The sequence below is a fragment of the Thermoascus crustaceus genome (assembly GCF_041956765.1).
Source record: "Thermoascus crustaceus strain CBS 181.67 unplaced genomic scaffold VTN00scaffold_8, whole genome shotgun sequence".
NCBI lineage: Eukaryota > Fungi > Ascomycota > Eurotiomycetes > Eurotiales > Thermoascaceae > Thermoascus > Thermoascus crustaceus.
In genome coordinates, this window is record NW_027192534.1 from 890,447 (window position 1) to 1,015,598 (window position 125,152).

At 50.0% G+C, this 125,152-nt stretch overlaps 39 protein-coding genes and 1 non-coding gene across 40 annotated transcripts; 21 read left to right on the forward strand and 19 right to left on the reverse strand.

Moving 5' to 3' along the window:
• Positions 1–545: 545 nt before the first annotated feature.
• VTN00DRAFT_9893 (uncharacterized protein) lies at positions 546–882 on the reverse strand (the record flags this gene model as incomplete). The annotated part of the gene is made up of 2 exons (XM_069436898.1): positions 546–785; positions 850–882. The coding sequence occupies 2 exons, from the start codon at positions 880–882 to the stop codon at positions 546–548; spliced, it is 273 nt and encodes a 90-aa protein (XP_069284492.1).
• Positions 883–1,793: 911 nt separating this feature from the next.
• Positions 1,794–2,515, reverse strand: VTN00DRAFT_9894 (uncharacterized protein; the record flags this gene model as incomplete). The annotated part of the gene is made up of 4 exons (XM_069436899.1): positions 1,794–1,963; positions 2,036–2,125; positions 2,201–2,316; positions 2,496–2,515. 4 exons carry the CDS (start codon positions 2,513–2,515, stop codon positions 1,794–1,796), a joined length of 396 nt encoding a protein of 131 aa, XP_069284493.1.
• Positions 2,516–3,134: 619 nt separating this feature from the next.
• Positions 3,135–3,244, forward strand: VTN00DRAFT_t183. The gene has a single exon. It is a non-coding gene; the product is annotated as a tRNA-Lys (tRNA).
• A 539-nt stretch (positions 3,245–3,783) lies between these two features.
• Positions 3,784–6,423, reverse strand: VTN00DRAFT_9895 (uncharacterized protein; the record flags this gene model as incomplete). The annotated part of the gene is made up of 1 exon (XM_069436900.1): positions 3,784–6,423. The coding sequence occupies one exon, from the start codon at positions 6,421–6,423 to the stop codon at positions 3,784–3,786; it is 2,640 nt and encodes an 879-aa protein (XP_069284494.1).
• Positions 6,424–7,808: 1,385 nt separating this feature from the next.
• On the forward strand, positions 7,809–8,930 carry VTN00DRAFT_9896 (uncharacterized protein; the record flags this gene model as incomplete). The annotated part of the gene is made up of 5 exons (XM_069436901.1): positions 7,809–8,113; positions 8,182–8,491; positions 8,553–8,608; positions 8,676–8,784; positions 8,898–8,930. 5 exons carry the CDS (start codon positions 7,809–7,811, stop codon positions 8,928–8,930), a joined length of 813 nt encoding a protein of 270 aa, XP_069284495.1.
• Positions 8,931–11,273: 2,343 nt separating this feature from the next.
• On the forward strand, positions 11,274–12,152 carry VTN00DRAFT_9897 (uncharacterized protein; the record flags this gene model as incomplete). The annotated part of the gene is made up of 4 exons (XM_069436902.1): positions 11,274–11,285; positions 11,379–11,493; positions 11,567–11,842; positions 11,920–12,152. 4 exons carry the CDS (start codon positions 11,274–11,276, stop codon positions 12,150–12,152), a joined length of 636 nt encoding a protein of 211 aa, XP_069284496.1.
• Positions 12,153–13,505: 1,353 nt separating this feature from the next.
• VTN00DRAFT_9898 (uncharacterized protein) lies at positions 13,506–14,763 on the reverse strand (the record flags this gene model as incomplete). Its single annotated transcript, XM_069436903.1, has 3 exons — positions 13,506–14,136; positions 14,263–14,429; positions 14,545–14,763. 3 exons carry the CDS (start codon positions 14,761–14,763, stop codon positions 13,506–13,508), a joined length of 1,017 nt encoding a protein of 338 aa, XP_069284497.1.
• Positions 14,764–15,090: 327 nt separating this feature from the next.
• Positions 15,091–15,847, forward strand: VTN00DRAFT_9899 (uncharacterized protein; the record flags this gene model as incomplete). The annotated part of the gene is made up of 4 exons (XM_069436904.1): positions 15,091–15,093; positions 15,163–15,262; positions 15,453–15,583; positions 15,656–15,847. 4 exons carry the CDS (start codon positions 15,091–15,093, stop codon positions 15,845–15,847), a joined length of 426 nt encoding a protein of 141 aa, XP_069284498.1.
• Positions 15,848–17,522: 1,675 nt separating this feature from the next.
• VTN00DRAFT_9900 (uncharacterized protein) lies at positions 17,523–19,525 on the reverse strand (the record flags this gene model as incomplete). Its single annotated transcript, XM_069436907.1, has 5 exons — positions 17,523–17,871; positions 17,948–18,021; positions 18,103–18,233; positions 18,650–19,042; positions 19,126–19,525. 5 exons carry the CDS (start codon positions 19,523–19,525, stop codon positions 17,523–17,525), a joined length of 1,347 nt encoding a protein of 448 aa, XP_069284499.1.
• Positions 19,526–20,703: 1,178 nt separating this feature from the next.
• On the reverse strand, positions 20,704–27,362 carry VTN00DRAFT_9901 (uncharacterized protein; the record flags this gene model as incomplete). Its single annotated transcript, XM_069436908.1, has 2 exons — positions 20,704–20,883; positions 20,958–27,362. The coding sequence occupies 2 exons, from the start codon at positions 27,360–27,362 to the stop codon at positions 20,704–20,706; spliced, it is 6,585 nt and encodes a 2,194-aa protein (XP_069284500.1).
• Positions 27,363–28,465: 1,103 nt separating this feature from the next.
• Positions 28,466–29,457, reverse strand: VTN00DRAFT_9902 (uncharacterized protein; the record flags this gene model as incomplete). The annotated part of the gene is made up of 2 exons (XM_069436909.1): positions 28,466–28,772; positions 28,871–29,457. The coding sequence occupies 2 exons, from the start codon at positions 29,455–29,457 to the stop codon at positions 28,466–28,468; spliced, it is 894 nt and encodes a 297-aa protein (XP_069284501.1).
• A 1,694-nt stretch (positions 29,458–31,151) lies between these two features.
• On the forward strand, positions 31,152–32,648 carry VTN00DRAFT_9903 (uncharacterized protein; the record flags this gene model as incomplete). The annotated part of the gene is made up of 1 exon (XM_069436910.1): positions 31,152–32,648. The coding sequence occupies one exon, from the start codon at positions 31,152–31,154 to the stop codon at positions 32,646–32,648; it is 1,497 nt and encodes a 498-aa protein (XP_069284502.1).
• A 1,586-nt stretch (positions 32,649–34,234) lies between these two features.
• VTN00DRAFT_9904 (uncharacterized protein) lies at positions 34,235–35,817 on the reverse strand (the record flags this gene model as incomplete). Its single annotated transcript, XM_069436911.1, has 9 exons — positions 34,235–34,373; positions 34,433–34,459; positions 34,529–34,607; positions 34,670–34,791; positions 34,852–34,963; positions 35,030–35,178; positions 35,242–35,315; positions 35,400–35,599; positions 35,667–35,817. 9 exons carry the CDS (start codon positions 35,815–35,817, stop codon positions 34,235–34,237), a joined length of 1,053 nt encoding a protein of 350 aa, XP_069284503.1.
• Positions 35,818–36,754: 937 nt separating this feature from the next.
• VTN00DRAFT_9905 (uncharacterized protein) lies at positions 36,755–38,475 on the forward strand (the record flags this gene model as incomplete). Its single annotated transcript, XM_069436912.1, has 3 exons — positions 36,755–37,044; positions 37,146–37,858; positions 38,459–38,475. 3 exons carry the CDS (start codon positions 36,755–36,757, stop codon positions 38,473–38,475), a joined length of 1,020 nt encoding a protein of 339 aa, XP_069284504.1.
• Positions 38,476–48,448: 9,973 nt separating this feature from the next.
• VTN00DRAFT_9906 (uncharacterized protein) lies at positions 48,449–49,647 on the forward strand (the record flags this gene model as incomplete). Its single annotated transcript, XM_069436913.1, has 4 exons — positions 48,449–48,618; positions 48,693–49,262; positions 49,314–49,508; positions 49,563–49,647. The coding sequence occupies 4 exons, from the start codon at positions 48,449–48,451 to the stop codon at positions 49,645–49,647; spliced, it is 1,020 nt and encodes a 339-aa protein (XP_069284505.1).
• Positions 49,648–58,015: 8,368 nt separating this feature from the next.
• VTN00DRAFT_9907 (uncharacterized protein) lies at positions 58,016–59,444 on the reverse strand (the record flags this gene model as incomplete). The annotated part of the gene is made up of 2 exons (XM_069436914.1): positions 58,016–59,239; positions 59,307–59,444. 2 exons carry the CDS (start codon positions 59,442–59,444, stop codon positions 58,016–58,018), a joined length of 1,362 nt encoding a protein of 453 aa, XP_069284506.1.
• A 5,013-nt stretch (positions 59,445–64,457) lies between these two features.
• On the reverse strand, positions 64,458–65,879 carry VTN00DRAFT_9908 (uncharacterized protein; the record flags this gene model as incomplete). Its single annotated transcript, XM_069436915.1, has 3 exons — positions 64,458–64,913; positions 65,348–65,653; positions 65,700–65,879. The coding sequence occupies 3 exons, from the start codon at positions 65,877–65,879 to the stop codon at positions 64,458–64,460; spliced, it is 942 nt and encodes a 313-aa protein (XP_069284507.1).
• Positions 65,880–66,242: 363 nt separating this feature from the next.
• On the reverse strand, positions 66,243–66,984 carry VTN00DRAFT_9909 (uncharacterized protein; the record flags this gene model as incomplete). Its single annotated transcript, XM_069436916.1, has 4 exons — positions 66,243–66,657; positions 66,710–66,819; positions 66,866–66,898; positions 66,964–66,984. 4 exons carry the CDS (start codon positions 66,982–66,984, stop codon positions 66,243–66,245), a joined length of 579 nt encoding a protein of 192 aa, XP_069284508.1.
• A 2,066-nt stretch (positions 66,985–69,050) lies between these two features.
• Positions 69,051–69,629, forward strand: VTN00DRAFT_9910 (uncharacterized protein; the record flags this gene model as incomplete). Its single annotated transcript, XM_069436918.1, has 1 exon — positions 69,051–69,629. The coding sequence occupies one exon, from the start codon at positions 69,051–69,053 to the stop codon at positions 69,627–69,629; it is 579 nt and encodes a 192-aa protein (XP_069284509.1).
• Positions 69,630–69,867: 238 nt separating this feature from the next.
• Positions 69,868–71,003, reverse strand: VTN00DRAFT_9911 (uncharacterized protein; the record flags this gene model as incomplete). Its single annotated transcript, XM_069436919.1, has 2 exons — positions 69,868–70,575; positions 70,641–71,003. 2 exons carry the CDS (start codon positions 71,001–71,003, stop codon positions 69,868–69,870), a joined length of 1,071 nt encoding a protein of 356 aa, XP_069284510.1.
• Positions 71,004–71,733: 730 nt separating this feature from the next.
• On the forward strand, positions 71,734–72,553 carry VTN00DRAFT_9912 (uncharacterized protein; the record flags this gene model as incomplete). The annotated part of the gene is made up of 2 exons (XM_069436920.1): positions 71,734–72,256; positions 72,366–72,553. The coding sequence occupies 2 exons, from the start codon at positions 71,734–71,736 to the stop codon at positions 72,551–72,553; spliced, it is 711 nt and encodes a 236-aa protein (XP_069284511.1).
• Positions 72,554–74,059: 1,506 nt separating this feature from the next.
• VTN00DRAFT_9913 (uncharacterized protein) lies at positions 74,060–74,989 on the reverse strand (the record flags this gene model as incomplete). Its single annotated transcript, XM_069436921.1, has 1 exon — positions 74,060–74,989. The coding sequence occupies one exon, from the start codon at positions 74,987–74,989 to the stop codon at positions 74,060–74,062; it is 930 nt and encodes a 309-aa protein (XP_069284512.1).
• Positions 74,990–75,547: 558 nt separating this feature from the next.
• Positions 75,548–75,871, forward strand: VTN00DRAFT_9914 (uncharacterized protein; the record flags this gene model as incomplete). The annotated part of the gene is made up of 2 exons (XM_069436922.1): positions 75,548–75,605; positions 75,666–75,871. The coding sequence occupies 2 exons, from the start codon at positions 75,548–75,550 to the stop codon at positions 75,869–75,871; spliced, it is 264 nt and encodes an 87-aa protein (XP_069284513.1).
• Positions 75,872–75,904: 33 nt separating this feature from the next.
• Positions 75,905–77,161, reverse strand: VTN00DRAFT_9915 (uncharacterized protein; the record flags this gene model as incomplete). The annotated part of the gene is made up of 2 exons (XM_069436923.1): positions 75,905–76,632; positions 76,690–77,161. The coding sequence occupies 2 exons, from the start codon at positions 77,159–77,161 to the stop codon at positions 75,905–75,907; spliced, it is 1,200 nt and encodes a 399-aa protein (XP_069284514.1).
• Positions 77,162–77,491: 330 nt separating this feature from the next.
• On the forward strand, positions 77,492–78,098 carry VTN00DRAFT_9916 (uncharacterized protein; the record flags this gene model as incomplete). Its single annotated transcript, XM_069436924.1, has 2 exons — positions 77,492–77,826; positions 77,993–78,098. The coding sequence occupies 2 exons, from the start codon at positions 77,492–77,494 to the stop codon at positions 78,096–78,098; spliced, it is 441 nt and encodes a 146-aa protein (XP_069284515.1).
• Positions 78,099–78,292: 194 nt separating this feature from the next.
• VTN00DRAFT_9917 (uncharacterized protein) lies at positions 78,293–79,323 on the reverse strand (the record flags this gene model as incomplete). The annotated part of the gene is made up of 2 exons (XM_069436925.1): positions 78,293–79,217; positions 79,283–79,323. 2 exons carry the CDS (start codon positions 79,321–79,323, stop codon positions 78,293–78,295), a joined length of 966 nt encoding a protein of 321 aa, XP_069284516.1.
• A 437-nt stretch (positions 79,324–79,760) lies between these two features.
• On the forward strand, positions 79,761–80,477 carry VTN00DRAFT_9918 (uncharacterized protein; the record flags this gene model as incomplete). The annotated part of the gene is made up of 1 exon (XM_069436926.1): positions 79,761–80,477. One exon carries the CDS (start codon positions 79,761–79,763, stop codon positions 80,475–80,477), a length of 717 nt encoding a protein of 238 aa, XP_069284517.1.
• A 402-nt stretch (positions 80,478–80,879) lies between these two features.
• VTN00DRAFT_9919 (uncharacterized protein) lies at positions 80,880–81,904 on the reverse strand (the record flags this gene model as incomplete). The annotated part of the gene is made up of 3 exons (XM_069436927.1): positions 80,880–81,170; positions 81,309–81,535; positions 81,664–81,904. The coding sequence occupies 3 exons, from the start codon at positions 81,902–81,904 to the stop codon at positions 80,880–80,882; spliced, it is 759 nt and encodes a 252-aa protein (XP_069284518.1).
• A 2,014-nt stretch (positions 81,905–83,918) lies between these two features.
• VTN00DRAFT_9920 (uncharacterized protein) lies at positions 83,919–86,212 on the forward strand (the record flags this gene model as incomplete). Its single annotated transcript, XM_069436929.1, has 4 exons — positions 83,919–84,821; positions 84,868–85,574; positions 85,625–85,789; positions 85,846–86,212. 4 exons carry the CDS (start codon positions 83,919–83,921, stop codon positions 86,210–86,212), a joined length of 2,142 nt encoding a protein of 713 aa, XP_069284519.1.
• A 2,931-nt stretch (positions 86,213–89,143) lies between these two features.
• VTN00DRAFT_9921 (uncharacterized protein) lies at positions 89,144–90,789 on the forward strand (the record flags this gene model as incomplete). The annotated part of the gene is made up of 2 exons (XM_069436930.1): positions 89,144–89,436; positions 89,520–90,789. 2 exons carry the CDS (start codon positions 89,144–89,146, stop codon positions 90,787–90,789), a joined length of 1,563 nt encoding a protein of 520 aa, XP_069284520.1.
• A 105-nt stretch (positions 90,790–90,894) lies between these two features.
• On the reverse strand, positions 90,895–93,261 carry VTN00DRAFT_9922 (uncharacterized protein; the record flags this gene model as incomplete). The annotated part of the gene is made up of 1 exon (XM_069436931.1): positions 90,895–93,261. The coding sequence occupies one exon, from the start codon at positions 93,259–93,261 to the stop codon at positions 90,895–90,897; it is 2,367 nt and encodes a 788-aa protein (XP_069284521.1).
• A 364-nt stretch (positions 93,262–93,625) lies between these two features.
• Positions 93,626–94,786, reverse strand: VTN00DRAFT_9923 (uncharacterized protein; the record flags this gene model as incomplete). Its single annotated transcript, XM_069436932.1, has 2 exons — positions 93,626–94,689; positions 94,750–94,786. 2 exons carry the CDS (start codon positions 94,784–94,786, stop codon positions 93,626–93,628), a joined length of 1,101 nt encoding a protein of 366 aa, XP_069284522.1.
• A 561-nt stretch (positions 94,787–95,347) lies between these two features.
• Positions 95,348–98,205, forward strand: VTN00DRAFT_9924 (uncharacterized protein; the record flags this gene model as incomplete). The annotated part of the gene is made up of 7 exons (XM_069436933.1): positions 95,348–95,903; positions 95,975–96,193; positions 96,243–96,498; positions 96,558–97,236; positions 97,289–97,600; positions 97,664–97,920; positions 98,040–98,205. 7 exons carry the CDS (start codon positions 95,348–95,350, stop codon positions 98,203–98,205), a joined length of 2,445 nt encoding a protein of 814 aa, XP_069284523.1.
• Positions 98,206–100,022: 1,817 nt separating this feature from the next.
• VTN00DRAFT_9925 (uncharacterized protein) lies at positions 100,023–101,690 on the forward strand (the record flags this gene model as incomplete). The annotated part of the gene is made up of 5 exons (XM_069436934.1): positions 100,023–100,034; positions 100,095–100,309; positions 100,376–100,556; positions 100,611–100,931; positions 100,983–101,690. The coding sequence occupies 5 exons, from the start codon at positions 100,023–100,025 to the stop codon at positions 101,688–101,690; spliced, it is 1,437 nt and encodes a 478-aa protein (XP_069284524.1).
• Positions 101,691–102,590: 900 nt separating this feature from the next.
• On the forward strand, positions 102,591–104,945 carry VTN00DRAFT_9926 (uncharacterized protein; the record flags this gene model as incomplete). The annotated part of the gene is made up of 4 exons (XM_069436935.1): positions 102,591–102,600; positions 102,672–102,706; positions 102,771–102,897; positions 102,964–104,945. 4 exons carry the CDS (start codon positions 102,591–102,593, stop codon positions 104,943–104,945), a joined length of 2,154 nt encoding a protein of 717 aa, XP_069284525.1.
• An 801-nt stretch (positions 104,946–105,746) lies between these two features.
• Positions 105,747–106,818, forward strand: VTN00DRAFT_9927 (uncharacterized protein; the record flags this gene model as incomplete). Its single annotated transcript, XM_069436936.1, has 4 exons — positions 105,747–105,825; positions 105,924–105,964; positions 106,060–106,320; positions 106,423–106,818. The coding sequence occupies 4 exons, from the start codon at positions 105,747–105,749 to the stop codon at positions 106,816–106,818; spliced, it is 777 nt and encodes a 258-aa protein (XP_069284526.1).
• Positions 106,819–109,660: 2,842 nt separating this feature from the next.
• VTN00DRAFT_9928 (uncharacterized protein) lies at positions 109,661–110,583 on the forward strand (the record flags this gene model as incomplete). Its single annotated transcript, XM_069436937.1, has 2 exons — positions 109,661–110,219; positions 110,294–110,583. The coding sequence occupies 2 exons, from the start codon at positions 109,661–109,663 to the stop codon at positions 110,581–110,583; spliced, it is 849 nt and encodes a 282-aa protein (XP_069284527.1).
• A 2,734-nt stretch (positions 110,584–113,317) lies between these two features.
• VTN00DRAFT_9929 (uncharacterized protein) lies at positions 113,318–114,535 on the forward strand (the record flags this gene model as incomplete). The annotated part of the gene is made up of 1 exon (XM_069436938.1): positions 113,318–114,535. The coding sequence occupies one exon, from the start codon at positions 113,318–113,320 to the stop codon at positions 114,533–114,535; it is 1,218 nt and encodes a 405-aa protein (XP_069284528.1).
• A 2,395-nt stretch (positions 114,536–116,930) lies between these two features.
• VTN00DRAFT_9930 (uncharacterized protein) lies at positions 116,931–117,375 on the reverse strand (the record flags this gene model as incomplete). The annotated part of the gene is made up of 2 exons (XM_069436940.1): positions 116,931–117,007; positions 117,072–117,375. 2 exons carry the CDS (start codon positions 117,373–117,375, stop codon positions 116,931–116,933), a joined length of 381 nt encoding a protein of 126 aa, XP_069284529.1.
• A 549-nt stretch (positions 117,376–117,924) lies between these two features.
• Positions 117,925–118,905, forward strand: VTN00DRAFT_9931 (uncharacterized protein; the record flags this gene model as incomplete). Its single annotated transcript, XM_069436941.1, has 1 exon — positions 117,925–118,905. One exon carries the CDS (start codon positions 117,925–117,927, stop codon positions 118,903–118,905), a length of 981 nt encoding a protein of 326 aa, XP_069284530.1.
• Positions 118,906–125,152: the final 6,247 nt, after the last annotated feature.

The window sequence follows — 125,152 nt, forward strand, 5'->3', positions numbered from 1 at the left end:
CGATGGCGAGAAAAGGAGAAAGGAGGATGAGGAAGGGGGTGGGAGATGGATGGAGAGAGCGGAAGGATGGAGGAGATGGAATGAGATGAGATGAGATGAAGCGGGTGGAGAGAGGGAGAGAGAGAGAGAGCGGTGGGCGGAAGGCCTGGAGGGCGGACCGTCTGGAAGAGACGCCAGAACGAGGAAGCAGATGGAGAAGGGGCCAGACCTGGCGCCGTTGCGTGGTGGCTTTTTCGCCTTATCGCCCAGGTACCTAATTCGGGATCCAGTTATCGATCTGCCAGGGGATCTACGGAGCACGCAGCGAAGCTCCAGCGTTCTCTGTCTACGCTCTCCCTGCTACCAGAGCGGCATCAGCTCTCTGCTACGGAACCTCTCTCGACCCTCCCCGAGACGCTGACGCCCTTTTCCCCCTGCCAGACGCCCCGACAGACGCTGCGTGCTGCGTGTCCGCCCTCGCCGGCGGTTCTCAAAGTTCTCCCCAGATCTGCGGCGTCTCTCTGCGCCGGGCGACTCCACCTGTTGCCTCTTCGGGTCTAGCGCCATCAAGTCCCCCGTTCGCGTCTTCCCCGATGCGGCGCTAGCGCTGGTTCTATTGGAAAATCACCACTCGCCGCATCCTGATTGGTCCGCCGCGCGGTCGCCGGCAAGTCAGCAAGATTCTGCACATCCCTATTGGCTACCGCTGCTGACCGGGCCCCGACATTCTGGTTGGTCGGTCCCAACGCTTTCCTGCTCGTCACATCACCTCCGTGATGACGGAGATGATCGCTTCCGGTGCTCTCCTACATCCCGTAACCAGTTAACTCCTCTGATGTGCTCGAGTAGATCAGAAGGTGGTCAACGGACTAGTCGGATCGTCTCCGACAGCCGCTGTCTCATTGTTGCCGGTAGCTCCGCTTGTTGCAGGGATCAGCCGTCCTGAGACCGGTGTGACGTGCTTGCCCGTCGCCAGATTGATAATCGTGATATGATATGATCTCTCCTGCTTCCGAAGTCCGAACCCGGCCGGGGCGCGCGCGAGGTGGCTCAGTAGTTCGACTTACACGTGGTTCTGATCCCGCTAGTCGGTCCTTCCATACATACTTTGGGTCCAGGCACATGCCAAGTGCATCAAGCCTGGAACCTGCCCAAAGTCCGCCGCCATTGCCGTGGCTAGCATTACACATCATTATCATGGTCCCCAATGGACATGTCTACAGAATCCCGCTGGATGATTTGTCTACCAACTATTTTCAACATCTGCGGTGTCTTGATACTAAACCCAAATTGAGTGTACCAGACAGGGCCGAAACTAGGCCGACTAGGATTCCGTAGCAAAATAATAGACTTCTCTATCTTCCGCCACAGAAGACGGGTTGAACTAAATAGCAAGCCACTCCGACGTGGAGCTTACGTCTGACCGGGGGGGCATGCCTCATATCACATCATACAGCAATCAGGACCGCTTGAAATCACACAATATCCACATATGATACAAAAGACACTCGAGAAAAGAAGGATTCGGACATGTCGTGCTGCACTGTCTGCACGCGGCTGCTGACGGCGCAGCCTAGTCTTGGCCATATGTCCTCATCTCCGGAGAAATGACAACACCCCCTCCTCGTTCTCCGTTTGCGGCCAGCTTCACGCCGCGATTCACCAACAGCCAACGTCTACCAACATAAAATGTTGGAACCCAAAAAGACAGCCACCGGTCCAAGCTCCGGGAAGCTCAGAGAGCGGTCGCTGTCATACCGCAACAGCCAAGGGAGCCGTACATGACTTTTGCGGACGCAAAGCGCGGGTCAAATTTAGACCTGCTCCGCGCCCCAGTTGTTGTCCTCGCGCATGTTCGAGGGCGGCTCTATCGAGGGGATGTACTCGAGGACGATGTATCCAACACCGATGAAGCCGACGATCGAGCCGGCGATGTAGCGCAGGACACCATCGTGCAGCAGGAGCGAGCCAACGAAGATGTAAACTGTTTACAGACGAAGACACGAATTAACGGGCAACGAACAGAGAAGAAGGTGTCGGATTGTGATGGACTTACAGGCACCTCGTCCCAGGAAGGAGAAGAGGAAAGACGCGTACCGGTACACGTAATCAGGGACCTGCGGAAGGAACTCCAGGCCGGCGACAACTGGGGAGGAGAAAAAGCGGTCAGTGTACCATCCAGCTACTTTATAGATAGAGGGTCTGGAGGAGAGCAACTTACTCAGACCGAAGACAATAACGTAGGCACCCACAATAATGGAGCTCACGGAAGGCGGGAAGAACTGGCTGATACCGCCCAGGACCATGATCACACCGACGGCGATGTTGACCAGGCGGCTAAACACGGTTCAAGGTTAGCCATCCTTCGAAAACGAGACTCTTGCTATCCACCAATTGGACGCGATAAGAAGAGCGGCATCATCGCGATCATTGTGTGAAGAGCTAGTAGTCGCCGCGACAAATCGCGCGGCTGATTGATACAGGGAAGGAAGCAAGCCCAGGCAGAAACGACATACAAAATGTTAGAGAAGTCCATTTTGTCGGATGGTTTATCTATTGGCCTCCTTCTCTTCTTCTTCCTTCCTTCCTTTCAATAGTTCCGGCTCCAACGACGAGCTATGTTAGTCGTTGGAAAAAGAGAGACCGAGCCTTTCCCCCTTTTTGCGAGAGAGCTTGCGGAGGATCGGAGATCGTTCAAAGACCAAGACAATCGGCGGCGGCGAAATCTGTCCTAGACGTTATAGGACCCGGTTGTTTATCTTGACTTCGTGACGAATATTCGTTGCCGGAGCAGCTTCGTTTGGGGCGGCGGGTAGTTCGTGAAACGTGGACGGAAGCTGTTCGAAAGTGCTGCGTGCGGGAAAAATGTCGTAGCCTGGTCGGTCGTCGGAGCGATGCGCAATGACCCAGGGAGTTCGTTGATCGTTACCGGTAAGTACCCACGTGATAATGGGTGGGCGCAGGTCGATTGATTCTATCGGAAGTTCTTCTGATGGGTGAGAGCGTTGCGCAAAAGGTGTGAGGAAAGCTGAGAACAGCGGTTGTCGAGATTGCGACGAGCTGTGTCCATTGGAAGCTTACAGCTGGACTAATCGGGAATCGCGTCTGGAGCAGGTACTTGGAGGCAGAAAGTTTTTGCCTCCACAACAAGATCAGCCGGGCTAGCTCAATCGGTAGAGCGTGAGACTCTTAAAGCCCGATCACTGGAACACAGTGATCAGATCTTGGAATCTCAAGGTTGCGGGTTCGACCCCCGCGTTCGGCTCTCTCTTTTTCTCCCGCTTTTTATTTACATCTTCCTCACCTATCAAGATGTCTTTTGTGTTCAATTCTTCTTTTTATTTCGAATGGCACTACCGAAAGGAAATAGTAATTCTGCATTTTCATCGGTGCTACTCTTTTTTTTTCTTGGCCCTCAACTTGGGTATGCGATCTGAACACCAGTCGCTGCATTATACGGAACTGTAGGTGTATTTACCAGCCTGGAGAAAGAATATATATTCAACGGGACTCTACTGGAAGTAAAATTCAGAAACCAACCCACATTATAAGATCTCACTCTACCATCACATTGTAAGATAAACTCCTGGGTATCATAGATCTCCGACAAATCGCAGAAGAACATAAGGGTATCACTGGAAAGAAAAGAGATCCGTATCGTACAATCACCCATCAAGTCCCATATGAAACCATTATGTACGCTCTCGTGGAATATATTAAAATAATTATCCTCTCCTCAAAATAATCCCGAAAAGAAAAGATCCAAAGGGGTATCATGACGCCTCACGGAGAATAGTCAGGATATCACCCCGGATATTGACCCGTGAAACTCAATCCATCAATAAGGAGGTCAGTCACCACCTTCCTGAAGGGACGCTTGTACTTCTCCTGTGACTGGGACTGCTCCAGTTCTCCCTGTCGTATTCGTCGTGGCCGTGGCGAGACAGGCACCGTGATCCCTGCAGGAGGAGACAAAGGGTAATCACTTGAACGGTTCTTGATGTGGAAACCACTGGAGATCCTGCGAGTAATTCGCTGCCAGAACTTAAGCCCAGGCTGCCTTCTCTTTGAATCAGGCTCAAAGCACGTGAAGACAGGCCCCGGGAAGGAGAAGTATTGCACTGCCTGTGGCTGCGGAGAGGAAAGGGATGAAACTTGGGGAGCAGAAGAGCCCGTGATAGAAGATAAAGCCGACGGCGCACCCTTCTTAGCAGCAGTTCCCTTCGATGACTCGCGAGAAGATCCCATGCGGCCAAGTCGATTCGTTTTTGACGTTTCTCCACTGCTGTCTTTGCTGGACCTCTGCGGCTTGACCTTCGGGGCTGCAGCTGCGAGATCCCCTTCACTTGCAACCTCGTACCTACAGATGGTCCCTTGAGAAACATCGAGCGAGGTTTCGTCGTCCGTCTTAGCAAAACTATCATCCTGCTGCACTGTTGGCCACTCACCACTGTCATTCGTACAAATGTCGACCTCGTCTCCAATGATATCGTCGAAGCAGCGACCGCGCTTGCGCGGAATCTGGATCGCGGGTGCCTCACCAGGCGTAATGTCCCTCGAGTCGTTGGTGTCTTCCTCGTCGCTGACCCCATAATCGTTGTCCACACTCTGTGGGACGACAAATGGTATCGAAACAAGCTTTGAGTACTCTGACCGGAGATCGGAAAAGGTCCAGGTGTGCTTCAGGAGAGCTTGAGACAGACTGTCGGACGTGGTGCAGTGCTCATCGAGGGACTTCGGTCGCGCTAGTTCTGTAGGGCTCGAGATGTTATGGTAGCCCGCAAGGGAGTCATAGTACTCAGGACCTTCGTCCACACCTGCATCCATGGCAGTGCCCTCATCCTGGACCTCAGCATCCAGCAGGCAAAGATCCCACTCATCAGTACCCGTTTCATTATGCGTCTCGTGGTAAGTGGTATCTTGCTCCCCATTCACATCGCCCTCATAAACTCCGTAATTCTCGTGACAGGGCAAATAGAAGCGGTCCGATAAGGCACTATATCCCTCGGAGGTAGACTGGCCCAGGCTTTCGAAGTTGTCCAACGCACCCTTGATTCCATCCATGAGCTCCCTGGTCTTCTCATCCTCCAAAACGGCAATGCCAGAGCCTTGACTTGGCGTGTCCGACGTCAAAGTATCCATCGAACAGCCCGAAGACGTGGAAAGATTGCCGCTGGAACTCGACTGACTTGATCCAGACGGCGATATGCACGAATGCTCCGATGCCTCGCCATATTGGGTATCCACGCTCATCGAGAACCGTAGCGGCGAGGGAGTCAAGGCATGGTACTGCTTGGCTGCGACCCTCCTTAGTCTGTCTTCATCCCAGTAAGACTTCTTGGGAAACCGCTCCTTGCGTCTCTGGATAGCCAGCCGCCTTGCTGGGACTGTTGGATAGGCGATGAATCCATTGGCAACCGCCCAATGCGGTGATGTATATATGGCCATCGACCCCTGGTCCAACTCAGTCCCTTCTTCCTGTTCCCTTCGGTCGCACTTCCACCACCCATGTCGAGTGTAGAACTTGAAGACTTGCCCGGTCACAGCGTTGACGAGATCCTGACCGGTCCGTTGGAGATCACGCTTGTCTCCCATGTACACCACAGGGTCAATATACGCGGCCGCCCTTCGAAGAATTACCTCCAGTCTCATATCGTCCCTCGGAGCCAATAGTTTGGGCCTGGACAGGATGAAGAACAGCGAGACTGCGGCCGGCGTCGGGTTGTAGTCGTACACCTCGTAGCCCATCCAGTTGAAATGGTGGATGTCCCGCCCTTGGATCTCCGCTTCAAGTGTCCTGCGGTGTTGCTGCCAGAACTCATACGCCGTCGTTTCCCACTGAGCCAGAACCGCTTGCCTCTCGGCTTCCTTCCTCTTCTCCTCATCCTGGCTGGATTGCTGTGGCTGGCACGCTGCATTCGAGGAGTCCACGACGAAAGGCCCGGAAGGCCCGGACGCTCCATTGTTCTCCTGTCCGTTAGCCGGGGCAGTGTCGGTATCACTTGATGCCTCATCCTCCACTTCATCTGCCCAGGAGAACAGATCTGGCTTCAGAAGCTCAGACAATTTGGCATCTAGAGCTTTGTTCTCCGTGGCAGGGTTCTCCTGCACAATATATACATGCAAGGAATCATCCCACTTTGTATGGAATGACTGAACAGGACTACTCGGCTCTGGTGTTGGGACGATGAACGTCAGCCGCAAGAGCTCCTCCTCGTCGAATTCGTCCATTACTGCAACTTCAACCGCATACGCCGGTTCTTGGTGCTCCGTGGACCTCAAATGGGCATATATACGGGCATAAAGCCCATCCTCCTTAACCTTTGCAGAGCTGTCGACATAGCAGTGATGAGCTAGCAGGAGGTTCTGGAAGGTATGGGCCTCCTGTTCTTTGGCGGTAGAAAGGAACAAGGGCTCCCAAGACATAAAGATGCTCTGAGACATCTTTCCTGATAAAAACAAAAGAGGAACAAAGCCGAAGAGGAAAGTATAGGAAAGGATAGGAGAGATAATTTCTTTATGTGGACAAAGAAATTGTATGGTAGAATGGCTTTGTCGTGTTGCTACGTGAGCGTCGTCTAGGGCTATAGCCTGAGGCAGTTGAGAAGGGTAGAACAAAGATTGATGACTGTCGTTGACTATCGTGAGTGACTGTGAAGTCGGTGGACGAAAGAAAGACAAAGAGTTCAGGCAACATGAAAAGACTTATATATAGAAAACAATTCTGGTGGATGGAGTTTTCCGTCAATATAGTTGCAATGCAAGAGCATCACTATGTGGTTGGAGTTTCCCACATGGCAGAAGTTAACGACGATTCACAGTCCGGGGGGGGGGGGGGGGGGGAATAAAGTCATATATAGGTGATAGTCTCCGATAGGCATCTTCCGCTGAAAACGAAACAGACAGTTTCATACTCCTGTGGCTTCGATCCGGTTGGCAAGGGCCGCCCAGGTTGTTATTTTGTGAGCTTTCAGGAAGCTCTTTCCCGAGACAGCGTAAATATACCTGTTGACGAGGATACCGAATAATCAAGCCATCTTGGCCCAAGTATATACCTTTCGAGAGTTCTTTGTGACGCAAATTCACGTCACAATATCACTCCTGCAGATCCATTCACTTGCTGCTCCATCAGGATATTCAATAAATAATAGGACAATGACAGCAGATTTGAAGAAGAGTCATTAAAACTTCACAGCACTCAAAGTGGGGCATAAGAAATCAATATGTAAAGCTTTTAAATCAAACAACGTAGATCAAAGGAGAAAAAAACAGCTAGTAGTCATATAGCTGTATAATAGAAAGAGACGTTGTCCTTTGACAAATCAGTCTTATAAGGAGAGTATATACTAAAAATAACAATCGAGTAAGTATTCAGACTCATTTTTCCACAGGGTCCACTATGCAGCAAACTCCATTGAAAAGCATCTTTGACAGTATATGTCAATTGATTAGTATATACCTCGTAGATGGATGTTATGTCGGAAGGATGTCCGATCAATCATGTTCCGTCGATACCGCCGGCCCGGCGGCCGGCGGTTCTCCTTACTGACGCCATTTGCGACCCCACCGAAGCATATCCGGCAATCGGCCCTCCATTTCCCCGCACGCAAGTCTCCGGTTCTCTCTATTGACACCTTGCCTGCAAGTTACCCTTTTTCACCATATATGAAGCCCAGAGGTTGTCAATTACGGACCCTCTCATGAACTTTATTCGATCCTGCAGCAGATCAATCCAGCACCTCAGACGGCTTAGCACGCCAGTTACGCACCCATTCATCCACCGAAGTACACTCTCTCCACAGGTACAACAAGCCTTTATCAGACGCACAATGGCGACCGCGATGGCAAAGCGCCTTGAAGGCAAGACCATTGTCGTGACGGGTGCCTCGTCCGGCATTGGCAGAAGCACGGCCAAGGAATTCGCCCGCACCTCCCCCAAGGACCTCAAGATCATTCTCACCGCGAGACGGATTGACACCCTGAAGCAGATTGCTCAGGAGATCAAGGAAGAGGTTGGTGATGGCGTCAAGGTGCTGCCGGTCAAGCTGGACGTTAGCAACCCGGAGGAGGTCAAGAACTTTGTGCCCTCGTTGCCTGCTGAGTTCCGGGACATCGATGTCCTTGTCAACAACGCGTAGGATTCACCACCAGTGTCCCCTCCCGATAAGAGTGCCGTATCAGCCATGCTCACCATTAGATCAGTGGTCTCGTTAAGGGTGTTGCGAAGGCTCCTGAGATCGACCCTCAGGACATGGACATCATGTTCTCCACCAACGTCACCGGCCTTATCAACATGACCCAGGCGATCCTCCCCATCTTCAAGAAGAGAGAGGATGGTGGTCGCGGAGACATTATCAACATTGGAAGCATTGCAGGACGCGAGGCTTACCCTGGTGGTAGCATCTACTGTGCCACCAAGGCCGCTGTCCGTAGCTTCACCGATGCTCTGAGAAAGGAGCTTATCGCGACGAGGATCAGGGTTATCGAGATCGATCCTGGTCAGGTCGAGACTGTATGCAGACACGCTATCACTCGTCCCATGTCACTTGGCTGACCACTCGCCTCACTTCCAGGAATTCTCAATTGTGAGATACTACGGCGACAAGGCCAAGGCGGATGCTGTCTATGCGTACGTCAGCCCCTTTATGTTGTCTGTAGCAAATTGTCGAGGATTTTTATCTGACATTCCACCACAGAGGCTGCGAACCTTTGACCCCCGATGACATTGCTGAAGTTATCGTCTTTGCCGCCGGCCGGAGAGAGAATGTCGTCATCGCTGATACCTTGATCTTCCCCAGCCACCAGGTGAGTGACATGTTCATATGATGTCCAGGACAGCTTCTCGAAGAGAAGACTATTTGTTCCAGCGTCATTTCCCGTACAAGTTGGAAGCAGCTCTTGCTGACCCTGGTCCGCAGGCCTCGCCTGGTGCTTTGCACCGCAAGCTGTAAACTTCGATAGCTCCGATTTATCTCCGTCCAGACGATAAATTACGCAGTACATGTATATAGGATTGGAGTAACGACGAGAATGATGTAGAAGCCGTCGCAATACCCAATGCAGTAAATTTCCACGTGGATTCATTCATTATTCAAGTGTTTTGGGCCATTGATGTCGGACATAAATGTGCATAGAGTAAACAGTTCGCCAGGCAGATCGATTGGGTATTAAATTTATAATTGGGGTGGAACTTGACGCAAAGGCGCCGTTAAATTCAAATTTTGAGCTTGGCGAGGATCTCGCTAATGATAGGTACTCCTCGTTAAACTGTCGGCCGATTCACATATCTTGCATATCATAAACGCCTATACATATACGAGCGACCACCTTGGATTATTATTATAATTGACTGTTCCACGGATATTCTTAAACGCCGTATCTAGTCCTTAGGCGACGACCGGAAAAGGGGCACGCTCTGGAAAGTTTGACACAAGGCGCTTTCAGCGGCTCTCGCAACTACTAGCCCGAACGGTTTGTCCATGGTAGACTTGGCTCGAGCGCCCGTTGGAGCCTCGAACCAAACGGGATGCCCAGATCCCAACCACTCATGTCATAAAGCAGCGTTCAATACCCAGGTAGACTCCACACAGCGATGAAACGTGGAACGGGGTTGGGCGCTATCGGGGAACACTTTTCGCTCCAAAAGAGGGGTTTATGGAGTCAAAATACGATGTTCGTGGGCGTGGCCCTTCTTTTCCGACGATACTAATGTGATTGTCTGGGCCGGCACAGGTTGCGGAACATTATTCGGGCGTCAAAAAATCAAATTGACAGTTGATCCCATGGAGGCAAGCTAGCGTGTTGAGCGGTTGGGGCCCGGGCAGCTCACTGCTGTGGAGTGCATGATGCAACCCGATGCAAGGTCGTCAGCCACGATAGTTTATTATCCGGGGCCCCCTTTGGAACTTAGCAGCATGTCTTCTTTTTAGTCTGATGCAACGTCTCAGTGCACTCCGGACGGCATGCACCGCTGCACGTCTGTTTTGATGTGGTTTGTTATTCCTATCAACCGGTATGGAGAAGGCCGTCAGTATTTGTTGGTGGTTAGGGTAGGGAAATGGAGGCCGGTTAGTGGACGAAAGCCGTGTTGTGGTGGTGGCTTGAGCCGTGTGCGGCCCCAACCTCACAAGGGATAAGTCTAGGAGGTAGAGCAGCAGCTGCTTGTCAACATCCAACAGCCTCTTCCCTGGAGCTCATAAGACGGGTGATGTTGTTGACATGCGGAGTTTCATATCGTGAAGGTCAGCAAATGTCATCATCGATGAGCTGAGGCTGAAGCTGGAGCACCGTCCAAGCGAGAAGAGACCATCATCCGCCCCGTACGATCACACCGCAAGTAAATAGGCCCAAAGTGATCGTCTCCGGATCTGTACCTAGGTAACCTAGCGACGCTGTGATAATCTGTTGTGATGACCACCTGTCCATCGTCGGTCTCTATCGCGGGAGGATAGGCGATCCTGCCAGCCCCATGAGGCGTCTCTTCATGTGGCCATTGTTCGTGACGGCTGGAGGAGAGGCTTGATGAGCGATAACCATCACCAGAGAGGATGTGCGAAAGAAACGATTCGAGAGGAGACCACAAAGGAGAAGGCGGAACACCAGCTGGTTGGCTGCGGGAGGGCGAGACTCTTACTGCTTAGGAGGTTAGTGTGTGGGATTAGCGATTTAGCACCAGCGGCTGGTGGAGACAGGCGATGGAGGGTTGCGAGGGCGAAGCTGGATGGCTGGCAGTGTGCAGCATGCAAAGAGACTTGAGTCTCCCCTTTTCCAGCCATCGCATCCGAGGCCTTCCTAGGGAGTCTAGAGAAACGATAGAGTCCTGGCACGGCTACACGCCTCTACACGCCTTGAGACATCTCGTCGCTGCGCGTGTCAGCTTCTTCTAATTCCACACACTCCCCCCGTCCAATTCTTCCCAGCTTCATCGCGATTTACCTCTCCCCCATCCCCACCCTTCGGCTGCTCCCTTATCCCCCTTCTTTCCTCCCTACTATCCTGCGAACAGCCCAGATAGTCCACGTCGACCCCCGCTTGCTGGCTGGAAAAGGCATCAGAGCCCCTCGTCCCCAATTCGGTGCTGCTGCGACCCCTGACGCCGTCTAATCCTTTAAGCTTGGTCTAGCCTCTGGACTGGCCGTTGCGGTGGACTGCCTTTTGGCGCCTTGTCTTCCGCGAAGCCCCCGACAAGCTGGGTCCCGACTCTGATCTTCTCGCGAAGAAAACTGCTATTGCTGCTCCTTCCAAGCGCCGTCACTCCTGCTGGGATAAGCTGATCACAGCCTTTCACTGAAAGAATGGCGTCTAAGGTAAGCTGATGGATCCCGACAGGCTGTTCTCCTTTGCTGCCGGGGGACGGGAACCGCGCGGATCGCTGACTGTTTGCTTTTCCAACCTTCCAGTACCTGAGAGAGTACAAGCTCGTTGTCGTCGGTGGAGGAGGTGTAGGAAAGTCATGCTTGACGATTCAATTAATTCAGAGTCACTTCGTCGATGAATATGACCCAACAATCGAAGGTTGGTCACCGTTAAGCAAACCACGATGGGAGCGTCCCGACCATGATGGCTCATTAGATCTCTTCTTCTCCAGACTCGTACCGCAAGCAGTGTGTTATTGACGATGAGGTCGCCCTGTTGGACGTCCTGGATACCGCCGGCCAGGAGGAATACTCAGCCATGCGAGAACAGTACATGAGAACGGGAGAGGGGTTCCTTCTGGTGTACTCTATAACTTCGCGTCAGTCGTTCGAGGAAATCATGACCTTCCAACAACAGATCTTGCGAGTCAAGGACAAGGATTATTTCCCCATCATTGTCGTCGGCAACAAGTGTGATCTGGAGAAGGAGAGAGTGGTCACGCAAGAAGGTATGTCTTTAAGCTCTCCGTCGGCTTTTGAAACTTGGCTGGAGTGCCTTGCTAATCACATTACCGCTTCTCAACAGAGGGTGAGGCTCTCGCGAAGCAATTCGGCTGCAAATTCCTGGAAACCTCGGCGAAGTCGCGTATTAATGTTGAAAACGCGTTCTACGAACTTGTGCGTGAGATCCGCCGCTACAACAAAGAGATGTCATCCTCGTCCGGTGGCGGTGCGGGCGCGCGCGCCCCTGAGGGCAAGATGGATGTTAATGACCCAGGCGAGAGCGCTGGCTGCTGTGGAAAGTGCATTGTTATGTAATTGCGTGGGCGTTGGGTTCAGGATACAAAGAGCGCAAGCCGAGAAACAAAAAGAACCAGGAACAGAAATACGCCACTACCTGGATGCTTAAAGCTAATGGCTGGTCGATATGTTTGGCTGACATTTTTGAGACATACGAGGTTCTGTTGGATGATGTCTGCGACTCCTAATGCTGTCATCGTCCCCCCCATGAATGTTGTATTCCCCTTGCGTTCCTCCGGTTGCTCTCAAAAGATTTCTTGCTTGAATTATTCCCCCTCCCTTTCTGAAGAACTGGGATGACGAGCTTTCATACGCAACTTACCTGCATGTTGTGCCGGGTACTCGTTGAACTTACTGTGTGGCTTGCTATTCCGTTCTCCCTACATATTTCTTTTATTTCTCAGATCCGTTAGTACCGTCAGATCAACCGGTTCTTGCTATTCCCCCTCTGATATCCCCTTCAATCTACTTTTTATTACGCTCCAGCTTCATATTTACCTCAACCTCACCACCTTTTTTATTACACTGTTTTCCAATGACATCTATATGCATATGGGTAGTATTAGTATTTTAGGGAATCTATTTGAGACATATTAGGCAGCATGTGTACGAGAAGGGGCCTGAGAGCCAAACAGGCAAAGAGTGCTGTGTGTTTCTTGCTTCCTATGTCCGTTTTTTTCATTTATTCTTTTTGGTTTCTCCTTGCAATCCGTATGTGTCTCTGTGTCGTCTTAAACCACCATTCACCAGATGGGCGCGCTCTAGAAGTTAGTTATCAATCCCAATATCTTGGTATCTAATCGTCTTGGAAACCTGAGCTTTTCAGTCAATGTTGCCGTTTTCTTATTGGTGCCCATGTTTCAGAATACTGACATTAGTTTGAATATTGACGTCCAAAGCATCTCTGGAGACTTGATCATCCTGCAGAGCACCGTATGCTTGCATGACACTTGTCCATCGTTGTGGATATTGGGATCCTGATTCCAGATCGTGCGTTTCCAATGGGCTCATATCAATCGACAACAGGTTCACTTCTGGTAGCTACCATCACAAGGGCTATTGAACCATTTAAGCAGCGGCTCAAATGGTTTTGAATGGGATATAGAATACTCAAAACCATGATGATTTGCCGCAGAGTCAGTCAGCCCTCAAAGTTGGCTTGGAAAAAAAGACGTCTTGCTTAAGACAACCTTTCCATTCTCTCCACATAGAGAATAATATATAAAAGGCTGGTGTCTTCACAGCCAAAGATTGCCTTGATTTCGCTAACAGGTAAGATAATCGTGTCTATCTATTCATATCTCTCCATGGGGTTCCGAAGCGTGCATATATATGATTCATAGATTTCAAGGATATCTCCAAAAGAACATCTTACTGCTTGTTGTCCTCGACATCCGACGGTGGGTCGTCCTCATCCTCCCTCGAGACCTTGCGTCCCTGCACATTCTCTTCGACCTCGGGGACCAGCGACTCCATGTATTCCTTGTTGGTTCCGACCAGGGTGACCGTGTTGCGCTTCTTACCCCACCTCGGGTAACTGCCGACCTTGACGCCATACGGGAGCACGCGCGCAGCAAGGTCCGTCAGGTACGGCGCGACGGCGCTCTCCGGGAGCGGCGTGCTGAATAGAAAGCGGTAGATACCCTTCCCTGTGGGATCCGTCAACCGCGGGAGCAGACGGGGTTTCAGAGCCTCGAGCAGCCTCTCGAACAGCCTGGGCACGCCTGGGAGGATGTGTACGTTGCCGTTGACCACGGAGATGGGCACCCACAAGTCGTCCGCGACGAACAGGGTCTGCTCCTCGTCCGGCCGGGAGTCATCGTGCGGGAGCTCGACCATGCGCAGCTTCGCGGTGAGGCCCGGGGAAGGAGTGTCCCAGTCGAAGTTGGGCTGCAGCGGGTGCGGCTTGGAGAGTTTCTTCATGCGCTCAAAGGCCTTCTGGTGCAGCTTCAGCTTCAGTCCGAAGGCGTTCGCGATCGACTGGTAGGTGATGTCGTCGTGCCTTTTGAGTTGGATTGAAGAATTAGCACACATAGCCCACGACAATTAACCTGGTGTTGCATGGAGACGGTTCTAGGTAGTTCTCTCGAGGGATAGGAAAGGGAATTGAATTGAGTTTGGCACGGACGTTGGGCCGATTCCTCCACTGGTCACGACGAAGTCGTAACGGTCGCTCATGCGCCTGACGGCCTCGATGATCTCGCTCTCATCATCCGCAATGACCTCCACACGCTTCAATTGGAGACCCAGAGAGAAGCAGAACTTGGCGAAGAAGGCAGAGTTGGTGTCAATGGTCTAGAGAGGTGTGATTGTTGAAAGTCAGCCCAGCCCAGTACACTCCGCGGTACTTTCCCGGGACCTTCTCCCGCGAATAGGGCGAGAAGGGGTATTAAAGCCGACGACTGCACACCTTACCACCAAGCACCTCATCGCCGATGATCAGACATGCGGCCGTGTGTATCTTCCTGTAAAACTTCTCCGACGCGGATGCAGATGATGTCATCGTGTAAGATGGTGAATGGCGCGGGGTCACGAACGAAGAAGAAGCAGTAGCAGCGGCGGAGGTATGGGCGTAGTTGGGCAGTGGACGGGAGAGGTGTCGGACGAGTTGATTCACGCGACTAAACATTGGCAATCGAGAAAGTTTTTTTCTTCTCGTCGGGGAGGACAAGGAGGGAAAAGGGCTGAGGTTAAATAAAAGAGGGCTTGTCTCCAGACTAAGTCGGGGTTGGACCGTTGAGAGTCGACCGAGTGGGGTGGAGTCCACGGCCAGAAGCAAACGCCGCGAAGCCCATCTCCGACAGCTTTACGAAGGGCCGGGCTTACTGTACATACTTACGATCGGCAGTTCAGCCTCGACCTGCTTCCCACTTTCAGAAGAGATCTTTATCACAGACTATCAGCGCATCCCGAGAAAGAATTATTCTGTCCGTTTGCTTCAGTGTAGGCAGACAAAATGGTGAGTGTTCTCCTGCCAACAGCTCCGAGATGTGAATATGCTGACGGACGTGTCAACCGTCTATCGCAGACCGACACAAGGTTATATTCCTTCTCCCAAGAGACGAAGGATAAGCTTCGCAAGTTCCGCCTGGGAACGTCAAGAGCAAAGGACCCCCAAGCCATAATTTGTACATTTCACCCCTCCTCTTCCTCCTGCTGCCCCCCTGCTTTTCCCGTCCGCCTGCGCCATGCTTTCGATTTCGATGCATGAAGCCGCACACAGCACATGTCACACCACGGCCAGTCGGATAAACAGCGTTGTTTGAGCAGAAGTGATAATAACCAGAGGAAATAATGGGTTTCCTACGTCTCATATAGACATGATCGATCAGAAGAACCACGAGATCCGGCCCGAATATGATCAGGTCTACTCCAAGATGGAGGACCTGGCCGACGAGCTGCCTGACTCGTCCCCGCGCTTCATCCTGCTCAGCTACCCGTTGACCCTGGTAAGACACTTGTCTCCGTTTTCCAAAATAACCTCCGCGGGTTCACCGCTAAGACAACTGTTCCTTATATAGTCATCCGGCCGCCTCACCGTCCCCTACGTCCTCCTCTACTACCTTCCCGAGAACTGCAACCCGTCGCAGCGGATGCTGTACGCGGGCGCGGTCGAGCTGATGCGCAACACCGCCGAGGTTAACCGCGTCATCGAGATCGAGAGCGAGTCGGACGTTGTTGAGATCGAAAAGAAGCTCCAGGGTTCGGATTGATTCATACAACGCCTATACATACCTCCTACTAGTAGGTTAGGTACATACGCATATATATGTTGAAGCCTGGCTGAGGATGTATTGATTCCATTGGACTGGATGGGTCCGTCTATGCAGTGCAACCCGTTTTCATGTTGTGTCACGTCGCGGGTGAGGTTGGTACCGCGAGGTGGGATACGCCAAGGAATAACTTGAACGGCTTCGATATAGTTTTTTTTTCTTCCCCAAGGGATTCGGACAGTCGGACAGTTTGGCTAGAATGGGTTGTCTTTCTTTGAGTTAGACTCTACACTAAGTTTTTTTTTGCACCTGCCTGCTTTCCTTGTCAGAAGACATGGATGAGCCTCACGAGATTCAGATTCAGATTCAGCTTCGAGCATAGATAAGATACCTGGTTCATCTCAAACGCTCATGAACCAGCATATATTGTATACGTCTGTTGATTCTCCGGAGAAAAAAACAAAATAAAGACATAGGCCGTGTTGTCTGTGATCGACCCACCGTGTGATGTCTTCAACTGACTAGCGTTTTGGTTTCCATGAAACTGCGTTCGTGACGTTGCTCAATACACAACATATATAACCCTTTCCGAATCAGGGTTGATACCTTATTGCCCACATATCAGGGACTTAGTTACTTCAGATTTGATGACCTTTACCAGTCCGCCGTGTATATTATACACAAACCGCTCAAAACGACATATATACCACGCTTCTAACACATTTCCTATGTACCTGATGTTGTCAAATAAGCAAAGGAAAACTAATTAGAGGGGAGACTTAATAGTCGAGCTCTGTCTGGATCTGGATGTACCATATCCCTTTTTTCTTTTCCTTTCCACCAACGCTGGCCCAGATTGGAAGGAATTAAGGATGTCTAAGTTACGTAGTTACGTGCATTACTTTCTGTACCTACTAACCAGAACTATGAATATAAAGTGGGAAAGTTTCCGTCTCTGGGTACCTACTTCTCTAGGCTTCTTCATCTTTCGACTCTGATTCAAAAAGGAGCAGTAATTTGAAAGGAATGGCATGTACGTATGTACACATATATCTCTTTCTTTTCACCCACATCTACCGATGGAATGCATTCCATCAACTAGACTTGAATCATGATATATTGAACTCCTTCGCTGCATTGTAATATAATATCTCGGTGAATACACGGGATAGAGTTTTAACAGTGTCAGCTTGGAGCCTAGCTAGCTAGGTAAGCAAATAGTAGAAACCTGCAGTCCGATGGATGATGACGATGGTTCCCTTCTTGGATAGCATGCATCATGGATATAAGCCCCCGCATTTTCTTAAAATACAACCTGCGTAATTCAGGAACGAAACCCCCAGCACTGACGCACAGGAGATATCGACTCGTTCTCTCCATTCGACATATCATCCTGGGATAAACAAGGACACTCTAGTTCCAAAATCCTTTCCATAGAGACAAAATTATATTTTTCAATAGCAAAACACCACTGAAACCAAATCCAAGGACTACTCAGCGCAAAGTCCGATAGGCTATGCCCCCGTCCACCCAAGAGAAGAGGATCACACCCCGCCCGCAACAGAAGAACAAGGCGATCTTAGCTTCTACCATGCGAGTCCTCCCGGGTCGCAAACGCCATGGCCAGGTGAAGAGCGCCTTCGCCCAAATCTGTCGTGGCGTGCGGATTAGCACCCTATCGAAGAAGCTCCCTCAGTACCACAACCCCGTGCCATTGTGGAATGCAGGCGTTGTAAAGAAGGGGCGTGAGTCCATGTGCATTGCGGTTCTCGATATCGGCGCCAAGACAACCCAGAAGCTCTATCAGGGCGCGGATTTCGTGTTCGCTGATTGCGTTTAAGCCAGGGAGGGAAGGGTTCACGGTGATGTGTAAGAGACTGCCACCCAGAGCGGCGAGGTTGATGTCGCAGCCTGCAGCTACGAATGAGCGGAGCATTCTATCCATGAGAGAGGTTGGCATAGAGTAGCCGCTGAATCGATACCAGAAGGCGGTGCGGAGGTCGTAGATTGCGTTAGCGCCGTCCCTGTGTCCAGTCGTGGACTCAGTAATGGAACCAAAGCTATTGGAATAATTTTATACTATCTCAGGAGGCTACTGACCAACGGCAATTCACTGGATCTGCCCCCTCGTTTAGGAGGTCACATACTTCCGCACGCAGATGTCTTGCGGCGTACTGTTCCCCGTCAATTGATTGTAGGTTCTGTGTTGAATTGGGACTCGCTGATAAGATGCTCTCATTTTCCGTATTACGAACCGTGGGCGTGACCTTCCTACTCTTGAGAAGACCTCGCAGCTGGTCGATATCATTGTGTCGAACACATGCGAACACCGGCGAGGAGGAATCCAGCACCACATAGCTGCTGATATGGCGAGTAATGCGTGGCTCTGTTAGTTCCGTGTGTAGCCGTGATAGGGAGACCAAAAGATATCACGACGTGGTGCAAATAGAAGGAGAACGTCTGAGATCTTCTTGCAGTGGCCAGACCGATCTTTCTGCCACTGGAGCCGAATGGAAACCTTCCCCAATGATGATTCTTGCTCCAGAAAATGGTGTATTGTTATTTGGTGTATTACTGCCTGTCTTTTGCCCTGTTCGTAGCTTCCCATCGCTGCATATGTGGATTTCCCTATCCCTGGTATTTCTTGGTGTAGTTTGGATTTCTCTACTGTTACTGGATATCTCATCGCCGCCGCTGCTTTCTCGTGGCTTGTCGCAAGCAGATCTTCCAGTTCGGCTCGGATCCAGTTTGCATCTTTTACGGATAGTCCATTTTGGCCATGTTTTTGGATAGTGAGCTGACTTAGCGCTTCCTGGATCTTCGGTTTGAAGAGCATGAGAGGAAGGGCGGCGTTTTGTAGATGTTCACCATTACACCCCCAGGGCCTGGTTTGGATTGAATGGCGCATGTTCATGAGCTGCGCCATCAGGGAATCGATCACCTGCAGCGGTGCATCTGTTGAGATCGAATTGATGTTAGCTTCTTTCTCCCAAGCAATCTGATTTTTATGTCTGGAAGGATAGTCTGCGGAACCCAATGCCCTTAAGCCGCTGTCAATGGACGTCAACCTGGCCTCCGTGTTCTCGTCTAAGGACGCCACCGAATCATGGAGGCCATCGAGCTTATCCCCGAGGGCGAGGTCATTAAAACTGAGATTGTTAGCTACTAGTATACACGCACAGTCTGCAAGGTCCTCTATCTTCCCAGTATCAGCAGATTGATACTGAGCTGCGACTTGTATCTCTCCAGATTCTTAAAAGAACTTTTAAGTTTCCCACTCAAAACCAGATCCACCTTTCCCCGGAGGTTCTTCAAAGGCTGTCTGGATCCACCTTGCTTTGTCGTGATATGTCTGGCTACGATCTCAGAGACGGAGTCATATTCGCCCTTCAACTGCTCGAGTGTGCCGCACAAACGATGCACGGCTGACGATGCATCGTGAGCGAGCGTAGACGACGACGACGACGACGACCGACTCTGGCGTCTCTCGCAATACCGTCGAAGATTGGCAAGGATGAATTCCACTTCCTGCAGCTCCACCTCCAACTGCTGGATCTCGTGGGATGCATTTTTGACTTTGGCAATGAAGCCGTAGATGTCTTTCCCCGCCCGGTACACAACATCAATCAGGCCGATGACGGCGGCTATGTTTGCTGTAAGCGAGATGGGGTCGGCCATTTGATGTGGTGTAGAGCATGTCGATGTTTGAGGTCTTTCCTCTTCCTTTTTTCCCCCTATCTGTTGGTTTATTTATGAAGGGTGATGCGGGTGATGCTGTGGCTGTTTCGCAACCAGAACCCGACAGGGATCTTCACTCGTGTACTGTGCATAGCTCTGGAGGCTCGTATTATCTGCTAGTTCGGGAGCGGTGTTCCTGACTTGATAAGCCACATTCTCTTTCTCGTTCTCGGTCGCAATCGCATTCTTCTTCCTTCCACTTCAACTCGTACAGTACAGATCGAGACTTGAACAACTTCCCCCCATACATACTGCAGAAATCTTATATATACACTTACTCGTATTCGCTACAAGACTAGCCGAAAATGCCACTCGACGCACCACAATCCTTCGCGATCACTGCAGAGTCAGGACCAGAAAAAGTGCAACAAACAGCACAGAATCCACATTCACCTGCCTCTTCACCGTCCAACAATCCAAAAAAACACCGACACGAGGAATCTTTCCCGTTACGCAGATGACTGGCAGGCCGTTATCAACGGAAATCTCCATTTCTTGAACCATTCCAGCATCCACCCGCAGACACAAACCTAACACGGCAACGGGAGCAATCCACCTCATCAGCCTGAATGTGCGACAGCATACCAGGCTTACCAAGGCAACTGGGGATATCCACCTCCTAGTCGACATTTTTACCCGGAACAATCTATACCTTTCCTTCCCCCTATAGACGCTCCCGACGATGCCTATGAAAAACACCCTCCCAATGGGGTGTGTGCCCAGTCGGCTGAAACGTCCATGATGTACCGCTTGTACCATCGTCGATCTCCGTGTAAAACGTCCAAATCAGGTAGCTTTTACCATCGTCGGTCACCATTTCAGTGACGGGCGTGATTATCAATAATGGCTGGGGTTTGGTACGTACAAGCCATACAAACGGGTAACATAAAAGCAGTTATACGGGATCGAGGACCTACAAAGGCCACCCAAAACTGGAACTCATAGTGAGTTCATAGAGAGCTGGGAATTTTTTATGGAAGAAGATTGAAGTATCTTAAAATACCCGAAAGCAAATCCTTTGTTTGATGCGTCCATATTTTTAATAACATGCTGGCAGACCGCCTGTCTTCCAATTCACTCTCTCTGTCTTTTCTTTTCGGCGAACCCCTTTGATGATTTCAGTGACGGCTTTCAAGTGTCTCAGCCTTCCGGTCAGGATTATCGATAATTTGAGACACGATGTTGTTGAAAGCCACAGCAACTTTGCTTGCCACATCGGCCGGGATTCTACCATCCCAGTAGTCAAGGTGCACCGCAATGTCATTTTCCGCTTCATCGACAACCAGGACGAAATCGAACTGTTGTGAGAATTGTAAGTAAATGGCCTGTTTGACAAGAAAGAGGGCAACCTGATGTGAAGGAAAAAACCTACCTCCATGCCGTCATCCCCAGATATTGGCCGGTAGGTTATTGCAGATGATACGTCCGACGGTTCTTCAAGCTTCCGGTGGTTGATTATGGTATTGAAGGCATGTTCTGATGGCGGAATCATCTTGAGTTCATCCAATGCATCCACTGCCCCATGAAGATAAGGAAGTGATTCATGGTAATCCGCCTGCATGGCGTCCAAAATGTCACCCAAGCTATCCTCCTTCCTTATCTGTAGACGGCAGATGAGCATGTTGATTAGTGGCCCACAGATTTTCTCCACGCCATCTATGTCGATGTGGCGCCCGGCATTCAAATATCCAAAGCAGACAGGGCTCGTCCCTGTCCAGAGCTTGAGAACCAGTGCCCATACCGATTTGATGAGATTGGGGAATGTGATGTTTCTCCGCCTGCAGAATGCATACGCATCAGCTGCTTTGTCGAGGGCAATTTCCGTATGCTGCAGTTTCCGGGGTCCTTGTGGAGGTGTCGTGGAGGTGGGAAAGAGGCATGGCTGAAGACCTTCCAGATACTTCCTCCAGAATGATGTGTCGGACGCCGACTTGCCACGCAGGTACGTGATATAGTTCTTGTAAAGAGGGGCAGTGCTCTCAGGTAAGTTGTTCGCGTAGGCCAGGCATAGTTCATCCATGAAGATTGATTCCGACACCGCATCGATTAGTGCATGGCTTATCTCCAGGTGAAGAATTGCCTTCTCTGGTGAAATCTTGCAGAGTGTCAATTTGTGAAGCAGACCATGCACCTTGTTGTAGTCTTTTCGTGGCATCTTTCTAAGGATTTCCCAGACATCACCCTCTGATTCCCTAACCACTTGAATGCTCCCTGCCGCCTGTTTTATGACGACTTGAACGAAGCCTACTCCTTGTGCAACATCATGCACAAAAATGGTCCTCAGAGCTGCATGGCGGTTGATCAAGGTTTGCCAAGCACTCTGAAGTTTAGCCATGTCAATTGGACGGGAATCTGTTGAGACGATTTCCAATATTTGAGAGGGCGCATAATGCTCAGCCGTCTTAAGCTGAGCAGTCAGCATCATGTGTTGAATAGGCGAACAAGGATATGCATCCTCTATTTCCACATCGGATACACCCATTTTTGTCCGTGCTTTGTCCCTGATCTGCTCGAGTGCTCCCTGAATCAAATCCTGTGGTGTCGATGAAACATCGGAAGAAGCAGTGATGTTTTCATCTGCATTTCTTGGAGATAATTCGCCTTTTTCCAAACCGAGGGCAAGGCGTGAAATTGTTTGGCAACGGAAAATGTCCGCAACAGTCAACTCGACCCCCGCAGCCCGCGATCGAGTTGATGCTTTCATTGCAGCAATCGAGTCACCCCCGAGGCGGAAGAAGTTATCCTCCGTCCCAATATCCTCGCAGGATAAGCTTAGAACGTCTGCCCAAACCTTTTGAAGTATTTCTTCTAATGGTGTTGATGGCTTTTTCTTTGCTGAATTCGTCCTGTTGGAGTAACTTTCGATTTCAGCTCGCGAGAGTAAGGCAGCCTCGTCTCGCAGCCGGCGTCGATCAGTCTTTCCAGTCTTTGAGAAGGGCACAAACGCCAGAGGGAAAAACACAGCTGGCACCATGTACACTGGGACTAAGCCGTTCAAGTGAGACTCCGCCTCCCGGGCTGCTGATCTAAATTGATCGTCCGGGGCGAGGAGCAGATTCTGCTCGGCCTCATCGTGGCCGCACCAAACGAAAGCTGCCAGGAATGGCGACCTGTTCTTTTCCACTGGAACCACTACCTCAGCTACTACGACTTTCGCCCCGTGGAAAGACTGTAGTGTCTGATGCTCGACTTCTCCGAGCTCAATGCGCTGGCCCCGGAGCTTTACCTGCGTGTCTTTCCGGCCTACAAACCGGATGCATCCATCGGAGGTATACTGCATCAAATCGCCCGTTCTGTATAGGCGCGAGCTCTTTGCTTGCTCGCCACGGAAATGATGTAGCCAGGGTGGGGTGGCGATGAATCCTGCCGCCGTCTTTTCAGGATTGTTGAGATAGCCACGACCCACGACTGGGCCTTCGATAACCAACTCTCCCACTGCGCCTATGGGGGCCAATCTTGACGAGTCTGAGGGGATGGTGATCCAGCTCACTGCGCCCACCATACGACCAATTGTGCCTGATTTCCATCCCCTCTCCGGTATCAACCCTAGGGCGCAGATAGTCGCCTCAGCCGGCCCATATCCATTGATCAATGTCACTTTGGACGCCCATATGTCAACATTCTCCTGGGTCACTGCTTCGCCTCCCAGAACAATTGTTCTAAGAGAGGGGACATCATCTGGCTGCAGGAGAGCGAGCGAAGAAGGTGTAAGGGTTGCCCAGTTGATCCTCTGGGTTTGAATGAACCCGGCAAGGTTATTCATTCTGTCAAAGTGGGACGGCACACACACGCAGCCACCACAGCTGAGTGTAGAGAAGACCTCGTAAATGCTGGCGTCGAATGAATAGGAGGCGAAATGCAATGTCCGCGACTCCGAATTTAGATACATACCATCACAGTGGTCTCGGATGCTCGTGCTGAGGTTCTCATGCTCCATGACGATGCCTTTCGGCTTTCCGGTGCTTCCAGATGTGAAAATAATGAAAGCTGGATGATGAGGCCTTACCTCTGGCAAGTCAGAAGCGCTGTCAGACTGCAAGCTGTCCACAGTGGAGGCCGAAACGGGCACGATTTGTGCTCCCAGACCTTCCACCAGTTGTCTATTTGATGGTGAAATGAGGACGACTTTGGCTCCTGTTTCTTCAAAAACAACTTGCACACGACTGCGAGGATGTCCCGGATCAATCAAGACACATGCACCACCTGCCCTGAGCACCGCCATCATTGTCACAATAGCCCACTTGGACTTTTCAAAGCACAAAGGCACCAAAACATCGGGACCGACGCCTAGACTTGTCAGGTACTTGGCAAGCCTAGCTGAGAGGCGCTCAAGATCACCGTATGTAAGATTGCCATCCCAAGATGACACAGCAGGCGCCTCGAGACGGGCTATACATTGGTCCAGAACTGCATCATGCATACATCTTTCATGCCTCGAGGGGACTGTCCCATTCCACAACATTAACTGGGACAGTTCCTGCGGGCTGACCGCTTGGATTTCACGTATCTTTTGGTCTTGGTTATTCCTGATTTGGCCCAATACATACTCGAACCGATACATCAGTCGTTGCACCTCATCCTGGCCGATAACCTTTGGATCGTAGTTGACCGTGACTCTTATGGCGTCATCTTTCTCGCGGAGATGGCAGACCATGACAAATGCATAGCTAGAGAACGCAGCATAATCATCTTCGCCATTAGCAGGGTCTTCACATCCCATGAATAGCGTGTCCCCGCCGATCTTCGTTTCTGGCTGCACTCCAAGTTGAGTCTGGAAATCGCATGCAGCGGCCAACTCATGACTCCATTTGCGAATATTTTGTAGACCTGCTTGCTCAAACGGAATCATGGCCGTTGACTGACCCTGAGTAGCGGACAGCGCCGTTGATACTGTGTCTTCCGAGCGAACACGGACCCGCAAGGGGACTGTTGCAATTGTTGGCCCCGTCATCTGGTCTATGTCCGCCACGGGGGCGCTGCGGCCATTCACTGTTATTCCGAAGACTACATCGTCATTGTCGGTGTGTTGAGCGACGACAACTGCCCATGCGAGTCGGATAAATGTAGAGACGGTATAATCGGTTTTAGATACCGGCAAATCTGGGATGAAGTGCTCTAGAACCGCCTTGGGCTCGGGACTGTACTGTGCCGAAGGCAGACTTGGAAACACCGGAGCAGTACAGCCATCGAATTGATCTCGCCAGAACCTCTCCATCCCATCACGATTCAAGACGTAGTGAATGAATGGACTAAATGGCCGTGGCTGTAACGATTCGCCTCTGTATGCCGCCTCTACCTGTTCCAAGAGCAGTGGCAAGGACCAGCCATCAACCAGTGCGTGGTGCATGACAAGACCGAGCTGATATTGTTCTGGGCTGCTCTGCTTCTTCACGATTGCAACCCGCAACAATGGTTGTCCTAACTGCATTCGCACGTCACGGGCCTGGTTATCGTACTGCGCCGGATCCTCGTAGTTCTCCCAGTCAAGCTCCCCCCGAACGACCACCTGAAGACTGCCTGTCGTGTCACTCGAAATAATCCTTGTTCGTAGGATCGTATTCGCTCGCACCGTAGCGTCCCATGCTGTTTTGAGCCGATCCCTATCCAGTTGCACGGGGAGGTCGTACTTAAATGTAGTTATGTAGGTATCGGCCTTCTGTGCTGTGAGTGCCATCAAGCCTTCTTGCAGTGGTGTGCATGGATATATGTCCTCAATATGTCGTGGCTCTACCTGGCATTGCTCCACCGCCATCTTGATTATATTCTTCCGCGCCTCTTCATCTCCGAGCAGAGAGAAGGGGGCAACTTTCTGTATTGAAGCTGCGCGAGTGCTTCGTGTCACTGTCGACATATCCGACAATGTTGGATGAGTGAAGCAGTCTCCCACTGACAGCTCCAGCCCTTGTTGCCGTGCCATCCCAACCAGCTTCATTGCTGCAATCGAGTCTCCGCCGATGCGGAAGAAGCTGTCGTCTGCTCCAATGGTATCCGGAGGTATATTCAGTACCCGGGCCCATAATTGTTGCAGCGTCCTCTCGACCTCAGTTGACGGCTTCCGTTTCTCTGTTCTGGTCACATTGTATATCTTGAGCTGATCTTGCGAGAATTTGGCTGCCTCTTCTCGTAATCGACGGCGATCGGTCTTTCCTGTCTTTCCCAAAGGCACGTAGGATAACGGGATAAACACCGACGGGACCATGTAGCTCGGCAGCAGACTGCGTAGCTGTGACTCTGCTGCAACAACTTCTACAAGGAACGACGGACTGGGCACAGCGAATGCATCGTCCGCGGTGATCTCTAGCTGGGTTTGCACCACCTCTTCGTTGCTGAGAGGCCCATACCAGACGAAAGCCGCGAGAAATGGTCTCCGGCCATCCTCGACGGGTGCTACTAACTCTGCCACTGCGTCTCGGGCACCATGGAACGTCTGTCGGATCTGGTGTTCGATTTCCCCCAGCTCAATGCGCTGGCCGTGAAATTTGACTTGTGTATCTTTGCGTCCCACATAGCGCAGAGACCCATCCGCGGCGTACTGGACGAGATCACCAGTCTTGTAAAGGCGGCCAGCGCCTTCTCCGCGAAATGCTCGCAGCCAGGAGGGGCTTTCCACAAAGGAGGCCGCGGTCTTCTCCCCGTCGTTGATATAGCCACGGCCTACGATGGCCCCCTCAATCACCAGCTCCCCTACTGCCTTAATGGGTGCTAATTTGTTATGATCTTCCGGATCCACAACCCAGCAGACATTTCCTGGAGCGTAGCCGATGTCACGAGGATCGGACTGTCGTGTCACTGAAGATTTTATCGACCCGACAATACATTCCGCAGGCCCGTAGACATTAATGAGCTGCACTGCACCGGACCACACCTTGATATCGTTCGGGGACATAGGCTCACCGCCAAGAGCCAGCGTCTTGAAGGTAGGTACATCGTCTGGAGTCAACAGCCTGGCGACAGATGGCGTAATCAAAGCCCAATTAGCCTGTAGCTCGTTCACGGCTTTGGAGATATCGTTTTTTCGATCGTCTTCGGACGGGATACAAACACATGCACCGGCGGTCCAAGTTAACAGATGATCCCAAACACTGACATCAAAAGCGTATGAAGAAAACTGAAAGACACGCGAATCGCGAGTCAAGGATACAGCGCTGGCAACCGGCTCGGCGGCCGAGCAGAAACACCTGTGCTCGATCAACGCTCCCTTGGGCCTCCCCGTCGAGCCCGATGTGAAGACAGCGTACACCGCATTGTTAGGGCTCACAGCGGACGGAGTCGTCCCGCGTTGATTACCATCATCATCACCATTATCGCTCCAAGCAGCCTGATACCGGTCGCCAACTGGGACCACCGTCGCGGCCAGATCCGCCGCCATCGCGCTGTACTGCGCTGATGCCACCACCACTTGTGCCGCAACCGTTTGGCAGATCTCCTGCAGCCGCCGGAGAGGATGGGACGGGTCCAGCAGGACGAACGCTCCTCCTGCCTTCATCACCCCCAGGATAGCGACGGCCGTCCATCGCGACTTTTCGAACAAGAGCGGCACCAACACCTCGGGCCCCACGCCATGGCTCGCAAGATGCGCTGCCAATTTTGACGAGAGTACATCGATCTCTCCATATGTCAGGGTACCGTCCCAAGCGCACACCGCTGGGGCTCTGGGCTGCTCGAGGCAGCGCTGGGATATGAGTGTGTGGACGCAGGAATCTTTCCGTTCGGGCGCGGCTCCATTCCATTGACGTAGTTGGAATAGGTCTTGAGCTGTAGCAATATTCCTCCCCATCATGGGAGTTGTTTTCGTTAGCTTGCTTAGTTTCTTTTTGTATTCCACAGAAACAAGAAAAAAAATATAACAATCCGTCCAGTGCACCCAGGAGAAATGGACTTTGTTTGTGTTTACCGTGTGCAAGATCTTCCAAATAACCATTATTTTCCACACCAACACCCTTCTCTTCCCAGGACTGCTGGGTCTCCAATTGGGTGGCCAGCATATTGTTCGGATGGAATGGCTGAAATTTGACAATAGTATCGAAGGCCAATTTATTTGCCCTTCGTGGTGAGAGGAATAAAGGGAAGATTTTGTACTATGTGCCGACTTCGTTTTATACCAACATTGTTCGTATGGTAGGAGTAAGTGTGTTTGTGTTATGTGATCGATATGAGCTCTTCCACCGTACGTGGGTATGGTCCAAAAATAATAACTCTCACTGCATACATATAGGTACCTACTGTACATTAGGCAGGTAGCATTCTACTTTCTGATATCCACCTAGTGGCGATAAAAGGAAAAAGAAAAGGATACTCAAATGAAAAAAAGGGCAAAAAATTAGCAAAAAGAAAGAGTCATTTTCATACATGAAACATGTATCGATACTCAGCCTGTTAGTTTTCAGACTACGTCCGCAAGCCAGCATTGCCCATTGTATATTGCATGATGATATGCAGGGTGTGGAGATCTCTCAGGCAACTTGCGGAGAGGCGTATACGTGCTTGTGCAGTTACGAGAAATAACCCCACCAACACGACAGCTTCGATAATCAGTGCAGGGTCCCTTTTTTTTTCCCCACTTCCCCCCCCCAGTATTTCCACTGGTAGGTCTATCGATTGCCGCAAAGAGTAACACTGCTTACTTCCCTTGTACACCTTGCAGACATTGAAGACAGATAGTCGTACAGTACCACATATACCATGGCATTTTCATCATTTTTTCCGCTGGAAGTCTCGACCTAGGAGACAAGAGAAAAAAAATACTAGAAACAAATCGACCAAGACAGGATTTTTTTTCCAAGCCCATGCTCTAGCACTGCTTCAAGTCCCAATTTCTGGTTGAGAGGATAAACCCTAATTTTAACACCACTCTCCACACAACTCGACGGGTACAGATTTTCAATCGTCCCGTCTGCTAACATTCTGCATCTCTCGATTTGCCTGCAAACTCTTTTCGATAGCTGTTGCGACGGTATCCGGAAACTGATGTCTCGCCATATGGCTAATGGCCTTTTCGGTGCTTCCGCCGGGCACGCAGACTTCCTCCCGCAGCCTGTGGATCGGTTTCCCGGCGTCCCTAGCCAAGAAGCCAGCTCCTATGCACGATTGGACGACCAGTGACTGGGCGATCTCGGGGGAGAGGTTATGGGACGCTGCCGCGGAAATGATGGACTCGATGAGATAGTAGAAGTGAGCCGGAGCGGAGCTGTTTGACCAAAGAGGATTAATACAACAAGGAAAATTCGTGGCTAAGGGGTCTTGACTAATTTCCAATGTGGAGCAAAATTGTGTGTCCCAACTTACCCCGAGATGGCGGCCACCACGTCAAGCTGAGACTCCTCGGAGAGGATACAGACCGCGGGCGAGACCTCTCGAAGAACAAACGCAACCGACTCCACCCGCTTGTGGGCGTCGCTGCTCGGGAACAAACCGGTGGCTCCCTGGCAACATGCCACGGGGGTATTCGGCATAGATCTCACAATTGGCGTGTCCTTGGGCAGCCAGCTCTGAAGCTGTTTGACCGAGATCCCGGGACACATGGTCACGACCGTTGGCCGCGCGTCTGCATCCAATGTCTTGATGACGGGTGCTAGCTGGAGAGCAACATCGGGCACGTCCGCGGGACGGGTGCAAATGAAGAGGATATGCGCACCCAAGTGCTGCGTGTTCTCCCGGCTCCAGATCGCTGGATCCAGGTTGTCTGTGGTGACAAACGCTGAAGGATATTGCTCCTTTAGTGCGTTGGCATGTGCGGACCGGCGGGCGGTGATCGAGATTGAACATCGGTCTTTCCAAGCGCTCGTTGAATAGATGCCACTGATTAGAGCCTGGGCGAGATGACCACCGCCAATGAAGGTGAGGCGACTCGGGATCAATGTTGTGGGTTCCATGGAGGCGGTACGGTGCCGGGCAGTTGATAGATACAGTGAATGGGTAAGTGTCTCTGCGATATGGCTGGGTCTTGGAGACGAGAACCTTCCAGAGTCGAAGTTTCAATTTATAGGGACGATTGGGTGCTTAGTCTACCTATCATTAATCGCACGAGCAATGTCACCATCAGCAGTACCAAGGATATGATGAATAGCCAAGCGGTGATGCAGGTCAATAATGCTACTCGTCCTTCCAGGTACACATAGCAACTGATCCTCTCCAGCCCTTCTGTTCCGGACAAGCATACAGGAGCGTTCTGGACGGTCCACCCTACCCGAACAAGAAAGAAGCTTGAACTGCAAAAAGGAAACGGGAAAAGGACAAAGACGCGAGCACTTCTCTTGGATGTTGGTTGGTTGAACCCAAACAGCAGTTTCTAGCATTAATCCAGCTGTATCTTTTCTGCATCTGAGTTGTGGCTGGCTGAATATGTGGACAGGCCTACAGTTCAGATGGAGAAAGGTAGACTGTCATCATTCTTCGTATACAAAAGTTAAAAAAATGGGGGAAGAAGATCTTAGCTAGATGCAAAACCACGGCTCACCTCGTGTCAGAGCACGTTTGATGATGCGCTGGTCGCGAACAGAGCAGCGTGGCGGCCCGCTCCGCCGGCTCACGCTAACACCAGTGGGTTGGATCGAGTCTAAACCTTCATTGAAGATCTACACAGTAATGAAGATCGTTTCTAACTGGGGTTAGATTCTTACCGAAGTGGGTAATATAACCTTTGTCGCTTGGGCGGATTTAAAATATCATAGCCTTACAGTAGTAAGTGCAGGTTGGATTAGGTAAGAAAGAGGGAAGATCTTTCTCTTGAAGCAGTGCCATAGGGCCGTCACATAGCATCCATGCACGTTGCCGCTTGCAGCCAGCGCTTCGTGAAACCGTAACATGCGCCCCACGGCTTGATATCGATCAAGCTATCGTGTCATGTCTGCCGAACGTGATAGATCACCCCTGTGGCTGGCTGAGTCTGGAGGGTTACCTAATTCGGCATCTGACTTTGTCAAATTTGAGGTCCCTTCTGCAAACAAAAGCCCAGGTCCATTCAAGGACCACCTACGCGAGTCTTCTTCTCCACTATACAGTCGGTTGCTGTATCCTTCGGCACCCCGTCCCCCCCACCGTCCAAGCCATCCACCTTGCCACTTTTGCTACATTTTGATCTGTATATGACCTATGCTAGTGTCTGGGTACCGTCCAATGACTTCAAAATCATGGGGTTATAGAATAGCAGACAGTAGGTAGCAGGGGAGGCGGCGCTGAAAGGTATGGATACCAAGTACTATAATCTCTCTCTCTTAGGACAGTTGTGCTGCGAGGCAAAAGTAGCGACCCGGGAGAATGTTGATCAATGGATATAGGCTGGCTTCAGACAAGCCGTGCCTCTCAGCCACCCCTGATTCCCAAGATAAGCTTTGTCTACATGCCGTTGAAAGAGTCGCGTCATCAACCACTCACCCCCTCAGATCTGACCGTCCGAAGTTAGAACACACAGACACACAAAAGAAAAGAGACAAAATGACTCCCAATCTTTCCTTTCCCTTTCCCCCGCTTTTTTAGTGTATATATACGGCCCCATTTTCTCGCCTCCTTCAGAACTTTGGGGTCCTATACTGCGCCATTGGATATGGAATCTGTCGGAGAAGCGACGATGACGAACACGATGGACGAGAAGCATCATCGTGGGTCCAATCCAGATTATCCGGAAGTTGGATCAGTGCATGAGAAACGCAATTTTGGAGTCTTCAGCGTGCTGGGAATTGGGTATTCCATCTGCAACACTCCCTTGTCGACCCTGATCTCGCTGGGCATCGGCATCGGGAGCGGCGGTCCCGTCATCTACATTTGGGGTATGATTATCATGGCTCTGGTCGCGTTCTGCATTGCCATCAGTCTCTCGGAGCTGAGCTCTGCATATCCCAGCGCCGGCGGCCAGTATGTCTGGGTTGCGAAGCTGGCGCCGCGTCGAATCCGCCGCGTCGCCTCCTACATCACGGGATATCTGGGCTGGGCGGGAGCTGTGTGCACTTGCGCCTCAATCACATTGGGCCTCGCGCAAATGATCATCGGCATGATCATCTTACGAAACCCGGAGTTCGTCTATTCGCCGTGGATGGGGTTCGTCGCATACGAGTGTGCCAACATCGTCATCTTCTCACTTAACCTGATCGAACGCTTCCTGCCAACCATCAGCCGCGCGAGTCTCTACTACTCAGTGACGACTTTCGTCATCATCTTCATCAGCATCCTCGCCGCCTCGAAGAGCAAGCAGTCCGCCGACTTTGTCTTCACCGGCTATGTCAACCTCTCTGGGTGGGAAAACCGGGGCATCACCCTACTGACGGGGGTACTCGGTGTAAACTGGGGCTTCTCCTGTCTCGACGCGTGCACGCACATGGCTGAGGAAATCCCCGATCCCAGACGAAACATCCCCAAGTCCCTGCTGGGGACCGTCGTAGTGGGTATCTCGACCGCGCTGCCCCTGTGCATTGTGATCCTGTTCTGCTTGACCGACATCACGGCGCTGATGAACACGCCGACCATGACCCCGTCGCTGCAGCTGTTTGTCCAGGCCTTCAATGGTACCGCAGGCGCCATCGCATTGCAGTCCTTGATGGTCGTCGCAGTGGTGGGCTCGATCTTCGGCATTCATACTTGGCAATCTCGGATTGCCTGGTCCTTTGCCAGGGACAATGGATTCCCATTCAGTCGATACATTGGAGCGATTGCTCCTGCGCCATTTGAAACCCCGATTTGGGCTCATGCCTGGTGCTGCATGTGGGTTGCACTCCTGGGATGCCTCTATCTGGGGTCCATCGTTGCTTTCAATTCGTTCGTCAGCGGTGGCCTCCTCTTTCAATACCTGACGTATTCCCTCTGCGTCCTCTCCCTGCTGGCGCATGGAAGGAAAAATGTCGAGCACGGCCCGTTCTGGCTTCCTCGCATTGGCTTGATTGCTAACCTCGTTGTGCTGGCCTGGACCGTGATTGCCACTGTCTTCTATTCCTTCCCATCATTCTACCCCGTCCAACCGAACACTATGAACTATGTATCCTGTGTGCTGGTAGGTGGGGTCCTTCTGGCGTGGTTCAACTGGGCTGTTCATGGGAGAAAATACTACATGATCGGGGACTCCGAATTGGAGTAAGAAATTTCCTTTCTGTCATTTTCTCTTTTCCTTTAGTCCCGCATGGTGTTCAAGTGTCTAGTGTCGCGATTTTAGCCTTTCAATTTAGATCATTCAGTTGTTCGACACCGAGTCGATTTTCCCTCGATAGGGTTTAGCGGCGGATCATCAGCTCCCCATCCTCTCGAACGACAGATCTGATCTGAAGCCACGTACTACTGTACGTGTTCATGCAAAGTACAGATCAGAGAGAAAAGAGAAGCCGTGACGCAAGCCACAGCTGGATCTGACATTCTGTGTCTGTGCACTGCACTACTATATATGAAATCATAGGTAGGGCTCCAGGTGCGTAGCAAAAGCTCAAGTCACTCCACATGGAACTCCACATGAGCAAATTATAATCAATTTTCATATTATGTGTACAGTACATACTACATACATGCATACAGTACTATACTACACTATACTATACTAAATAGGTAGCAAGCTACTAACTAGGTATAACTACTCCGCTCGTGCAAAGTGCGCAAAGTTACAACAGCTGTATTTAACCTTCCTTTTTATTTTTTTCAAGACTCAAGAAGACCCAAAAGGCATGTTTCACAACCTGCAGCCTAAAAAACATCATGCATATGCATATGCATAGTCAAGAAAACAAAAAAAGAGCATATGTCATATGTCTCAATTCATTTGCTTGTTCGCTTGTTTCTTAATTTTAGGATCCGACCAATAACTACAGAGTACTTACTGTAAGTCTGTAACACAAGCCCCCTTCTCCCTCCCCCCCGCACACACTCCACTCAACTCCACTTGGTCATAGATAGTTAGATAGGTTCATGCAAGCATCAATTTTTATGACATGTTAGCCTACCTAACCTAACCTGTAGGGTAAAACGTAAAAGAAAAAAAATGCCAGCCAGCCTTGAAAAGAATCCCGCTATATGGTCACACTTACTCGGTCGGAAGGAAAATATTTCCAATTTAAGGTTTTCCGTCATTTTGGTCAACCCTTGTCCATGTCCTCTTCCCAGGTCCCTGGTCCAATTCTGCAGGGGTATGTGGTCGATGCTTTGACCTGCTAAGAAGTACATTAGGTTAGGTAGGAGGTTGCCAGACTCTTGTGGATTGGGTTAGGATGGGGTTTTGCGCGGGTTGGGTTAACGAACTCTATTGCCGAGGAGAGTAGGAGCATTATAATGAAGATTCCCAGGGGGAAAGAAAAAAAAGACAGCTGACTGATAGTAATTGTAATACGGTCTGTCTGTAGAAGCTTTGGTATTGTATTATGTCCCAAAAAGTTGTGAGAGACCTTTTTACTTTTACTAGGCAACACGAAAAAAAAAGAGACATAGAGTGAGAGAATGTTATAGCAACTAGCACAATCATGATTGATCGACTTCATAAATTGATTCATTTCAGTAGCTAGCTAGCTAGCATCATAATTCGCATGACAGGGAGGGAACGGAAGATGGAAACGAAGCCCAGCAACGAAAAGAATGAAAAAGAATCAAAGAAACGAAGGCGTCGTTCGATTTTGATCCCAGCGGCATACATCATCAGCATTTTTTTCCACTGCCTCCCTCCCCTTCCTTCCTAGAAATCGTTTCTTAAGATCCATTCAGCGGAGCCTTGCTGCTGACCTTTTCGGCATTGAGAGCGGTTTTGCGCGAAACGGAATTCGGGTCGATGTAGGGTTTGTTGCCGATTGAGACTGCACGGAGGGCAAGTCTCTCCCCGACAAAGTCACTATAAAGGAAGATGTTAGCGGTGTTTCGCGTCTGAACGGAGGGGTTGTGATTTTTTACCTAGTTATGTTATGGAACACAGAACGGCTAAGGCCGGTTTTTGTCAGTACAGGCTAGGTATCTATCGTTGGTCCAAAAGGGCGGTCAATAACTCACTTGTCCCAGATGGCAACATCGTTAGGGCTCCATTTGTGTCTGATTTGCAGGTCGTGGTTGTCGGTGATGATGCGAAGGACTATTTTTTCTTGTGTTAGAACAAATCTTTGGAACAGCTCAAGGTGGGCAAGGGCTACTCACAGTAGGCTTGTATGAGTTGACTCTCATAATCCGTGACGTCGTTGATGCCACCGAATTGGACCTGGTATCCCAGACCGTAAAGGGCTTTCCACCCAGTCACAGGGTTTGTTTGCACGACAGGGCTTTTTTCCTTCTGTCAGTATGTTGTTTCTCAAGCCATTTCCGGGAAAAATAAAACGTACTGGACAGCTCGTAGCGTAGTGCCTACATTTTCGGGCGATCCTCTCTCTTCGCTTCGGAATTTCAGACCTTTCGATTCTAGGTAGGAACAGAAGGTTGGGTCGCCATGGGAAGCTGCAGTTGAAACCCCAAGGTTAGTGCTTCTTCTCTTCTCTCTCTCTCTTTTTTTGGGAACAATACCAGTCAAGGTCTCCGCAAACTTCTGCCAGGGCTCAGAAAGTCGGTCATAGGCTTCGTAGGCCGACGCCCAAACTGTATCGCCACCGCTCTTCGGAGTCTTAATCATCTTAAAGCCAGTGTAGTCCGCTGGAACGTTCTCGAACGATTCGCTGTAGTGTCATGGTCAGCGAATACATTCTCAATATATCCCGATCGATCTTTGTGCGCCATACTCGGAATGCCACCCACGGCTAGCAAATTTCTTGTCCCTGGGGTCCAAGAAGTTATCGAAGATCTTTTCATTGTTCTGAAAGTCCACCAGAATTTAAAATGTCAGTGTGTGTGCCGTGCTGAGCTGGAAGGGTGGGGAATGGGAAGGTTAAAAACTGACGATGCTAGACACAGCGTAGATTTCAGGGTCAAGCGCTTCCGGAATGCCCAGATGAGTGTTGTTTTCGCTGGCAAACTCATCCTTATGCAAGCGAGACGTCTTGGGCTTGCCAGTCAGCTCGCCACACTTTTGCATGAGGACCTTAAAGTCCGCCATGTTTATATCTTGGTTACGGAAGAGGAGCACTCCACGCTCAGAGGCTGGTAGTTCAGAAAAATCACATGTGAGAATGTGTATCCAACTCCTTCTTCTGCCAGTCTCACGTACCTGTGATTGCAAGATCTCTGATTTTAGCATCATCCTTCACGATTTCCGACAGTTGAAGATCGGGATATTCTCTCCCCAGCAATGGGGTGACTTCCTCAAATTGGTAGCCGTCCAAGGCACCAGAAACCTTCATAGGAGCTCGGTATGTCATGGTGATATGACGAGGGGCAGTAGCACTTTTCGTAGTTTGAAAAGGGGTGATTGTATGAAGATGAGAGTTGAAGATGTCGCTAGGCAGTGTGGCTTTTAATATATAGTTGGTTTCTCTTGAATTGAAAACGGAGAGGTCAAAAGACGAAGAAAGTGGATAGCATCGGTGATAAGAATCTAGTTAACGGATTTCTTCCTTTTGACTTAGCCCGACGGTCAATCCGACACGAGCTTGCCCATTGCAAAGCAGGACTGGAGATTCCAATCGTCATCATGTCTACAAGGCATGATGAGTTGTCACACGGGTTTCGCCGCTGGTTTGAAGCATGAAGCATGCAGCTGAAGAAAGAGAGTTTCGTATTTTAGCCCCTGATCGACTCTCCACCTGCGGTGGACCTTTAGATCCACTCTACTTTTTGGATTTTGACTTTCACTCCACTTTACACTCCTGTCAGCAGCGGTTTTGAAAATTTCAGTGTTATTCTTTTTCTAGTAGTCTTCACTGCTCAAGAAATTGAGATTATGCTGAGTCAAACCAATCGTCACACATTGACATTACACGTGCAATGGGGGATCTACGTTCTCGTCAGGTGTCTTGCGCCATCTTCGAGACCCCTCAGATGCACCTCTAGCTGGGAGTAAAGACATGGCAGGAGCTGCATTGCTAGCTACGAGTACATGGGTGGCGAGGTTGTAACTTTCCAGCAATGGAGGTGGCTGGCTGATAGGAATGAGAAGACGCTGACATCATCTGGATCGAAAAGGTCGCCATATATGATGTATCACGATGTACTACTCTCCGGCAGACATCTGATATAAATTGACAAGACCTGGTAACCGGTGATCACCGAAACACGGCTCTATTGACTTCTCAAATCCGATCTATCTACTTTTCTGTTTTGAAGAACCTACGTGAGAGATACCCTAGGGGAAAAAAAATGACTGTCATTGATTCTGTACGCTCATATGGCCCCGTGGTCTACGATATCCGGCGAAACAAAGAGCCTTTGGATTTGAAAAAGCAGATTCTCGGTGGCCTTTCATCGTCTGATCCAGAATTGCCTTCTCTCTTGCTGTGGGATGATGAAGGTCTACGATTGTTTGATGCGTTTTCAAAAACCCCAGATTACTATCTCCGTTCGAAGGAGATGGAAATTCTAGAACACCATGTTGAGGATATGGCTGAGAGAATCCCTCCTGGGAGTGCTTTGATCGAGTTGGGATGCGGGTAAGTTTTTCTCTCCTATCATGGGAACTTGATTTGCTCTACTTCACTAGATACCGTGAAGGTGCCTTTGGATTGGATCTGATCTAGTTATACACATATAGTACTCTCCAAAAAACAGGAGCCCTCCTTTCGGCGCTTGAACGTCAGGGCAAAAACGTATCCTACTACGCTCTTGATGTCTCCCCAGAAGAGCTTGCTGCAGGCTTAAGTATTCTCTTTGAAACCTTTGGGTCCTCGAAACATCTCGACATTCGCGGCCTGTTGGGGACCTATGAGGACTGCGTTGCGTGGCTTGCAAGCCAATCAGGCATCAAAAGGGCCACAGCAGTCAACTTCCTCTGGATGGGCAACAGCATCGCCAACTTTGACTTTTTTGGTGCTTCTTCACTCCTCTCTCGATTTGTCGACAGCTGCTTCGCGTCGAAGATGCCTTGTCAATTCCTTGTTTCAATCGATGCCTGTCCTCGCGAGGATAAAATTCTCCAGGCATACAACCCGGACAACAGAAGTCTGAGCGAATTCATACTCAACGGCTTGCGTCACGCAAACTCTGTTCTTGGACAAGAGATATTCCAAGTGGACGAGTGGAAGTGTGTGACGAAGTTTGACCACCGCGACCGTACTCTGAAGGTGTATTACTCCCCACGTCGTGACATTGATAGTGACATAGATGGGAAACGATTCGCGGTCAATGCGGAGCAAGGAATACTTGCTATCACAAGTGGGAAATGGGTTGAAACTGATGTGCATGCCATGAGCGCCAAAGCTGGACTCCGGGTCGTCGATGTGTGGAGGGATACAGACCAAGCCTACTGTGAGCAAAGCAACATCCCAAATTCGTGCTCCTCATTACTCACAGCAAGGAATCATAGGCTTCTATGCTCTTGCGCCCCATGCAGCTCGTATTCAATGCCGAGTTTGAGATGATGACAATGCGTTGGTTACGTCTTACGCAAGAAGACAAGTGTGCAAGAAGGAGGTATAGTATAGAGTGACTAGATTGGAAGCAGAATGTTAAAAAGATGGGGTTATCGCTGCATGTACATAGGATTCTTAGAAAAACATAGAGATTGCGCCATAGAAGTCTTTATATATTCTTCCTCTGTTTCCAAATAGATCATGATGTTATCTATATAACAGATGCAGGAATCATCTAATAAGCCCTTTAAAGGGTTGTTGATATATGCATGAAAGATTGCTGGTGTATTGCATAGGCTGAATGGCATAACCCAATACTCAAATCGGCTCATATTTCGTTTGAAACAAACACTGTTTTATATTCCTCACCTTGACAGATCTGGATGCGATGATATGCATCGCAGAGGTCCAAACTTTGTGGATAATCTGGCTCCAATAAGATGGTCAAACATTTGGCTGATTCTTAGCAGCGGATACTGATTCTTGATGATAACAGCATTCAACCCTTGGTAGTCAACATGTAATTACCATCCGGCTTTTTGACAAACAAAATTGGGGCGGCTGCCAGCCAATGGATGGTTGCATCTATCCTTTCTGTTACTTGTCTTTGGCATATTCTCGGAGTACATCCGACTCAGGAAATGTCGATCTGCCTGTATAGTGACTATTGCCTTCTACATGAGACACGATGTCAGCTAGGTTAGCTTATCTATCTAGGTAAGAAATCTTGCAGATTATGACGGCGCGGCAGACACCTAGGCGGTAAGGTAGGCGGTGTTGAGCATTCCTTTGTCTCTGGGATACTGCCGGTCCTACTTGCCTATATATATCACGTTACACGAAGCCCTGCGAATTCTTTTCCTTTCTTTTCCCCTCATGCTTTCGATTCTGTATGACAAGCTACCATAGTTTTAGCTAATAATACTATGACTGAGCGCCGTCACACAGACGACTATAATTTCCTGTTTGAATATATAAGCAATATAGTCCCTGGATCCTTTTCTTTAAGAGATGATGTTATATATATAATAATGTAGAGCGAGAAAAAAAAAGACTATCTACAAGTGCAATATGAAATACGTACGCAATCAACCACCAACAAAGATGAAAGAAAGAAGCCATCAATATGCATTATAATTAAACCCGTCAAAAAAAAAATAAGAGAGAAATCAAAACCTACAACAGACGGGATTCGCTGGTGGTCACCCACCCAACTACTAACCGCCCGGCGTGTGGCTTAAGTACGGCTGAGCGGACGGGAAGCCCTGTTTTCCACACCCTATGGTCGTAGGTGCTAGAATTTTTTTTAAGGGATATTTGAAGGTCCCTCGTGGAGATCGATAAGAAACTAACGTGGCTAATGTGTATCCATTCCCATGGGTTGCTTTCCTACCAGCTATGAACTGAACTCTGATTGGCATCATCTCCGTGGTACCTTAGGTTTCACCTTTGCTGGTATCCACACGATCATACCACTTTATCTTTTATTTTAAATCTTATGAAAGTCTCAGAATGTCCCAGGTACTGCTTATACTACCTACGTTATGGGCTAAGGTACGTAGATAAGTGGATTTGATGGGGAAGCTAAGTACTATGCAGTAATATATACTTCCGACTTCGCAGCACCACCGGCCTTGATGAAACACCTAAAAGCAAAAATTTTCATTGCTGCATCTGTGATTTTGACTCCTTGACAGTCTTTCTTTCTCTCTTTTTCCCCCATTGAAATTGTGACGGCGTGGCAGGAAGCTATATAAGCGAGAGCAGTACGAAGCCGTTGGCTTCGTATCATAGTCTTTTGCCAGTGGTGCAGCGGTTTGGCTCCTAGAATGCTCCCTAGGAACCACGCCGTGACAGAAATATATATATATATATATACACTGACATTAATAGTGGCAGGAGAACCGCCATCTCCAAGTTCAAGTTCTCAAACAGAACGGCTGCGTCAAGATTGCCTACGGCGAGACAATTATCAATGCAATATGACAAAGAGCATGGATCTTGATTGATGGGAGAAGCCCGGGAGTCCAGAAAATGAAAGATATAGACATGAATGTTGCACATATCATTCTCTCTGCCTATACTTTGTATTACAAGGACATAGACGTTTGGGCTTGCTAAAATCAATATTATTTTAAGAAACATGCTCCTAATGTTATTCTTCTAGACGCCATCAAAGCCCATGAGTGAAATGTGAACTGTCTTGTGCTGCTACTTTCCAGAGTGAGAAGGACTGGGATGAATTCTGTTTGTATAAATGATCCTTCAAACGCAGTCATGCTGAGTTCCTGTCTTTATGGAGAATTCAAGAAGTTTCGGCTGGCCTTTTGAGTCTACGGTAATTCACATTTAGGCGACCTACACCTCTTATATGGTCACTAATGACACTGTTTTATATCAGAATCAGGCCCATGTTTGTCATCTCAAAACCTACTCAAATGTCCCTCTGGACTACTTACGCTTCCTCCTGGCGAACCATACTATCAGGCTCTGGACCGCCAAGGGAGTAGAGGATGTCCCACTACCTGATCCGGTTTTCTTGAACATTCACTACACCATGGCCGAGATCTTCCATGCCTCTAGCATGGGACCGATAATCGATGAACAATTAAGGGATATAAAGAATATCGATTGCCTCGAAGAGTATGGAAGTACTGTATGAACGTTGGTACCCTTCTCGCAAGCCCTATGGGATGGAGACGCTAGGTGACTCCACACCACCATTCTCACTGAGCTTGGGAACTGGATAAGGTGTTGTATTCTGGCGGAGGATGATGGCTGGGTTTATTCTTGTCGAGTTGCACAATGAAGGGATTACGTACTGTCTCGGTGACTGCTCTGGGTGACAAACAAGGTGTTTGTTTGAGGCCAGGGACTGTTTCTAGTATCGAAATCAAGAGCGCGCAATCCATGCACCAATAACTCCGTGACAAACAAGGCATGCTCCTAGATCAAGATTTCTCTATTCAAATTCAATCCGGTAACATTTCACGTACTCATGGGACATACCTAGACAACACATACAGTACACAGCTCGAAGCCTTTTGCTCGCCCAATTCACATCCTCAGCAGTTTGTCAACATCTGGAAATAGCAACATAAAGGGGGCTGTATATCTTTCTTCAGTGTTCCTTGATATCATCAAATTCGACGACTGCAGGTATGAGCAACTGACTACATCCGCAGATGACAAGAATCTATGGCTCTTTGAGAATGGGACCAAAACAGAAAGTGCAGCAGGGTCAAGTTGTAAGATTTGGTCTGGAAGCTCATTAGATGGATGCTCGATGCTGGAGGCCCCCAAGGGGGTGATAGACATACAGGTGAAGGAGCAGATGGACGATGAACTGGTAATTGAAATGAAGTAGAGCAAGCAGTTGAAAGAAAATTTATACTTTCCATCAACAGAAACAGAAGAATAATAGTTTAAAGAAATATGAAATATGTTTAGATGGCGACTGACACAAAAGCCACCAGGCACTCATATTATCAAAGAACACTCCTGCGGAATGCCATATTTTTGCTTTCTGCTCAACGAATCCGGATCCTTCCCTATTGCTTCCTCATAAATTACCCAGCCACTTCTATTAGCTTCAGCCGCAAAGGAGTAGATTACGTGGAACCAAGACTTGGAAAGGATCCGAGCGAAAATAGCAAGTATTTGAAAGGGGACAGGCTTAGAAAAATATAAATAGTGTATATAACTTTAATACCAAAATTCCTCTCTCTCTCTCTCTCTCTCTTTTCCCCCATATATAAACACACATACACATGCGAGACCAGGTCAATAAACAAAAAAAATAAAATCCAACACCTTCACCCCTCCCCCTTCCCCAGAAGGGAGTCTCAAAAGCTCACACCCCTTTTGCAACGAAGGGGTGCTACAAAAACCCCAACCTATGCTTTTGGCGGACAGGGATTTTACTTACTATCTGGGGATCCTCACTAAGCAACCCTTATCAGATGTTAGCAGATGGAGATAAATATCTCAACCCGCTACACCTCAGCTGCCAACAAGCGAAGATCAAACCCAGAGCCTTGAGTGACCAAGGGGCAGGAGGGGGAAGGGAAGGGGCTCAGTCGCCCAGCCCAGTGGATTTAACGACTAGGCGATCTCCGGGTTCTTGGTGCCAAGTGAAGGGCGAGAGTATAAAATATAACCCAGAAATGTAGGAGGGGTGCCGGTTGCCTAGGGGTGAGAAAGGGAGGGAATGGGGGAAATCTGACGTGGAGGCCTCCGCTATAAAGGATCAACACCAAAAATTCTCCATGTAACTGATCAAATATATATAGAGGAAATATCGCCGAAGAAAGTACAGCAATCGTCCGGAAAATGGGAGAAAGGAAAAGAGAACGTTCAACGTTTGTATGTTATATATTCATCCTTGTCAATCGATTCTTGTCTCAACCATGGTTCCATTTCAGGCTGTCAGTCAGTAAGTCAGTCAAAAAGTGATGTGATATGAAAGTGACTCGTAGTGTAGCCTCGACTAGGATGCACGTATTCGTTTGAATGAATCTCAGAATGCTCAACGGAGCGGGGAAGAGTCTCTATGTATGCACTGTGTAGCTAGATATTCCTGTCATGGTCCCCGAGTTAAATAAATAGACGAGACAAGGCGAACTCCACGAGCGAGAGACTGCATGGATAGGAATAAAAGAGAAAAGAAAGCGGCCATGGAAGAATGCAAGTAACGAGATCCAAGTCCTCGGTAGTTAGGTCAGATTCGCATCCTCCGACTGAACCATCGGAGAAGTATAAAACAGGGTCCAACAAATTTTATTAACAAATTTTATTGCGACAGAGGAGCACACCAAACTGCAGCCTCGTGTTCCCTTTGTGTAACAGAACGCGCGCAGATAGAAACTCTGTGTGGCGAGAACGTTCGATCAGCGCTACTGTGTTCATGACCTTCGAGTGGACCAGGTGGTTAACTAATTTTCATTCTGGATGTAATCGGTGGTTGTAGATCATATGAGAAGTCATGCGCGGTCAAATGTCTTGTGATGAAACGTGGGAGGGATCGTATGAATCCCCGATGTATTTGTCGAACTTCATGTTCACGAGGCGTTCCAAATACGTATTTGAAGGGAAATCCATGGATGGAGAATGTTGTTGAGTACATGTACATACATGGTACAGAAGTCACACGCCATGAAGCTCGAATTTCACCCTCCAAGGTCGGCCAGCCAGAAACAGAAAAACGGAATAACTCCGCGTAGGTAGGGTAAATAGAGCGCCGGTGACGCAGGCATATGTGCTATCTATAGATAAACTCTGGCCGACAAACGCAAACAAAGAGTCGATGTGGCGAGGGTGGTCAGCTCGTAGCATACAGAAAAGGTCTCGACTCGGTAAAAGCAGTTAGCACGAGAGGGAATTGCCTATCAGAAACATGTAAGCTCCCTTTTCTAAACCTTCTTGCAAAGCTTCTCTTGGAAAATTTCCGGGGTCTGGATGTACATGTGTACATGTACACGTCTCAACGGTTAAGAAGAGCAGGGAGTGCTACGTAAGCGGCGCCAGGGCCCAGCCACCTTTTCTCCGCATTCATCGTGACAAAGAAAGAAGCCATCCATGTCAGCCAAGCTTTTCGCAGAATGGTGAAAGGGTCCAAACTCGAATTGCACGATGGTGAGGGGGCTGCGGTGCCGCTGCCGCTGCGTGCTGGCCACTCGTACACTAACTAGGTACTTGTGCGGATTGGATGGATTCATATCATCCCCCCCCCCCTCTCTTATGACTTTTCAGGTTTCACATGCGCCTAAGACCTGTTTGGATATCCGACGCAGTGGTACTTAGTAAAAACAGGCAGCGGGAGTAGTTATGGTCGAACGGAAACGCGGACAAGGGACAAGATGGTGTGCGTTTCTTCTCCTCATTCTTGCAAGGAAGCCCCTGTTTGTTCCAGATAGAAGTCGGCAATTCAGCAAGATAGCCACCCCGATGACGGGTGAGTATCGATTTCTGTTTTTCAACATCTCTGCTCTGTTCCTTTTCTTTCATTATTCATATTAATGCCAATGCGCTTGCAGCATGACTCCTGCTGTGCCAGACGAGACTGGAGGTTCGGGCTCGAGTGAGAAATAATACGGTGTAACGGGGACGGAGTGAGTGGATCGTGCTCCGTGAGAGTTTTGTCCATGGGCGTCGGTGCACAACATCTCCACCCGACGAGTTATGCATCTCCCGACACGGATTCGTCCACGGACGCGCTGCAGTGGGGGTATCTGAATTACTATTTCCACGCCTGCGTCCGTTTGTTTTCTGCCTCCAATGGAATATTACTCGATTTGGAATCCTGAAAGCATAGTACAGTACATATACATATACATATGCTGTGGTAGTAGAGGTTCTTTCTTTTCAAAGAACAGTAAGTACCTACTTAGATGAGACAAACCATACGCTGTGTACAAAGTAAAGTTTTCCCATCGGGATTTCCCTTGTCAGCCTACGGCCATACTGTAGATATTAGCTCCTGAGTTTATACTGCGTCGTATACCGCCACCGAACATTCGGCGTAGCAAATCGATAATTCTGTAAATCAGTGGAACAGTTAATTTCGCACAAGCCAGGAAAAAACGTTCTCGAACAGACCTGAACACGACCGGAGCTGCGGAACTCGCATTCATGTTAAAGTTAGCAAGTCAACAACTCAAAAACTAGGTAGGAAGCCCATACAGAAGAAAAATGCACTAGATCCTCCCCGAAAGTCACAGGTCAATCTATTTATCCGTTGTCCGTACGACTTTAACCGTGATTTTTCCGAGAACAATAATCAATCGATCATCTTCACCCTTAGCGATAGAGTTTTTAAGGGTCGGGAGGTTCGGGAGATTGACATGACCGGAAAGAGTATATCTCGCAACTACCTACTGTAGGGAGGGAATCTCCATTATTAATATTCACTCACCTCCTTCTAATGGGATTTCTTTTAGAAGAATAGTACCCAGTTTATCGCATATCTCAGTCGGTCCACGAACGGCCGCTCATTATTAGGCACTTCGGTACTGTACCCAAAAATCAACAGCAATCATTACGAATCATCGCGGATCTTGGAGCATTGGGGTTCAGCAGTCTCCGTAGGCAATCCGTACAGCAGTAGGCAGAAAGCTAAGCCCGTAACATCGACCGCAACAAAGATGCCTCGTCTCGTCTCGTCTCGTCTATTAGATAGAGCCAGACCAGGGATATGTATGCGCCGCAGAGCTTATCGAGCTACGTAAGTAGTCAGCAGGTACAGTGCTTAATGTATGGCCAAATGTACACAGTAACATCTACATGTACATGTACATATACATGCTTGCTGCTGTATTATGTACAGTACAGTACAGGTTACGCTCGCCCGTTGCAGGCATCATGCTGGCAGCGAGAGGCAAACCGATGCTTGTATATGTATCTGCAGCGCTCCGTTTGGTTTCTGGAAGGACGCATCTAGAAGGCAGTCTCCGGGGGTTTCAGTCAAGCCAGTCAGACGGAACCGAGGGTGCAAGGTCGGTTCTCTTCTCCACATTATTACGGTGTTCCTGTCCGGACTCAGCAGAGCTGGAGGCGGCTTTTGATCTGGACCTTGTTCGAGTTTGATCCAGGAAGAGAAGGTCGAGATAAGCCCATTTATTTTGTTACGACGGAAGTATATTTTTTTTGAAAGTCGAAGTGACATTGACCGTCTAGATGCCTTCTGCTTACTGCGGTACGTCTTCAGCAGTCAGTGGTCAGCTCCATTACAATCTGGAAGATGTTGCCTGTTACCTAGGGAAACACGGATACCTGCAGAGGCAGAACTAACTATCATAAATAGCAATAATGCTTGCCTTGACCAACCGTGCAGACAGCAGTGTGTCGATTATTGAGAGTATGAATCGATTATCAATCTTTTGCCTCACTCGTCCAAATATCAAGATCGTCATTGTCGCCGTTGAGTCGGTTGGATCGGGCTCGGTTGGATGAATACTCCGTAACTGCTGTGAGCGGCCATAACAAGCCCGTAACTTACCAATACCGCAGTACGGATGTTAAGCCGGGTACGGTACAAAAGTCTCAGGGTTCGGAAAACCCCCAAAGCCAAAACCAAAACCTGCGTCGTTCGAATCTAGGTACGATTGTATTATTTTTCTTCTTCCCCTGCTGACCGATGATTGCCTTCTTTTTTTCTTGGAAATTTCAGAAACTATATGTCTCTGAGGGTGGACGTGGTTGTCGCCTCGTTTTCTTTTTTTTTTTTCTCTCCCTTGCGGAGCAGCGGTCTGGTGAGGCGAGGCGAGGATTTTGGGGGGGGGAACGCTCGGAGAAGTGTCGTACTCTTAATTAATTGTAAGAGGCTGATATCACGGAGTATTTTTCCAAACGCCAAGTTTTTATAATGAGGGAACCACACCCCTCAGAATTATTATTAATAACACTCCGTTCCCAGCATCACTTTGAGTCTTGGCTTCCCATTAAGTACATACAACTTTCACACAGTTATGTCATATGACACAAAACGGTTACTCTGATTGTGTTGCTATTGCTAACGTTAGATGGTCCCTTGATGATCACCGCAATACCACCGACTTGACCGCAGGATAGACCCTCAGGTCAATAGACATTGCAGAGGGGCTCTGTGTCTGAGTATGACGTAGACCGGAATATTTGTCCGCTATCACAGCTGTGATCTTCCAAATCCATTCTCCCGGCGTCAATCATATTCCTGCTGCTACTGCTGCGTATCCACGGCACCGATAGGTCTAGAAAGCTCGAATATTGATCCGCCGCGTCAACTGCCCTATGTAATTGGCCAGCTAAGTTTCCATACAATATGTATGGACTATCTTCAGAAGTAAACAGGTAGATCTCAGGGACAGCGACGAATTTCGGACGGAAACTTTATTTCTAGAATCTTAGAAATCATCACAGCGGTCCCTTCTTGATAAGCGGAAGCTCCACTCAGCAAGAGATACCATGATACTCCGTATAGAAACATCTTTACTGTAGATGGACAGGACGTCCCAACGGTTGCGCATACTCAGGCAATTGACGTGATTGGCACCGGTAAAGATACAGAAAGCTCAAAGGAAAGAGATATACCAGTCTGTCTCGACGGCAATGACGTGCTGGATGTTGACATCGGCGGAAGACGCGTTAACTCTGTCCGACGCGGTGAAAATAGCCAGAACTGGTAAAGTGACTAATTACCAGGCTATCGCGGATTCGATTAGCGACAGGTGCCTGTGTCCCGAATCAAAGTCGAGCAGGCCACCGACTCGGTTAGGGTACTGCTCTGGCTCGATCCTGGTACCGCCAGGCAAGGTGCGTGGTACTTTGGACGCGGCTTGACTGGGTGAGGAGCGCGGTGACCAGACAACCGGACCAAAAGTGACGGAGAGTGCAGACGGGCTGTGACGCTGCAGCGGCGCCAGAGTCGACCATTAAGAAGGAGGCCTGGCGGCGTGCAAATGGTTCGACTCGTGCGCCTTTCCGCCTGCACGTACAGTACTGTAAGGAGTAAAAGGTACAGGTACAGAGCGTGCAGGCGCATGTGCGGGATGGAAGAGGCAGGAGCCAAGAGGGATACGAAGGGGGCAGGCAGAACGGCTGCGCGGCGTAGCGTACCTAACGGCAGGGAAGCGGGGTGACAATACGGTACCGACGGAGCCGGTGGGCCGCAGAGAAAGAGGCACTCGGACCGCCTGCGAGCTGCAGCGTGCAGACGACCCGGGCGACAGGTGTTCGTCGGCGACGATAGCCGCAGTGGGTAGGTGTGCTGCTAGCTGCTTTGCTAGACAGAAAGCCTCTGCCCGTCGGCTAACCCAAGTCCCGCCCCGTTCTACTGTAGCGCTGCTCGTACTGTAGTATTATTACTATCTCCAGGCGCCCCCCCCCCCAGCCCCAGCGCCCACTCCTCTCTTCCCTGCTTTCTTCTCCTCTTCTTCGTCGCCTTCTCATCAATCATATTTATCTTTTCCTCCCTCTCCTGCTGGAGACGAGGTACCGTACACGACTGCAGCAGGTCCCGACCTGTCTCACCCGCCGCTGCACCGTCACGCCCACCGCCTGACCAATCGCCCCCCCGGTGACGGCCCCGTTTCGCTGCTGTCATACGCAGAACCTGCGCCCCGGAATACACATAATAATCTCCTCGTCCGCTCGCGTGGCTCGCCGTCTTGCTGGGACTCCCAGGGATCCGGGTTCCGCCTGTCAACCTACCACCAGTAGTAGATCCCTCTTTCACCGCTTCGTCGCCCAGCCCGCTTCCGACTCCGTCTGTGTATCCTGCGATAAAGCCCGCCGTATGTGACTTTGTCGTCGTTGCAAGCCGTTTTTTGTTGCTGTTATCGTCTTTTGACCTCCGGCCTGCTGTTGAAATCGGTTCGCCGTCCGCTCTCCTCTTGGTGCAACGTCCCGCCTGCGAGAGCCTCCACCACAGCAGCTTTGATATCCCAAATCGGTTTCCACCTCAGTTACATGCGTCGTTAAGAGATCCAACGAAAACAAAACACCAGCAACCATGACTGAACCAACGCCGTCCAGCCGCCCAAGCGAGGAGAAGCCTGAGGGTCTCTCCAAATATATGAGGCGGATGAAGACGATCCTCCGCCGTGACTCCAGCTCCAAGAGAGCTTCCGTCTCCAGCATCAGCGAAGCTGGCGGCGACAAGTCCAGCAAGCCTACTGCAGCGTAAGAAAATTACTTTCCCCGTCGCCAATATCGAGATCTATCAGAACCCGTTCATACTGATCTTTCGAATGCAGTGCCAGGCCCTCCGCATCCATGCAGACCACCAAGCCGACGACCACCACTGGTGCGTCCTCAGCCCTGACTGCGCACTGGAGCTCCGTCCAGCAGGAAAGAGCCCGTGCTATGTTCGCCAAGTACGGCCTGACCCTCGAGCCGGAGGAATGGATGTCTCCTCGCAACTTGAACATTGAGCGCGTGGAGAAGCCGATCCGCATGAGAGTCCGTCGCACCTGCCACAACTGCCAGACGTCCTTTGGTTCGAACAAGGTCTGCTATGGCTGCAGCCACACCCGTTGCAAGAAGTGTCCTCGCTACCCTCCGGCCAAGACGAAGGAGCAGAAGGAGGCCAAGGCCAAGGCCAAGGCCAAGGCTGCCGTCGTAGCGGCAGAGGAACTGCGTCCCAAGAAGAGCAAGGCTCCTGTGCTCACCATTCCCTCTCGCACTGGTGGCCAGGACCTGGTCCGCAAGCCCATCAAACAGAGGGTTCGCCGCACCTGTCATCGGTGTGGCACGTTGTTCCACGGACAAGCTACGGAGTGTGAGAACTGCAAGCATGTCCGCTGCAAGAAGTGTCCCCGTGATCCGTACGTGTGGATGGCCCTATTGACCTTGGATGTTGTGCTGACTGGTTGCAGACCCAAACTCAAGAAATACCCCGACGGATACCCTGGCGATGCTGAACCTCCGCTCGAGCCGCAACCGCGCGTCTGGAAGAAGCCACGCCGTAGGGTTCGATACTTTTGCCATATCTGCTCGACCTTGTATCAGCCAGGAGAGAAAGTGTGCTCCAAATGCAACCAAGAGAAAGGACCGGATACCATACGGCAGCCGTACGTCAAATCCCATGACAGGTACCCGCTGAAACTACTGCTAACCCTTCACAGACCAAAGAAAGTCAAGTCTGAACCGGATCCAGAAATTCTCAAGCGAGTCCAGGAGAAGCTGGCCCAACTGGATCTCAAGACCTAGCAGGGGCAGTTTGGTTTGGTAGATACACAGTGTAGATACCAGCCATCGCAAACTTTTCATTCCTTTTTGTGATTGCCAGCTTCTACAGCATCCTCCCCCTCCCTATGACCCCTTAACGAACTTTTTTAGCGATGACGAGCGAAGCATTTTGCCGGCGAACTCAGCGAGCAAAAGACAAAGCTCCTTGTCATTTTTGTGTAGTAATTTGCTCCAAATAGGATACCTCCCCGCATCGCTTTTTCTGAAAGCATCCCTTCGTTCTAGCGTCCTCTATCGTGTGTGTTGTAACTTTGGTTTGAACTGGTTATTCCCGATCTTCCTGCTCGTTCGGTTTTCGAATTTGGTACATTGCAAAAGCTCTCATTTACATCCATTGGCAAATCCACCTACTGCAGTACAGTGATATCCCTGCTTTGTCTTCTTCACTCTTCATTCACCCTGATACACACGATTGATGATACGCCACATGTTGATAGCTTGCGTCCCGCCTTCCCTTTCGACGAAGGGGTCGAGCCAATGCTGACTCCGAACTGTGTAGCTACTTGATACTAGCAGATCTACGGGATGCCCCAGGTTCTTGGCTTCTACAGTACGCGTACGTAGTACTCTAAGAAAATCATTTTCGGTGCTTCCAGACCCTCGAACTCTGGGAGTCAAAGCCTCCACGGGTAAGTGGGCCCTGTCCAAATTATATTACTGTGGGGGTATCCCGCAGCTTTGGGTATCCGTTCAGAGGGGAACTGGACTCTTAAGTCTACGTAGTAAGTAAGGTACACTACTACCGTCCCGTCCCGAAAGTCTGGGGAGACGCATAAGAAAATTTTTCCTTTGATCGACACTTGGAAGCTTTCTAGGCCCAGGGCAGAGCCGGGAACACAACAAAAAAATAGGAAATCAAATTAATAAATGGGTTTTTTTCATCGCCCAATTGGCCTCCCCCTCTCCCTTTCCATTTTTGGTTGGTCTGGTTGATCTCTCTTACGCGGTCGCGAAACTTTCAGTTTTCACACAAAGATCAACGGCCAGCTAGCTTAGGTAGTTAGCATTAGCGGGACTCGGATCGCTGCACAGTAAGTACGTAGTAAGCATTAAGACTTGGTAGCTCTTTTTTACCGCTAGCTAGGTATACTCTCAACACTTTTTTTGTTTTCTGATCTTCATAATTATTATTAACTTAAACCGGCAGGTTATGATGATACTTCTCTTTTTTTCTCTTATTTCCTGGGGCTGAGCAATGACTCTCCTAAGAAAAGAAAAGAGGAGGAAAGGAAAAAAGGTAGGGTCCGTGGTGAGTGTGTCAAGCTGTCAGGGCGCTGTGGACTGAACTGAATTCTTGACTCTCTCTCTCCCGGTCCCCCGGGCGCCGGGGCCGGAGCCGGGGATGGAGATGGAGGTAGGTGGAGAGATTAGGTAGGTACGGTGCTGGCCCTGGCAAGATACGTACGTAGTATCTCAGTGGTCACTGGTTAGGAAGGTAGGTAGCCCGTACCTTACCTAGGTCCTAGGTTATGTCCTTACCCGGGTTCCAATCTCCAGCCAATTGGAGTCTGAGTTTTTCTAGTTTTCTCCCCCCCCTTGTCACAGGTGGTTCGACGGATAAGGACACGGCGGTTAGTTCCAGTCCCAGGGCAGGGACAGGTTTTAGCACTGATTTTAAAAACCGGCCCCGAGCCCGGCCCCGCGGTGTTCCAAAGTAGGGCTAGGTTAGGTTCGTTTTGGAGGGTCGCGACCGTAACCTAACCGTAACCACGACGGAAGCGGGCCCGGGACCTGCGGGGCAGTTGCGGTTGCGGCTGTCGTGGCCGTGCGCCCGGGCCGCTGGAAGCCTGAACCTGAACGATGGCACTTTGTGCCTATCATTTGCGGAATTGGGACTTTGTCACGGGGTTGGGGTTGGCTTTTCAATATTTTTGGTGTCTTTAAGTTTCTTGGCTCTCATCCCTGAATGGTTGGGTTCCCCTGATTTCTTTCCCCATGCGTATTAGTTCCGTCGACCGTTTCATCTTTAGCGTCGGCAGTTGAGCAATCTAAGAATTTCTTAGCGTTCTGGTTCTGGTTTAGTTAGGGAGAGGGAGGGAGGTTGGATTGGGTCTCTCCAATCTCCATGGTCTATCTGTTCTGTCGTCTGTCTGGGGAGTGAGAAGGAAGAGGTTAGTTAGGTAGTCAGAACCGACCACCGACCAGGCAGGCGTACGTGAATTTTTTTTTTGGTCGATCTATGGATGCTAATTCTTTTTTTTATTTCCATCCCATCCAGACAATTGGTTAACTTATCCCTAATTACATAACAATCACTTTCAGCGAGCCATGACCACCAATCTGTTTTTTTGGTCTGCTATATGTCATCTCTCTCTGTCTCTCTCTCTTCTTTTTTTTTTTGGGCTCTCTGTGGATGGATGTTGTTGCCGCGTTGACAGCCGCAGCGGGGATGGAGCACCGTCGCTAGTTAACCTGTTAAGTTAGATAGGTAGTATCCGTACCTTACCTACCTAACCTATCTACCTAACTCCCTTGATCGTATTCGTACTGCTATTCGCTAGGTAGGTAGGTAGGTCCGCTACGACTACCGAGTACGCTGATAATCAGTTACTACATACGTACGGAGTTTAGCGCTGGTTGTCAAGAACCAGGGGCCCGGGAAGATGATACGGAGTTGACGTCTCCAGCCTGCCCAGCCAGGTACCTACGGCAGTGCTTCTAGCTACCTTAGATTAGTACTTTACCTTAGTAGGTATCTGGGTACTCCCGTGCCTAGCGGGGTATAGTAACACCTAACTCCATACCCCGGTCCATCTCCACGGGTACTGGTACCCTAAACCTACCTAGTAGCCAGCCTGCTACATGCGTGTCTCTCAACCGTTTACTAACCTCGGTGGGGAAGACTCACCTCGGTGAGTTAGCTAAGATTCCATGGATTAGGTACGGAGTACTAGGGCTTATACCTAGATTAGGTAGGTAGATAGGGGCCCAAAGCTTGACAATCCTGATTTGCCTGATTAGGATCTGGCTACGGAGTATTCCGTACCTGGAGTACTAGACATGTCTCAATTGTAGGGATCTGGAGCTGGAGCTGGACTGAATAATAATAATAATAATAATAATAAACTATTTAATGTCTTACCTTGTCTTGTCCGCTATACACGGTACTGGGTTGGGGAGCACGGACTGGGGATGTGTCACTCAATTGTGGATTAATCACCGTGTTTCGTAAAAGGTCCCTGGGTACGGGAGTACCCAGGCAAGGGTGCGTACTCCATATATGGGGTAACTCCGTACAGTTACGGGGATGTTGTTGTTTCTGCAGGGCTTCTAGACCCACGGGATCGTCCTTGTCATATCTTGCCCTGCAGGCCCTATCCTTGTCTCTGTCCTTTATGGAGTACGGAGTGCCTTGTGGAGACCTGTCAGAAGGTACTCCGTAGATAAGTATAGATTGTCTAGGGTACGGAGTATGCAAAGCCTTCTATATACCGAGACGTCGGTGTCGGTATATAGTATAGCGACTTCTCGGTATATAGGTTCGGGACGGAGTACTGTGCCTGAAGAAGTATATCCTCGTCCTTTTTTTTAATTATGCGGAGGGACTTCCGTATAGATGCTTATTGCAATGTTCTATAGTTGATGATGATGACTCTGATGACGACGACGATTCAAGGCCAGGTCAGGTCTATCCCAAGCAACAATAATGCTTGCGGAGTAACCCCGTACGTACGTACTCTACCGAACAGACGCAAGGAGTTCAGTCCCTGGTCCCCTCTACTTTATTAGGAAAGATTTTCTAACAGTCTCCTGCGATCTTTGTTGTGTTTGACTCTGATCTCGCGTCATGCGAAAATAAAAAAAAATATAATTACCTGACAGCCCTGGTTACGTGGTGTAGCTAGGTATGCTGTAAGTACAGTACGTACCTCCTACCTATGGATCACTATCATATGACGTGAATGATTCCATGGATGTGGCTTCCATCCCGCTTCGGAACCGTTGACACCCGGAACCGGGCCAGTTTTAGTAAATAAACGATAAGGTTATCCTTATTGTGTGTATCTTCCGTCTGTTGACAGGTACCGGCCTGCGGAACTTGTAGTGGATGTGTACTATGTACGGAGGATGAGTCGGGAGAAACGGGGCGGATGTTTCCCGTGTCCTGCATATCGAATTAAATGGCAGACCCAGTTGCCCTCTGGTCGGGCGTTTATGCTACGGTCTAGACTCTTGACATTTTGTCTGATGTTGGATGCAAAGCGACGGTAAACCGCGATGCACCAGCTAGAGTCTGCGGATGCCGGGTGTGAGTACGCAGTACTGTGAATGTGGTCGTGTATGATATGGCACGATCATCCAGTCGTTGTCTAGTGGACGGTGCCCACAGATGCCGTTCAATTTGCCCCAGAGACAGACAGAGAGGGAAAGGTCCGGGAGAATGGGTCTATAAACATACACAGCTAGGTCCCGTGGTGGAGTGTGGACATCTGGATGGTGCATATTCCTGCAGAAGTGTCAGGTGGGGAGTGTTGTACCAAATGTGGTGCAATGGTGGACCTTGCATGGTGGCTTGTGGCTGGTGGCGTATCGGCTTGACTTCGCTCCCGAGTCTGGGTGGGAAAGAGTTTCCAGGATCAATCGGAAGAGTTTTAAGTTGTGGGTATACGGAGTACTCTGTTCAACGCCGTCCTTAGATAGCGGGGTAAGTTAGGTAGGTAAGTATAGTACCTGTCAGGTACAGCTTTGTACATACTTAGCAGCAGACGGTAAATGTCATCCGCGCGTGAAGAGCAGATCGATATTATTCTGCATGGAGTACGATGCATTTGCATTGGATTAATTGGTCAGGAGATAACTTGAAACTAGCGGCTGAATGGAATGGTCGAGTATACCTAACTTAACTAGATTAGGTAGGTTAGGTAATGTCTTAGTAACCGGCAGCTTGAAGAGGGGCTGTAGATCGCTGTCAAGTTTAACTTTCTGCGGCATTTAGAAGTCAGGAGCTGCTAGAGATCAGGTTATGATCCATGTAGACGCGTATGAAGTTGATGGTACTAAGTGCTGTACCCAACTTACCTAGAGACCACTGGTAACATTCTCTAGAAGGATAAAAAGCTCAATTGATGAAAATCTAATTACGCAATATTTCATCAGAACACCCAAATACCCTCCAGCTTCTAAGTCATCCATAAAACCTCAAGTTTTCCCTTTTTGATCACATAACTGGAGAGTCAACGTACGGGCGTATTCTCGGCCACACAGTCATCCTCAAACTGCCGAGTACTATATTTATCCGGCCAACTGCCTTCTCCCACTTCCGAAGCTGCAACGCATGTGAACGGACTGGAATCTGTGACGGACCTCCCCTGTCGTGGTCCGTGCCCACGGCTTGGCTGCCAGGGAGTGAAGACATCGGATGGGACTCTGCTGGCCGTCCGAGATTCCTCACACCGGTGAAGTATCGTGTGCAGCACGGAATTTAGGATGTATCATGCAGAGCTTGGGAGACGGAATTAGACTCCGAATAAGCTCAACGGCCATAGTTAGTTTCCGTCCGCTGTCTGTGTTACTGCGCAACATCTTCAGGATCAAAGCGTCGTTTCGGATCAGTTCTTTACGTGCGTACTGTATGGAGTGGAGTGTCGGATACTAATTACCGGGCTACTTTTGAGCACAGTATAAAATTACTGCAGACAGCTAATTCCACGTTATTGTTAGAAAAGAGAAAGAAAGAGGGGGGGGGGGAGAAAGAATACAGTGATAAAAACTGCTATTGACGCAGTCCGGAAATTAGCTAATGATTAAATGACCTGTCTCAGCTTGACGCTGAGTTGGAGCTCTGAAGGCTGCAGTGCCCGGTGCGCCGGATTCCGGCCGCTCGACCGTTACGCTAAGAAATTTAAGGAAAGCAACCAATGCATAATTATCATGTTGTTCGTCCCAAGAAAGCGGTCGGGAAAGTTGCAGTCTTGGAGAACCGAGGATAGGTGGGTTATTAAGATTTTACTCATTACTGTAAGTGACGGGTCATACGACGTCTGCTTATGATCTATCATATTTCTTTGTCTATGGAGCCGGTGGGGAGGGGTAGAAGGGACGGTCGACCGTTAAGATACGGAGCACTGCGGATGCACTATTATTTCTCCACGAGTACTGTGTACTGTGCTCCGTGACCCTCCGTACGCAGTGCGAAAGCCAAAGGCAGTGGAGCTTGGTGGGGTTTCCCGCTCAAGGGAGACTGGACAATCAGGATTTTACGTTGCGGAACTCCCGTCCTCCCGTGGTGGTTATGGTCTGTGGGCTCTTGCAGCATCGACGAGCCTTGTGAAGCCTCATTTTGTCATTCCAGCTGGACTGGTGTGCCCCGTAAGTCAGGTACTGGTATCCTTTTCTCCGAGACTCTACCCTCCAAGAACTGATCATTCTTGTCAGGACCCATTCTGGGATCGATATGGAGAAGTGCATCGAAGATCTCGATGAGCTGCAGAATCGATGCCAACAAAGTCAAAAAAGGGTCTCACCGTTCTTGAGTGTCATCGTGAGATGTTGGGGGATCCTCGTCCTAGTACGTCGAGCTGCTCTGTGCGACCCATCTTGATCTACACAGTGCGTTAGAGACCAATAACTAGTATTTCTTCTGACCGTTTACCTGATCCGTCACGTACTCGGGAACCCGCAATTTCATTGATTGATTGACACACAGACGTGCGTGTTAGGGAGTCCAATAAATGATATTTCAAATTTTGTAGCCTTCAATATTTACCCCTATCATCCGACGGCACAGGTTACTCAAAATCTTACAGGTGTTCCAACGGGACTATTGTCCAAATTCGACCTAGCTAGTGTTCCAGGAGAAAAAGAGTTACAGGATTTGGCTGTATGCCAAGACTTCTGAGCAGGTGAATAGATGGCATTTAATCACGGAAAAGGGAAAACCATCATCGTCATCGTACATATAAAGACACTCCAGTCTCCAGTGGGCTCGAGAGTCGATAGTCTCAGCAAGCATGGGCGTTTATCCACCCGCTGCCGATTGGATCCAGAAAGCATTGATTATTAGATGAAGTAGCTAGCAAGCTGTGACTCGCAGCCACTGTTGTCATAGTCTAACGGTGATGGAACAAGATCAGCCTTCCATGAAAAGTGGTCGAATGGGCAAAAGGCAGCACACTGGCGCCCGTATTTCGGGTTGATAGGTCACAACTTTACAGAGGTCAGCTCATCTACGGGTCCCCTCCCGCGCAGATCATCATGTAAAACAAACGATGCCTGCGGGAATGATACCTACCCGCCTAGGTAGATACTCTGCATGGGTCGCAGTTCAAAAAGTGAGGCCGTCGGCTGCCGGAATTATGGAATCTTCTACGATTTTGAGTGCTGCACCGTATACCATAAAGGGATTGTTGAGTGCCTCACTTCCAGAGCCATATATGGAACTATGCCGGATCAAGTCCAGCTCAGGGGCACGGGGGAGTTTTTCCCATTACACAACATTGGCATCACTGACGATTTTCACTGCCAAAGCTGTCACGTTGAACTCTCATGCAAGGGGTAGATATCTATAGTTTTTAGTGTTTGCATAAGAGGTGCGTGGGATCGCCCCACCCAGTTTTCCTTTTTAAGACCAACATCTGCACAGGCGACGATGAATAAAAAAAGCGGCATTCTGTTGTACCGTGTAATCTGATGACATTTCAATAAGTTCAATGTATTGTGAATTCACTTTGACTTTTTTTTGAGGAGCCCGCCAGCCTTGGATTTGACTGTTGGTGATACCCATTGATCCGTGCCGATTCGGAGGCGCAGGCATTCGCGAACACAACCACTAAGTTCTTACTACCTAGCCACATACTATCCACAGCATCAATTGCAACTGCAAAGTCTCCTGACTTGGTGTCTCTACTTATTTTTTCGGGTTTCTTGCGAACTACCGCTGGGTACTCTGGTTGTCTACTCCGTACAATTTTATACATACCCGGACAATATGCCTTACTGACCCACCGATATGTGGTCGACACGACAAATCAAATACTGTTGTTGATGATTCAACAAAGTTCTGGGAAAATCGAGCAGTGAATCTAGGAATGAGTCTTTTGGAGCAGTTGGAGATTTCCATCTATGGAATCTTGAATCTAGCATGCATCGTTCACAACCTACGGTTTTCACTCGTATCTCGAGTTTCACGATCCCAATCGGATTTGCTTTCAATAATACAACATGTGATTTCCATCATCAGATTTCAGTGCTTCTATGATCTGATGAATATTCCATTCTCTAGATCGAAATTCCGGGATCCTGTTCAATGACGTCATTTCCACAGTTGCACGACAGTGTTGGCACCGAGTTGTCTCATTCGAAAAGATCTCCCAGACTCGAGAACTCATCATCAAAGCCTGGATTGCGTGGATTGTCGAGATCTCACCACACCTTTCCCCGAATACACAGAAGCTTCAGGAGGAGGTATTGGCGGAAGTTCTGGTATCTGAAGCTCCTCTTCCTTATAGAGCTTTCCAGCATTGTGTCCAAATAGCCAATCCTTCCTTGGCGTATATCCCCAAAAGATCGGGTTTCTTTGGTTATCATGTCTCATCATTTCATCACGCTCGTCCCGAGCAGGTCCATCGTACACATGCAACCATTCCTGCAGCACGCGCGTGTTCTTCGCAACGTATTCTGCCCGCGGTGCTCTCTGTCTTTCATATACCCTCAATGCCTCTGGGATATTGTCGTACGCTGCTAGTGCGGCGCACAGAGTTCCGGCATCTTCAATCGCTTGCGCCGCTCCCTGCGCCATGTACGGCATCATAGGATGACAAGCGTCGCCAAGGAGAGCAACCTTACCGCTGGGATGCACCCACCGCTTCAAGGGCTGCTTTAGCTCAGCGAGCTTCCACTTCAGATACTCCTCTGTCAGGCTGCACAGCTTGCGCACCTGCGGGCACCAGCCCTTGAACCGTTCAATGAGTTCGGTGTTGTCTGCTTGCTTCTTCCACTCGTCTTCCCCAACGGGCTCGCCCAGATCCGTGTTGTGAGTGATATCGATGATGACATTGAACAGTTCGCCGCCGCGCAAAGGGTATCCGACTGCGTGCCCTTCAGGTCCCATCCAGTGGGTTGCCCAAGGTTCCGTCACCAGATTTCGCATTTCTGGGTCCTTAAGGAGTGGTTCTGCTGGAACCAGGATGCGATATGCCACATCCCCTGTGTCTGTTGGCTCGGCAGGTTCGCCGTTTATGGCCGTGCGGATGGAAGACTTGATGCCCTCTGCAGATATTACCAGATCCCCAGAATACCAGTCGCCTTGCTCTGTCTTCACCGCGGGTCTGTAATAGTCGTATTCGACAACTTTGCTTTGAGTCTTGATCGTGATGTTTTTACTTCTCCCCGTCGCTTTTAGAAGCGCGTCGATAAGATCCGCGCGGTGGATGAAGTAGTACGGCGCGCCATACTTCTCTTCTACGTCACTGTATGGGACGTCTAGCAGGATGTTGTTCTTCCAGTCTACAAAACGGTTTCCGCGAGAAGTCTCTTTCTTGATAGGATCGAGGTCGACACCCCATTTGAGCAGCAGCCGGGACGAGTTGGGAGATACGCGGATGCCGGCGCCGACCTGTGTTTGGAGCCGTCAGGGCATGCTCGATCTGGGTTTACATGCTAAAATGAAGCTTTGGGCTGACCTCTGCAAATTCCTTGACTGCATCAAGGACCGTGACGTGGTCTCCATCCGTCGAAAGGGCTAGAGCGGTCGCCAAGCCGCCAATACCTGCGCCTACTACGACGACTTCAAGATGCTTCGTACTACCTTTCATGATCATGGTAACGTTTCGCAAATCGTCTCGTGAAAATTGGAAGGAGGTTCGCTGAAACTTAATATGGAATGCTCATTTACAGATGGTAAATGGAGATATGTTAATGTTACTGCACCCAAGTACCCCAGGTAGATACTGCGTGCGGGGTTTGAACCTCCGTACGGAGAGTGGCACCGCTCCTCGACCTGGGGAAGATGCCGAGATGCCGGGATCCCGAGCCGACGTTCCGTCACGGAGTCACCATCCGAGCAGCGGGACCGTCGTTCCACACAAATAGCCCATAAATCCATCATACAAGAAGGTCCGGGCGTCTTTCTGACAGCAAAAGCTTATTTACAGTGTTTAACGGCTGTGGAGAAAAGGGAAATATCCCTTGCACAATTGCAGAGGGTGTACGGTGAAGGATCCTCCAGGTTTGTTGGATTCTTCACTGTGGACAAGAGCGCTGAGGTAATCGTCCTAACTGAAAAGGACATCCGGATACTACTTTATTCGTGTCTCTCTCTGGTTCTTTCAATGTCCTTGGATAGCCTTTTGATTGCCATCTCCAGGTTCTTGCTACGTTTCGACGATTCCTACCCAATAAAAATATGGGACACTTCGAATCCACAAAATTTCGGATACGCTTAGTACTGCATAAACGGGGAAACCGCGCAATTGGGCGATAATTTAGGCTGCGACGTGGTTAGGTAGGTACAGTGCATACGTCTTCCAAGTTCTCGACCGAGTGAAGATTCTAATCATGCTGCAGCTAGGCAAAGACTCCACCGGAAGTCTCATCTGCCTGTCGCGTTGCACGAGTCTCGTGATTGGCGAGCTCTATGTATGTCCGCGTACTCATAGCGGGCTAGATTGCTGGATGCTGGATTGTTGGAATGCCACGAGTAATGCAGAATGCTAGCTTTATGCACGTTTGCAACCACTTTGAATCTGAAGATATCAGTGCGCAAGTGCTGAGTATGCGACGAAACGACGATTTAATCTCCTTCCATGGATCTTTGGCTTGAGTTTGGTTCGGGGAGTCAGGTGGCTAGCTAAAATGGTGCCGTGTAAACCTTTTAAGGTTCGCACAAAGGTTGTTATCATTCTTATTATTCCGCGTTCTTTTTGCCTTCCCAGCTTTTCCGCTTTTTGAGTCTGAATTCCGTGAAGATAGAGAATATATAGATCTCTTTTCTTTTCTAAAAGTGGAAGGCCTCCGTCATGACTCGAAAGTGCGCTAGTGCATAACACCGTAGGCATGCATCCGTAACCTTCAAAGTCTGAGATAATAATAATATTATTTGGAGGCTCCATGTTCCAGAATTTTACCCCCCTCAACGATTTAGGTAATCTCATAATTTTATCGCGGATATTATTGTGGCCCTCGTCAAAAACTCCCCCACATCCCACGGCCCGGTCCGCGGATGGCTGGCCCACTGCCCACTCATCCATAGATCCAGGAGAGTGATACGATACGGCCGTGAGCCGGCGGAGACGCCACCCATCAAAGGAATTTAGGTGGCAGGTTCCCCATCCGTGGATGAGGGGCCCGTGGTTCGTTCCCGGGAAAATGGTTCTGGGAGCCCAATTGAACCACTACTAACACGTCAAAAGCCTAAAGGCCTCTGCTCGTGCGGGGAAATATGACGCGTCTTATGCGGCCTGAATCACCAGCGACTTGGTCGACGATTATGCTAATGCAGTAATAAGTGCATTTCATCTTTTCTGCTACGTATGAACAACTTTTACAGGAGTCCATTGACGGCGTGTCTCAGGCAATGTCCTGCTTTGGTTTCCCATACAGATATGGGATGAATACCTATCAAACGACGATCGAACAAAAAAAAGTTTTTTTTTAAAGGTGGCCTCTATACCACGTGCGATCCGGATGTAATGGGCCGGCAACTCCGTACGCCGGCGTAAGATAACCAGTCCGCTCGGAGCAGAATCCGACGAGCGCTAGCGCCCGCGCACGGCTGAGAATGGGCGGTGAGAGGCTTGGGCGATTGGGTTCTAACCTATGGAATGGGCTGGCATCTTTTTCCCTTTGTGTTTGTGTGGCTTTTACTGGGCACGACTCTCGGTAACCAATCCGATCATTGGAACTACTTCTTGGAACTTCGTATGTGCCTTCTGCCTTCTTCCACGCCATGGAATCGGCTTATTGTCTCTCTTACGTATGTATTTCTCCTTCGCCTTCTGGAAACGTTGTGGCCACCACATCATCGTCTTTGATCTTTTCACGTTAGCTTCTACGGTGGGTTTAGTCAATTGGCCATAAGGAGTAGTCCCGGGAGCACAACGTTTTGCCCCGCAATTTGTTGCGGTGCATATGGTATAACTCAGTATCTGTATTTTCAGGTTTAACACCGCTATTACTCAGCCTATATCTGGTCTCGAAAAGTCTCTTCACGCCTGCATATACGAAATCGGTCTTGAACCCTGAAGGGGAAAAAAAAGGAAGATGCAACAATGATATTGTCAAAAGTCGGTCGGCACACCGAGAAGGGAAACGGTTTCTTCCCAATTTTCTGGTTGCCGGATGGCTGGCTAGACGCGCCCCAATATTAGGGAACGCACGCAGCTCCCAGACGGCAGCCATGCATTATCGATCCTTGGATTCGGATTCGATGGACTTGGCCGAAGTTGCCTACGTAGCCTGTGGTATGACTGTTGACAGCTCAATAATAGTCTCTCCAGCTTTTCACGTTGCCTCCCTAGAAGCGGTTTCCAAGTACTGCGTATACTAGTCTATTAAAGGATCGGAAAACTAAATCGGGAATAGGATGGCATATCAATCGCTAGTAGTGATTAACGCTGAAAATCGAATCCGTAATGGAGGTCATGAGATCATGGCTGGTTATGGATAACAAGAAGGACAATCGACAGATCTTCAAGGCTATTATATTATTAAAGAACCGAGGGATCAGTGGAGATCGTAAAGAGAACTGAAGAATCGAGAATAGTTCGATCCACGAGGGCAATCAATTGACGAACTCTGCTATTCCTACGGTACGTACGTAACACAACAGATTCCGGTTCCAGTCAAAAAGACGTCGTTCGCGTCCTATGTACGGAGTATATCGTCGCTGAAGATTCCGCGGAAATGGAATGGAATCCGACAATCGTGTTCCTAGCGGCTGCTCTAGCCCTCTTCACCAATGAAAATCTCCCGCGCCTCCCAAGCGGAGGGGTTGGGCTATCGCCAGCCATGCAGTTAAAATTAAGGCTTTCCATCGAAAAGGCAAAGAAGGCAGAAAAAAAAAATTTCTGCACTTCTGGTTCACGCCCCCTCTCCTTTACTCCCCGATCTTCAGTCCCAGCCGCTTGGAAACTAATAGGATCACCCGATTATTCCCCCGGGAGCCTAGTATGTTCGCAGTTCAAGTCCGGTGTTCTTAAAGAAGTTAGAATGCATTGGCTAAAGGTTTCTTTCGCCCGACCGAGGTAGTAGTAGGCTAAGTACTCCATGGTAAGGTACTGTACACACGCTCAGGCCTCTGCCTTTGCCTCTCGCTTTCCCCCTTGTCTTTCATTTCATCGCAAGTACAAAGAGTGGCAGGGGGTTGAAGGAGAAGAGCGCCCTCCACTGCTGGTCGGTTGGCTGACCTGATCTGAGTCGTGGACGTTGGAGTCGGAAGGTCGCAGGTTGCAACCCGCGCCACTTAATCAGAAGGCAAACAGAAAGAAACAGGTCTGAGACGGACGGCGTTTCTTTAAATGGCGTGCAGCACTAAGTACTGCATCGTTAACTTGGACCGTGGATATGTTTCCCTGCTCTGTCGCGGAATGCTTTTTCTTGGCGAAAAGGCCGACCGAGCTGGTATTGTATTGTACTGTACGGCTGGTTCTCGGGTCGTGTTCATAGCGTACCGTACGGTCTGTGTAAGGTGATTTTGGATCTTGTACTGTACGAAGCTGATACATAGACCTTATCGCAGGTATCTCGTAGTTACCATCGTCGAAGCGCATCGACCTTGTATATTGCGGTTGCTAAATCCAGATAGGTACGGAGCACCTTGGTATAAACTCTCCAGGACATCGTGTTTCTCTGCTGTTCTTGTGGGACTAGGAAGCCACATTCTCCAGCATCCATAATGAGTTATTTATCAGTGAAGAACTGGGTGCAAATTCTCGAATCTAGACTGGTATCGTTTTTTGGAGTTATAAGTTGAAGAATAGACAGGTGGATATTGAGAGAAAAGCCAGAGCACAGGCATTTAGAAGCATCAAGTGTTTCGATGCTTCTATACCTAGATCCCTCCTACCATGAGAAAAGTTATTCTCTCTGCAATGTTTACGTTCTTTCTGTAAGACTTTGAAGTTCTGTTCACCTTCAATATCTCTTACTGTAGAGATAGCGCACGCAGTAAGTGACAATAGAATAGTACAGAACATGCCATTCCAGATAATTTTAATACAAAAACCAAGTTGAGTATTTAGCTTTCGTACTTCGAGCAAATCGAGACTTTCAACCTGACTTCAGACGAGATCCTCGTATGTACTACACTGTACATCATAGCAGAAACCGACGACACAAGTTCGCACACAAGTCACATGTCTTCCAACGTCTGTATGAGAACCTTGGAGGCCACCAGAATGCTCCGCCAGCACTTGGGACACAAATAATCTACTCAAAATTTTCGTAAACAGAATACTATCCTTCGCAGAAACACAAACTACCCATTTCCTCGTCAATATCCACGACAGACAGACCTATCTCCAACACCGCAATCCAACTCAACCAAGCTTTATCTCCTACGCTTCGTTGAGACGCTTTCACGAATCTCATTGTCAGCTTTGCGCTTCGCGCTGCAACTCTCGCACCTGATATAGAAGGCCTTTGGAGAATTGTTCCCGAGGTCTTCATACTCAGGGATAGTGTCTCCAATGAACGTTGTGTGGTTCCAGTCCAGACACCTTTCGCAAAACGCATCCTCGCAGCCCTGGCAGGCATAGAGCAAACCACCAGCTTCATGAGCGCTTCGTTCACAGTTCCAACAATGATATTGGGGACAGATGAATGGCTTGCATGGTTCAGGACGGGGGAACGAGAGCTCTGTCCAGGCAGTGCATGTGGAACGCTCTCGGGCATGACTTGCATTTTTCAAGGTTACATCTCTTCTTGCAGAAGAAACAGGCCGCTTGATGGATAATTTGAGGCTTCTGCTCGCGTTTCCATGCTGCAAGACGCGGATCCTTCCCGGCCATCATCCGAACTGCTTCTCCCATCTTGCAGTCAAGCGTCTCCTTTGCGACGTGGAAGCCGTCGATGATGACCGTTCTGCTCTTTCCAATCCGTCGAGATGCCCTGTTCAGGATATCGTCGTCTTTGTTGCTTGAAGCCCCTTTTCTCGGGCTCGTGTCAACCTTGGTTCCGTTGAACACTGATGTCTCGACTCTTTCGAGACGTTGGAGCCACGCCTTTTCGACTTCCTCATTGATATATCTCCTTGCTGGTCCGGGTTCTTGCGCAATTGTCCCTGCATGTCTCTACGATCGTCTGCCAGTCCCAAAAGAGCATTTCTTGAGGGTCTATTTGAACGTGCGAAAGAGCCTGTGGTCCTCGATGGACCAATGATGCCAATCAACTGAGTCCCATGTCTGGCATGTTTCCAATATCGACCGAAGCTTGATAGGTGCTGGGACTTATTGGAGATAGTGTGCTGTGGATACTCCCCATGCCCTCCGTGACCTTGGCAGCAAGATATAATTTCTTTGCCAGCCGGCCCAGCATCTGCTCTTCAACAGTTCCTTGCGAGCAGATTTTATAAATTGTGACTGGCTTCGTCTGTCCAATCCTGTGAGCTCTCGCTTCTGCCTGCAAGGTCATCTGTGGGTTCCAACCCTGGTCCAAGAAAACCACCTAAGTCGCTCTCGTCAGGTTGATGCCTTCGCCTCCAGGCTCTCGTGGCAATTAGGAAAACCTTGTACGCAGAGTTTGTGCTGAAGAGGTAGATGTTCAGGTTTCTCCTTGCGCTTGGGGTGGTCCCATCGATCTGGACATAACGGAAAGTGGATCCATCTTCGCTGGCAATGTCCAGGAGGTCTTCACAGCAGTTCAGTGCGTAGTCAAAGCCGGAAAATATCAATACCTTCTTTCCTTGGCCGACGACAAGGTCTTGAACCAGTGTTAAGAGCACAATAAATTTGCCAGAGGCTTCAATAACGTGGTTTTCATTATCGTGCGCTTCTGGACCGGGTGTCTCGAGAAGGTATGGACGAACACAACACTGAAAAGGTCAGTGAAAAGCTCATATATAAAACTTCCATCCGTACCTTTCTCGTTTGCATAAGGAGATTATTTAACTTCCTGTACTTTTGTGGAAGCTTGACCAATGGGGATTGGTGCGTATCAGGCGACTGGACCGTACTCTGAACCATTTCGAGCCACTCTTGAGCGACGCTTTTCACAGAATCCTGAAATCCGCTCTCTTGGAGCCCTCCCTGCTCATCCATCTTCCGTGACTCAAGCAAGATTTCGTCCAGCAAAGACTGATCAAATCCGGTCAATAATCTGCGGTACCAATACCGCTGCAACCTGGAAAGAGGGACTACAAGAGTTATCTCCGTTTTAGGAGGAATCCTAATTCCTATACCTGGAGTATCCTTGAGCCGTCGAAGCATTTCAGCTTAAGATTCCTGGTATGTACTAAGAAATAGACCTCCGAGCGGCAACGATCTTGGGAAGACTAACCCTGTAAGTACCAGTCTATAATCGGAACGAATTCTCTGGAGAGACTGCGCGTGCTTTGTCTGGTTGTTCTTGATCCTATGTCCTTCGTCGAGAACTATGCATCTCCAAACACAGAATCTTCGAAATTAGTCTTTATCGGCCGTTATCATGTCATATGTGATGACAAGTACGTCAACCACCGCCGGTTCATCATCTGCTGAAGAGCTATCCTGGTGTCCATGTCCTGGAAGACTCTTTGCGAGGGCCGCCCTTACTAGTTTCCTCTGAGCTTCTAAGTCGTGATATTTTAGGATCTTGAAGCCGGGTGTCCATCTTTTCGCTTCATCAACCCAAGATTGGAGGACGCTCAAAGGACACACCACGAGAAAAGGTGCTACCGTCGCATGCTGGTTTGCTTTCAGGTATTGGAAAAATGACACAACCTGCAGGGTCTTCCCAAGACCCATATCGTCACCTAGGATGCCGCCAACGTCATTCCTCATGAGAGTTACGAGGAATGAGAAGCCTTCAAGTTGATGGGCTCTGAGTTCGGCACGGACACTATACAGTATCATTTAGTCTGGATCCATGGAGATCAATTTTCTTGGCTTACCCTGCGGGCTGGAGTCCGATCGCCTCGTACGGCTCTACCTTTGCGTCGCTGCACTCCTGCAACTCGACCAGCTTCTCGATATAATTGCCCGGAGGCAATACGGGAGGAAACTGTCCTTATTCGCCATGAAGAAAGTGTTCGTCTGCCCTCTGGAACCTTTCGAATGGCATGTTGCACGGAGCTCCTAGCCTGTATATCACTGTTAACATGATGACCTCCTGTTGATTGAGCTTATCATTAGAGGATCGTCTTACCGACTTGCATCGACCCTTCATGCTGGGCTAGACTAGCAACTATTTGTCAGCAGAGCAAGATAAAACGAAGGTTCGCGGTGCTGGTCTCGTATGCAGTCTTCTTACCGAGTGTCCCTTCATCAGGAAGGTTGCAAATTGCCTCGACCATCGAAACACTGTATATTCATAGGCAGTTGGGAGGAACACTTCAGGGCCTGAGTCAATCACTGTCCCATATTGAATTTTTGGGCCCACTATGGTCCAAATCTCTTTGTTGCATCAGTTTCGGTTGCTGCAGATAGCGTGAATGAGTGAATCAGAGTAAACAAGATGACACGACAGTGAGGTGGAAAACAAACATATATTCTTGAAAGATCCCATCATCCCATAACCCCCTGAGTTGGATCTGAAGGCCACTGGCTTAACGTTTGTCTCTTCAAGGGTACATCTTGGAATCTCCTGGTATAGTAGAATATAAAAGAGAGGAGAGTAAGCTGTAGCATCAGGGCCCTTGCAGGGCTCCCAGTTCTCTTTGCTTCTGGTGCAGACCACTGCACTTGAAGAAGGCGATGGATAAGTTCTGAATATAAAGTTGAGACTGGACGGATGTCCGAATATCTGGAAGTTGTAAGTCGATATAGTAATGTAGTAGACGAGGGAGTACTTACAACTTCCATGACATTGCGAGTTAGATATATTTCTGAGACTAGTGGCTCCACAACGTCAAATTAAGTCTTGCTGGGAAGATTCTTTTGCAGGAAGAAAGCCAGCTGATTAGACAAGTTTATATCTCCACAGGTATTTAATACAAGCAGACCTTGAATGGGAACCTCCGCCATCCAAAATACTCTCTGTCACTATGCTCTAGATCTATATGAAGGCGGTAAGCCCTCATTCCTGGATCATCCTTTGACTGAACACTTACCGCGTCATCTCTCAGTTCATACTGCCCTCATCTCATCATTCTCATTTGTCAACCCAACCTCACACATCCATTCACCTCACGTGATGTGTTTTCTGCCGGCATTATCTTTCCAGATTTCACTCCTCCATTACAAAGGGGAACTGCTGACAGTGATTTCACTGGCAGGACTTGAAGATTTTCACAGTGTTTTAGGGTAGGTCAAAGAAGGAAGACAAGGAACATTGGAGATGAGTGATTGCCATGTATGATATTCACTGCGTGTGAGCTTTTCTGTGCATGCTTTCTCTCCTGGAGCGTGTGCGCTTCGTCCTGGAATTAATGCTAGGTAGGATCTAGATAGACCACATAGTAGGTTAGTTCTTGCTAGAGGAACATTGTTAGGCTCAAGGTAAGCAAACAAGCAAGCCCTGTATCTGTTGGGATACGACCTGGTTGGATCTAAGTCACTTGAAAGGTAAGGATGCTGGAGGTGGACTGCAGACATAGACAGATAAAAGCCACTGCCATCTGCTTGTTTGCCAAAGAAACTGCTACTACTTAAAGTAGATGGATACCAGCTACCCATTATTTTTCTCAATTAGCGCCTAAGCCCGGTGGAAGTGTCCCCAGACTTGACACAGGATACAATGCAGCAAAGGAAAACACTGGACAGGGATGACACTGGGTGGCTACAAACATGTTATTTGGAAGTGTCCAAAAAAGTTTCTCTCGTAGTTATCCGCCATATAGTCTCCCTTGGCGACCACCACCTGGTAGAAGGTTGTGGAAAGAAAGATAAAAACATGAATACAGGCATATGGAGGTGGATCCCACCAGATTCACCAATAATCTTGCATGGCAACGTGCTATTATGCCCTTTATTGAGGATTGTTTCCTGAAAGCATACCCGGGGGCCACCGCCGTGTCCTGACAATCTCCCAAAGGAATTGCACTGACTCCCACTCCGCGTCGCGGCCAAAACACTTCATACATAGCGGCAGAAGACGTGATTTCCAGAAGGACATTGCCTCGGTTTTATTGATTCCGTTAAGAATGTCTTTGTGATCGTGAACAGGTACGAAGAACAACATTCACTAACTCGTGTGCCGGGTCCATTTTTGCTCACAGAGTGAAACAGGCTTCACCGAGTGCTAATCACAGCCTCTACCATCGTTTTCGTCTCGATCACAAAAAGCAAGACGTCATGGCATCCAATGTCATGACCTGGATCCTCGGCTGCTCCCGCAACGAAACCGAAGCGGAGCAACTCCGGATCGACCATGGACCATTCGACATCCCGTATCCCGAAAACAGCACACCCATGGAGAGCCCATTTGGTTTGATCCTGACGGGAAACCCGGCTCACGATCGAGAGCGCGTCCAGATCCGGATCGCGGCAGCCCAGACTGGTCTCCACATCGACATCTACCACAAGGGCAAGGTGATCTTCCCTCTGGGGAAGATGACGAACAGGCAGCACCGCATCATGATCCTGTGCAACCGTCTCGACCGTACCTTTGAACGCTGTATTCTGGGGGGCTTCGCGCTGAATCCGAAGGCGCTCCCGTGGGGTTTTGACCCTAGTGTCTGGGCCGATGCGCGTCGGATCCAGGAGTGGATCAAGAGGGATAGTAATAATAGGCCTGCTGAGAAACAGCCCTGGCAGCGGTATTTGCAGGGTCAGCTGAGGTTGCCGTTGTTTGGACATGAGTTTCTTATGGAGGACTATGACCTAGCTGACTTCCTCGAGGATTGGGTGCTTCAGGAGGGAGATAAATATTAAGAAGTTCGGTCTAAGGTGGTTGCATTTTTGGGCCAGATTTCCAGGAGGAACAGACATGGTGGTGTGTTGGGCCTGCCTTCTCGCCTTCTCAGATAACAGCTTTCTAATGTCATGTTAGTCGAGATATGCTTGGGACGTAGTAGAAGTATTAATATAGTTTAAGCACGTTGAGGACAATGAAAAAAAATATCTTCTGTAGGAAAATGTGCATTCTCGATAAAGTTGCTAGAGTACTTAGTTACACTTTGATCCGGCGGCTCAGTTGCTCAGTGCCGGCCGACTTGTCGTAATCAATGTTTTCATACAAGGCGACTCTGCGTCCCAGTGCCCGTCGAATAATCCAGTCTTTGCTGTTGATTTCCTCTTCGACCATACCGGTAGCAAGTGGTGGAATGAGATTGCTTCCGTCCAGTCGTTTCAGTTGAACATCATCTTCCGGCCTTGAGAAGTAAACAAGGCTATACCTCGTACTGTCCCCTTGAGCACCTGGCGGTGCGACTACCCGATGGATGTTGGATCGAAGCAGGCCATTCGTGAATTTCACCATGGCATCCCCAAGGTTGACAATGGCATGACCAGGCAGTGGACGGACATAGCACCACTCGGCGTTCTCGCCAGGCGGGAGGACCTGGAGACCACCCAGACGGTTGAAGAGGATGGTAACGCTACCAAAGTCCGTGTGTTCCCCCAAAGCAGTACGCCTGTCATCTACCGGCTGCGGAGGCGCTTTGATGAAGCGTACTTGGTCACCGCTAACCGCATGGAGGCGATGAACGTTCGACAGCGTTGACGGTGGGAGCTCTAGATGCTCGTTGAGGAGGTTCAGGATAAGGGTCACTATCGAGTGGGCATTTTCGATGAATGACTTCAGAGTGTCACGGTTCTGCTGCATCACCTCAGGGGCGGGAAGAGGAGCTGAGACCCCCAGAATGTCATCCTTTGATACCTGTGATCAGGGGTCAGATGGGTTGGAACAGCAGGTAGGTTTGATGGATCATCAGAATAACGGACATTATAGAACTCATTTCTGTCCAGATTCCCCTGTCGGTCCACTACCACGGCTCCCTGTGCCTTGTACCCGAAGTACGAGTTCTGCTTACTGAAGTCATACTTCTGCTTCTCCTCGAGGCTCAGCTCGAATAGGCTTTCGCCGACGGTGAACAATGTGTCTGCGTCCCCCAGAATCGAGTTTCCTTGTTCAGACTCCCGAAGGTCCAGGTAGAAGAAGCCTATATCTTCACAAGCCTCACAGAACCTTTGGATTTCCCCCTTGTCCTTCCGGAGGAGCTTCTCCAATGACAGGCGAAAAAGCGGAGCGGTTGGCACATCATCAGGAAAGGGAGGTAAGCCGGGGAAATTCTCTGAAGAAGCCATCATTGATGTTTAAGCAGTCGTCACTGCTCAGCAGAGCAAGAAAATAAGCCCGGAAGGTGGCCATCATGGGGATGTCAGACGTCAGACTTAAGAATAATCGTCCTTCAGGCGGGGAAGGGCGTTTGGCCCGAGGGGAAACGATCCGACGGAGAGAAGACCGAAGTATGCACTCCGTACTGGACCTAGGTTGATGGATCGGACATAGCAGCTACTGGCCAGCTTGATGGACATTACGCAGCCCGCTTCTCCCGTAGAAAGCCCCTTTCCATCAGCGGTTAGGGCGACTGGAGCGATCGCAGGACGGTCTGTTATATCGTGAAGTCGTTAGAATCATATATAAGGTCATGTTCCTTTTTGCCCTTTCCCATAAATTTCAGTTATTGTGCGCTTTTACTCTTCTTTTATTTCTCCAATCCATAAAATACTTAAGAACAATAATGATAAAAAAAAATTGTCTGTTCGAAGAAGGTAGTCTCCGCATCAAGTTGGGGGAGTAGAGTAGATCGGGTCTCGTGATCTGGAGAGAGCGTTTCTGTTCGGTGACATCAGGCTGGACCGCGCCTTCAAGCCAAAATCTTGCCCGCAACAGAGAAGTCCCACAAGGCCCTTCGCGACCCTCACTCCCTGTCGCATGCCGTGTCATCTGCCATGATTCCATGGTTTTTATGCATCTTATCCTATATTTGCGTGACAACTAAAAAAGGTTAAAAATCCGCATCCTCGCGCAATCATGGCAAGTCAAGACCATAAGCATGTTGCGCACCAGCTCCTCTCTCGCGCCCACTCGCCGGACACCGCAGACCAGCTGTTCACCGAAAGAATAAAGCAGAAGCCTCTCTTCCTGCGCCCGACCTCCCCAACCCCTGCTGATAACCGTGAAAGACGACGTCTCCACCGTCTCCGCAAGAAGGAGTACTTTCTCCGCCACCAGAAACCGAAGCCGCTCTCCGCGCGGGAAAAGCGCGTCTCGGGAATCTACGACCTTCCGAAGGAAGAGTGCAAGTATGAGATCTTCAAGGGTCTACATAAGATGTGGGTTGAATACATGCAGGAGGTGTTGGACCTCAACGACCGTAGGACGAATGTGGTGACCCCACTGTCGCATGGCAGCAAGCTGGTCAGCGCGGATTTCCATGGCGCGGAGGTCGAAGTTGTGCGCAGTAGATGCGCTAGCAGGGTTGGGTTGAAGGGCATTGTTGTCAGGGACTCGAAGTTCACGTTCGTGGTTGTGACGGAGAAAGATGAGATGAAAAGTGAGTCGATTCCGATCTTGAGTCTGAAGGATGTCCCTCTTTCTACAATTTCTTGGAGGGATATTGCGCTTTTGAGATTGCAGATTCCTGCTGACCAACTTTCCTGCAGCAATCCCAAAAGAACACACCATCTTCCGCTTCACCGTTCCTCTACCCGTCCGAGAAGACCGTGAAATGACTGAGAACAAGGACGCACCTAGAGATCTCATATTCGAGCTTCACGGCAGTCAATTCGAGAACCGTCCCGTGGACCGTGCGAACAAAAAGTTTAAGTGGAGAAACGTCGACTATCTCTAAAGGGTTGGATGGGATTATCAGCTGTCCGAATTGCCTACGATTATACTCTGCTGAGATTTAAAGAGTGCCTGGGGGTTCGCTGGAATCGCGGATTCTACATGCTCAGCCGAATTCATCTTGCGCATATCGAAAAATCCCACGTCTACGGTTCAATTGAGCAGTTCGGGTGAGGAAAATTGCTTTCCTCATCACTACGTCTCGTGACCAAGTCTCTCGAACCGGGGCAATGGGTGCAATACTGAAGCATTCAGGCTAACCAGCATTACAGGAGATATTGACCGTTTAACAGGCAACAGACTCCCTGTCACAGAGGCTATCTGGCCATCGAGACAGCGAGCTTGCTAGGCAAATGGCGATACTGCTCCTGTACTTGAGTGTCACAGTTTCAGGCCTATGAACCATTAATGTGATTTCCTGCCGCTCTTACAGATTAGACCGTCAGGTGGGAAGGTTGAGAAGTGATGGATGGATGGAACAGCATCGACGAGAGCGAGTCCCCTACCGCCTTCCTGGTATCTTTTTGTTTGTATGTGTGTGTGTGCTCTCGAGGACTGTCACTTGTATCCGGAGCCCAGTTGCATAATTGCTACTGTATCCGCTACTTTATCAGTTAGATGATACCCCTTTCGGACGTTAGGTGTCTGCTGACAACGCGTCTGCGATTGCTGGTTGGAAGGGGTTCGGATGAAATAGACGAACAATGATATGCCCATTTCGTTATAAGTTTATTCAACTTAAGATCAGCAATTGTATGACAATCTTACTATTCGTATGGATGCTACGATAAAAATTACATTGAGGGTCAATGTGTCCTACTCGTTGATGTCTGCTCGCGAGTCACAAGTAGAGCACACGTGTTACTATTGACATACTGCCTTACAGAATGTCTGAAAAGAAGTATTACCGACACGAGAAGATTACTTAATGATTACGGTAGTGTAATTAAGTTATGGTAAAGCCTCTAGTTCAATTTTCATATAATATTGCCATTGTATATTGAAGGGTCAAGCACTACTTCGTCCGCTACTTCGCATCGAAGACCTGATTTTGCTTCGTTTCGAGTATAGTGCATAGAACACGGATAATATCTCCGACGGGAAGAGTGCACCGTTCAGTGCGCCAGGTCAAGAGACTCTTAGCTCCTGTTGCTCCACCCGGAGATTCTCTTCAGAACAACCGGGGGAAAGCAAATTGCAAAATACCCGGTCCTGGGATTGTGAGCCTGACTCTGCTCTACGCAGTAGTACAGACGGTAAGTGAGGCTGCGCTATTAGACGCCGAGACTTCTGGACCATAGCGATACAGCCTGTGCCCCAATTTAGGACTTCGGCTGGAGTAAAGTCGGCCGAGAATTTTTCGGCTCGAAGCTCCATTTCTTCACTAGCATGATATCATGTCATGCTGCCAGTGGGGGTGATCGACCGCGTGGTAGCGGGGAATAATAAGTCAATCCTGCTGGGAAAGCTCAAGAAAATCGGTCAAAGATCAAAAGCCGTATTAAGCGGATCACATTCCTGCCCACTCGATGCTGAATGTCCGTACGCTATCGTTACCTTCAGCTTCGGATACTTCGGCTTTCTTCTCAGCTCCACCAAGCAGGAAGCCTTTCTTTACACCAGTACCCAGTCGACCGCCGATGACGATATCCATGAGGTCAATCTCCTGATCCCACTCTGCAGCAACGACAAGGAAGTGAGAGTGGAACCGTAAGGGATCACCGGGATAGGCAAGATATTGACAGCCGAATCTCAGGCCAGGTGACAGAAAGTAACCTTCCGAGTGGAGATGGGCGAACAACGGATAGGACGCAGGTACATCCGGAAGGGGCATAAGCTGTTCAGTTGACGGTTGAGGAGGAAGTGGGGGATACGATGTCGCAGGAGTAATACCCATCGGCGTCTCTGGGACTATTGGCGTCTGCGCAGATGCCAGTGAGCTACCCGGACGAGAATCAGGTGCAAAGAGGTCTAAGTCAGCATCCTCCGTGGCTGCGGCAGCATCTTCGGTTGCCTTCTGCGGCTCGGTAGTTTTCACCTTAGCAGCTTTCTTCTGCTCTAGCTTCTTTAAGGCTTCCTCTCGTCGCTGCTCCTTTCGACCCGCTTGTATCCGCGAGGCCTTAAGACCCTCATTCTTCAAATTCTGTAAGTAGCGTCTTTTCTCTTCTTCCATAAGAGCTTTCATTCCATCTTTGTGAGCCTTAGCCTCGTCTACAATACAGGCTACTCCCTTTTCGACCAAGAGCCTCGCCTCTTCCGGCATCAGCTCTAGCGGGAGACCCAGAAAAACATTCTGCTGTGGTATCTGCGGCAAGGTACCAACCAAGACACCACAGATGTGGTGCTCGCGTCTCAGGTAAGTGACCGCATCAACCGAGAAGAGGAGATAGCGACCAGAGACGAAGGAAACCGGGATCGGAAGGCTAGGAGTGGCCTCCATTCTAGAAGTTATGGAGGAAGAAAGTCGGAAACGAGATACTGCTTCTTCAAGGTGGACAGGTTAGCTTTGACAGTCCAGTGAAGAAATGAGTCGACACAAATAGCAAATCCAAAGCGAAGTAATCATTGCGAAATACGTTTTCTCAATCACATGTGCTCTTTTTTTGAGATGAATAATGAGCTTCAGGGGATTGACAGATTTTGTAGATTTCTAATCATGTAGAGGAATTTTACAAACCGAATAGACGGGTAGGCTTACCATGAGAACATAGCTATGTGAAAAGAGAGGAATGCCCTAGTTTTGATCCTGCAAAGCCAGAGCCAGAAGGATTTGTGCGGAAGATGAAAGAGAATTTTTGTGCCGCGATCGTGGGGATCGAAAAAAAGAACATGGACGACGCTTTGAAGCTTTTCCTTTTCAGGCACCGACCTCGGGTGCCCGCCTGACAGACTACCTAGCTGAGCTCATCCTCTTCACGAACTCCGCACCTCCACAGCCAGGTACTGAGATACATACTGCTATCGCTTCAAGGTTTGATACTATTTACATTCCATCATCATGAACTTCCTATTGCTGCTGGGTCTGGTGTTTTTTGCGCCTCTCGTCCTATTTGTCGGTCAGTACTAGTTGCCCACCGTGGGCCTCCTGCATACCAAGCATTCTGACATTCACGAAGCATTTCTTGCACTGTCATCGTGTCTTGGAGACAGCTTCCGAGCTCGCCTTGCGGGATTCGCCGTCAGGCCCCGAATTGATGCATATGACCGGAACTACCTTCGCACGATGACTAACAGTGGCTCTGCGATGTCTGAGCAGATCGAATTGGAAAATATGCTCAGAGAGCCGGAGTACGCGGAAGAGGAGGATGATCGAGACCGATAATGTTCACTTTGCAGTCAATAATGCGATGCGCATCTAGAATTCGAGATCCGCTTTCTTGGGCATTCCGCCTGCAGCGCCTCCCTGTTGTGCTTCGTGGTCACCCTCTGCTGGTGGTAGACTGAATGGCTTTATCTCAAACTTTCGTCTGCTGAGAGTGAACGCCCAGTCTTCTCCAATATTCTGATCACTTCCCCCTCCACGCTCGTGCATCACCGGCAGCCGATGTGTTTTGAGCATTCCATGAGGCGGTTCCTCTTGAGCCGTCGCAGCTCCCGACATCGCATTAGCCGCAGCCGCATCTGGTGAATGCGGGAAAGGGCAGAGCTCCATGACTCCATCGCTAAGCAGCTCCATCCATCTTACCAGACCCGAGGACCGAGGATATAGAGATAACGGGATTGTGATCATTGCCGTGACGCGATTAGCGTATGTGGTCAAGAGCGCACGAAGGGAATGGAGGAACTGCAATAGATTTTCTGGCTGACTAGCCGCGGGCGGGTATATGGCAGGATTGAGCAGGGAGGGTATCACAATGCGGTGGATCGTATTCGGAGGACTAGAAGCAATTGCTGTCTGGAGTCGCTTGTGTATAGAGATATACGGCGATTCTCTAGAAGGCATGACGGGTATGTAATCCATCGACGAGAGAGACGGATGGGTGAGGCGCTTGGTGAGGTCAAACGCATGGCAAAATGCTGCTTGCGTCGCCGCTGGACCTCCTTCTGTTGGAACCTGGCTCTTATCCCCCGTCGCAGCAGGGACTGTAACGATTAGCCTTACATACCCCAATGAAGAGTAGTCAATGCTAGAAGGCCTACCTCTTGACCCTGAAACCCCAGCTCCGAACTCGCCCAACCGTTCGTATCTCCAAGCAATCTTCATTTTCTCCTCTTTTCTCCTGTCTACGTTCTCCTCCGCTAGGTCCGCGGTCCCGATCAAACCAGGAAGATTTCTCCCCCACTGCTCCATCATGCCGATGACGTGAACTTTATGACCTTGTACTACGCCCTCTGCCGCGTAGTATCTTAGCAGCGTGCCTGCAAAATCTGTCGTGCCATTCTCTTCGATAAGAAGGCTTTTCCCAAGCGCGAGACCAGCATGTCCTGCTAAGAGATTATCCAGCGAAGGAGTGCCCGTTGATGTTGTCGGTCGTCCGTCATCAGGAGACGGGCGCACGCCGGGACTTGACTCTGGTGAAGGACCTGCTTGCGGTTGCTGCGCGGCAATATTAGCTACAGGAGTACGGTCTGCTCCTGGCGAGAGACCTATATTTCGTTTGCGAAATGACATTATTATTGCGTGTAAAGAATAATTAAGAGCTGAAGCTTTTGGAGGGGCTCTCCGAGAATTTGGATATTCTTCCGGCCGCTTTGAGCTAGCCCGCTAAGTGGCCGCGGGGCAGCTCGGGGCGTAAAGCGGCGCGCCAAAACGAACGAAAAAAGCTTCCGCGTTCTTCAGCTTCGACCATCGTACTCTTGACAAGTCTGCCAACACGCGCTCGCTTCCACTCATCTTAAGAAAGAATTGAGAAACTCTCGTTGGATTATCTAAAGCCAGAGACATCTCTTCTAACCAGAGACATTCCTTACTCTTGCCACCGGAGCATCAGCGACTGCAATCATGTCCGACCCCCAGCTTTTCGAAGACACTTTCACAATCACCGGTGTTGAGTTCCAGAAATACGATCGCGTTGCGCGCCTTACCGCCACTTCTTCCGACTCACTCACTACATTCAGTCTCGATGTCAACATGGAGCTGTATCCTTGCGCGGTGGGAGAGCAGGTGTCCCTCGCACTCGCATCAACGCTCTCTCTCGACGGCAAGGACGACAGCGTAGGAGGCAAGGGAGGCTGGAGAGATGTCGGAATGGGAGAGCAGACACTTGCAAACGACTATGACTATGTCTGCCATGGGAAAGTCTACCGTTTTGAAGAGGGAGCCACGGCCGGGACTATGTGAGTTTTGCTTCTCCCCTCCGAATTTTGCGACCCCTTTATTGGAGCTATGAGTCCTGCTACTGCCCACGTACTTTCATTTCCCTTCTGCCACCATACCTGTTTCAATTATTAGCCTCTCATTGTCCTCAAAACCAAGTGGCCGCTGACGAACGCTGTCCCATAGGGCCGTCTTTGTCTCTTTCGGAGGTCTTCTACTGTACCTTGAGGGACCGTACAAGAAGCTTGCCCCGTTGAGAATCGACTACGTCTACCTTCTTCTCAAGAAATAGTTTTCTATACCATAATTTTATGGTCTTTCCGTTCTGACAGGGCTCCGGTTCTGCTTTTTTCTTAGAGGGCGGTTAGAGAAGTTGATCGCATTTTGGGCATTAGCGTCGGCGTTTTAAGGGATCGGGTATTAAAAGAAGACTGAAAAAGAGTTCTATGTGTGCTGTGTCGGATTTCAAGGCTTGGTATCTATCATCTATTTAGTGGCATGTGATGCGGTTGGAAACTCCAGCCGGCGATGCAGTCTGGCTACAATCTCCAGGTAATCCGGCTCGTTATCGGGCGTCAGAATTCCATGTCTGATGAAGAAATCAATCAGAACGACTGCACAATTGGGCTTGAACTCCCCTTTGCTCAGCGCTTCTTTGATCTCGTCAACGTTCCACAAGCGAAAATCTTCGACCTCGGAGTCGCAAGGTTTTGGCACGACGCTGGCGTCAAGCTTGAGATCGTAGACGTACTCGACTTCTGGCTGTAGCAAACCTGTCTCACCGCCCGCGCGCTCATCCCTCACGTAGAAGTATGTGACACAGCCGACAGGCACCGCCCCTGCTCTCACAATGTCCTCGGGGATGGAGGCTTCTTCCATCGCTTCGCGGATAGCACACTCGAAAGGCAGCTCTCCTGTGCTTATCCCACCAGCCACAGTGTTGTCTAGCATTCCAGGGTACGTCTGCTTTGTTCGTGCACGCCTGGGAACCCATATCCGTAGCCCCTGCTCGTCTTCAACGTAGCCAGTCATGTGTACACCATACGTGACGATCCCGAAAATCGGGCTCGCACAGCGTTCCATCTCGAGCAGAAACTCCCCTTTCGGGCCGTAAATTGGGTACATCTCATTGCGCCAGCCATGTAGAATCTTGAAATTTCCACGCTTAACTGTTTCGTCAAGAGTCTGTGCCATCAGTTCGCTGCGTTGGGCAGGCGTTGCCCCTGGAGGAGTAACGAGCGTAACCGTCTGAGCGGTAGAATCGACAGCCCAGCAATCGGGCCAGTAGAATTTCTCCACGACAGAATTGGGTATGTATCCGAGGACTGCATCACAGCCAGCAACCTTGAAGGCGTGATACGTTTTCAGGTGGACTGTGTAGAATGCGGGGTCATCTGAGTAGTAGGGGAAGCTTTTTCCACCGAAGCAGTCAGCATCTGTCTATGAGAAGAAACAGTGAACAAAGAGAAGATTTACTTGTCGCATTCTTTGATGAGATCAAGGTTAGACTTGCCCATTGTTCCTTGGGAGGTTTATATGTACGTCTATGTACGTAAACAGGAAATTGATGCTGGGCAATTAGACTGTCAGCAATCAGTCGGCGGGACGGATAAGAAGCGTTCGTTCCTGGCTCTGCCGTTTTCGGACACTAAACCCTTATCGATAAGGGCAAAAAGCTCCAGACGCCTTTCGTCACCCGACGGTGCTCGAAAAGTATCTTTCAGATTCCATCTTCGACACGTCAAAGAAAACCTCGTGCGTTGATGCCCTTGCGCACTCCCCGCTATATTGGAGGGATTCCTACTCCATAAGATAATGCTTTTGCTGACTTCAGACTGAAATCAACGCTGCGCTTACTTCGATATCAGATTCCCAAGATCCTAATATCCCCGCAGCCCCACCGCCAACAGCAGGAGGACAACAAAACAATTGCCCTTACACATTCACCACCACCATGTTTTCCGTGATTATTCCAGGCAGGCCATGCCTCACAGACATCGTCACTGTTGATGCCCAACCCAATGGCCAACCCACGAAGTTTGCGTTTACTTTCCCTGCGAACCCAGCGTTTTCCCATGTCGTCGTCTTCTTCCTTCCCGGCACGGTCCTCCCACCAAACACAGCGGCAGCGATATACATCCAGCTTCCAGACGGTAAACCTACCCCGAATGGGCCGGAGTTCCGATTCCTCGGCGCGATAGCGAACGAGAAACCTTCTGCGATCTTCAAGGTCAGGTCCGGCGAGACACAGAAACTACCCGAGCGCACGGAGGCAGAAGAGCAAGATGAGATGGTTGATGAGGGGGCAAGCAATGTCACGGGCACGGGCACACTTAGCGGAACGGTCACATTGGGCATTTCAATTGAGCCAGCGCAGAACGTTGCTTCACAGCTTGCCGCGCTGCAGGCCGCGGGCAACCCCACTGCTCCTTCTACCGCACTGGTGCGCCTGAGTCCCCAGCAGCAGCAACAACAAAAACAGATGACAACGAAAGTCCTTGCTCAGCGGATTATCGGAAATGCGTTCAATTTCCTTGCCAGCTTTGCGTCGTCAGATCCCGATAAGGAGGAAGTTGTCCCGTTGAAGAGCTTTAGGGACTGGTGGACGAAGTTCGAGAGGCGCGTTGAGATGGATCCTGGATTCTTGGAGCGGGAGGAGGCTAATTACTGATGGAATGCGTTAAATGCCATTAACGGATATTGCATGTTCTATCGGTGCGGAAAAGAAGTGGTGGGTTCTATGTTCTCTCCGACCCTCGCTCGTTAGATCTACTTTGTACATTATATAATCTAATAGTCAATCTAAGGCATCTATTCTACCGGAAGTCCACCTCACACCGATTCATGGTTCTGATATGGTCATATATCATGCAGAAGTAAAATCGGCCTATATATTGCACATGACTATCTATTTACCTTCGCACGAATATGAATATCTCAAGAAGTCGCCGAATCGAAACCCTCGACAAAGACAGCGTATATACAAAAAACAATTGAAATCCTCAAATCTTCTCTATACACCAGTCATGCAGGGCAATTAGAACTATTGGTAGGCTGGGAGAAGCTGGGCTGTTCATTCTTCGATCAAGAATCTCAAAAACGCCACCCCGACAGCAATACCATCATGCTCGTTCCCGACTCTGGCCATCGCCTCCTTGTATTCATCTTCAGTGAAGACCCCCGCTTTGCTTCGAGCCTCGAGAATCTCCGAGACAATGTCCTCCGTAAACTCCGGGTGACCCTGGACGGTGATAAAGCGGCGCGGAGAGTACATGCCCTGCACAGCGCAGCGAGGGGAGGAACCGAGTGGCACAACATTAGGTGGATAGTAAAAGACAATGTCGCGGTGCATTTGTTGGAGGCGCTGTGTTACGGATATGGATGTCAGTAACTGTCCTCAACTCAATAGATCATAGTAGATCAAATATAAAACAAGCATTTCTTTGGCGCAACGTGCGCAAGGGGGTCAATTTCGCAAGAAAGCACGGCTAGCTAGACTTACAAGTTTGTCCCGTCTGAACAGCTCTTTTCCCTTATCTGTCAAATCCATCTCGCAGACGGAGATCTCCCAGCCGACATCGCTTCGGCCAACTTTCACTCCCAGCGCACGCCCGAGAATCTGGTGTCCGAAGCAGACTCCGATGATACGGACACGGTCCTGGGAAAGAACCTTCTTCGTAAACTCAACTAGTTTGTTTATCCATGGGATATCGGCGAAGGAGTCATGCTCTGAAGGAGATGAGTTAGTCAGTGGCGACAATCCAATACTATGTAAGCAACAAATTCTACGGCGCATCCAGCCCGTAAGTGTAGTTGTGTAGGCAACCCTAAGCATCAAAAGAAACAAGGAGACATACTTGACCCAGTCATCAGAATCGCATCTATATCCTCCAGGTTTGGGTACTTGTCCCCATTGACGACGTCCCACCTGGAGATCTCCAGACCGGTCTCCGGGTCAAGCTTGTCCGGCTGTCCCAAGGCTTTGGCACTGGCCCTCAAAAGCCTGCTGAAGATACCATAGTAGCCATCGTATTTCGTGTTGGCATTGTTAAGCGGAGTATCACATTCAAGGATCGCGATTCGAAGCGGGCGACTCATCGTCGTGGACGAGGAAAATCGACAGGAGAAATTGCGTGACAAATGAAACTGCTTTTTTTCCCTTTTCTGTACAGAGTTAATCAGGGATTAAGCTTGGTATACAATATTGCAAGCGGAATTGTCCAATTTATAGTGTCTTCCCAACGACTCACGCGACTGCGTACTTCGCAGAAACGCCGATTGCAGATGTTATCGGTGGCCATAATTGGTCAGCTATTCACCGCCTTAAAAGCTTAAGCATTTGTAATCTTTGTGACATCAGCATGCAGCCTATTAGATAGCTCTACAGGACAGCGGTGTATTGGAGAAAGTGGTTCTAGCTATGACGCTAATTTCATATTCTGGGGATGAAGACTGTTCTTTCGAACGGGCCAGGTTGTGTGATTTTGACTCACTCTCCGAAAAACATTATTCAGATTCCGGAATTTGTAACTACACTCTTTGATTACATAATGTAGGTACGAAGTGGAAAGAGTCTTTGCACAAGATACGCTGAGAGGTACAGTAAGCATTCGAGATCAGCAGGTGAGATAAGCATTTATTGATATATCCATATGCCTAGCTCCTATACCGGATGTTTGATACCATTCCTGTTGGACCTTAAGTGGCATAACTGGATCTATTTTCAGCTTCTCCAGAAATTTATGTTGAAATAAATTTAGGTTATCTTGTAAGAAATTAAATCAGTAGCGACCACAGGCACTATAATTCCTGCCAATTGAGAGTTGCGAATCATCATTGTCAGGTCTCTCTGGAAGCTGAGGTCGCTTAGCAGCCCACGGGTCGCGGTGCTTACGCTCTGTTCCCAAAATAGAACCAGCGAAATTCGGGTGCGCACTCCGCCATCGATGGAAGTGCACAGTTCTTGTCTTCGTCTATCGACAGGTATGCCGTCTTGAAACGCCTTGGAAATATAGCCTCCTGTCCTCTATGTTGCCAGTCGTTTCAGGATCCCCGGCAAAGCAAACCTGGAACGTTAGCACGCCGAATTCGCGTGCGCGTCAGATGGGGCAGCGCTAGCTGCAGCATCGACAGGGAGTCTCTTGCATCGTTCCAGGCCCAAGTTACGCAGAGTGAGCCTCTCAGAAGAGCGTGTTCCTCAGGTTCAGTGGCCCAATCTCCCTGTGTCCAGCCTCCGCCGCGGCTTAGCCGCCCCAGCTGCACCAGATCTGCGATGTTCCCGCCGGAGTCTTGACGGGCAGTCCTGGTGACAGCCTCTGAAAGGTTTGTTCGAGACGCTGAGATCAATCACCATTGCTACGGATCACCAGACTATCTTACTCTGATGGACCTCGTAAAGCGAACGCCCATTCTGCTTCTTGCGTCATCTCTTTTCGAGAGCGCTTCGCTCTGAGACCGGAATTCTACCTGCTTTGCGCTGTCCGCTCCGGCTACCGCCCGCGCAACGCTCCGAGTTTATTATCACCATCGTATCTGCTGGCTTATCGCCCGTATTGCTCCAGGAAAAACTTCACAATCTAGACTAAGCCATCGTATATAGCCGTTCTGTATTCTGTGCTTATTTTTCGGTATGCAGCCTCCCCCGATAGCTTTCCTAAGATCGAGAATTGAAGTACTTTCGTTATCTCCGCAACTGACGTTTTGACCTGTTGAGTCAGATAGCCGGAGTTCGCGCAACTTGCCTTTTCTCTTTGAAACATTCTGTCCTTGACCACCGTCGTCAGGCATATCTATTGCTATCGGTATTCTATTGCCCGTTTCGCTTCATCCGCTCTTTCTTCCTATCTCGAATACCTTGTCTTCCTGGGGATAGTGGTGCTCACCTCGTCAACCATTTCCCGGTTATTCGAGCGGACTTCGCTTTAGCCCCCACCCCTCAGTAGCTTGCCAGCCTGCAGTACGGATTAATCCCGTCTTAGATCACGGTTTGCACTCAAAGGGGGCGTTTTATGAGTGCGGGCGCGAGGGGTTTATATCCGGCGCAAACAGCGCTTTTAGAGCTCCATACACTTGGGAGAGGATTCAGTGATTCCACCAGCGGTCTACAATTGTTATGGCTTCGACAGTTAGCGGGAATTTGCTGTCGCAGTCAGACTTCGACATTCAGTTAAATCTGGCGGCTGCAGGTACAACACAGAGCGTGTCTGCTTTTCCGCTCCATGGCGGCAACTTCTCTATGACCACGAAACCTATTACGGATTTTCCTTCTCAGTCTCAATTGGCAATTCCACATGATCATGTCAGGAGACCCTCTTCGAGGAGCTCCAGCTCTGGATCACCGCGCGACTTTGATAACAACCTGAAGCCACAGAAGGAGGTCCTTGCCAATGACTCGAAGCCCAAACGAGTCCGTACAGGCTGTCTCACATGCAGGGAACGACACCTCAAATGCGATGAAGCTTTCCCTAGGTGCCAGAACTGCCAGAAGTCTGATAGGCTTTGCAAACGAGGGGTCCGTCTCAATTTCATAGACACTCAGACGATTGCTCCACCTTACAATATCGTCCACCCGCCAGGGACGCGACTTACTTTCCAGGATGAATCCAGAGAAATAGCTTCCGAGTATAAGGGTGGCTTCGAGCGGTATCCGCCTCTGAATCACGACACCACGTCCGAAGAGGAAGTTGCCACTCAATTGGATTTCTCCGATGTTCTCGGCGCTCCTACGCTTTCCAGACAAAGTCTACCTGACACTCCATCTCTTTTACCCACGTTTTGTGAGCCTCATCATGCGGAAACGGCCGAACCCATGTTCCATAACAGCTCGTATTCGGCACCGCCGTCAACGTTTTCTGAGCAATCCATATCGCACTCGTCTTTCAGCATGCCGAAGCAACCGATCATACAGTCTTCGAACGGTCGACCGTATCTGAATAGCGCTGAGGAAGTTCTCCTTATGCAAGTATTCGTTGAGGAAGTTGGCCTATGGATGGATTCCATGGATGCGATGAAGCACGTACGTAGGTCTTGATATTGAGATATGCCGTTTCTAATGTAACTAGTTTACGCATATCCTACCATTTCACGCGCTTGGAGAGCCTATGCTGCTGAATGCCTTTCTGGCATGCGGAGCACGGCATCTTTACCTTGTCAATCAAGCATACGGTGAGGAGAGAGCTCTGTACTATTACAACGCAGCATCGAGAGAGCTCCTTACGCGCTTGCAGAACCCGAATCGGGATACGGTCCTGTGTGCTACAACGGCGGTCATTCTCAACGTCTACGAAGTCATGTGTGAAAAGGCAATGCAGCGGATGAACCACATTGCCGGCGCCAGGGCCCTTATTAAGGAGTGTCGCTGGAATGCCAAAACTCCAGGTATTGGTGGTGCCTGCTTCTGGCTTAACGTCGGTATGGAATTACTTAGCTGTCTGCATTTCAATTGGAAGATGGCCTGGGATCCTGATACCTGGGATATCGACATGAATATGGACGTGGCACCAGGGGCTATCACAGGTGACGAGGAGCTATGGACGCACCGAATGGTTTATATCTGTGCTAAAATAGCGAATTTCCGTTCATCAACCCCCCAGTTTCAAGGTCCTGATCGCACAGCCCACGATATCCGGATCAGTCAACGATGCCAGGAATGGAACACGTACAAAAACTGGTGCGACGAGTGGGCGAGGAAAGTACCGCGATCGATGATGCCCCTTGGCTATCTTCAGCCGTGGCAGACTAACTCCAAATCTTCCTTCCCCGAAGTCTGGTTCGTGTTTCCCGCTTCGATCCATTAGGCTCACGACTGATGTATCCCAGGCTTATCAAACGTTCCGCCATTGTTGCTCGCCTCTTTTATCATACTGCATGTACTCTTCTCGCCAAGATTCATCCAATAGAGTCAGAGTATAGCCCAGATATGCGTAACATGCAGCAGAGCCATGCGCACGATATTTGCGGGATTGTTGCGCATGTGAAAGACAGGTAGGAGATACTCTAAACAGTCCCGTTGGAAGGAAACTCTTGCTGATGACCACCAGAGGTGTGGCTAGTGTTTCAATTCGATGCTTGGCCATCGCAGCGGAGTGTCTTGTCAGTCGGGAAGCTCAGGAAGAAGTCCTAGAAATCCTTGACAAGATTATCAAGGAAACTGGCTGGAGAGTAGGATTCCTCAAGGCCCAGCTGCAAGAAAAATGGGGCTGGGCCACTGCTTCGCAGCAGCCTCAAAATCCGTCCGATAACAATGCAATTCCATTGGGTGCCAACTCCTTGCTGAATTCCTCAATGCCACCTGTGCCCGGACGGCCCAGGTTTTCTTCTGGGATTGTCAATCCTTTGATGGCTACAGCCGACTTCTCTATGGAGAATCATCCATATCAGAACCACTATGTCGCGCCTCACAATTGACTATTGCCACTTACTGGCTTTCCTTGATTTGGGGGGCCTAAATCTGCGCTACAGAATAATACGGCGTTCCTGATGTCTGTGGAATGGTTTATGATCACCTTTTGTTCTTCACTGCATCTGCCCATGTTTGATGGGAATCAGATTTTTCTATGATACCAATGATGCTTTTGATCCGTTTCTCATGACGCTTCTGCTGTTTTCATTTTTCTCCTTTGACATTTTCACGATATACATCGCTCCTTTTTTATCTTGCCGACCTTGTGTGCACAAAATTTGAAGTTGAGAGAATGCTCGCCATTGTGGATCTGCTTCTTGCGTTTTATACTTATTACTTCTTTTCATATTTATATTTTTTTATCCGTTGATATGTCTCAATGCTCCTGCGCATATTCATGACATCTATCTGGTGGCTATCTTCTGCAACATTTGTGACATACATACATATTCGCATCTTGGCAGTAGCTCAAAAGGTTCCTCGGGATCATGTCATATGAATGCTTCCATTATATCATTATACCAATATGTATAATAGCATTAGAACTTCGTTTTGCCATTTGCCGGGGGCTCAACTGTTTCCTTCACAGACTGAACTTGTCCCCTATATATGCCCTGTTTTGTTTCTTACTTCAACTTCTACCGTTCCGATATTGACTCCAAATATCCCACGCATCGGTTCTTTGGGGCCAAAAGTTGAGCATTGGAAGTTCTAGTGACAATATCGGTTCAACCTGAACGTCGTCCAACTGCGCATTCATCGTGACAAACCAAATTTGTCTTCAGGATGCATAAGTACTCAACTGCTCGAAACATCCATCTCGTCCGTCTCGACGGCGTGCTATGCAGAGAATTAAGCATGAAAGGAAGAAAACTAGGAATATTATGACGGATAAAAGACGCAACTCACCTTCTCAAACGCAGCCCTGATCCGCTCCGCATCCTCGTCGCGACCTTGGCACTAAGATCGCGAAGTAAGTCCTCGTAGTCCCGTACCGCGGTTTGAAGAGTTTGCATGTGTCTGGAATATAGAGCATGCACATATAATGTCAGTGGCGAAACGTGCACTGGTATCAATAAATAGGCGTGTACCTAGGTAGGTACTTGCGGGGACTCCAGCTTGACTTAGGTAAGTGCAGTACTACTGACAATCTCTCCCTCTCCCTCTTGCCGCCCGAGTAGGTGCATTTCAGCTTCAAGCCCAGCATTGGGTACATGCGGGTTTGGTCCGGCTGCATTTTGCTTTTTGTTGTCTGCACGAGTCGCGCGCGGGCGGCTAGTGTAGGAAGCATATCCTCTATCTGTGAGCCGGGGAGGGGGGATGTGGCTGTCAATCTGTGCACAGTGATGGTTGAGGAGGAGGATGAGAGGGATGAGGACTCCGGTGGTCTTCGATTCAAAGGTAATTCTTGTTCGGAATTGTGGGCTTGTCTTGGAGGAAGATAGTTGAGGAGGATGTTGTCGCTCATCGCTGTTATTGTTCATGATTCGGGACAGGTGCATTTTATTTTCGGTATAAGGTAGTTCTGACGATAAGAGATGATGATGATGCCAGGAGGGATTATTATTGTAGCGTTTTTGGAGCATAGAGTTGTTAAGAAAAGAGAATAGGTTGTTGAAAGTCTGCTGACTACTAATAACTTCATGTATGGAGCAGTTTAAGTACCTACCTCCTAGTAGATAGAAGTTGACTTGGAGCTATGTTCCAGATATTCCGTGCGAAGATAAGTACTTGGTATGGAGTACAATACCTATCAGGTACATGTCTCCTATGTAAGTACAGCACTTACAGCAAGGTGCAAATCGGACCCAGAGAGTAGCAGGGACAAAACTCTGATCCATACGTAAGTTCAAACCTGGATTGGGCATAACCCGCATCCAGGTTGCGTTTATAGCAAGAAGAGTAACAAGAATAACCATGACCCCGATGCGGCACTATGTTTATCAGAATCAGGAACGCTCGGTACTTGCAAGGATCGGGGGTGGCAGGACAAGGAAGAAAATTCGCTCTGGAAGTTTGGCCCATGGGTTCAAGTTGCGATCCGATCGTTAAGTAAGTGGCAGTGTCTGCATAACGACCCATGCTAGGAATTCGATGTTCCTCGTTTTCTGAGAGAGATTTCGGATATGACAGGGAATATCCCAGAAGGTTCCAGCTGCATGGATTGTCGCTAGATATGTATCCGGAGGTGACTCTATTAGTGCATCAATATGTATCCTCGTCGGGCTGGAAAGAATGCGTCTTATGTTGTGGAACTGTACTCCGTGCTATCTGCATGCAAGCGTGCTGTTGGAACATTGTTTCTTCATCAGGTAGGGTACTCCGCAGGCTAGATACATAAGAGCTGCCATGGAATACGCCATTTTTGTATACGAAGCTCCTTGTCTCATGCAAAGCAGATTGCCCATGATATCAATAGACTAGCTGCAGAGTGATAGAAGCATGAGGTTGGCTGGCTATGGCGCAAGGCCTCGTATGGCGGTGCCAAGACTTCACGCGGAGCTTCCCTTAGTCTCTCTCCAGCTCCACATCGCCCATCGCCTCCTGAAGTCCCCAGAGCCAGCTTTCGACGCCTTTTTAAAAGGTCCACCGGGGAGATTTTGCAAAATAAAATTTCCTGACTGAAAGCGCAGGATTATGACCCAGGGCGTCCCTCGTTGCAGTCATCGATCGAGCCTTCACCGTCCTCGATAGTCTGTGCATAGCGCTTTGATTCCGTCCGAACTGGAACCCTTTGGGGATAAGGTTAAAGGGCGAGCGTCTGGACTGTGCAGGTTAAATCTCCACTTCTGATTCTCGACGTTCATAGGGTCCGGAAATATTATTCGAAATACAGGCATTGTTTGCCATATCCTATTATAATCTCTTATTTATACCCTTGTTTTTTTTGGTTACGTACATGAAACCAAACCAAACCTGATACTAAGGGATCAACTATGTCTGCACGTAATAAGCTACAGTCGACAACCCCATCTCAGCAACAAAAACAACAGGGCTACTTGCCTCCGGCTACTCCTCTCTATGTGCTCCGCGGCCATACCGCCCCCATCCATGCTCTTGGGTTCTTCGGTCAGAATTCCAAGCTTGCGTCCGGTGATGCGGACGGATGGGTCGTCATCTGGAGCGTGGTGACAAAGAGACCTGTCGCCGTCTGGAAGGCGCATGAGGGCGCGGTTTTGGAGGTCAAGGGCTTCAGTTTCGATGATACTGCTGAAGTGCAGATATTTACGTGAGTTTCTCCATTTCTTTTTCTTTGCTCGACTCCTTGTCCTCCTTGTGTATAAGGAACGTGCACTGACACATCGACTATAGACATGGCAGAGATCATAAGCTGCGCGTATGGAGATTCAGGGCCCAGGATGAAGAAATCCTCGACAAGACCCTTCCCGTGGACCTGAAGAATCAAGGGTCTCAATCGGAAACCAAGGCCCAGCCTTGGCTACTTCATTCCCTCTCTGTAAACGCCCTCAATTTCTGCGCATTCTCCCTCTGTTTTCTCCCGAGAAAGGAAGACAAGGATGAGATCGATACCTCTGAGGATGGAGAGAAAAAACCAGCGTCGACGTCGTCACCGCCCGCAGATTTAGCAGACAAAGACAAAGACAGAGCACCAGCTCCTAGAGCACCATTACTACTCGCCGTCCCCAACGCTCTCAACTCCGGCGGCATCGACATCTTCCATCTCCCCTCCGAGAGACGCGTCTGCACGATCCCCGCCGACCCAGAAACGCAGACGGGAATGGTCATGGCCGTCAACCTCTTCATCTCCCCCTCCAACAGCAGCAGCAACAACAACTACAACAGCGGAGATATCTATCTCGCATCCGGCTACGAAGACGGCCACGTCATGGTCCACGTCCGACGGGGCCCTATTCTACCGGAAGACACAGAGATCAATAGTACCAAACAAAAGAGCCCCATCTGGAAATGGGAAAAACTCTACGAGAGCCGTCCCCACACGCAACCCATCCTCTCCCTCGACGTCCCTCCGACCCTGGAGAAGGAATATTTCCTCACCTCCTCCGCTGACGCCCTGCTCGCGAAGCACCCCCTTCCGGGTCTGACCCCGAATACCAGTGCTTACCTTTCCGACAGCAGCAGCAACAGCAAGAGCGGCAAGAGTGCCGTCAAGTTGGAGGAACTCCCGCTCAAGGTCATCAATACCAGACATGCGGGCCAGCAAGGTCTCCGGATCCGGTCCGACGGGAAGATCTTTGCCACGGCGGGATGGGACTGTAGGGTGAGGGTGTACGCGTGTAGAAATATGAGGGAGATGGCGGTTCTGAAGTGGCATAAGGAGGGGTGCTATGCAGTTGCGTTTGCGGATATGGGTGTTGGTCGTGATCGCTCGGTGGAGACCAGGCCTAGACCTACACCTACGGAGCAGGAGGGCACGGAGGTCTCTCCTCAACAGGATGGGGATAGTAATAAGGGGGGCAACGAGCGCGGTCTTACTGCTCAAACACGACCGATAGGTTCTCTGGCTGCTATCCAACAGCAGAGGCTCCAAAGAGCGCAGATGACACACTGGCTGGCGGCTGGCGCGAAAGATGGAAAGATCTCATTATGGGATATCTACTAGATAAAGGGGGATATCTTCCTAATAAGAACATGAATCAAAACAAAAAAACGTTACAAAAGAAAATCGCAAAAAAGAAAACATAAAAAAAAACCATCATAACTACTTTTAGGCAAGATTGAACTCGCTTGCCCCTCCTCCCATCATCTCCTTCATCTTGGCCCTCATCTTCCGGGCCGCCTCTTCTCCATCTGTGGCCTTCGGGATGTCGTCGTCAACACGACCACCGCCAGAAGAAGAAGCCTTCCTCTTCTTCCCAGCGACCGATTTCCTCTCCGCTTTATGATCCTTCTTCGTCTCCTCCTTTCCGGGTCTCAAACCAGGCACATTGATCTTACTGGGCCGATCACGCAGCGCGAAACTCTTCGCCAGATGACCCAGATGCAACTCCTTGATGTTGAACATGTGTCTCTCACTCGCGACGTGCGTCGCGTACGCACGCACGTGGGACTGGAACGCCCGCCGTGCCAGCTCGAGATGGTGCGAATTGCCCAGCGCCCAGCGCTCGACGTCGAGCTGCCAGTCCGTGGCCTTCTGCTCCCACTCTTTGCTGGCGCTGTCGGTGTTGCCGCCGAATCCGCGCTTCAGGATCTCGTTGGCGTCGGTGCGCGTGAGCGCTTTCCCGCCGTCGCGGTAGCCGCGCTTCAGCACCTCGACGTAATTCTCCTCGTTTCCGGGGAGGAGGAAGATCAGGGCGCGACCGTCACGGCCGAGACGGGCGGTTCGTCCGATACGGTGCAGGTGGTCGTCGGAGCTGAAGGCCGGGTCGTATTCGATTACGAAGTCGACGTTTGGTAAGTCCAGACCACGGGAGGCCACGTCGGTACAGATGAGGACGGAGGCGTCGCGGTTGCGGGCGAATGCGGCGAGGGTGGACGTTCGGACGTGTTGTGGCAGGGAGCCGTGGAGCTTGTGTATAGTAACCGGGTTGGAAGGGTTTGAGAACGCTGTGGCTGGAGCTATCGTGCCATGAGACGAGGATTTGTTGTTCTTTTCCTTGGTATTTTCTCCATCATCATCATCGTCGTCATCCTTGTCGTCCTCCTTCTCCTTGCCATCACCCAATTCTTTTCTTGAAAATAATTCGAAATGGAAGTCCACAGAGTCTGCACAGGACACAAAAATGATAGCCTTCATCACTGAACCCTTGCGTGCAAATGTCCGCTTCAGTAGAGCCGTAAGCGTCACCAGTCGTAGCTTCGCAGCAGCGACAACGTACGACTGCTTGAGCTGTGCAGGAACAGAGAAGGCCTGCTCCTCCTCCTTGGACTTATCTTTAGCTTGCTCGTCCTCGTCTGCCGGATCCGCTTGAATGTGCACCGCATCCTTCAAACTGATCTCACCGAGCCTCTGCACATTCATCTTCAGCGTAGCAGAACACAAAACAGTCGTCCTCTTCGCTGGCAACCCGGGAATGCGACTGGGCTGTTGCCTCTCATCCAGCTTCTTCACGATCCCCTGAATCTCCTCCTCGAACCCAAGATCCATCAGCCGGTCTCCTTCATCCAGTATGAGCCACCGGACGTTGCTCACGTCCAGGACCTTCGTATTGTCCAGATGATCCGCCAACCGACCGGGCGTAGCGACCAATATATTCAGACCCTTCCTCAGTCTGGCCTTCTCCGACTTCTTCTTCTCACCACCGATCACCGTCCCCGCCACGATCCAGTGCGCGCACCGAAGGAGACTCTCCAGCACGACCGAAATCTGCTTGCACAGTTCTCGTGTCGGTGCCAGGATGATGGCGAACAGACCAGAGTCTCGGTGCACGGTGACATCGTCATTTTTCGGCCTCGTCGTTACTTCCGCAGCACCGTCGCCGTTCTTCGAACCGGAGAGGGCCATGATTCTCTGCACCAGCGGCAGGAGGTAAGCGAGTGTCTTTCCCGAACCCGTTTCAGCCTGGATGAAAGCGTCGCATTCTTCCTTCAGCAACTGAGTCACAGAACTTTTCTGAATTGCGGTAGGCGCTTTGAGGTTCATCTTGGTGAGTAGGTGCGCCGCCAGCGTCTGCGACAACCCGAGATCAGTAAAGGTATCGAGCCCGTCGATGAGGGGCGCATTGGTCGGTTTGGCGGGTTCCGCGGAGGCTTCTCCCTCAGTAGGTTGTTCATTCGCGGTCTTCGGGGCCGGATTGGAGGAGAAGAGGGAGGAGATGACCTGTCGTGGCTGTTGAGGGTGCGACTGCTGCTGCGGCGGCTTTCGAGCTTCGGCTGCATTGCTGGTAGCTGAAGGTTTGAAGTCGCCCTCTGTTTTTTGTCTCTTGGTAGGTCGTGACGGACCGAGCTGGACTCTGTTCGGGTTCTGGGGCTGTTTCTTCTCGCGGTTCTCATTCCCCGCAGATTTCGCCCGACGGAGAGCAATTTTCTTTGCGGATAAGCGGTCCCTCCATGTCCCGCCCTTGAACTTGGGTTCCGGCTTGATGACGCCGTCTCCCGGAAGGGAGAAGTTCAGGAGCATCCCATCGTCCACCATTGTTGCGGTGCGACAGGGCTGATGGCTGTTATGTTTTCTTTTTCGCTGCGCTCTCGCATCTCCGAGCGGGACGTTCTGGATCTCGAAGCTTATCGCATCAGGAAAATTTCTCGGGCCGCAGTATATCCGAGCCCTACGGCTCAGCCCTAACAACTTTCCTGATGCGCAAAGATATAAACATGGCAGCCTCCTACTGTCTCTTACGTAGATTGCACAAATTGCTTTGACTATCAACTTTTGGAATAACATAAATTGCTAGTATATACACAGTCGACTGCAGCACGAATCCTCCCAGGTGATCTGTCATGCCCAAGGAACTTCTAGGAGGCCAAGGCTCCAAACGTTCCTCACGGGCTGGGTATCATCAGGTTCGAGGGTGAAGTATGATGTTATCGATCAACCTGACAGGCACTGTTCCCGATCCCAAGCCGCAGTCCTCACCAGGCTTCGGGTCTTCTATGGGGTGCATCTTCACGGCGCCGCTCAGAATCGCTCCTCTAGAAGGGTCTACGGAATCGATTTCCTCAAGTGAATCCGGGTCCGCGAGAGAGATGTAGTCCACCTCAAACATCGCTCGCTCGGATGGTGGAAGAGCCTCCTGCTGTGCTAATGTCTGCTGCGTGACCCTGTTCGCGGCTCCCAGAATGTCTATCCGGCTGCCTTTGCCCGATGCGTAGGTCTGCTCTGCAGCCTCTAGCGCTTTGAAGAGAACGAGACCAACAGCGCGTCTTCTGGTTCCCAGGTAGACATTCCGAGAGCTCATAGCCAAGCCATCCGCCTCACGCATCGTCGGTCCAATCTTGACCTCAGTGCCAATGTGGAAATCCTGCACCATCCGCTTGATGATGACGGTCTGCTGGACATCTTTCTGGCCGAAATAGACGCGGTCCGGAGTGACGATGTTGAAGAGCTTCATGCAGACCGTCGCAACTCCTCTGAAGAACACCGGACGAGAGGCACCTTCCAGCTTCGTCGCAAGGGGCGTAATGGTGACAAACGAGCCGTGTCCGTCGGGCTCCGACGAGGGTGGCAGGGTCGGGTACATGACCTTGCTTGTGGGAGCCAGGATGGCTGTGATGCGGCCGGAGCTTCCACTTTCACTCTTAGCCAGCTCATTGTTCAATTCTTCCAACTTCTGCACATCCGCATCCCACGTCCGCGGATAGCTCGACAGATCCTCGTTGACGCCGAATTGCGTCGGGTTCACGTAGATGCTGACGACGACATCGGTATTCTCCGCAGCCGCCTGTCGAACTAAAGACAGATGGCCCTCGTGGAGAGCTCCCATGGTGGGGACGAAACCCACGGTCCGGTCCGCGAGTAGAAGCTGCCGCCGCAGCTGACGGAAGGGAGGGACATCGCGAAAGACTTGGAAGGAGTGTGTGTGCTGAGACCTGGTTGCAGCCATTGTGAGGGATGATGAGACAGCTATTCAAGGGATCAATGGGTTAGAAAAGTGTCAAGAGTATAAAAAATTGCGTGACCTACCTGAAAAGCCCCTCCAGGGCCTCCACCAGCGAAGCATCTTAGCGGCTAAGCCGAATTCGAAGCTGCAGACGGCCGTCGCGGTCAACCGTCGTAACCGTACTAATTGATCGTATTCAGACCACGGGGATAAGATTGAAACAGACACTGGTCATCCAGGGACGAAAGCCAAAGGGCCATCGAGCTCCATTGCGGGTCAATTGGCGCGTCTTGTCCTGTCGACCGTGATGATGTCTGCAGCGTTGAGCTCATCCTCGCGGTGGAGCCTCGCGGGCCGCACGCCCGGCCTGAAGCTTGCTTCCCCAACCGGCTTAGCGCGCCCGCCGCCAACCGCTACATCACGTGACACGTATCCGAGGCATCTGGGGAGAATCCGGGGCGAGATCGTCGCCTTTTGTTGGGGATGGAAGCTCACCCGTCGCTTCTCGCCGTCTCTGCGCTCCTCTCGTCACCTGGATGAAGGGCGGAAGGCTTGATCTTCCTCTGTATCCTTCTCTGAGATCAATGGCACACTCTGACCCTGCAGTATTCGCAGTGAGCTGACCCTTCTGAACTCCGCACCGCGCGCTGGGGCTTCCCCTCATCCGAATCTCAACACAAGATGCCTTCCGACAAGGCGGCTGTCGATGCTGCCCATTCCGCCCCGGACTTGGAGATTGTAGGAGACCAAGTCACGATTCATCCCTCCGGTTTCACCGGAGGACCCGACTCTGGCGATGACGGTATTACGGAACGAAACCTCGTCCGTCATATGGCGCGGTTTCGAGAGAATCCCTTCGATTTCCTGCGTGAGGTTAGCCTGTTCGTGTCGGGGACGGGATGGCGTGCCTATGATGATGTGATCGGCCAGCCCGTTTTCTATTCCGGCTACTCAGACAGGATGAAGTCACTGATTCTGTCCAGTCCGATGCTGCAGAACAAGACCAAGGAGCTGGCGGAGGCGCGACTGAAGGTGGAAGAGAAAGAAGGACTATTGAGTACAAAGGCAGGAACGTTGGAAGAGGCGAAAACTAAGCGCAGAAAAGAGATCGAGGGTAATCTGCTTGAGGTCGTCGATACGATGATGGATAATATGATTTGCAAAATGGAGAGTAAAAGGTTTATCAGGGGAGCATACTACATGTGTACGCAGCTACTCACCCGTGCATACCATCAAGGTCAGTTGTTTTTGTCTATACTATATGCCTCTAATAGCAGTGGTATTCTGGAATCTAACTCATGTACGTAGGCATCCATGTGTCTAGTGAGGAGGTTCTGCGCCTAAGGTCCGTCGCTGAGGAGGCGGCCAAGAAGAGGCAGTCGATTGTATTCCTACCTTGTCACAAGTCCCACGTGGATTATGTTTCCTTGCAGTTAATATGCTACCGTCTCGGAATCGGCCTACCCATCGTCGTCGCGGGAGATAATCTCAACTTTCCTTTAGTAGGGAGCTTCTTGCAGCATGCAGGTATGCTGGAGTACACATTACTTTGCCCTACCGCACTAACAGCAAGCAGGTGCCATGTGGATCCGACGTAGCTTCGGAAATGATCCATTGTACCATACCGTCGTACAGGCTTATATCGACACCATTTTGCAGGAAGGGTTCAATTTCGAGTGCTTTATTGAAGGAGGCCGCTCGCGGACTGGAAAGCTCCTGTCTCCAAAATTCGGGATCCTCAGTTTTATTCTGGACAGCGTTCTTTCAGGCCGCGTTGAGGACGCCATAATCTGTCCTGTTTCGACACAGTACGATAAAGTCATTGAGACAGAGTACGACCACCGTCACTGTCTTACAGATCTTACTCCCATGTCACTAACGTTGCTTCCAGGTCCTACATCAGCGAGCTTCTAGGTCAACCCAAGCGCAAGGAAAACTTGGCAGACTTCCTCTCGTCGTCCTCTGTGCTCTCATTAAAACTTGGCCGTGTGGACGTTCGATTCCACGAGCCATGGAGTCTAAAGGAATTTATTGCTCAACAAACAGCGCGACTGACTAACTTCCCTAACGCAAGCCTGTCACAGACCTTTACCCCGGCTCAGAAAGGACAGATTTTGAGGACTCTAGGATATAGAGTTCTCTCCGACATTAACAACGTATCTGTTATGATGCCCACGGCCCTTGTTGGGACTGTTCTCCTGACGCTTCGTGGTCGCGGAGTCGGTAAAGCTGAGCTGGTCCGTCGTGTCGACTGGCTCTGCGAACGCGTCCGCGCGAAAGGTGGAAGGGTGGCTCACTTTTACCGGGCACCGACTGCGCAAGTGGTTGATCGTGCACTTGAGGTTCTGGGTCCAAAACTTGTGGGCGAGATAAGTGGTTTGGCGGAGCCGACTTATTATGCAGTGGACCGATTCCAGCTCTCTTTCTACCGCAACATGACGATCCACCTCTTCATCACGGAAGCACTGGTTTCTGCAGCTATGTATACGAAAGTCAAGCAGGGCGGCGGGCCGGCAAACCAGCGTATAACAAATGATGCGCTTCTGAGACAGGTCACGTTCCTCTCGCAGGTATGTCATCATCATTCTCCCTCCAAAGTTGCATATCGCTGATATTTTCTAGCTCTTCCGTGGCGAGTTTATCTTCCCTCCAGATGGGTTGACGACAAACCTGGAGAAGACCCTTCGCGGACTTGAAAAGGATAATGTGATCAAGGTCACGAGAGATTCTTCAAATGCCCCGACCTTCATCGAGCTTAGTGATGCTGAACGTCAGTGTGGAAGGGAAAACTTCGATTTCTACTGCTTCCTGATCTGGCCATTCATTGAAGCTAGCTGGCTGGGCGCCGTGTCGTTGATGGGACTCACCCCGCCTCTGGATGGACCCAAGGATGTTTGGATTGATATGAAGAAGGCGCAGGATAGTGCTCAACTTGTACGGCCCTGTTCACTTTGCAAATGCTGTATTGTCAATGATACTGACTATTATTTCCTCCAGCTCGGTAAAACTCTATACCACCAAGGGGACCTGTCCTACTTCGAAGCTGTCAACAAGGAAACCCTGAAGAACTCGTATCAACGATTCGAGGAGGAAGGCATAATCCTCGTCGCGAAGAACAAGGAACTGCCCGGGCCTACCACAATGAGGTTGGCACCCGACTGGACTCCTGAACGTGATCCAAAAACGGGTAAACTGCTGGACCGCGGGCGTCTCTGGGACTTTACAGAGCTGATAGCGCAATCGAGGCGTGAGGGGTAAGTCTAGTCTCTCTAATATTATGCTTGCAACAGTCCCCGCGTCGGGCTTCTATCTTCAACCCTCACGTCTACCCTACAAATGCAAAAGATCCACCCACTAATATAAGCATAAAAAGGAAAAACCGCCGCGACGGAGCCACCGTGTCATCGCGCGTGCTCACCATGTCCGACACCGTCGGCCGCGAACTGTTCCGAAGCGCTGCAAGCTCCGATTCGGCTGACGTGGATGTCTCGTCCCGCACGAAGCGGAGAAAGGCGATCGAGACAAAGTCGAAGATCTAAGGTTGCTACTAGGCTTGTGGACCGCAGCTGCACAGCGTCGCATGCATGCATGCATCTAGCTGGAAGCAGTCCAGGCTGCGGAGCGCCAATAAGAAAAAAAAAGCCTCTGGACATATCTACGTGATACAAATATCCCCACCTCCCATATATTTCTATTTCTCATTGTCCTATATGATACCTGTTATTATACCCGTTTATGCTTTAGGACTGGAAAAAGGGGAAAGGGAAAGCTTGGGAAATGCTTGGATTGGATTGTTTCATATATCATATACAGTACATATTATATTTCTTGGTTTTTTTCCGGCTCTTGTTGATGATTGACTGGTTTTAGGATAGTACATATGACGATGTATAGGTATAAGAAGAGAGAAGAGGCAATGCATATATATAAATCTCCTTTGCATGATAATTCTATCGTGTGCTACCAACTGAGTTAGGTAGGTATATATATATATATATATATATCAATGGCATACAATTAGTACTGTACCAGTCTACAGGTTCAGCCTGGCTACATAGCGGACGGAAGAACCTGGTAAGGTAAGTCTGATCGAGCTCAGATCGTGGTTGTGACGAAGGGCTTAGATTAGCTCCTTGGCCCTGTTAACAGTATTACATTACCTTCTCTGGAGTAAGTATATAACTCTTCGATTGGTGTGATGAAGAAGAACTCTTAATCGATTCCGGGTATATGGAGAGATCATGCCGGCATCGGAGATTGATTGTTGAGATTTTCTCTGTTGATCTATTGATAATCGATTCACGATCTAGTTAGTTTACTCCAGGGGCCATATCATGCTAATCTATGTCAAGGGGTGCTAGGTATGTACTTGATGCAGAAGGTCAGCAGGGTCTATAATTAGGTTCGTAGCGTCTCTACGCAGTAGCCTCTAGATTATCTATCCATCGGATAGAATTAGATATCTCCATACCTACCTAAGGAAAAATTAAAGCACCAATCTACGACTCCATAGGTAGCAACGAAGTTGGTAGCCCTGGAGGTCAACAACACCAACGCCAAGGAAGCGTCGTTATCTACCACCAATCACCATCACGCAACCATTCCCCTCCTCCACGCTTTCAGCTTCCTCATGGCAGACACTTGGACCTCCTGCACGACGACACCAGCTAAACTGTATGCGGTCACAGTATCCGTTGGCACCTACCGTACATACCCTATCTAAATTCTGAGCATCTCGTGTCACAGTTCTTATCTCTACCACGGCGCAGCTGTTGCAGGATTGAAATTGATAAGAGAGGTTTAATCTTACACCGACAGCTATCATAGTTATGAGCTGGGATCAGGGCCAAGACCCCGCCGGTCATTCTCTTTCAGATCATGAATGGATTTCGTCTATAGGGTTCGCTGCTGGGCTTCTTGGCTTTTCTTAGCGAAGACGTATGCTTTGTCTGATGTACGGCGTGTATCTACCGTCAGAGATAAGGGCGGCTCGCGTTTGCGGTCCAGAAGGAGCAATGGCCAGACCGGTGGAGTGGAGGACCCGCTGCGAATGGAGCTCTACTACTCCATATCATGGGAGGAAGCATCTAGAGCTTCGAAATTTGCCAAGATGAGACCGGTGAAACTCGTTTTCTTGACGTTGGGGGTCAGAGGGATAATAAATAAGATATGAGTCCAGCCCTCGCTCGGGTTCCTTTGAGGACTCTAACAGACGGACCACTACATTGATCTCTTATCGCGCAAGCATCTAAAGAGCCCGCCGTCATAAGGCGCTCTCACCTCTCGTCTCAGATTTGTCTGGTCTAGCAAGTTCGATTGGCAGGCTTGACAGGCCTGGCCAGCAGTGTTCCTCGTCATGGCTGAACTTGTATGTGAATCCATGGGATGACTGGATAGACGGTCTGGCTGACCTATACCTCTCCAACAGCCTGTGTTCAACGAGACGATGCCGGATGGCGGTGACCCGAAGGGGATCGACGTCAACGCCCAATATGTCGGGTGGGAGTATAACTACATATACATCGCCTTCTGTGGCTTCATCGTCTGGCTCATCATTCCCGGAATCGGTCTGCTCTACAGCGGTCTTGCGCGGAGAAAGTCCGCCCTTGCGCTGCTGTTCCAGTCGTTAATGGTCGTTGCGGTGTAAGTATATTACCTACCTTTGATACGTGACAGCTTGCTCGATACAGCTGCTGAAGAAATGGACAGAACGACGTTCCAATGGATGTTCTGGGGCTATTCCCTCGCTTATGCTCGTGATGCCGGCCCATTCATCGGAAACCTGAAGAACTTCGGTATGATGAACGTCTTAGCGGCTCCCTCGGGCGGTTCTCCCGTCCTCCCTGAGATCGTCTTCTGCCTTTACCAGCTTCTGTTCTGCGCCTGCACAGTGAGTTCAGGCAGCTTACGGTTTCCATGGTCAGAATAATGCTGATTCTTCCAGGTGATGATCGTTGTTGGTGGCGCTTTCGAACGAGGAAACATTATCCCGTCCCTGATCTTCAGCTTCTGCTGGGCGACAATTGTCTATTGTCCCATTGCGTGCTGGACGTGGAACGCCAACGGCTGGCTATACAACCTGCCATCCCTTGACTTTGCAGGAGGAGGTCCTGTCCATATTGCCTCCGGTTGGGCCGCTCTCGCCTATGCACTTGTCCTTGGAAAGCGCAAGCATCACGGGGAGGTTTCTCACGGCAAGCCTCACAACACAACCCTGGTCTACCTCGGAACTGTCTTGATCTGGTTCGGATGGTTTGGGTTCAACGTATGTTTATCAACTTCGTTCCTGCGACATGTCCTGTTCTAACAGTGACAGGGTGGATCGACTCTCAACGCTTCCGTTCGTGCCATGCTGGCTGCCTTCAACACCAACACCGCGGCGGCCACCGGTGTCCTGGGATGGGTCCTCGTGGACTACATCAAGCACAGGGGAAAGTTCTCCGTCGTTGGTGCCTGCGAGGGTGCCATCGCAGGCCTGGTTGGAATCACCCCTGCTGCGGGTTACGTGTCCGTCTGGCTGGCCGCCTGTATTGGATTCATCACGGGCATTGTGTGTTCGCTGCTCCAGAACATCAACGACTGGCTTCACATCGATGAGGGCATGGACGTCTTCAAGCTCCATGGCTGTGGCGGTATGGTTGGGTCCTTCCTGACCGGCATCTTTGCTACCTCGTCGATCTCTGCTCTCGACGGAGCGACTTTGGCCCCCGGCGGCATCGACGGCAATGGGGTCCAAGTTGGAAAGCAGCTGGCGGAGATCTGCGCCATTTCCAGCTACTCGTTCGTCGTTTCGTGCATTTTGCTGTACATCCTCAAGTTCATCCCGGGCATGAACCTGCGCGTCGACGAAGATGCCGAGATGATCGGTCTTGACAGGGCTCAGTTCTTCGACGAGCAGATTGGCGACTGGACCATGTTCGAGAGTATCCCCGGCGTCGCGGCTCACCCGACCAAGGTTGAGCTGCCTACGCCTCCGAACGAGGAAGTTTCGGCTTCCAAGGCTGAGCAGGGCGGCAAAAAATAGCGAGCGACACGCTTGCTCTCCGACTCGATTTAGTAGACCTATCTCTTCTTCAGTTTTCAGGATAGTAATAGAGATTATTTTTGTTTCGTTTGCTGCTTATCAGTGTATCTTGGGACGAACGGGATGTCATGGAGCAGGGGTTTCAAAATCGATCGCGTCGTAGATCACACATGCTATATGTGCGAGGAATGTGGGAGAACCCCGCGAGTCCGTCAAAGGAACCAGTAACCAGCATTTCAAGAGCCGATATGACTGGAGGACGCCAACAAAGAGGCTGGCATATCTGCCTGAGACATGCACGAACCCGTATCACCACCGCTGAAAAGGGTTGTCCCTTGGCGGGGTTTAGGGCCGACAAGCTCCAGATTAGGGTATATGCGAAGCTTCCGGTGACGTCTGCCTATCAGTTGGGAGTATATCAGCACGCTGGATACGGGACGGCTTTGCTCCATACCTGCGCAGGATCATCCTGTTGATAAGAATCCTTCTCCCAGACCATCTCCACGTGCGCCGCAGTCTCTCCCAGCACTGGCCGCGCGTTTTCGACGACTCGACCCGCTTGCGTCCCGCCAAGCCCTGCAACGGCGTTGGCGATCGTCGCCCGCTGTAACCTTTTCGTCCCAGCTGTCGCGTCCCCGTTGCATCGTGAGCCTTATTCCTATTCTTGTAATTGTGTCCCCTCTGGTTCTTCTCTTCTCTGTGTGCGACTATTCTTCCCCTTCCTGCCACTCGTTTGCACCGCCCAGGTTTTCTCGAACCGTCGGTTCTAATCCCACAGAGCGTGCGCGGATCTCTCGGGGCTGGCGTCGAGCTGTCGCAACGCTCTCCCTTCCATTCGCTGATCTCACCGCCACCGCATTCACAGGCCATGCTGTTGAGATAACGGTATCCTCGATCCAAATGGGTAAATGTACGCCGTCGCATTCCTTCCGTCGCTCTCTTCACGACTTGCGTTCGACAGCTAACAGTCCTCGACCACAGGGCGATACGGAGTGATCCTGGACGCGGGCTCGTCCGTAAGTCCCCTCGTGAGACACATTCGTTCTCCCGGCGCTCGGGATACTGATTGCGAGGAATCAGGGGACTCGAGTACATGTCTATAGATGGTTAGATAACGCCCGGGCCCGCCAAGATGACGACTCGGGGCGATTGAAGTCGCTACCCAAGGTAAAAACCAAGGAGGACTGGACGAAGAAGATACACCCTGGTGAGCGGACCTCGACTTGGGACTGTCTGTTCCATAGCGCAGTTCGTTAACAAGTCTGTTGGATAGGCGTCTCCTCGTTTGCAAGCAAGCCGGAGCAGATCGGGCCAGATCATCTTGACGGTCTCCTGCAGCATGCACTCAAGATCGTACCCGACGATGCCGTCAAGGAGACCCCGATCTTCCTTCTCGCGACTGCAGGCATGCGACTGCTTAAAAATGTTGAGCAGCAGCTCCTCCTGGAAAGGATTTGCTCCTACATTCGTTCAAATTCGGATTTCTTGCTTCCCGACTGCGATCTCCATGTCCAAGTGATACCGGGCGAGACGGAAGGACTCTACGGGTGGATTGCTACCAACTATCTGCTGGGCAGCTTCGATTCTCCGGGTGAACACAACCACGGCAAGGACCACCATACGTACGGTTTTCTAGATATGGGTGGAGCGTCGGCACAGATTGCATTTGCTCCCAATGCTACAGAGGCCGAGAAGCATGCGAATGACTTGAAACTATTGAGGTTACGGAACGTGGATGGCTCTTCTCGGGAGTATAAGGTGTTCGTCACGTCATGGCTGGAATTTGGTGTTCACGAGGCTCGGAATCGTTATATCAAGGCTCTTCAGGCAGCCAGCGGAGCAGAGGGCATCAAAGAACTGCCGGATCCATGTCTCCCGAACCAGCTGCGGACAACCATGGATGGGGAGATCGTCTCTTCTACCACAGAACCAAAGACGTGTCTTCTTGGGACCGGCAAGTTCGACGAGTGTCTTCGGCAAACATATGCGTTACTGGACAAAGATGCTCCTTGTCCCGACCAACCCTGTCTGCTGCATGGAGTGCACGTTCCAGCCATTGATTTCGATGTGAATCATTTCATCGGCATCAGTGAGTTCTGGCATACGACGCACGGGATCTTCGAAATAGACTACAAGGATAAAGCCTACGATTTTAATACGTATCAGGAGAGGGTCAAAGAATTCTGTTCTCAGGACTGGGGCTCCATTGAGAAGAGCATTTCAGATCACCAATTGGGGAAAGTCGATGATCATAAATCCGCCTATGAACTCTGCTTCAAGGCCTCTTGGATCATTAATATGTTGCACGATGGTATTGGAATTCCACGTGTGGGTCTTGAAGACACAAAGGGTTCGGGCCACAATGGTACCAAGGAAGTCCTTTCACATGGCAAGAATAAAGGATTCATCGGCCCATTTCAGCCAGCGAATAAGATTCACGGTACGGAAGTGAGCTGGACTTTGGGGAAGGTCGTGCTATATGCCTCTTCTCAAGTGCCTCCGGCTGACGGAGAGGCCCTTCCAGTTGGGTTTGGGAGCAACATGCCGGGCGTCCCTGGGGACTTCCAGTACCCCAGTGTCGATCGCCTTGCAAGACCGGACGAAGCCAAAGAAGAAGTACACGGTGAGCATTGGCATGACGCACTGTTCGCTGGGGATTCTCCACGTAGGATCCCTGGGATTTTACTCTTCATTTTTATAATTATAATTACACTCTACTTCCTGTGCGGTCGGACTCGTCGTCAGCGCATCTACCGGAAGCTTGGCACGCTCTTCCACCGCCGCGGATCGTCCCAGCATCATCATCATCATCATAATAAAAAGAGCGGATTCCTTGGTGGAAAGCTACCGTTCACCAGGCGCAACCCACCGTCCTACGAACGTGTCCTCGAGGACGGCACCCGTGATTTCGAGCTCGGGAATGTTGCGTCGGACAGCGAACATGAAAGCGAGCGTCACTCCGACTCCGGTTCTCCGAGTGGTCGAGGACTGAAGCGAACATCAGAATGGGGAAGCACTCCAACCCTGATGTTCGGGTTCGACAATGGCTCCTCGGGAAATGCGGGTCTGGGGATTAACAACCTGCCCTCAAATGGCAATATGGATAGGACGGGTCTGGTTGTCAGGACAGAAAGCAGAGATCACCTATCACCAATCGCTCTAGGTCCGACAACAAACGGGCGACGATCAAGAGCGACTAGCCCGGCGAGACCGAACCACGTGTCACCTATTATGACACCCTTAGCTGACGACTGATTGACTTAATTGATTTACTGGCTAATTGACGAGGCTCGGTGTCCCTTCTATGTGTGTATGCTTAAAGATATATTACATTCATTGCTGGAGTCTTCGAGTTGGTGTTATGGGAACGCTTCTAAGATACGGTCGGTTCACAGATTCTTCTTCCTTTTTTTACAAGTGACGCGTTCGCAACCACGGCATTGTGTAGGAGTCTAGCGATGGGTTTGCTTGATGTGTTCCTTGCGAGAACGTCTGGAGGGACAGACGCGCAAGACCGGTTCTCTTCGTTGACAATCTTTCCATAACCGTTTGTAAAAATAGATCTTTTATTTGTCTTCACTTCAATGAAATCATAGATTTTTGTTCGTTTTGATTATTACCTGTATTCTCGCCGCAATGCTTGATGCATCTAGGTAGAATATTGAACGCGAGTTCGTCCAAAGAGTCATGAAATAACGGGCACAGATTACATCAGTCGGTCTGCCAAAGTCTCAGCACAAAGTTCTAGATCTCCAAATATCCTGAATAAAATTATCGTATCTGTAAGACCCGATCTCAGACATCTTCCCGCCAACTGCTGTACTATGTTGATAGGAAGACGACGAAGCACGTGACCGCGGTGCAGCCTTGGAGCTTCACCAGATCGAGCTTTGCCATCGAGAGCGGCTCTCCAACTTTCGTCATATCCTCATTCCGCGTCTCCAATTCAAGGTCTTTGCATGTGCTGCGTGATCGCTTCTTTTCTTTCTTCTTATCCATGATACCACGGTAGAGAGTTTGTTTTAGTTTTTTTTTTTTCGCCACGCGCCAGCAACCATGCGATTGACCGTCGAGCTCATCCAAAACTCCCTCTCCTACATCAACCCGCTCAAGGATCGCGAGCTGGATCTACGAGGTGGGTCTCACACATATTCAAACCTGAAAAGAACAGATACTACACTTTTTGAGAAGAAGAGCATGATTGATACCATTTTGCGTGTTGGGAACGTATAGGGCACAAGATACCCGCTATCGAGAACTTGGGTGTTGCGAAGGTATGTTTCCCCGCAGATAGCACAGGAAGATTTTTGTTCCATCCATTCCTTTGTTTGTTGGGAGGAGGAGGGCGTTAAGCTAAAGTTTTATATAGGACCAAGATGCGATCGACTTCACGGACAACGACATCTCCTCCCTCTCGAATTTTCCCCTCTTCCCGCGCCTTCGCACCCTGATGCTCGCGCGCAACAGGGTCAGCCACATCCATCCGAACCTGGCATCGTCGATACCGAATCTGACGTGCCTCGTCTTGACGTCGAATAACATGGCAGAGTTGGCGGACCTGGATCCGCTGGGGAAGCTGCCGAAGCTGACGCATCTGGTGTTGTTGGATAATCCGGTGACGAGGAAGGAGGTTAGTTGCAGATATCTCCTGTGCTAGTTCTACGCTTTTTTTTTCCTTCGATTTTGGAGCTATGCGTCTTTCAAAAGAGCTACAATCTAATGCCATCAACAGCACTACCGCTACTGGGTCGTCTGGCGGATCCCCAGCGTCCGCTTCCTCGACTACCAAAAGGTCAAGGACGCGGAGCGCGCCAAGGCCAAAGAGCTCTTCGGCACATACGAGCAGCCGTCCACGCTCGCATCCAAGATCATGGGCATCCGATCCCGCACGTTCGACGTCCCGTCGACCGGGCCCGGTGCGCCGGGCGAAGGTCGCGCCCCCGGCGAGAAACCGATCCGGGTCAAACTCACTGAGAAGGAGCGGAAGCGGGTCGAGAAGATGATCCGCGAGGCAAAATCTCTGCAGGAGATCACGAGACTCGAGAAGGAGTTGAACGAGGGCCGGATACCGGGTGGTGCGTTGGGTGCTGAGGACGAAAGCGACGAGGAGAATAAGATGCGGATGTAAATTTTCTTCAACTTTCTACATTTCTTTGTTATTTTCTTTTTTTTTGCTTGGGATATCATCACGGTCGGTTCTTATCTCATGAGGACAAACAAACTTAATCATTACTACGCAACGCAACGGGATGCCTTCGATATTTCAAGGGGGACAAACAAGTAAGGTTTTGCAAAAGTGTGATTGACTGATACAAAAAGACCCTTTTTTTTTTACTATTATCTTCTTCACCGGCATGTCTTTGGTGTTTGTGGAGTTTGTTCGCATCTATCATCCCCTTAAGAATAACAATGCATTAGGGAGGAAATATGAAAATAGAACAATGTGTTCTTTTGACAGAGAAAGTCAGTAGGTGTAGCTTCTTTCTGCTTGATTCCTCCCCATCTTTTTTTAAGGTTGTCATTGTCATTGTCATCTTCCTCTTCTTCTTCTTCTTCTTCGAGGAAAAGCCAACGCCGCCGAAAGAAGTGCAATGAGTTGCTAAAATCGGACTTAGACGGAAGCTACCGAGAGTGTCTGGCGATACTTCTCTGCCACAATGCATATTGTTCGGGCTGACTCGCTGCAAATAGACCGGAATGTTTGTACGATCTCATCTTCTTCAACATCATCCAAGGTCTACAAGCCTGAAGTCGATTCTACCATTCCCATCTCCTGACCATTCACTGGAAACTTTTGTCGAGAATCTGAGAACTGCATGTAACGCACGATAAAATTCATCTTGATAGGGGTAGCTTCCATAGGCCGGATTAACAGCATCCAGTACCAACCCATGTTGTGGAAGAAAGCTTTCTCAACGAGAACTTCTTTAACACTGCCTCAGCTAAAGACCGTTGGACCCCCGTCTGGGCAAGATATAGGAATGATTCATTTTCATCACCAAGTGTTGCAACAATATGATCTTTTTTTTTCTCCGAACACCACTATGTTTTCATGCCAGTTTTAAGTAAATTCTAGGTAAGATTTAGGGGCCTTGTTAATTGAACTTCAACTACATAAACTGTCGCAGCCGACTAGCACAGTCTCAGTCCATAGAATGAGCTTCATGCGGATGGACTGGAAGCAAAGACTGCTAATGCGCAGCCGCATGAGATTACTGATCCGAGCCAGGAGTAAAGCGTGTAGAACAGAACTCGGAAGAATGAGAAGAAGAGTGAGGGGAAAAAGAAAGGGGGGGGTTATACTGCCTTCATACGACGGATTGGGTAGAAGTAGGCTCTTACTCTTTCCTCTTCTGTTCTGATTTCAAACTTAGAACTTAGATAGTGGGATGGATGACCCCTAGTCCGAAGGCGCGACCTCCAACCGCCTAAACCATCACATGTTCAATTCCTGATCAGTAAACCTGCATCACATTCCGTAATCAATCAATGAGCTGCCACAGAAATAAATGCCAGGACTAATCTTCTGTATCATGCCAAGGGCACCATCCGCAGCCCCCGGATCTCTGTTAGTCAAGCTGAGAATGTAGTCAGCTGTGTCACGGTGCAGCGGTAGAGGACGCCGACTGTCACTTAGGTGCATATACGTTGTAGGACATTGTTGAATTTGTTTTTTTCGGCGGTGAATCTTTGATCTTCGACACAGACACCAAGATATGCAAACAGGCCATACAGCTCATTCAAAGCTCATTCAAACCACTGCGTGTTGCTTCGACGGGCTCGTCAATCCGTATTACGAAATTCCTTCTTGACAACAGAGATGCATCAATACGGACGGAAGAGGGCAAGGTCCCTTGCATTTCTATCTCTTTTCGTCAAACGTGAAAACTCTGCCCCAGAGCGGTGCAAAGAAGGCTATGTAATGCAGAGCGTTCGCTACGGAGGCTCAGTCAAGGGGATAATCCATCAAGCCTTTCTGCCAGATTGCGACGATTCAGGTGGAGCACATTTGGCCGACCATTATTTAACAAGGAGGAGGCTACAACTGCCGCGAAGGATCCTTCATAAATATCGACAGCAGGACGTGACGCTAAACTAGGCACTGAACGCTATGGTGCGCAACTCTAAGAATCACATGCCGAACCATCAGCCAATCTGGACCTGTGTGACTGTTACCCGACTAGGTGAAGATGACATCTGGGTTGAGAAAGAGGTGTCAACCCATGATGAGGAGGGTGCAAAGGCCACGAGAGAAAAGCTCGTTCAGCAATAGTATTGGAGATGTAGAAGTGACTCGATTCTCATTATATTATTGTGGAAGATCAGAACTCCGATAAACAATCGTGCGAACTCTCTCCGTTGATACCTACAGTATAGCAAGTCGTAAGGCCTAGAGTGATACCACTGACTTTAAATTTAAGATATTAGTCCGTTGACAGCTGAGAAGATTATTCATATAGGTCTGCGATATCTGTGCTCGAGCGAGATGAACGACTCTTGACATGCAGTGTGATAAGATAAGCACGTGTCCCCACACATCGACGTCAGTTGCGAATCACACACGCCCGTCGATCATCACAACCATCTAAACATCATCCTTCGCACGAGTTGACGGCTCTGTAGGCTTTTCCACAAAAAAAAAGAATTCTGTGATTCCAATTCTTAATCCTACCTACACATGCAGCCGATGCATTGGTTGACTTGCAGTTTCGTCGTCGCTGGCAAAAAAGACGTCTATCTGCACTAGATCCACCCCACACAATTGATTTGATTGAACTGCATCTAAAGCTGCCTCCTCGTCAAGTCCACGCATATACCTGAAATAAAATATACAAAAACCCGTATCATTGAGCTGCTTGATTACCTGTGCTTTGCTTCCCCCGTTCTTGCTGCGTACTCTGGCCTCCACGCCTCGTGTCTCCCAGCAGCGTCTAAAGCATCATCTACATTACCTCTCCTCCTCTATCACCATGGCAGCAGCTTCCGGGCCCGCAGCATGCGCCCCCTGGCGTCCAGCCTTCCAATCCCACATATGCAAAATGCCCTCCCCGGAATTTGTCTTCTCAACCGTCGCGCGCAATGAGCAAGGCCGATGCGTGCCCCGCGCCCGGTACTGCGGCTTCCGCGGCTTCTTCGGGGAGCTCCAGCTGCATCAGGAGGCAGAAAAGGAGCTGAAGCAGCAGGAGAAGGAACATGACAAGGACGCGCCGACGAATCCGCCCGTGTTCGAGAGCGACATGCCCACGATCACCACGGACGTGCGGATGGAGAAGGTCGAAAACGTCGCTAGCTCGGGAGGCGCCGTTGAGGCCGTCTTCTGGATCAAGGAGGTCATGACCCAGTGGCGCATCAAGGGGAAGGCGTTTGTTATTGGGGGTTCCCCGGAAGAGAAGGAGGAAAGGGAGGCGAGGGAGGAGGTGAAGAAGGGCATGAGGATGCGGGATGCGGGTGGTACAGCGGTCGGGGGCGAGTGGAGCTGGGAGAGGGAGATTACGATGTATTTTGCGAATCATACGCCTGTGATGAGAGGTCTGTCTTGCTTTCTTCTTCCTTTTTATCTTCTGTTTATATGTAGCTGGAACACCGTGCTAACCTCCAACAAGGCTCCTTCAAATACCCGCCCCCTGGCCGTCCCAAGTCCGAGGTACAATCGGACCAAACCCTCCATATGGGCGAGGATGTATATGACCTGCATGACCCTGTTGCGAGGAAGCACTTCCGCGTTGTCGTCATCCGTCCTGAGGAAGTCGAACGGCTGGATCTCTCTCAGTACGGAAACCCAAAGCGGTGGAAGTGGGTGTTCGTCGATGCTGATGAAGTTGGTGATAAGGGGACTGTCGTCAAGGAGGACGGACAGCGTGGGCGGTGGCAGGAGATTGAAATATGGCCATGAATCGTGGTAGATATTGTTGATCCTAGGAGGGTTTTTAACTTATACTGATACTTTAGCTCGCGAGAGGGCTCTCAGAGGGCATATCCTGCATCTGTGTGATAGAAGCCCCACATAATATAATCAGTCTTCTTCTGACAGATCTTTTTTCGTCACTTCTACGTGTATATAAACCAAGTAGGGCCATCAAGAGCCAGCCCAATTTCTTCTATCTGGTAGAGAAACCCCTGCACAGCTTGGAAGCGCATATATCAATTGAATAGAGCATCGAACATCAGCCCAACTTCTTCCATCGGTAGCAGGGATTCAGAAATCCGTGCACAATCTGTAGAAAGAGCACCAGATACCCAAAGCGTTCTCCAGAATTCACTGTAGCGACACAGTGCCAGCAGACAAAAGATTGCGTTTGGTTTGTTTGAGCAAGTGTCCCATCGTGGGAGCACTCCCCGTTGCTGTGTTCGTCGTCGTCCACAGCCCCCAGACATAAATATTAGATCCTCCACCAGTTTCTTCCTCCTGAGCACTTTCACCTTCTCTCTCAACTATCTACCTTCCTTCCTTATTGACGGCACGCTTCGAGCTTCCAGCTTCGCTGCAACGACTGCCTGACCTTACTCTTCTTGATACTTCTCTTCATTCTCATACCCTCTCCTTTTGAGAGGACTGTGCCTGTGATTGAGCTCCTGGCCTTCTCCATTTTTCGACTCCCACAACAGCAGTGCACGTGTCTCAGCAGCCTCTGCCTGCCTTGAGAGAAACATACAGCTCTTCTTGCGCCTCCTCTTACTACTTCTTTCGACTATCAGACACTCTCCTTTTGGGAAAACTGTGCCTGTGTTGAGACCTCGATCTCCTCCATTTTGGACTCCCACAACAACAGCAGACGCGTCTCGCCTAGGAACTTCTGCCTGTCTTGAAAGAACACACTTGGCTCTTCTTGACCCTCTTTATACTTTCTCTCCAGGAGCATACTCTTTCTTTGATTGAGACGACTGTCGCTCTCACAGGCTTGATCTTGATATCTTTTTCCTTGGGAACTCACTGACGGACGTGTTTGGCCAAAGGTAGCAGCTTCTTCCTCCTGCTTTGCCTTGAGTGAGAGAATCAAGCACATCTGGTTCTTCTTGATCTTGTCTCTCGTTACTTCTCTCCTTTTGAGATCCTCCTGGATTTTGGATTCCCACAACAACAATAACAACAGCAGCAGCAGCAGCACAAGCAGACACGTCTCGCCTAGCAGCTTCCGCCTGCCTGTCTTGAGAGGACACATCTGGGTTTTCCTGGTCCTCTTCGTGATACTTCCCTCCACTACCATACTTCTTCTTTTGATTGAGACGACTGTGCCTCCTGCGAGCTCGATCTTGGTATCTTCTTCCTCTTTGGGATCCCTGACGGACGTGTCTGTCTCGCATAAAGTAGCAACTTCTTCCTGCCTTGAAAGAACGCACCTGGCTCTTTCTGATCTTTTTTCTTGATACTTCTCTCGACTTTTGAGATCCTCCTTCCCCGACTTTGGCCTTCCAGAACGTAACAACAACGGACACGTCTCAGCAGTAGCTTCTTTCTGTCTTGAGAGAACACATCTGTCTCTTCTCCTCTTCCTATCTCTTCTCTTCATTATCATACTCTTCTTTTGATCAAGACGACCACCTCTTACGAGGCCTTGGTATCTCCATCTTCCTTCTTGGAACTACTCTCTGACGGACGCGCCTCGGCATCTAGCAGCTTCTTTCTTGCTTTGAGAGATAGAAACACACTTCCAAGGTTGGAGCCATCCTGCTAGGTCTGTCTGACTCTTCTTCGTCCTTTCTCCTCTCCATTATCAGACTTTTCTCTTGAGACGACTGTGTGCCTGTCGTGAGACTTCGATATCTTTTCTTCTTCATATTCCCTTTCCACCTTTTTCCCCTTCTCCTGTCTCCATCTTTGAACTCTCTGACGGACGCATCTCACCAGCAACTTCCTCCTGTCTTGAGAGATCGCACCTGGCTCGTCTTGGTCTTCTTTCTATTGCTCCGCTCCACTACCATACTCTCTTCTTTTGAGACGGCTGTGTATTTCGTGAGACCTGATACCCTCTTTCGTTCATCCCGGACACTTTCGAACTCCAGCGGACCCCTCGAGACTCCCACTGTCTGGCTTCTTCTACCCACCTCCTGCCTCACACTTTATCTTCTCCATACCAGACACGCGCAGTTGAGACTGTTCCTTCCGGACATCAGCTCTCTATCTTGGACACCATCGACCTTCGGCGGACTTCTGACGGCCACCGCGACCAAAAGTCAACATCCAAAGATAGAACAACCAAGGATCTTGACCTGTCCTGACTGACGACTCTTTCTCTCTCTCTCTCTCCTTCAATACCACTCTTTGTGAGACCCTGAGGTCCCATTGTCTGGTTATTTTTTTCTCTCTCTATCTGCCATATCCCTTTATACCCTACTTCTTTTAAACAAGGACAATTGTTCCCTTTGGAACAATCGTTTCTTTTTACCATCCGCCTTCCAAACCGATTGTCTCCCTTTGTTCCATCCGGGAACTCCGCCCACCGTCAAGACAAGACAACAAAACCTTTCCGGATTCCCATCACCTACCTACCGACCTACCTACCTCCCTATATCAGGCCACAAGCGCGCCAGATCGTCCAGCATCCTTGGTTTTTCCTCGTCCGTCAATTTTTTTTGTGCCATTCGAACTCATCCGCTCTCACACCCTTATACTTCTTCTCAAAAGAACAATGGCACTCGGCGATACCAAGGACACCAAGTGCAAGGATTGCGGCAAGCCCCTCACCAATGGCTGGCTCAGCCAGCAAACGAAGTGGTGCCCCGAATGCATCGCACTCCAGCGGAGACTGCGGGCCCTGGAGGCCGCCTCTTCCTCCTCCAACAACGACAATGACAATGACAACGACTACGAGGAGGAAGGGCCCGCGGAAGATGAGCTGGCTGAGAAAGCACCTTCGCCCTTCACAGAACCGCAGCAGCCTCGGACCGAGAGCGCTGCTGCTGGTGAAGACAAGAACGAGGGGGAGAGGGGCCCCGCGGAGGAGGTGATGGTGCAGGTGGAGGTGAAGAACAAACCGGTTGTGCCCGAAGAAGCGGGCAACAACAGCGACAACAAAAGGAAGCGCGGCGTCGCAGCGAAGTTGACGCCGGCCTGTGCCGACTGCAAGAAGTCGAAGAAACGGTGCGTGCACCGTCGACCCATCGACGAAGTCGCGCCCCCGAAGAAACGCAAGAGGGGGGCGGAGGAGGAAGGGGCAGTGGCACAGGTCGGCAGAGATGACAAGAAAGAGAACGCCAACGACAACAACAACGACAACGGCGCTGTCACTGCACCGCAAGCGGCTGTGGGCGCGGAGGCTCAGGCTCCCCCACCAACGAAGAGGGCCCGTCGGCTTCGATGGCAAGACAACATCAGTAAGGCTGCTGGGACTCCCACGGAGTCCCAGTCCCAGCCCGCTGCATCGTCAACTCCCACGGTGCAGACCCGGGGCAGCACCCGCAAGCGCAAACTTGCGGAGAGCCAAGAGAAAGAGTCGCCGGTCGACTCTGCTGCAGCCGCTGCGACGACTGCGAGGAGTGATGCTGGTGTCGGAGGTGAATCTTCACGGAAGCGGCCGACGCGGGCGAGAAAGCCAACCGCGGAGCAGCAGCACGTCTCTGGCGTCGCTGCTGCTCCTGTCCCCGCCTCGAGAGCTGCCACCACCGAATACGCCTCCGCTCCGGCTCCCGCCGCAGCTCCCGGGCAGCGAGTTCCTCTCCCCTTCCCGCTCGACAATACCAACAATCTGAAGGGGTCCGCCATCATGTCCAGGCACTCAGTTCTCAGCTGGGAACTGCAGACAAAGATATACGACGCGAGGGCCAAGTGGACGGCAGCCATGGAGGCCCTCGAAGCCGCTAAGGAGGCCATGGACATGTGGTTGGAGCTTTGGAGGACGGGCCAGTAATGGCCCTGCCTTTCCATTGTCGCAGAGGAACTTGCGGGCGTTCGTTTGTCACTGTCGTTCTTCCTTTTGTCACGAAATCACTCGTTTTCTTTTCCTTTTTTCTCCTGTTGTTGCCCCCTGGTCCGCCACTTTCGGATGGTGTGGGCTCAGGGCTGCACGCAGGTTGTTCGATTTCCTGTCATTGTTAGTCTTGTTACACGTATATAGAGTTGAGAGCAGCGAGGAGTTATGTTGGTTTGTGTTTGCGTTTTGTGTCGTTTTATCTTGTCATTTTATGTACATGTACCTGTTGTTCGTCCCTCTGGCACCACTATCTTTCGATGGTTTGGGCCGAGGGCAACACAGGCTTGTTCTTTTTCCCCCCTTGTTGTTGTTATTGTTCGTGATACTGTTTTATTATTTTGTTAGTCATGTACTCCCTGTTCCTTTTTTTCGTTTAGATTTTTGAAGTTTCTACTGGCAGAAACTCCCGGACGTGATATGATACCAATCAGAAGTACCTGTTTTGTCAGCTCCATCATTATCCACGTTTTCCCCGTCTCTAACTGGTACGTGGAAGAATCGGTAGGTAGTAGCCCGTAACTGAAAGAGTCATCGAAGGAACTCCGCATTTCCTTCCAGTTTCACTTTCATATTCAATACAGAGAATAATACATAGGGCAAGTACTCCGTACTCCGGCCCCGTACACAGAGGTGAAATCGAAGCCCGTGCTTCGCAGTCAGTGCGTGTATTGGCATTAGATCTCAAACAAACTCAAATCAAAACAACCCACTTAATAGTGAGGCTTTTGAAACCATATAGAAAGTGGGTCTGCCTTTCGGAGCCGCAGGCACAAGTGCACAGTGCACTGCCAAACTGGGCAGAAGCGACACCCTCTTCTGGAAAATGTCAACGAAATAACCTCGCTGGAGGTATCCATATTGTACCCCGCTTTGCCCAGCGACTTTGAGCCCACAGTTAGGCTGGCACAATAATAGGATTTTTTAAGGAAATGTGCGGAATTACACCAGTTCCCCATAACAGAAAGGGATAAAATGCAGCCAAGGCTGGTGGAGTTGGCAGGGACATCTTCGGCTCAGTACGGAGTGAGCACTGTGCACTTCGATTGATTGACGTAAGCTAGACTGATGATCATAGGGATGACTCGGGTTTAAGGTTTGGAAGGTTAAAAAAATGTGCACGAGTAATACGTGAAAATACTGGAAGAAAAATCAAGAGGAGTTTTTCTCTCCTCTCCGTCAATTACAGTGTCATCGAGCACAGACAGATCAATGGGTTAGGTAGGGGTGCACGCAGTAGTGGACGGACAACAAATGACGAAGGGATTGAACGGGAGAGATGATAGAAAGATAGCAATACACGGTGTACAGGAAGCCCGTTTCCGTACACCGAAGAAAAAAAAAGATCGAACAAGATAATGGGGAAGACGATCAATCGATCATTAGCGGCACAATGACGTGGAGCACGCGACAAATCGCCAGTAGTAACGAGAGCTGCGATAGTGATAGTCACTTGGACGGCGGAAGCGGCAGGAGTCAGCCTGTCAGGACGAGGACGGGGAAGATCTCGCTGTACGATGCACGTAGCACGAGCTCGTCCTGCAAATGCCGCATTGGCTTCAAAAATAGGCGCATGCTGAGATGGTTATTTGCGCGAGGGTTTTGATCCGAGACTTCCCTCGATCATGATGCAAAGGATTCGGAGTCAGAAAACTCACGTCTTCGACAATTGAGGGGGCTGGATGGAAGGAAGGGAGATGCGCTGGCCATCAGATGATGGGACACTGCAGGAATCGGAACGAGGAACGGTGTTGTAGATGCGACGTGATCGATGGGTCGATCTGCCGGTTGCCGCCGACGCGGGGTATAGATGAAGGAAACTCGATAGATAATAGCCGTTGACATCCGTGGCAGTAGTTGACTGTGCTCCTCCAAACCGCCATTCTAAGCCATGCTGGGAGAACGCATCGCTTAAAAAAAAGGGACGCTGTTGCTCGTACGAGCGACCGTTGCCGGATCGCAGCGTGAAAAAAGGTCTGATCGACGGGGTCCATTACTCGTTCGCGCTGTTTCATGCATATCCCCCATGGCCTGTCAGACGAATAAGACGCGACACCGTCCTGTCAATTTTTCCACCGTTGGCAGCGCCGTTCTTGTGACGACTGAAGAAGCGCCGAAGCGCCGAATCGTCTTGTAAGGGGACTCGTACGAGAGAGCGTCGGCTTCAGCCGTATGGAGCACTGCTCCCTTGGGAAAAGGGCGAGCACTGACACATCTCGGGAGTTCTTCTGTCCTGCTGCCGGAGATATTCCGGACTGATATCACCCATGGGGTATGTCGTCGAGGAGGATCAAACCGCCAGGATAGCGATCTACGAGGCTTGTTTAGGAATCCATCAGCCGTTTGAACGACGAGCAACGCGTGCCTTGAGACCTGGACGGGCAGCGACGAAGGGCATCATGATGGCACCACCTGCATTGCCATCTTGACCTGAGCTAGCCCCAGTGTGCGAGCACTGCAGCGCCTGCAGACGTACGCACGGTCGATGCATAAGGACTCCCCGCCGTGCCTGCGCGACGGCCTTGGATCTTCTCACCGCTGCTTCCTGTCTGCTGCACGTTAGATGTCAGAGGAAACCGGTATGTCTCTTGCGATGCAGGTAACAATGCAGGTAACACGGCGTTCGTGGCCAACTGAAGCGTTTGGGTCCGGGGCACGCAGGAGAGCGGTAAGCCCACGCGCTGTACGTTGCCGGTAATACCGTGACCAGAGGGGACCGAGTCCTGAGTCCTGACAGGGGTGTCGTCGGTACGGAGGATGCGTACGTTACCGTCCGTCATGGGGCTTTCCCGCGTACTCCGCTAACCGGGCCAGTGGCCGACAGTCCAGTTGGCGAGTCCATAGCACTGTGGCTAGAGTCCCGTACCGTACGGTAAGCGTCCCCACCGCCGTCACAGGGCGGTACGGGCCGTGACGGGCTCGACCTCCCCAGAAGGACACGCCAGTCCGCTCCTACGCCAGCAAAACTCCCCCCCATTCTCATTCATCTGCCTGTCTCTCCCAGCCCCGATCTCTTTCTCTCCTTCATCTTCCCTCTGGCAAGTCCAATCCCATCTCCTTGCGGCCCTGGGGCTTCTCTCTTCCTGCTTTCCTGCTTCCTGTGCATCCGCTTCCTGACGCTTCCATGGCGTTGTAAATAGCCCGCCACGGCTCTTTGGACGGTGCCGGCTGTCAGATACTTCGACCCCGCGGCCGTTCTAGTTCCAGTTCCTGTGCCTCTCCGGATACCCCAGGTTATTTGTCCTTCATTTTAACGAGTTACGACGTACGACAATAGACGAGCTTTCCTTCGACCCATACCCCTCCAAACTCAGGGCGCGCCTCGAACCATGGCTGCGCTTCAGAGCTTCACCTACCTGAGTGAAAACCTGCCATCGTGGATCGCTAGGGTCTCCGACCTGGCCACGCACACCGCTTCCAAGCATGCCGAATTCTCCGAAGAGTACAAGAAGCTCTCTCATCCCGTCAAGCCCCGCCGGCGGAAGAACAGTTCGGTCCACTCGCTGCGGCCCAGTGACATGAATCAGAAGCCCCCCTCTGTGAAAAATGAGCACGCGACAGAGGAACAGCCTGCCGACTTGGCCAACAACAAGAACGATGCGCCGGCTGGAAACCGGCGCAAGAGGACCACCGATGAAGCTCCGTCCATGAAGACCGCCGACGGTCCCCAGGTCATCCGCACACGGTACAACGTCGTCATCTCTTACGATGGGCATACGCAGAATGTTTTGGAAGCGGCTGTACGCGACATTGGTTCGGCGAGAAATAATATTCGGAGAGACAAATTGACGCGGATTATAAAGCCGGGCTTTGCAATGGAGATGTTTTCCAGGAGTGTTGCGATGAGCAATGACGACAGCTCTTCCCAGGTTTTGGGGATGGTGAGTGGTCGATATACCCGTGATGTCAACAAGGGCACACCGCTCGACTATGTCGATAAACAGTTGGAATTGGCGCAAGGCCTCTGCGAGACTGCTGCCCACCAATTCCTTCGCTACGGAGATTGTTCAAAGGAATTGGAAGGCGTCCAGGAAAAGTTTCGGATATTGTTGGAAATGGCCAACGCTGAGGTGGAGCGTATGAAAGAGGAACAGAAACAGATGGAAGCTACCAGAGCTGAGGAGCCCGCCCCGAAGAAGGAACGGGAAGTCAAGCCAGAACCACCAAAACCAGTCAGTATATCGGAGCCGGCGGAGAATGGAAAGCCACCTGAACCGGCGTCATCTGCTATCGAGGTAGATGATGCGTCGTCTACGTCTTCAATTTCAATTGACATGACCGCGTTCCGTACCGCCAAGTTCAGACCATAAACATCGGTATCGATTTCGATGATCACGATGATCAGAAACGGCGGCCTTGTGTTTTTTTTTTATCAGTAGGCATCTACATTGCTTACAGATGCAGCGTCTTGTTACTCGTCCCATGAGACGGTTCTTTTTTTTTGAGTTTAGCGTTACATTTTCTGCATCCCATCTTCGTTATGAAAAGCTGCCTCGCATAACCATACCCCCTTCCTGTCGTTCATTGGATGGAATCATCTTTTGACCAGCCGAAGTGCTCGCGCCGGCCACACCTACATTTCTTACCTGATTTGCCTAACTTAATTCTGTCATTTTCGCCTCGTCATCTTGTCAACTGTCATCTGACCATTGCTCCTTTATTCTTCCTTTATGCCTGTCATTGGCGCAAAGAGCCTGAGGGCATTTGCTTCTTCAATTCATGAAATGCTGCATCGAACATGGGAATGCATGGAGTTGGCATGGTGGGGGGCGTTGTCTTCTTTTTTTTGTCACCGGCCTGTGCCCCGGCGTCTACTATCTACTACCCCCCTTGGGATTCGATTCCGTTTGGCAATCTTGCGTCCATTTGATGAATCAGAGGCTCTGCGAAGTCAAACGATCTTCGGGCATATATCCATATCTACAGCCCAGTGGGGTGTTATATTTACTGCGTAGGGACAGTGTGCATCGAAAGCTCTGTTTTTATTGTTTTGATCTGCTGTGGCTCCATATATATGCTTCTGCTCGTTTTTTGAGAGTACTCTGTTAAGTTCTATCCATCATCTGATATTATCAGATGCATACCAGCCAAGAGATCAAACAATAACTGCCAATACAGTGGCTTCTTTTTGGGAATCTTAAGTGTGTTTTGAGATGCCTTGGCCTTGGCGTCAGCGCGACCACGGGAGAGGCGCCGCGCACTGGCGCTAGTACTGACACTGGTACCGTCTGGGTACCGCCCAAGTACCTGTACCTCCAGGGTTATGCACGCTATCTAGGGTACTTAGTACCACGACTTAACCAACTAGGCAGGTAGGTAACTTAACCGAGAGTCCGAACCCTGCGCCCTATGACTTCAATTGAACAGGGACATCGATGCCTGCAAGTCCCGGCAATCGGAACTTCGGCACAAACGTGCCTGTCTGGTGCTGCTCACCGTCCTGATTTCGCCCTGGATTTATCCTGTTCTGAATTCCTTGATCCTTGCAGTCTTTGACGGAGTTGTTCGCTGTCGCGGTCGCGTTGCGGCTAGGTACCAGGTACCTGCTATGTATGTCTGCAACCGCGTCTGTTAGATAATGCCCATGGAACAGATACTGTAGTTTATCTGAAATTCATTATTCAATCCGCTCTGAATAGCGCCTACGGGGTGGGTTACACAGTACCAGCGAAAGCGACAGGAGTTATTTTAGGTTAGTTGAAAGTACTTACTTAGGTACTCTTGTCTCCGCGATTGATCGAAATCGATTATCGCCAAGCTACCATTCATTTACCCCGTACTCCGTACTTTCCAAGCTTGCGACTCGAAAGAGAATAAGCTTATGCATCGCTTACCCACGGAGTAGCTGGCAGCACTTACTGTGTAGAGCCTCACGTAGAGCAAACACCCGCCATAGCTTACCCTACCTACCTACCTAGGTACTTAGTAATAATCGGGGACGGACGTCCACGTTTCGGACCCAGGGCCCCGATGGGGATATCTTCCATATTCAGTTTGGTACCCCCTCGGTTTGGCTTGGTGAGGTCGTTTCGTGGAATTCTTTAGGTACGATAGGTACGGAGCGCTACTACTACGGATAGTACTGTGACCTAGGTACCTCCTAGGCTGCTACACAGTACAGAGTACTGTACACAGCAAGGGCAGGTTAGGACCGTTAGGTTAGGGCTTGTGTTCCGTACTCCGACGAGTCAAGCAAGTACCTAACTGTGGAGTAGGAATTCCCGCCTACCTAATGTAGTTATGAAGTCAATCAATCATAGGTCATGTTACGTTACTCCGTACATACCTACCTACACCTCACCTTAAGACAGAGTCGTGAAACCACCCACCCCTTACTTGTTCGATAGATAGAATAGAATTCCTTGAAATCTTGAATGAACACTTCCAACCTTGGAAGTTGGAAGTACAGTACAGCAGTAGAGTAGCCACCTAAACCGAACCCTAGCTCCCGCAGTCTGGGCCCTCTGGGGAATTGGCCGCATGAGCATGGCTGCATGGATGGGTTCACATCATGAAAAGGGAATAGGTACCTATTTAGTTAATCGTGATAGACTATTTTACCTATTTGTTTATTTCTATTTAGGGGGAGGGAGGGCGGTTAATTAAGCCTTCGGGGGAAACGGCCGCACGCGGGGTTAAACTATAGGTAGGTAGGTAGGGCACCTAAATTGACTAAATTAACTATTGGAACAGTAGGTCTTATTTAGAAGCTTCTTCTTCTTCCTCCAAAGCCCAAAGAACCCTCCCACAGGCGGGCAAGGCTGCAAGGCAGGTCAGGGTATAATATACTCCGTCATAGCTACCTATGTCCTCCGAACGCAGTACTGTATGGAGTATGTGTGAGATGGTAAAATGTTTCTCTGTTGAGTGAATGCGGACAGAGGGGAGGGGATAAAGGCTTAGGGTAGGTAGGATATGATAGGTTACTCTCGGAGTATGGAGAGTAACCTGCGATTCTCAGGAGGGAGGGCTTCGGTTGCATTGGGTAAGCTACTACTGTACGTACGCAGTAAGGGCTGTCTACCTAACCCCATGCGTCTATCTACATATATAAGCGAAGGATTTGATTTATTTACTCCGTACTTTGTACTGTGCGCACTTGGTTGACATGCTATGGATACGATACCTCAGGAACAAGAAAGAAGGGTGGAGGGATTAGTAGCATCAGGTGATAACTTGTACATATATGAACTGGAACAGGAACGACTACGAGGCGCTTAAACTACTGTACCTGTACCTACCTAGCCATCAAAGCCAGTCAGGCAAAATAGAAACATCACGACTCAGACACCCAAGGCCTAGACTAGACCTAGCTGACTGGTTTTCTCTTTCTTATTTATGGCACCGGGCTACAGATTCTTCAGGTCGCGTTCTCGGTTCTCACTAGGTGAGTTCGGAAGATTCAACAATTTGATTTAATTTCCCTGAAGAAATAAATGTGACGGTTTTAGTCTATCTCAATCAAAGCTAGGCGGTCGCTCCCAAGGAAGTGGCACGCAGGACTGGGAACTGACCGGGGGAGTTGTTTGACTTGCACACACACACGCCTGGACAAAGGATGAGGTGATGTACTTACATACTTACTGTACAGGGTGTACTGCTGTGTAGGGATCGGAGAAACTACGGAGGTACTGCGTATAGCTACCGTGTAGGTACCTATCTACCTATGATCGTGATCTGTACAGTGCGGACGAGACTGGCCTCGAACAAAGAAACCCGGCAGTGTGGACGGCATTCGTCCATAAGACCAGTACATATAGATCCCAATTTTTGAGACTCTTATCCCAGCCAGCCTCATCCGTCGCCTTGTCTTTCAGTTGAATGAATCCAGCTTACTAGAATATCAGTCAATGACAATCTCTCAAAATCAATCAACCGTCGAAGGAGAACAGGGTTCAGACTCGACGATTCGACTTGCTGGGCGTTCGACCGAGTTCCACCTCCACCTCTCTTAACTCCGAAGCACGAAGTCCTTTTCATGGCAACAAGGGTTCAGGGCCTGGAGAATGGACGCCGGACGGGGTGCCAAACAGAGTTAACCGGAGGCTGGCATATCAAATATGGCACCAAGGACGGGTGGAAGACGTTCCGCCCGGGAGCTAACCCTTAACCGTCGTTACTACCGAATGGGGCACTTTGATCCTCCGCCGCCCGGCGGATAGGTGGAGAATGGATGGAGGCGCCGTTGCTTGGACTAGTTGTTTAACTTGCTGCCCTGCCCTGCCAGGTGCCCCAGGCTGCCTGAGTCCAGTAGCCGTGACCTGACGATTACCGTACGCGAGGGTCTGGGCGGTGCGTATGGGACGGTTCAGACCGCCGTTACTCCGTAGTGTCTTTTCGGGGAGTTAGGGAAGCGCGGGGTTTGGTTTTACGCGGACTCATACCGGCCCCGTGCTGGAGTAATTATTTATTACTCATTGAGTCGGCCTAGGAACTCAAAATCGTTCTGGACGGAGTAATATCGGAAGCATGGACCTCTTTCGTCTCTCTGAATCCGGACGTATTTTTTCCCCATGAATCAAGGCACGTGTGATGTCGGGGCCTTTTTACGTACGACTCAGGACATGACACTCAGAAAGGAAAGAAGTCCTGTGTGCAACATATTCCTTCCAGCCAAATGGTACCCCTCTGAGTTGTCAGTCAGCCACCCGGGAAGACGAGCAGGGGTATATATGTCTGGATTGTAATAATGGCGCATTCTGCCGGCCTGCCAGGTTGCCAAGTAAGTTGCCAACGGTGAGGATGCCGCGGGAGTGTGCGGACATATATCCATTCCTGTCCCGTGATGGTAGCACGAAGTATACTCCGTACTGCATACTGGCTGGCTGGGGAAAGCAGCACGTGTTGTTTTGAACACTCCGTCCGTGCGACACGGTCGCAGACCTCGATTATTGGCGAGAGTGATGGATCTGACGATGGTGTGGCAACATGTTCGAATCGTGAGCTACCAGCCTATCACTCCCGCTGCGTCTCGTTACTGCTCCCCCAGATCAGAAAAGACTCAGCTCTTTGCAGAGGATGGGAATGGACGCCGCTTACACGAGATGCAGATGGCAGATGCATGGCAGCGCCGCTCTCCTGACCAGTAACTGTCAGGCCCTCCGTGGAGGTTGGCGGGTTGCGGGCCGAGAACCTGGAGGCGGCCCGGGGACAGTACGACCCTCCCCTTCGGCTGGGCATATGGTTCGTCCGTGTCTGTAAGAAAAGCCGGCCGTGGATGGATCGATGCTGTAATGGTATTCGGTGTAATCGTCGTATCACAGATTTACATCGTCCCTTTTTTGTTCCGACGACCAGTGAGAATCGTGGGGATAAACATATATTACCTTAGATACATGGCTATTTATTGTTCAGCGACGCCCAGGCTCTTCAGCTTCATGAAGAGGTAGATACCTAATTTGTCTCAGGAGTGTCTCTGAACTTTTTCGCTTATCATCTGATTGTACTTTGCACGACATATCTTCTCTCTAAACGTACTACCCTCTATACATGTATATTGATCACGACCAGCCCGTGTAACTCCATTTGAAGTGTTATTCTGCGAGCACGTGTCTGTCTACTCCGTACATACGCGCTTTGCGCATCCCTTACTGGTGGCGGTGCGAGAAACACATAGCAAGGCGTCGATTATTAAAGTTGAATAATAAAAATATAATGGATTGGCATTTCGGAGCCGCATATCAAATAACTCGGTTGATATTTCGGGCAGGAAGCTTTGACACAACAGTCGGCCCGTCGGCCCTACAAAGCCTGCCTGCCCACGCCTTGCGGGACCATCATGACGATCGTGACGTGACGGCCATTAAATACAATACACCCGTTACGAAAGTACGGCGGTGGCTTAAGGCCGGCTGTCCACTTGTGTATTCGATGATCGATCGCTTACCCATCCCACGTGCTGGCTGGGTCGAGATTTGTTTCACAGAGTCCTGATATGTCGGCGACCACATCCACCTCGGGGACCATAACGGCTTGCTGTCTTGCATATGCTATCCCACCTCGTCCTTAACGGTCGACTTTCCATCAAAGGGAACTTCAATGTTCGCAGGCCTTGCTTCGCGTGGAGTATACAACAATCGTGGCTGGGAACGGCTGGTGCTGTCGGCACTGAAAAGCACCCACCACCCACCGCTCAGAAGAAAAAAGAAAAAGAAAAAGCCTCAAACACGTAAGGTCATCAGAAATAATACAGTAGTCGCGATCGCGAAGTTTAAATGAAGCATCCGCTATCTGATTTGAATGTGAAGAATAATGTGATAGCGTCAACGGCGCCTTGGCCTTCCTACTGGGGAGTCAACTTGGTAAGCTGGCAGCTGCTGATTAAGGGTCCTGGAAGTGCAAGATCATCTCCGCGCGGATCTCCGTGTCCTTGTTTTTTCCCCCGTCGATGGCTGGAGGTTAAATCGTGTCCAATCATTCCTGGCCAGATTAGTCTTTCCATTTAAGGTGTGAAACCGCGAGCAAGTTGGTGTAACGACGGGCCTAGGACTTCTTAGGCGGAGGGCCGTTGGGTTTATCTTGAAGGACAGAAGACAAGGGAAAAGGTAGATAATAGTC